This window comes from Myotis nattereri (assembly GCF_964212035.1).
Source record: "Myotis nattereri genome assembly, chromosome: 13".
NCBI lineage: Eukaryota > Metazoa > Chordata > Mammalia > Chiroptera > Vespertilionidae > Myotis > Myotis nattereri.
Window position 1 is genome coordinate 40,190,327 of NC_138088.1, and position 120,118 is coordinate 40,310,444.

Below are 120,118 nucleotides of genomic sequence, written 5' to 3' on the forward strand. Positions count from 1 at the left end.
TTCCCATTGATTTTTAGAGAGAGGGAAAGACAGAGAGGAATATTGATGTGAGAGAAACACATCGATTGGTTGCCTCCTGCAGGAGCCCCAACCGGGCTCCAGTGGAGGAGGAGCCTGCTACGGAGGGACATGCCCTCCCCAGACTCTGGTCTGCAGGCCAAGCCTCTATCTCCTGAGCAGAACCTGCTAGGGCATTAAGATCCTCTTAATCTCTGTGAGACTAAGAGATTATGTTGGAAGTATTACCATTGGTTTGATTACTTTTAAACAAAATATATGGGGTCATTGTAAAATACATTCATTATTAATTTATTTATAGTTACATGTTTTTCATTTATTTCAAACTTTATGAAACATAACTTCCTCCAAAAACCATAGAAACTTGGTTAAAAGTTACAAGACTCAAACCTACCACCTAGCGGTGAAGAAAGGAAGTTTCAATCTTTTATCTCATATTTGTGCTCTCCCCTCACCACTTAGGACAGTTTTATGTACACAGAAATTCAATACTTCATGACTTAATAGCTTGTTCATTTGGCAGTACTCTTAAGTCAGTGAAGTACTGTGGAATTCTGAGAACTGGGGAAAAAGTCATTGGTTTTAAATATTGGGGGCCAGAAAGTGCTTTTCTATTCATACATCTCAAACCACTCCAACCCAAGAGGCCCACTCTCTTCATGGACGGACGTCCCCGTTCCACAAGTTCCTGGTTCAGAGAATCAAGACCACTACCCTTGAAGAGACATAAATCAATGCACCAATGGGATCCCTGATGCCAAGTACTTAACTGATTTGTTTTACCTGCTACAATAATTAAAATGAAGTCTCCACATTTAAATTTACATATCTAAAAGCAGGAATGCGCCGTCTTTAATCTTAAACCCCGAAGGTGAGGAAGAGCCAGCATTCCAGGGTACTGGGCCTATTGTTAAAGAGGGATCTATGTTCCGTTGTTTTTCTTTTGCTTTTGTAAACCCTCCCTCCAAGCTCCCCCTCCCTCCCCAGCCCGCCCGCCTGTCTCCTTTCCCCCTTTCATTCTTCTCTCTTTTCACTTTCAGGTAACAGTCAAGTAAGTAAAGGCCAGCATTATGTTGGCACGGAATAGCTAGTGCCCTCCCCAGGATTACCGAACGATTCCAGGGTTCCACCCGAAAACCCCCTTCGAAAATACTTCTTTTCCAGTCTTTCCTGAAAGACGGAATGGAGTCCTTTCCAGCACTCTGCCATAAGTATTGTTAATTAAGCCTTCTTTTCAAACGTCATTCTCACTCTAGCACAGTGGTTCTCAACCTTCCTCATGCCGCGACCCTTTAATGCAGTTGCTCATGTGGTGGTGACCCCCAACCATAAAATTATTTTCGTTGCTACTTCATAACTGTAATGTTGCTACTGTTATGAATTGTAATGTAAATATCTGATATGCAGGATGTATGTTCATTGTTACAAATTGAACATAATTAAAGCATAGTGATTATCACAAACACAATATGTAAGTATGTATGTGTTTTCCGACGGTCTTAGGTGATCCCAAAGGGGTCGCGACCCACAGGTTGAGAACCGCTGCTCTAGGACCATGTTCTCAAACCCCCTTCCGCACAACACTGGAGGGGTTCTTAATGTGTCAACCTGAGAATTTTACCTATGATCAGTCTTGCTAGTAGAAGCCACTTGGTTTTTCTTTTAAATTTAAATTAAAACGCTTGATTTCAGTTTTTACCGGACTTACGAAGGTTGTGTAAGCCTTCCAAGGACTTAATAACATGTATCCTTTTATCTTTTAAAACTTCAGGGCTCAGTGCCTCCACGGGCATCGGGTATTTATTCTGAATTTTGCTTCTTAAACAGGCTGGTGGGAGGAGCAGTTTCGGCCGAGAAGTTCTGAGGACCAGTTACTCGAAACTTGCAACAGTTGGTGCCTGGCCACAGGCGGGCTGGACCCGGTAGATGGGACCCGTCTGAGAAACAAAAAGCCCCGGGAGGGAAGGCAGGGGCAGCGGCGGCCTGGAGGACCGGGCGGCGGCGGCGCGGGTCGGCGGGGCGAGCTCCGGCCGCAGGAAGGCGCCTCGCTCGGCGGCGGCGGCCACGGCCAAGGACCGCGGGGACCGCAGCCCGGCCGGCCGCGCGCGCCGGGCGGGCGTGCCCCCAGGTCGCCTCCCGGGCCACGCCGGGGCCACCGCGAGGTGAGACCGGCCCTGCCCCCGCGCCGCCCCCGGCGGGAGGCGCGACGCCCAGGCCGCGGGTGCGTGCGCGGCCCCGGGCGACGCGGCTGGGCGTGCGCGGGGCCGCGGCGGAGGCTGGGCCGGGCGGGCGGCAGAAGATGGCGAGGGTGTGTAGGCGGCAGCAATGCTCCGTTGAGAAGCGCGGCTTTCGGCAGGAACTGGACTCCTGGCGCCACAAGCTCCTCCACTGTGTCGGTGAGCTCCTCCTCCGGCCGCCGCCGGCCCCCGGGCCGCCCCGCCGCCGGCCGCCCCGGACGTGGGAGGGAGCCGGGGCAGGCATTGCTGCTCGGCCCGCCCGCCCTCTTTGGCTCGGGCGCCCCCCCTCCCCCACCCCCCGGAGTGCGGGCGCGCGACCTCCGGGCGGGCTCCCCGGGCTCGGGCCGCGGCGCGCGCCGGCCCCTCCCCTCGCGCACCCTCCCGGGCGGGTTCTCCGGCGGGGGAGCGCGCCGTGCTCCCCTCCTCGCGGGACCCCTGATGGTGGAGGCTCGCCCCGCCGTGCTGACACTTGGCGGGGGTCGCCGCCGCGCGTCTCGCCGAGCCCAGCGCGGAGCCGGACCGGGCCGGGGGGGTGGGGGGGGGGGACCTGCTGGGCCGCCGCGCATCTCCGTCCTCCGCTCCCGGGGGCGCCCTCCCCTCCCCGCGCCGCCCCTCCCCCACGCGCGTCAGCGGCGCGCGCCCCCGGCCCCACGTGCACGCGCGGCGGGCGGGCTGGCGGGCGCTCGGGCGTGTGCGAGGCGTGAGGTGGAGATGGGGGCGGAGGGAGCCGGAGCTGTCACAGGCCCGGGGTCCGCCTGACCGAGCCAAGTGGGGTGTCATGGCCGCGGGGGGCAGCGGCTGCATTTCCTCAGCGGGCTGCGGCGGCGGCGGCCGGGGGGTTCATCCTCGACGCTCGGGTCGGTGTGTGTGTATTTGTGTTCGGTGTGTGCACGGCGGGGAGGACGGGGGTGGGGAGGGGGGGGTGGGACCGGGTCCGACCGAGAAGACTAGTCGCTCTTGTCCCCTCCCGGGGGGGTGTGCCGGAGCCGCCGCCTCGCCGACAGCCTCGTCCCCCTCCCCCCCCCCCCCCCCCGCCTCCCGGCCCTCGGGCCGCCCGGGGTGGCATTTTCCCCGCGGGTTGGAGGGAGCGCGGTCGGGGGCGCCCCGGGAGGGGCCGGGCAGCCGAGCTGCGCCTCTCACACTCTGTGTTTTGTCTGTTTTTCTCTCCCAAGGTCCCGTTTCCCTCTGTGCGGCGGCCGGCGGGACCATAAGGGCTTAACTCATATATTTAACCCCCCTCCAAAAAGTAAGTGGCCCGTGTGGTGTCCCCGCTCCGCCCGCCGCCCCCCGCCCCGTGCATCCTCGCGTCGGGCTCTCCCGCCCCCCAGTATTGTTATTTCCCCGTCTTCGCCTCGGCGCTGCTGCCGTGGGGGGCGATGCGCTCTCGCCGTCCTCCGTCGCCCCCCACGCCCAGTCCTCGGGGAGCCCCAGCCTTCCAGCCCCCACCCCGCCCGCGGGGGGCACCCCTAGGAGCCAGGTCTTCCCCCGCAGAACCCGGGAGGTTCTGTCCGTTCGCTGGGGCCCCTCATCCCCTCCTTCCCGGCTGGGTTTCGTTGGAGGAATTATGCAAATCCTGCTTTCTGGTGTCCATTCAGCGGCAATTTCATGCGGTGAGAAGTTCTCTTTGTTGTGTGAGGGGGAGCACAGACACTGATTTAATAGACATATCTGTCGCGGGGAGGGCGAGGGGGTGTCGGAGAGGCTCAGTTTGGAAGAATTACTGCACTCGGTCCGCTCCGTGTCTTTGTGTTGGAGCTTTCTGGCTTGACAGGAGGGTATGCCCTTTACCATGTCCCACAAGGGATGGGTTCTATCACCACCGTAGATTATAAAGCAAAACTGAAACTTTAAGCAAGTCAGAAATAAGGTAACCTTTACTGAGAGGATAGAAGCCTCCCCATTCCTGCGGTGTTTCGTTATGAAAATGGATGTGAATTTCGTTAAAGATTTGGACTGTAACGTGAACGTGGTTAATATACACAGTGCTTTAAGGTGTCTGATATCGCTTTGGTTGTCCAAAGGTTAAAAGTACATTTTAAATTTTAAAAACATATGCGTGTGTAAATAACAAAGGCATGACTCAGGTTTTTGGTGTAATTTGTCTTACGGATATATTTTAAAATTTCCCTCCTGCCGATCCAAGTCCAGCTCTGCCCTCCAGGAATCAGCCTTTGGTTGATCGGTTTTCATTTACTCTGCTGTCTCTGCTTGTTTCATTCTTTCAAACCTATCATACACTTGCTAACATGTTATGTCTGCTTTAAGCACTTTTTGAATTATGTATTTGTTGTAACCATCATATAAGATAGCTTACAAAAGGCACTTAGAAGGTTTTGAGAAGCATTACATTAATGAGTTTTCTGAATTCTGAGTTAATACAAAATCCTGAAATTATTGTGAAAAAATTGTAGTTTTTGTATTTGATTCACTTTTTTTAGTGATTGGTGTTTTTTTTTTTAAGTAGGACTTTTTTGTTTTTAAAAGATTTTGAAATTGTTGACTATAATTCTAAGGATTTCGTAAGTTACTGTTACTTTACTTTAGTCAGTGGTTCTCAACCTTCCTAATGCCGTGACCCTTTAATACAGTTCCTCATGTTGTTGGTGACCCCAATTTCATTGTTACAAATTGAACATAATTAAAGCATAGTGATTAATCACAAAAACAATATGTAATTATATGTGTGTTTCCCGATGGTCTTAGGCGACCCCTGTGAAAGGGACGTTCGACCCCCAAAGGGGTCGCGACCCACAGGTTGAGAACCGCTGCTTTAGATGGTTTCAGTGAGTTGTTTATCTTAATTCTGTTTGCTTTGAATCCTAATCTTCTGCCTCAGGCCCCCTTTGTGTCAGTCTTTGCTAGTGTTAGTGATTAGTTACTGCTGCTTTACAAGGCTTTTGCCCAAGCTGGTTTTTAAAAACTTGACTAATAAATCCTTCTGTAACTATCTGAATTGATTATCAAATTTTAGATTCATTTTTTTGAAGGAGGATATTAATCTGGTGATCAGTTTTCTTAACGCATACTTTTGACTCCCAAATTTCTACTTTCGAGGTAGTAAAGTTCAGGAGATATTTAGAGTCCAGAGTGCAGAGCAGTATTTTAATCTGAATAGTAATATGTGGTTGATAGTATCCCAATTAAGATAATTTGGGCCTCATATTTTCTCTTTTATTATGCAGGGTGTGGCAAAAGTAGGTTTACAATTGTGAGTATGTAAAATGCAGAGTTTATTCTTGTACTTTTATTTATTAATTATGGTATTATTTTCTATACAAACAACTGTAAACCTACCTTTGTCCCACCCTGTATGTAATTTAAGGGGAAAGTTATAAGGAAATCATTTGTAGTGTTAACTTTCTGTATTTAAAAGGGCTGGCAATGATTCTTATGTACAGTCCAAAAGATAATTATGTATGTTGTTTGTCACTAGCAGATGTAATAATTTCTCTTCTATTTTAGTGGGGTTGGTTCTGAGCAGTTAATCTTCTATTTGATTGTGTTGACTGATTATTTTAATACTTTGGGGTCATTTGATTTCTATAGTTAAATTATAGCAGCCTTAGGATTGAAAATGAATTCTCATTTCCAAAATCTAATTCTCCCTTTTTTTTTGCGGAGGGTGTGGGGAGGTGGGCATGTCTGTATTGTGGAGGTGGAAGTGTTGGTGTCTCCATTAATTATGAGGTTTTAGTTGAATTGGAGTTAGCAGGTTTATGCAGTGATTATGATCAAGATGAATATTTGGTCACCAGGTGTTTATTGAGGCATCCTCTGGAATGAGGATAGTTAGTCAGATTCCAGGAAGATTGAGGTTCTCTAAGCTGCCTGGTGTGATGTGGCCTATTGCTTGGCTGCTCCTCATCCTTGCTGTATTCTTAAGAAGCTCTTCCCAATGTAGGAAAAAGTTGTGATTTCAACTTGGTTCTAGCTTAGCTGAAGGATAGCAAGATAAATCTCTTTGACTTACACAAAGTTATTAATTTCAGATTGGCCTAATTCCCTCAGATATGCTTGTAGCTGGAGCAATTCTAGGCAGCACCTGAATAATACTATTTTTAAAATTTTTTTTAAGTCTTTTGGATTACATAGTATGACCTGAAATTTTTTTACAGAGTGAGGATTAGGTGTTCAGTGTCTATGGGGACTTGCCATTTCTGAGTACTTGCCTAATCACTTAGTTGTTTAGTAGTGCTATTTTTAGGAAGGAAAGGCAATTAGGTAAGTACTTCAGTTAAATATTTATTAAGCATCTGCTTTGTACCAGGCACTGTGGGGAAGCAAAGATATTGGGGAAGCTGCCCCAACCTTCAGGGACCTTTTAGTCCTTAGAGAAAATATAGTGTATTCAGATACAGTACAAGGCAAAATGTGCCTTCCCATGGTGCAGGCGAGTGGTAGTGGTATTTAGAAATGAAAGAAATCTCTCAAGATGATGAAGGAAGATTTCATGGAGAATGTGGCAGATTTTTGCTTCATTTTGATGAATATGGAAAAGTATTCCCATCATGAAAGAGGAGTTGGGGGCAGCTCCTATGTTGAGTGTCTGCCCCCTCCCCCCGCCCCCCCCAGGGAGGTGACCACCTGTGGTGATGGGGGGCGGTGCCAGCCAGTGGGACAGCATCAGGCCACCAGCCAAGGCAGGTGGCTGGGCCGGGGGAGGGGGGTGAGGATGGGGTTGGGCAGCTGATTGCCCTGCCCACAGATGGCCCTGATCGCCGGCCAGGCCTAGGGACTCTACCCTATATATTGGGAACAGCCTGTTAGATTTAAAAAATAAAAACTACTCTAACTGAAAAAACAGGATGATGCAGCGATGACATGCATAGACTCTGGCTTGCACATTTTGTGGTCAGCCCTGATTCTGACACTTAGAACTGTGTGACAAAGCCAATTACTTAACTTCTCTCTGCTTCAGTTTTTCCACCCATAAGATGGGAAAAATGGCACTACTGCTTCAGAAGGATCATGTTATGTACTACTTTTTATAATCAGGGCAAAAAAATGTAGCTGTCCATACAAAAGCAAGATGCTTTTCACCTGTATGAAAAGTATGGTCGCTGGTGCATGCATCGTCCTGGATTGCGAGAGGGATGTCCAACTGCCGGTTTAGGCCCGATCCCCCCTAAGCCGGCAGTTGGATATCCTTAGCGCTGCTGCGTATATGAGCCTGGCTTCTGGCTGAGCAGCTCTCCGCCTGTGGGAGTGCACTGATCACCAGGGGGCAGCTCCTGTGTTGAGCGTCCGCCCCTTGGTGGTCAGTGCGCATCATAGTGACTAGTCGTTCTGCCTTTTGGTCGATTTGCATATTAGCCTTTTATTATATAGGACTAGAAGCCCGGGGAACAAAAATTTGTGCACTGGCGGGGCGGGGGGTAAAGGGGTAGGGGGGTGTCCCTCAGCCGGACCTGTGCCCTCTCACAGTCTGGGACCCCTTGGGAGATAACCACCTGCTGGCTTAGGCCGGCTCCCCGGGTGACAGATGGCAGGACCTCTGCCATGCTGCCCCGCCCTGCTGCCCACCGCATACGGCAGGCCCGGTGGGCGGTGGGGTGGGGCGGGGCGCGGGGTGGGCTGAATGCGATCTGCTGCGCCCTGCCCCACTGGCCACCGGGCTGTGCACATGGACTGCAGGCCCAGCCGGCCGCTGGGCTGCGCACGTGGATAGCAGGCCTGGCAGGTGGGGTGGGCAGATCACACTGTCCCGCCCTACCTGCAGTATCCAAATTAGCTGCCATCTTTGTTGGTGGTTAATTTGCATATTGCGCTGATTAGCCAATGGGAGGTATAGTGAAGGTGTGGTCAATTACCATGTTTGTCTATTTATTAGCCTTTTATTATATAGCATTATATAGGATTAGTTTCAGGTGTTCAGCATGGTGGTTAGACAAATCATATTTTACTGACTTATCCTTTCTTCTTTTTTTTTTTCTGTTCATCAGATTATTTATTCACTTGATCTTTAGATTCACTTGTTGATAGATGTGTATTTGTTGTTCATAATTTGTATCTTTACCTTTTTCTTCTTCCTCTTCTTAAAGGATACCTTTCAGCATTTCATATAATACTGGTTTGGTGGTGATGAACTCCTTTAGCTTTTCCTTATCTGTGAAGCTCTTTATCTGACCTTCAATTCTGAATGATAGCTTTGCTGGATAAAGTAATATTGGTTGTAGGTTCTTGGCATTCATCACTTTGAATATTTCTTGCCACTCCCTTCTGGCCTGCAAAGTTTCCATTGAGAAATCAGCTGACAGTCATATGGGTACTCCCTTGTAGGTAACTGACTGTCTTTCTCTTGCTGCTTTTAAGATTCTCTCTTTGTCTTTTGCTCTTGGCATTTTACTTATTTTTTTTATTTTTTATTTTTTAAAAATATATTTTATTGCTTTTTTACAGAGAGGAAGGGAGAGAGATAGAAGCATCAATGAGAAAGAAACATCGATCAGCTGCCTCCTGCACACCTCCCACTGGGGATGTGCCCGCAACCCAGGTACATGCTCTTGACCGGCATCGAACCTGGGACCCTTCAGTCCGCAGGCCAACGCTCTATCCACTGAGCCAAACTGGTTCTGGCTTGCTCTTGGCATTTTAATTATGATGTGCCTTGGTGTGGTCCTCTTTGGATTCCTTTTGTTTGGGGTTCTCTGCGCTTCCTGGACTTGTAAGTCTATTTCTTCCACCAGGTAGGGGAAGTTTTCTGTCATTTTTTCTTCAAATAGGTTTTCAATATCTTGCCCTCTCTCTTCTTCTGGCACCCCTATAATTCGGATGTTGGTACGCTTGAAGCTGTCCCAGAGGCTCCTTACACTATCTTTGTATTTTTGGATTCTTTTTTCATTTTGCTTTTCCGGTTGGGTGATTTTTGCTTCTTCATATTTCAAATCTTTGACTTGATTCTTGCGATCCTCTAGTCTGCTTTTGGAACTCTACACAATATCCTTTATTTCAGTCAGTGTATGCTTAATTTCTAGTTGGTCCTTTTTCATAACCTCGAGGGTCTCACTAGATTTCTTGAGGGTCTCACTACATTTATCGGCGGTCTCACCAGTCTTTTTGAGGGTCTTACTAAATTTATCAGCGGTTTCTAGAAAGTTCTTGAAAAACCTTAAAAGTGTGGTTTTGAACTCTATATCCAGTTGTTTGCTTTCCTCCATTTCTGTCATTTGTGACCTGTTTCTTTGTCTCCACATTTTTTATGCTTCCTTGTGTTGGTAGAGTGGCTTTGTGTCCTATGTGTCCTACAGGGCCCAGTGGCTCAGCCTCCCCAGGTATCTGAGGTAGACACTCTTGGTGCACTCCTTTGTGGGCTTTGTGCACAGTCTTGTTGTAGTTAAGCCTTGATTGTTGTAGGTATCACTGGGAGGAATTGACCCCCAGGCCAATTGGCTGTGAGAATCAGCTGTGTCTACAGTGGGAGAACTTCTGTGCTGGAGACACCCTTGCGGGGCAAGACTTGCTTCAGTGGGGCTTTGGTGCTCACTGAGTCTGCCCCCTGAGTGTGTCCCTTATGGATCTGAGGAGTTGTAATTGGATGGTTCCACTCTGACCACTGGGTACACTGGCTCTTGGATCTAAGGAGCTGCTGGGTAGCTCTGCCTGAGGCGACCCAGCAGGAGCTGCGAAGAGATCTGCAGATTCCCCTTCCTTGTTTGGGGTTTGGAGGTGCCCAAATGAGGCCCAGCTGTGAAGCAATGCAAGCTGCTGTAGGGCCTTGGGCCTTCTCTTGGAAGTTCTGGTTCTGTCTGGCCCAGCTGCCATTTGTTAGGTAATTTTCAGATTGCAAACGGCCAGGGTATTCATATGCAAAAGCCCCTGCTACAGCTTGGGTGGGGAAGGGTCTCAGGGAATCAACAGGGTCTCAGGGAGCAAGCAGCTATGGCTGCTCCTCAGCCCTGCCCTAAGGGGCCCCACGTCTCAGTGTCCCAGTAATCGCTGCAAGCACCTCTGAGAGAAAGCCACCCTCGAGTTCCGAGTTTTGCCCGCTGCCAGACAGTCCAGTTTCTCCCTGTATGAGTCTGGGTCCCCAGAGACTCACCCGGAACTGGAGTTCAGAGCAGTTGGGGGCTTGTGACTCCCTCCCGATTCAAAAAGACAGCCGCGTCCTCAGTTGCCAGCCCTTGCCGCGTGCGCCTCCGTACCTCTGCACTTCTGCACCTCCTCTGAGTCTCAGTGTGCTTTTCTCTTTCCTTCTAGTTGTAGAATTTCCACTCAGCCAGCCTTCCTGTGGTTCTGGATGATGTCCGTTTTGTCTTTTAGTTGTATTTTTGAATTTGTTTTGGGAGGCAGCAATTTCCGGTGTTTACCTATGCCGCCATCTTGGTTTTTTGAAACTACTCTCTCTTAATGTTACCAGGAAACCCCCAGGTGGGCTCCCTGACTTACCCTTTCTTTTGTTTCATCTAGTCTGTTGTTGAATCCTTCTCATATACTTTTCAATGCACTTCTTGCATTAAACGTGTAATTAAATCTTCATAATAATTGTACTAGGTGGGCATTATTTTATTTTATTGTTTTGTTAATTCTCACCTAAGGATATTATTGATGAGAGAGAGAGACATCAGTGTAAGAGAGAAACATCAATTGGTTGCCTCCCATATGTGCCCGGACTGGGAATCTAACCCACAAATATTTACTGAGCATCTAGGTATGTGCTCTGACTGGGAATCAACCCTACAATCTTTTTTCATGTACAGGATGACACTCCAACTAACTGAGCCACCCAGCTGGGGCCTAGATGGTTATTATTTTAATGTATAGATAGAAAAATAACTGTGTGGATTGATGCTACTGTCAATTTATGGTGTTCGGCCTAAACTGGAGTCTCAGCACTGGATGTTCTTTTGTGTATTCTTGCTCAGTTCCTGCAGTTTACCACAATGGCTCTCTTTTAGCCCCTGTGTACTTCTACTTCTCTCTCAGCTGATGATCTTGTCACCTACAGAACAATGGAAATTGAGGCTATTGAAAGGAAATATTTTTCCAACATTCTCCTTTTCATCTCTAGGACTACTTGGAAAACTTGAGGAAAATATTTTCCTCTAAAACATTTTTTCAAATATTGACTGTTTGAACAAAACCACTGAGATGTTTGTAAAAATTGAAAATGTGGGTCATACCCCAGTTCTGCTGAATTAGAATCTTCTTAGGTGGGGCATGGGAATCTGTATTTTAAACAGAGGTCTCAGGTGATTCTTATACACTGAAGTTTGAAAAACACTCACATATAGAACAAAGTTACTTTAATCAACATACAAGGCCCTCCAAGATATTTGAGCCCAGTTAACTTCTTCAGTCTCAGCTGTCTGTATATTCTGCCCAGTTCTCACTCTTTAATCCTTCAAGTGCTCTAACCACAAAATATAGGACACTCTTTTTTTAGTGTGCAAGCATTATACTCCTTTACCTTCTTCCCTTTGTTTCTCCAACTCTACCCCTCCTAGTTTGCAAGACGCTTGAAGTCAATGCTCATGTCACGTTTTTTTATTTTTAAGTACTTCATGTTTTTATTTTTTATTTTTAAGTACTGGCAAAGTACTGGCACACAATGGATGCTCAGTAATTATTTGTGGAAAGGTAGAAAACAGTACTTTGAAATATTACAGACTAAACAAGTGACTGAAATTAAGAGACAGTTTTCTATTTATAGTGACTCAAGTTGCTTAAGCAAAATAAAAATAAAATCAAAATTAGTGCGAGAAAGAGGGAATGTAGGCATTTTGGTCACAATTTGTGGTATCCTTAATGGTTTTAACATAGTGATTTTTTTTTTTTTAAGGGAGGTAGGTGGGGCAAGTTACCCCTTTGAGAACCACTATATTAGAGGTACTAAGAACTCATTTTCAATGCACATGAGTTCTATGGAGACACAAGTGAAACCTGACCTTTAGCAGGTAAAACATTATTTTGTCTTGTTTCACCTCAAAATGTAATCTTTTCATTCAGAATACATGCATTAATTTGAGGTTTCTGACATACCTCAAATTAAAAGCAATAGGAATGGACTAGGAATTTCCCAAGGACAAATGGGTAAAAGTTGAAGGTGGGCAGTAGGTGAAGGAAGTGTGCTTAGATTGTATGTGAGTATAAAATTTTAGTGTTCTTTTCAGAAATCCAGGGACATTTTTTGGCATACCATGTGTGTGACAAAGTTTGCTTGAAGTAGAAACAAATGAACCATGAACAATGATAGCCATATTTAAGGGCAAGATTGTTGTGAATGTTCTTGATATGGAAATTTCAGTGTGACTTTATATTCCAGACACTATATAGTGATGTTGACCTAGTACTGTCATTGCTTTAGGGATAGGGGTGATATGGCATGTAACTGAGGAAAAAAATATTTTATGAATGCTTTGTTTTTAGGTATTGGTACTTAGGTTTTTATAACTCTAAGAGTTCCTGGTATTGTTCATATTTTGCTATCAGGAGCCCACAGATTCATACTTGAACAAGCATGAATGAATTTGAAAGTTTAGATTCTAAAACCTGCCAAAACCGGTTTGGCTCAGTGGATAGAGCATCGGCCTGCGGACTGAAAGGTCCCAGGTTCGATTCCGGTCAAGGGCATGTACCTGGGTTGCGGGCCTATCCCCAGTGGGAGATGTGCAGGAGGCAGCTGATCAATGTTTCTGTCTCATCGATGTTTCTAACTTTCTATCTCTCTCCCTTCCTCTCTGTAAAAAATCAATAAAATATATTTAAAAAAAAATGTTTAAAACCTTTCATGGCAGATGCCCTGGGTGGTAAGAGAATGTATATGAATACAAACTATTTTTCTATTATAGCTTCATGTCTCTTTGCCAAGTTTGAGAAAAATAACTGGGGGAAAAAATGAGGCCCTGTTCTCAATCATATGGCACATTGCAATATTCTGCCTTTATTTATCAGGACTCATCAGAAACGCAATTCAAATTAAGTCAAAAAGATCATTTTGTAGGTTTATGAACTGGGAAGTTCACAGAGTAAAAAGCTAAAGATAGGTTCTGACATGACTATTTAGAAGTTTGACTTGTGTCATCAGGAATGTCTTCTTATCTTCACCTTTAAACATTCCTTTCATCTTTTGGTTTCCTTCTTCGGCAGATATGATGGTAAAGATGATTAGTGGCAGCTCTAGATTTATGTGATTCTTAAAATCCACATGTCTCTTTTTCTTGTAGTAGACCAGCTCAATTTGGTGTATGGAAGGACTCATTGGCCAGGCTTGGGTCTTGTGGCCTATCCCTGAACCAGTCCTCAAGGCCTGTGGAGGGTGATTCTCTGACCCAACCTGGGGTGGGAGTGGGGGGGCTACTTGGTTTTGGAGAGAGACTTTAAGGAAGGGCAGATTAATTCTTGAAAAGCAAATTGGATGCTATTACCTAAGAAAGGGAGATGGATGCTGGTTAGGCAAAATCTATAAATGTTCCATATATGAAGAAATCGACTGATTTGGATCAGGTTATGAGTTGTATTATATCCCTCCAAAAGATATGCTGAAGTCCTAACCCCAGGTATCTGTGGTAGCTTTATTTGGAAATAGGGTCTTTGCAGTTGTAATGAAGTTAAAATGAGGTCCATACTAGATATGGGGCCCTAATCCAATAACTGGTGTCCTTATAGGGAGAGGGAAATTTGAATACAGACAGGGAAGACAGCTATGTGAAGACAGAGGCAGAGATTGGAGATACACCGCCACAAGCCAAGGAATGCCAAGAATTGCTAACAATCACTAGAAGCTACAAAGAAGCAAGGAAGGATTCCTCCTTAGAGCCTTTAGAGCAGGGGTGAGGAACCTGTTTTCTGCCAAGGGCCGTTTGGATATTTATAACATCATTCGGGGACCTTACAAAATTATCAACTTAAAAATTAACCTGGCTGGGCTGGCGTGGCTCAGTGGTTGAGTGTTGACCTATGAACCAGGAGGTCACGGTTTGGATTCCTGGTTAGGACACATTCCCAGGTTGCCGGCTCAATCTCCAGTGTGGGGCATGCAGGAGGCAGCCAATCAATGATTCTCTCTCATCGTTGATGTTTCTCTCTCTCTCCCTTTCCCTTCCTCTCTGAAAAAAAAAAAACAAAACTTTTTTTAAAGTTAGCCTGCTATATTTGGTCAAACATTTAATTTACTCCAAATGCCTCGGCAGGGCCGACCAAATGATTTTGCGGGCCTTTTGTGGCCTGCGGTTGCATGTTCCCCACCCCTGCTTTAGAGGGAGCATGGCTCTGCCAGTGCCTTAATTTCTGCTTTCTAATATCCAGAACTGCGAGCAAATACATTTCTGTTGTTTTAAGCCACCTAGTTAGTGGTAATATGTTACAATAGCTCTAGGAAACTAATACAGACCATATGCAGTACATATAAAATTTATTTTTTTATTCCATTTATCTTCTTAAAATAAAATCCTGACCATAAAATTTCCCAATAAATATCTTTTGCATTTTAAATAGATTTTGTAGGGGTTTGGGATGATTTTGGAATTTATGGGTTTGGCATTTAAAAATACAGCATGGGACAAAAGTAGGTTTACAGTTGTGACTATGCGAAACACAGTTTACTCTTGCATTATTAGTTATTAAATATTGTATTATTTTTCATATGAACAACTGTAAACCTACTTTTACTCCACCCTGTATATACTATTTGGTTAAAATTTTCCCCTAGCCATAATAATTTGACATGAAATTGTATGATTGATATTTATCCCATTCTACGTTTTAGAGTTTGCAGTTATAGTTTAACTCAGTGGTTCTCAACCTTCCTAATGCCGTGACCCTTTAATACAGTTCCTCATGTTGTGGTGACCCCCAGTTTCATTGTTATAAATTGAACATAATTAAAGCATAGTGATTAATCACCAAAACAATATGTAATTATATATGTGTTTTCCCATGGTCTTAGGTGACCCCTGTGAAAGGGTCGTTCGACCCCCAAAGGGGTCGCAACCCACAGGTTGGGAACTGTTGAACTGAAGTCATGGTCCTGGATGAACAATTGAATATTATTTCTCAATGTGTTTGATTCCCAAATAGCACAGTGCCATGTGAGAATCAGTGGTAAAATAAAGTGAAACACCCAGAGTAAATATATTCCAACAGCCTGAATATAAAATAAAAATATGTCTAGGGCAATTGGTTATTAAGGTGGGAAAAATTAGTATTTTGGTGAGACTAACCAAAAATAAGAGTAGCTTGAACAGTATTTCTGGGTTCTTATTCATTTTCTACAAACTGAGTCAGTTAATATTTACAAGGTTTGGTTAAAATTTGAAAAAATATGATCTTATGAATATTCTTCTAGTTTCTAATTTTATAGGAAGTGGATATTTTCTATAGGCACTATAATTCTTACTCAGAACCTTTGTAGTAGAGGAAATTTTGTTTTTAAGAAGCTTAAGAATTTATTGGAAAATAGTTTGGGGGACCTATGCCAGCACTTTAAAATACATATACCCCCCCATTTTCACTAGAGTGAAATAGGAACAGTAAAGAAAATGTCATCTTGAATTAGTAATGATAAAAGCAATACTGTTCTCATTATAAATATTTTTATAGGAGTTCTTTTATTTTTTATTTTTAAAAAATAAAGATTATTCAGAGAGGAAGGGAGTGGGAAAGAGAGATAGAAACATCAGTGATGAGAGAGAATCATTGATTGGTTGCCTCCTGCACCCCCCACACTGGAGATCAAGCCCACAACCTGGGAATGTGGACTGACCAGGAATCGAACTGTGACCTCCTGGTTCATAGGTTGAGGTTCAACCCCTGAGCCACACCAGTCGGGTGCTAATAGTGCCTTTAAAAAAAAAAAAATTAGTAATATTTTTTCAGTTTAAAACTCAAAATTAATCTGAAAAATAAAATAAAACAAAATTATATTTAAGTATACAATGAGAAGTCTTGCTTCCACCCTTGCCCCTTCTGCTCTAGTTTTACTTTTCATCCTGTAACCACTTTTATTATGTATTCTTTCAGTGTTTCTTTATAAAAATAAAAGCAAATGTTAATATTTTTCTTACTTTTCCCTCCATTTCATACATACTAGTAGAAAATACATAGAAATAACTTTGTTCTTTACCTTGCATTTTTCACTTAATATACCTTAGCTATCTTTCCATATCAGTATATAGAGGACAGTCTCAGTTTTTCACAAGTGCATTGCATTCCATTGTGTGGATAGACTAATATATTTAGCTAGGTGGTTATTGAATATCTGAGTTGTTTTCACTTTTCACTATCACTAATTGTGTTGTCATGAATAATATTGTACATAAATTATTTTTAAAAAATATGTCTTTATTGATTTGAGAGAAAGAGATGGAAACATTGATTTATCAACATCTCTATCTGCTGCCTCCCGGACATCCCTATTAGGGATCAAGCCCACAACTCGGCCTTGTGCCCTGACTGAGAATCGAACCGGTGACCTTTTGATGTATGGGACAGTGCTCAACCAACTGAGCTGTTATACCAGCCAGGCTGAGCATGGTTTTTATTAGCATTTCCTAGGAGTGAGGTTGAGCTTCTTATTTTTAAGGCCATTTCTGTATATGATCTTGAATTGACTTCCTGCAGTGATGATTATGATACACTAGAGGCCCAGTGTATGAAATTCGTGCACGGGTAGGGTCCCTAGGCTTGGCCAGCAATCAGGGCCTTCCTTCCCTGGCTGCCTACCGCAGGCCAGGGCCTTCGTTTGTTCTGCACTGCCCCCTGGTGGTCAGCACACATCATAGCAAGCGATCAAACTCCCTGTCTCCCAATTGAACTCCCCGAGGGGACCCTTTGTATATTAGCCATATATATAGCCAGTGGTGAAAATAATGTTTTAATAGGGGAGGAAAGGCAGGATATGATTGTTATTAGAAAAAGGACTTTTGGATTCTCTTTTTCCTATTTATGAATTTTCACATATTCAGAATTTATTCGTATAGAATGGATTCTGAAAGTTCATTTGTTTTGTTACTCTTTTGGAGGCCTGCAGTGTGTGATTGATACAGTCAAGGCATCCAGGCCTTTCTACCCTCATGCCTTTTCCACCTTTTTCAAGAAAGCATAGATTGTTATGCATTCTCTTTGAACTGCTTCAAAGGATTGTAAAACATTGCTCAAATTTTGCCCAAAGGCCTGGTCTTATATTTACTAGACATTTGCTAAACTAGTCTTTAGTTAGTATAAGTTGATTTCTATAAATGTTTTTGCTTTCATTTAGCATGTTCTACAAAATGCTAGACACTTTATTTCATGATGCTGTTTTTTGTCTCCAACTTACCTGTTGTGTCTGTTCTTTTTGGCACTTTTTGTGTCAGTAAGCATTCTGTTTAGTGAAGGTTGGGAGAACTGTTTTGAGCTTTTTGGTAGTAATGTCAGTTTGTTTGCATTCTGAACTAAAACCCCTCTCCTTAAGAGGGTAGAAACTAATGACTCAGAGGACAATGCTTTATACAGCTATTAATGCCATTAAATATTGTGTTGGCAATAGTTTGTGAACATTATTGTTTAATTTCTTAAAATTTCATATTGTGGGAACTACAGGAGAAGCATATAGTAAAATACTCACCGGAGAATAAAGATAAAAGTAAGTGTGCCTAGTTGAAAGAACAACAGGCAGAATGAGGGTAGAAACTAATGACTCAGAGGAAAATGCTATATTCTGAAAGCCAGGTTGACAAGGAAGTAGATACCCAGTGACTCATAAATACAGAACCAAAATGTTCTCTGTCAAATAAAAATGGATTTTTCAAGCAAGAACAACCTCTTTGCTTTCGGGACAGTCTTTATTTGGATGGTTTGGCTGACTTGCATTTTAATTTTTTCATTGAGCCAAATGTTCTGTGAGTATTTAGGCTAGCTACCCAGCACTATGCTAGATGCAGGGATACAGTGATGTGGGTGCATAGCAGACTGTTCCTGCTTGCATGACACTTAGATTCTAATGAGAGAAATAGAGACATTAATCACATGAGGAACCTATAACTACACAATGAAATAAGAACTCTGAAAGGAGACATTGTTCTCTCTGTGTGTAATTGTGTTTGTGGTGGGAGCAGATTGGAGTAATAGAAATTCAGAAGCATTTCTAGGAGAAATTTTCATTTGAGAGGTGCAGGATAAATGAGAGTTAATCAAGGGAAGGTAGAGGAGAAGAATGGTAGGTGGAGAGGATTTTTCCAGGCAGGGTATCAGAATATGTTTTCAGAAAACAGAAGAATAAAAATTAGAGCTTCGTTTCTCTTTTAGAGCTCTGGTTTATGTAAATATTTATATTCCTTTTTCAATACTTGGTGATACTTAAACATGCTTAACTAGGCCCAGTTTAACTGTGGAATATTCTTGCACTTTTTTTTTTTTAATTAGGGAAACTGATATGTGTGAAAATTTGAGGCAAGGGGAGCGCTGAATGAGTTTATTATTAAGATGTTATGGGAAGAAAAGATAGTGTACTCAGGCACCAGATATTTCTGTAAATGAACAGCTGTGCTATCACTCCCATTGGGGAAGCATGAAGGCATTCTTTGGCAGGCCTATTTATTTATTTATTTATTTATTTATTTATTTATATTTTTATTGATTTCAGAGAGGAAGGGAGAGGGAGAGAGAAATGGAAACATCAGTGATGAGAGAAAATCATCAATGCCTCCTGCAAGCCCCCCCTGGGGTTTGAGCTTGCAACTTGGGCTTGTGCCCTGATTGGGAATCCAACTGTGACCTCCTGGTTCCTAGGTCAGCGCTCAACACTGACCCACACTAGCCAGGCTGACAGGTGCTTTTTGTTCATACCCTCTTTTCTTTCTAAATTCAAATAGGAATGTGTTTTTTTAACCACCTTTCTTGTTGTGATATAATTAAAATGTACTGTTCTTAGTTTTGACAACTGTATGCACCCCTGTGACCTCTACCCAAAACAAGATATGGAACATTTCCAGCCCCCTAGAAAGTTCATTCATGTCCTTTTCCAGCCAATTTCCCACCACCACAATAACTAATTTTATCACTATACATTAGTATTGCCTGCATCTGGATTTCATATAAAAGGAGTCATACAGTTTGTACTCTTCTGTGTCTGGTTTCTTTTGCTTAAACATAGTATTTATGTGTATTGTTACATTAATGGTTTATTCCTTTTTTAAAAAAAAATATTTTATTGATTATTTACAGAGAGAAAGGGAGAGGGATAGAGAGTTAGAAACATTGATGAGAGAGAAACATCAATTCAGCTGCCTCCTGCACACTCCCCACTGGGGATGTGCCCGTAACCAAGATATATGCCCTTGACCAGAATCGAACCCGGGACCTTTCAGTCCACAGGCCTACGCTCTATCCACTGAGCCAAACCAGTTAGGGCGGTTCATTCCTTTTTTAAGTGGATTTATTGAGATATAATTCATATAGCAAACAATTAGCCTAGGTAAAGCAAATAGTTCAGTAATTTTTACTGTATTCAGAGTTATGCCACCATTACCATTCAGATTTTAGAACATTTTTATCGCCCCAGTGGGTATCATATTCAGTTTACAGATGAGAAACCATTCCCATTAGCAGCTCCTCCTTATTCTGTTCCCTTCTCTTTCCCCACTCCAGCCATAGACAATTACTAACTTAATTTGTCTCCATAGATTTGTCTATTCTGGACATAAGTTTATTCTTTTTTTTCCCTTTTAGTAAAAGGCGAAAGATTTATGCGATCTGAAGAGAAACCAGAGTTTTTTTTCCCCTTTTAAAAATAATTTTTAAGAATTAGAAATGTCACCATTTTGCACTCACAGTTCTATGGATTATGGATCCAGGCAGATTATTATTGTAGGCTAAAATTATTAGGTGAAAGGTGACAAGTGACTTTATCATGGTGGGACTGACTTAATATCCTGAATTCACTGATCAATTTTCACATCATTAAAAGTAGACAGACATCATGCCTCTTAATTTTATGAAATAGCATTCTACCCACACAAAAAAATTTAACCCAAAACTAATCAAGAAAAGTAATAGGGCCGATAGATTATATATATAGGCTATATTGAGAGGACTTTGGCTTTTTGGTGTGAGTGTGAATAGTGGTATGGGTGTGGAATATGTTTCCAATGATCCATTTCCCCTGTAGTTTACCTAATTCTTTGAGGAAAGCTCAGCTGCACTTTAATATGTTTTCACTGTCTTTTTTTTTTCTTAGAGAGAGAGAGAGTAAAGGAGAGGGAGAGAGAGAGAAATATTGATGAGAGAGAAACATCAACATGGATCGGCTGTCACGGGAATTAAACCAGTGACCTCTTGGTGCATGGTTCCATGCTCAACCCATTGAGCCACAACAGCTGGGCTCAGCTGCACTTTATTTTTCTTTTAAATATATTTTTATTGATTTCAGAGAGGAAGGGAGAGGAGAGGGAAAGAGATAGGAACATCAGTGATGAGAGAGAATCATTGATCGGCTGCCTCCTACACGGCCACTATTGGGAATCAAGCCCACAACCCGGGCATGTGCCCTGACTGGAAATTGAACCGTGGTCTCCTGGTTCATAGGTCAATGCTGAACCACTGAGCCACGCCTGCCGGGCTCAGCTGCACTTTAGGCAGTTAAACCTTTCTTCTTTTAAAAATAAGACTTTTTTTTTCGGCACGTTAAAGTTCACTGCAAAGTTGAGGGGAAGGTGGGACTTTGGCTTTACTATGAAAAAATCAGGAGCATAATAGGCTTTTGAGCAGGAGAGTGAGGTGATGATCTGGCTTAGTTTTAACAAACTAACTGGCTGCTGTGTTGAGAATAGGCTGGGAGTAAGAGGAGCAGGGTATTAGCACAAATACCAAGTTGGAAGCTGTTGCATTAGTCCAGGTGAGAGGTGAAGGTTGCTTGAACTGGGTACTAGTAAGTAGAGGAAGGGGGAAGTGGTTTGGACTGTGACTATTTTAGATTGGTAGAAGACTGTTTAGGATTGGTAGATCCAACATAATATCCTGAGGGATTAATGTGGGGAGTTAGAGAAAGGAAATGAAAACTCTAAAGTTTTTAGTTTAAACAGCTCAAAGTACAGAGTTAGTTACCTTTACCCAAGATGGGAGAGACTGTGGGAGGAGCTGCTTTGGAGAAGATAAAGAATTCAGTTTTGATATTTTCCACATAGTAGGTACTCATTGTGACTATAGTGCTGCTGAATGTTAAGAACCAAGGATACGAGACAACTGCCCTGAGAAGAACTTTCATTGTCAGGCTCACATTGCTTATTAATTGTGTGAGTTCTCACTTCAGCTTGATGTTTCTATGTTGTTTGTATGTCCTGTTTTTCTTTCTTTTTTTAAAAAAGAAGTATTTTTATTGATTTCAGAGAGGAAGAAAGAGGGAGAGAGATAGGAACATCAGTGATGAGAGAGAATCATTGATTGGCTGCCTCCTGCAACGCCCCCTACTGGGGATTGAGCCCACAACCTTGTCATGAATTGAACATGGGACCCTTCAGCCTGCAGGTCAACGCTCTATTCACTGAGCCAAACTGGCTAAGGCTGTTTTTCCATTTAAGATATGTATATAGTACCTGCTTTATGCCAGGAACTGTTTTATCTAAGTTTTCACATACTAACTTATTTAATCCTATGAAAACCTTATAAGTATATTATTATCATGCACGTTTTACAGATTAGGCACTGAAAACTTAAGGAATTTGCCCAAGGTCACATAGCTAGTGAAGGTAGAATTAGGACTCATATCCACAAACTTTGCTTCCAAAATTTGTGTTCTAAACTGCTATGCGATGGTGCTTTCCTTTTTATTATCCCCCATTGATTTATTGTAGTCATAAATGAAGAGAGAGGATTCAAGCAAAGGTCCAGAAGCTTATTTCAAGGCATTTACACATAGAGGTTGTCTGTAGCTTTAAAAGTTATGGTTATTTTCATATTATAAAATAAAGTGAGGAAAATAAAATCATAGGTGCTAATACCAAAGCCTTAGAAATTATATTTCGAGGTGCTCTTAACTTAGGGTTTTTTGTGAGACCTTCTGGAATGTAATGGTTATCTAAGTTGGAAAATATCTATCAATACTACATCTTTATGATTCTGTTTACATGTCTGCTATGTTGCAAAAAGTATTGGTTTGGGATTTATGGACTGATGATCTTTGAGATACTCCATATATTCTATTTAATATTGCTTGAGCTGCTTGACTGTTAATGTTGAAAATCCTTAAGGAGTTGGCTGGCCTTTTTGCATTCAGGTATTGGTTTTGCTCCATTTGGCTTAAATTGTCATTGCCCCACAAGACAGGGTAGCTTTTTAATTCAGAGTCCTCTTCAATAATCTGTGACCTTTACAGCTGTCATTTTGAAATGATATATCTTGTAAAGTGTTTTAATCATTTGTTTAATTGAGGGTATAATTAGACTGTACAAGGTGACTATGATAGTGGCTGGTCTTCAAGCATTGAGAAAATATATTTTAAAGATAACTTTTTTTTAGGTTATTAATATTCTTGGTGAAGACCACCACAGTGTAGCACAACACTATTTCTACTTCTCTTTGTTGGTGTTTGTGAGTCATCAACACAATTCTTTAAAAAAGCTCACAGCTTTTTCTGTTGGAGATAGATAAGATGCAACTGTTGGTATTTGTTGTACTGAATGCAGGTGAAAATTAGTTGTCCCAAAGATCATATATAACAAATACTATTCCAGATATATAAGAGAGAAGTAAATTTATGACAAACAAGGATGCTTAATTCTCTCATGGAACCTACTTGAGAAGGGCTGGGCTCTAGTCTGTTTTTGTAAGTCCCAAGAGCTAAAAATATATATTTTTTTTGTAAAAGGTTTTTTTGTTGTTGTTGTTGTTTTTTTTTTTATTAAGGCAGGGCAAGAGGCTGTATATGGCCTGCAACACCTAAAATATTTACTGTCTGGACTTTTACAGAAAAGGTTTGTCCAACTCTCTTAAGAGGAGAATACCCAAATTTGAAACCCAGCTTCTCTTTTTTGTACCTGTTTGATTCAGTATCTGACTGTAAATGGGGCATAGTAATAGTACCTATCCCAGAATTATTGTGAAGATTACATATAATAATGTCAAATTTTACGATATAGCTTAATGAATGTTATCACAATATATTTAATATGCAAAATAAGTGATTATGGTATTTACACGTGCTGTTATGTATATGGTATGTAGCATATATCGTCTGTTCTGTTGTGATGTGAAGCAGTGTCATTTCAATTGAGAATACTAGCTAGTATTCATAGTACCATAATTTATGGACTCTTATTAGAGTGACTGAAGGTACTCTTAAAAACGGATTTGTTACCCATTAAATGTTAGCGCATTTTAGTGTTTGGTAAATCATTTCTCAAAGTAGTCTCTCTTTTTCTCTTTCTCTTTCTCTTCCTCTTTCTCTTTCTCTTTCTCTTTGAATAGCACTAATTTGATTATTTTTGTTTTGTGTACTGACGTTGTCTTCCTATAGAGTTTTCTCTTACTGAGTTTTGATGTCCTAGAGAAGCAGTTCTCAAATTTCTGGTCGTTGAGAATGCTTTGAAGAGTTACTTTATTAAAAATTCCTTTGAAAGTAACAGCCTATTACATATTATTTACTTATTTTAATTTTTCAATTAGGTTGACATTTAATATTATATTAGTTTCAGTGACATTGAAAATTATATTAGTGGTTAGACACATATAATTATGAGTGATCCCCCCAATAAATCTCATACTCACCTGGCACTGTACATAGTTATTATAATATTATTGTCTATATTCCCTATGCTATACTTTATATCTCCATGATGATTTTGTAACTGCCAATTTGTACTTCTTAATCCCTTCACCTTATTCACCTACCTCCCAACCCCACTCCCATCTGGTTATCATCAGCTTGTTCTCTAATCTATTACATTTTATTTATTTTTTATATTTTTATTGATTTTTTACAGAGAGGAAGGTAGAGGGATATAGAGTTAGAAACATCGATGAGAGAGAAACATCGATCAGCTGCCTCCTACACACCTCCTACTGGGGATGTGCCCGCAACCCAGGTACATGCCCTTGACCGAAATCGAACCTGGGACCTTTCAGTCCACAGGCCGACGCTCTATCCACTGAGCCAAACCGGTATGGCTAATCTATTATATTTTAAACAACATTTTAGTAAGAATCATTGTTTATCAAAACAAAAAATATTAAGTGAGAAAGGAACATTGTTTTTACATTTTACAAATATGCAAATATTTGTTCTAATATTTCTTTTTTTAAAATTTATTTTATTATTTTTTTTAAATATATTTTATTGATTTTTTACAGAGAGGAAGGGAGAGAGATAGAGAGTTAGAAACATCGATGAGAGAGAAACATCGATCAGCTGCCTCCTGCACATCTCCCACTGGGGATATGCCCGCAACCCAGGTACATGCCCTTGACCGGAATCGAACCTGGGACCTTTCAGTCCACAGGCCGACGCTCTATCCACTGAGCCAAACCGGTATGGCTAATCTATTATATTTTAAACAACATTTTAGTAAGAATCATTGTTTATCAAAACAAAAAATATTAAGTGAGAAAGGAACATTGTTTTTACATTTTACAAATATGCAAATATTTGTTCTAATATTTCTTTTTTTAAATTTATTTTATTATTTTTTTAAAATATATTTTATTGATTTTTTTACAGAGAGGAAGGGAGAGAGATAGTTAGAAACATCGATGAGAGAGAAACATCGATCAGCTGCCTCCTGCACATCTCCTACTGGGGATATGCCTGCAACCCAGGTACATGCCCTTGACCGGAATCGAACCTGGGACCTTTCAGTCTGCAGGCCGATGATCTATCCACTGAGCCAAACCGGTTTCGGCTGTTCTAATATTTCTTGATCTAATATGTTCCCCTTAGTGATGTTTATTTAATTTATTTATTGTTAATCCTCGCCCGAGGATATTTTTTTATTGGTTTTTAGAGGGTGTGGAAGGGCGGGGGAGAGACAGAGAGAGAGAAACATTGATGTGCTAGAGAGACATCCATTGGTTGTCTCCCTCATGCACCCTGACCAGGGTCAGGGATTGGGCCTGCAACCCAGGTACATGCCCTTGGCCAGAATCGAATTTGCTGCCCTTCAGTCGTCTATGGCCGACACTACCCGCTGAGTCAAATCAGCTACTAGGGCATCCCCTTGATTTTAAAGACTTTGTCAAATACCATTCTAGTCCTTTATCCTTACTGTTCTTGAACGACACAGAATTTCAAGGATCAATTCATTACTGTATAGCAGGGATACCATTTAGTGTACAATTCTCTTCCCAAAGATATCCAACTGTTTGGGTGTTCTTTTATCTGTAATAAACACACTTTTAGTAATTGTAGAGTCAAAAGGTTATACAATGACATTTGGTACTTACTGATTACTTTAGGCCATTATATAAAGATATTTTTTTCTTAAATGTACTCACAAATGCTTATTCACTTGAATGTACTAACATCTATTTTGTACAGCCTTAAGAGATTTTACCTGGACTTTTTATGTAGTCTTATGCCATCTGTAAATTCTCCTCTGTATCTCTTTCTGAGCACTTGTAAATAATTAGACTAAATTTTGCTGACGTATCATAGTGCTTACACTTCTCCTGTCAAAAGTACCCGTTTGTTTCCTATCTGTAGCCATATATTCTTTTCCTCAGCAAATTGAGAACCAAAGAAATGCAGCAGTATTCTGAAAATATAACTATTAATTCCAGCTCTAATAGACAGGGCAAGAAAACTGTGATAAAAATGGATTGACTTGGTCATTCCAGTTCATAATGTGGTTCATGGATTCCACTGGTGGTTCCTGAAACCCTTTCACGGATCTGTAACAGCAGAACTATTTTCATGATGATATTAAGATGTTATTTATCCTTTGCACTGTGTTGATATTTGTACTTATGTCACAAGAAAGTGGTGGCTCAAACGCTGGTGCACAAATCAAGGCAGTGGCACCAAACCACTGGAGTACTCATTATAGTCTTTCACTGCCACACACAATAAAAAATGCCATTTTTACCTAAGAATGCCCTGGAGAGGCAGTAATAAGTATTGTTTTTACTAAATCTCGACCATTTAGTACATGTCTTGTTAGTATTCTATGTGATGAAATGGAAAGTATGCATAAAGTACTCATATGATTGAGTGTGAGCTAAACTAAGTGTTTTTATATTTCATGGAATACCATTTTACTTAGAAAAAATGTTTGACCAATTATGGTTATTCAAACTTCAGTATTTGACAGACATTTTCTCAAGAACGAATGAAATGAGCCTGCCACATCAAGGGGGGGGGGGGGAATAACAGTAATTGTTACCAATGATAATATTTCAGCTTTAAAGAAAAATTAAAATATTGGAAAACATATTATCTGCCACTGTGAGCATGACAATTTCCCTTAAAAAACCTTTTGATGAGACTGGTGGTGATATTAACAAAGTGTTTTGTTTGTTTGTTTTTGGTGGGATTCACATAACTCAGTGAACTTTCCAAATGGATTATTTTGTAGCAGAAATTTTACTTCTAAATTAACATAGAAAATTGACCATTTTGTATACAGTTCTAGGATTTTATTACATGCATAAATTTGTGTTTCCAGAATAGCTCCATCACCTTCAACAACTCCCTTGTGCTTTCCTCTGTAATCATCCTTCTCCAAGCCTCTGGCAACCTCTCATCTTATCATCAGTATGGTTTTGTCTTTTTGAGAATGTATATTAATGGACTCACATAGGATGTAACCATTTGAGACTGCCTTCATTCTCTCAGCATAATGCCTTTGAGAGTCATCGAAGTTGTATCTATCAGTATTTGTTTTTTTATTTTTTATATATTTTTATTGATTTCAGAAAGGAAGGAAAGGGAGGGAGAAAGAAATAGAAACATTAATGATGAGAATCACTGATTGGCTGCCTCCTGCATAGCATAGCCCGCAACCCTGGGGGGAAGTACCTTGACCAGGAATGGAACAGTGACCTCCTGGTTCATAGGTCCACGCTCAACACTTGTTTTTTTCCTTTATAGCCATCCCAGTGAGTATGAAGAGATACCTCATGGTTAAATTCATTTTGCATTTACCTTGAGCCACACCGGCCAGGCTCAATATTTATTATTTTTTTAAAATTAAAGTAAAATTTACTGCTTTAATAATTTTACATTTGATCTTAGCCAAAAGGACAAGAAATGATATTTTAGCCATTTTAAACTGTAAATCAGTAGCTTTTAGAACATTCAAATGTTGTACAGTAATCATCATTATCCAATTTCCTGGCATTTCATTACATCAAAGAGATATCCTGTACCCATTACAGGCATACCTTGGAGATATTGCAGTTTTAGTTACTGCAGACTACAGTAATAAAGTGAAACCAAGCTGCACAAATTTTTTATTTCCCAGTGCATATAAAAGTTATAAGCTTACTCTATACTGTAGTTTATTAAGTGTCTAATAGTATTGTCTTAAAAAGCAATGCACATATCTTAATTTAAAAATACTTTATTGCTAAAAAATTATAATCATCAGCTGAGCCTGTTGGAAAAATGACATTGATAGACCTGCATAATGCAGGGCTGCAACAAACCATCAATATGTAAAAAAACAATAGCAAAATGCAGTATCTGTGAAGCACAGCAAAGCATAGTGCAATAAAGTGAGGTATGTCTCTACATAGTCACTCCTTATTTTCCCTCACCCATCCACTAATATTCTTTCTGTTTCTATGGATTTGCCTATTCTGGACATCCTATATAATAAAGAGCTAATATGCTAATTAGACCAGACGGCAGAATGACCTTCCAGAACAGCCATTTTGGGTGAGGGGGGGCAAACGAGCCAGAAGCCAGGCTCTCGGCTGGTGAGCACAGTGGAGGTGGCGGGAGCCTCTCTGCTAAGGAGCAGTGAGCCCAGCCCAGACTGCGGTGACGGTGGTGGTGGCGGGAACCTCTCCTGCCTCTGTGGTAGGCGGGCGGTAAGGAGCAAGGGGTCCTGGACTGCGAGAGGGATGTCTGTGTGCTGGCTTATGTGGACATCCCCCAAGAGAGACCCCCCTCTTCCCCCAGTGCATGAATTTCGTGCTCCAGGCCTCTAATTTCATATAAACAGTCATACAATATATGGCCGTTTGTATCTGGTTTCTTGCATTTAGCGTAGTATTTTTGAGATTCATCCATGTTGTTGTACACATCAGTATTTCATTACTGTAGTAATCAGTTCAGGCTGCCATAACAAAATGTTGGATGACTTAAACAGGTATATATTTTCTCATACTTTTGGAGGCCGCAACCCCCAGATCAAGGCTCAGCATGGTTGGTTTCTGTTGAGTACTCCTTTCCTGGCTTGTAGATGCCCACCTTCTCACTATGTCTTCCCATGGCCTTTCCTCTGTGGTTGGGCAGGGGAGCTTTTTCATTGTTCTGTAGATATTAGTGTGCAAGCCTTCTACCTCCTTGGTTAAATTTATTCTAAGTACTTTATTCTTGCTGTTATTCTAAGTGGAATTATTTCCTAATTTCAGATTGTTCATTGTTAGTGTATAGCTGATACACTATAAAAATATAACTGATTTTTGTATGTTCTTGTATCCTGCAATCTTGTTGAACTTATTTTATTAGGTTTAGTAGTTTTTTTGTCGGCTGTCTAGGACAGGGGTCCTCAAACTTTTTAAACAGGGGGCCAGTTCACTGTCCCTCAGACCGTTGGAGGGCCGGACTATAGTTTAAAAAAAAAAAACTGTGAACAAATTGCTATGCACACTGCACATATCTTATTTTGAAGTAAAAAAACAAAACGGGAACAAATACAATATTTGTATTTGCATGTGGCCTGCGGACCGTAGTTTGAGGACCCCTGGTCTAGGAGTTGTTGTTTTTTTAAATATTCACCCAAGGATATTTGGGTATGTTTTTGTTTTTTATTTTTCTTTTTTAAATTCTCGCCTGTTATTTCTTTTTCTCTTACCTAATTGCCCTGTCTAGAACTTCCAAACAATGTTGAATAGAAATGGCAAGAGTAAATATCCTTGTCTTGTTCCTCATCTTAGTAGGAAGCTTTGTGTTCTGCCATTGACTGTGTTAGTTTTTCATAGATGCTCTTTATTAAGTTGTGAAAGCTTCTTTCTGTTTCTAAATTGTTGAGTGTTTTTATCATGAAAGGGTTTTGGAATTTGTGAAATGCTTTTCTGTCAATTGAGGTAATCATGTTATTTTCCTCCCCTTCATTCTATTAACATGGTGATTAATTATTTTCAGTTGATTGATTTTGTATGTTGGACCACACTTGCATTACTGGCTTAAATCTATGGCTTATAGTCCTCTTAATATGCTGTTGAATTTGATTTGCCAGTATGTATTTTGTTGAGGATTCTTGTATCTATATTAATGAGGGATAACGGTATGTAGTTTTCTGTTCTTATGAAATCTTTGTCTTTGGTATCAGGGTAATGTACCCTCATGGAATGAGTTAAGGAAATGCATTTTCCTCTTCTACTTTTTGGAAAAGTTTGAGAAACATTGATGTTATTCTTTAAATGATTGGCCGAATTCATCAGTGAAGCCATATGGCCCTTGGCTTTTCTTTGTCAGGATTTTGTTTTCTTTTGTTTTTAATCCTCGCCTGAGGATATTTTTTTCCATTGATTTCTGGATAGAGTGAAAAGGGAGTGGGGGAGAGAGAAACATTGATGTGAGCACACAACATCAGCTGCCTCTTGCACACCACACCCCCTACTGGGGATGGATGCCCATAACCCAGGATGTATCCTGACCCAGAGAGAAAGAGAGAGAGAGACATCAATGATGAGAATCATCTATTAGCAGCCTCCTGTACGCCTTCTACTGGGGACTGAGCCTGCAACCCAGGCATGTGCCCTTGACTGGAATTGAACCTGGGATCCTTCAGTCCGCAGGCCGATGCTCTATCCACTCAGCCAAATCGGCTAGGGCTATATATTCTTTTGCAATCTGTTTTATTTCTGTAAAGTCAGTAGTGATGTCTCCACTTTGATTCTTGATTTTAGTAAGTTGAGTCTTTTTTTTGTCAATCTAGCTAATGGTTTGTCGATAGTGTTAATCTTTTAAAAGAAGTATTGGTTTTACTGAGTTTTCTTTATTTTCTACTCCCTTTAAAAAATCTTTGCCCTATTTTTATTATTTCTTTTTTTAAATTGCTTTGTATTTAGTTTCTTCTTTTTCTAGATTTTAGGGTAGATGGTTAAGTTTTTTATTTGTGATATTCTTATTTAATGAAGGTATTTACAGCTACAAATTTTCCTCTGAGCACTGCTTTTGCTTCATCCCATATGCACATTTTGGGGTTTTTGATCTCAAAATATTTTCTATTTTCATTGTGATTACTTCTTTGGCTCATTGGTTAAGAATGTGCTTTTCAATTTCCACATATTTGTGAATTTTCCAGTTTTCTTGTTAATTTGAATTTCATTATTTTTGGAGAAGATACATTGGTATGATTTTCAACTTTTTAAATTTTTTGAGACTTATTTTGTGATATAACATGTGGTCTACCCTGGATAATGTTCCATGTGTACTTGATAAGAATGTATATTCTGCACTTACTGAGTGGAGTGTTCTATGTATGTTTGTTAAGTATAATTGACTTATAGGCTTGTTTAAGTCTTTTATGTAGTTGTCTCATCCATTATTGAAAGTTGGATGTTGAAGTCTACAACTATTTTTTTAATGTCCATATATTACTCTCATTTTTATTTATCTATTTATTTATTATTTGTTTATTTTTAAATATATCTTTATTGATTTCAGAGAGGAAGGGAGAGGGAGAGAGATAGAAACATCAATGATGAGAGAGAATCATTGATTGGCTGCTTCCTGCATGCCCCCTACCGGGGATCAAGCCCACAACCCAGGCATGTGCCCTTGACTGGAATCAAACCCGGGACCCTTCAGTCCCCAGGCCGATGCTCTATCCACTGAGCCAACCAGCTAGGGCGAAGTCTACAACTATTATTGTTGAGCATTTCTTCCAGTTCTGTCATTTTTTGCTTCCCATATACTTTGGGGATTCGTAAATGTTTTAGGTGCGTATATGTTTTATTTCTTTTTTAATATTTTATTGATTTTTTTTTGCTCAGTGGATAGTGTGTCGGCCTGCAGACTGAAGGGCGTATATGTTTTTAATTGTTAAATCTTCTTAATAAATTGACTTTTTATCTTGTAATGTTCTTCTTTGTCTATTGTAACAAGTTTTATGTTAACACCTGTTTTGTCTAATATTAGTATATCCACTCAATTTCTCTTTCAGTTTCTGTTTTCATGGACTCTTTTTCTTTTCCTTCATTTTCAACCTCTTTGTGTCCTTGGATCTAAAGTGAGTCTGTTAGATATAGTTGGCTCATGTTTCTTTTTTCCATTCTCCCCATCCCTGCCTTTGAATTGAAAAGTTTAGTCCATTTAAATTTAATGTAATTATTGATAAGAAAGGATCTTTGCCATTTTGCTATTTGTTTTTTACATGTCTTACGTCAACTTTGTTCTTTAAGCCCTCCATATTGACTTTTGTGTTAAATAAATATTTTCTGGTATTTTCTTTTTATTTCTATTACTATACAATTTTTAGTTATTTTCTTAGTATTTGCCTGGGGGATATATAATTAACCTCTTAACTTTTAAGAATCTATTTCAAATTAATAACTTAGTTTCAATAGTATACAAAGTACTTTGCTCTTATATGTCTGTCCCCCTACTTTATGTTGTTGTTATCACAAATTACATCTTTATACATTATACTAGAGGCTCAGTTCATGAAATTTATGCATGAGTGCAGTCCCTAGGCCTGGCTGGCAATTGAAGTGTGAGCGTCTGGTGTGGAAGGGCCCCTGTGCGCCCCCCCTCCACCTGAGTCACGACACCTGAGTCACCATGCGGAGATGCGATGAGTGCAGCCAGACACCGCAGGCCAGAGCACAGCGTGGGCCTCTGGGCCGCCTAGCGGCGCCACATGGAAGCCAGGCTGGCAGTGCTCACTCTCCGGCCAGCCTTGCAGACCACGGGGAGCCCGAACAGTCCCTGCAGTCCCGGCGGCTGTGGCCCAGCTTACCCGGAAGAGGGCACGCGAGTGCAGGCAGGCTTCTCGTGGGCACCTGGCACCTGAGCATGGGGGCTTCCCCGGTGCGTGAGCCCTGGCGTCCTGGGGGAGGGTAGCAAGGAGAGTGCGAGTGAGCTTGGTGGACACCCCTCATTCTCACTGCACCTCCATCCCTGTCACCCACACCCCCAGGTAGCTGGTAAGAGGTCGCAGCCCCACGTCATAGTGAGCAGTTGAACTCCCAGTTGAACAACCGCCTGAGGGGACAATTTGCATATTAGGCTTTTATTATACAGGATGCCCAACATAGATTTGTAATTGTTTATGTAGTTGTCTTTCAAATTATATATTAAAAAAAGGAATTACAAACCAAAATACAAACTCCTCCTTTTTTCCTTAAACATTTTATAATATAGTGCTTCTATTATGCTTTCAGATACTATTCTAAACACTTTGCAAATATTTAATAACTAGGGGCCCGGTGCACGAAATTCGTGCACTGGGTGTGTGTGTGGGGGGGGGGGGGAGTGTCCCTCAGCCCAGCCTGCCCCCTCTCACATACTGGGAGTCCTCAGGCGTTGACCCCCATCACCCTCCAATCACAGGATCGGCCCCTTGCCCAGGCCTGACGCCTCTGACAGAGGTGTCAGGCCTGGGCAGGGGACCCTTATTTCCCCCCATCACTGGTTCTGCCCCCAGCCCAGGCCTGATGCCTCTGGCCCAGGCATCAGGCCTGGGCAGGGGACCCCCAGACCCCTCCGATTGCTGGCTCTGCCCCTTGCCCAGGCCTGATGCCTCGGCCAGAGGCGTAGACCCCCATCACCCTCTGATCATCTGATCGGCCCCTTGCCCAGGCCTGACGCCTCCGCCAGAGGTGTCAGGCTTGGACAGGGGACCACCATCTCCCCCCGATCACTGGCTCTGGCCCCCGCCCAGGCCTGAGGCCTCTGGCCCAGGAATCATGCCTGGGCAGGGGATCCCCATCTCCCTCTGATCGCTTGCTCCACCCCCCGCCCAAGCCTGACGCCTCTGACCCAGGCTTCAGGCCTGGGCAAGGGGACCATCATATCCCCCCAATCCCCGGCTCAGCCCCCCGCCCAGGCCTGATGCCTCGGCCAGAGGAGTTGACCCTCATCACCCTCCGATCACCAATCACCGGATCGGCCCCTTGACCAGGCCTGAGGCCTCCGGCAGAGGTGTCAGGCCTGGGCAGGGGACCCCCAGCTCCCCGCGGTTGCAGGCTCCGCCCCTGCCCAGGCCTAACGCCTCTGGCCTAGGCATCCGGCCCGGGCAGCGGGGACCCACAGCTGCAGCGGCCCTGCGATCGTGGGCTCCGCTTTAGGCCCAGGCAAGGGACCCCTAGCTCCCGGGACTGCCAGCTTCGACCGTGTCCAGCTCCCATCGCTGGCTCCACCCCTACTTCCTGCTATCACTGGCCAGGGCGGCAAAGGCGCCTGATTCTCCAATCATGGCTGGGGGGCAGGGCAAAGGCGGCCCTGGGGCCGCCTTTGCCCTGCCCCCCAGTTCTTAGCTACCCCCTGGGTTTCCAATCACTGTCAGTGGCAGGGGGCTTCTTCCTGCTTTCCCTTTCGCCTCCCTGCATTGTGCCTACATATGCAAATTAGCCGCCATCTTGTTGGCAGTTAACTGCCAATCTTAGTTGGCAGTTAACTGCCAATCATAGTTGGCAGTTAATTTGCATATAGCCCTGATTAGCCAATGAAAAGGGTATCGTCGTACGCCAATTACCATTTTTCTCTTTTATTAGTGTAGATTTTAAACTTTTGAGATCAAAATAATTTTATAACTGAGGAAGATGAGGCATAAAGAAGACAAATAACTTGCCCAAACCCATAGAACTATTAAAAGGCAAAGTCAGAAATTTGAACCCAAATAGTCTGGCTCCAGAATCCATGCTCTTAACCACTGGTCTCTTTACTTTGTAGAGTACTAGGGTTTCTTCTATTACATTACAACATTGAGTGTAAAATTCAGTTGGATACATAAAACATACATATTCATGTTTAAAATTCAGACAGATAAAGTGAAGGATATTGGAAGTCAGTTGAGAGGAAATATAGTAGTCAGAAGGGACTTTTGATCTGTGGCCTTGAAGACTGAGCAGGATCAAAAGTCAAGATTTGTGAGAAGGACATTTTAAGTGGAAGGAACAGGGTGAGGAGAAGAATCAAGAAAAGGAAAAGCAAGTTATAGCCAAGAAACAGAATAGTGTGAGTTGAATGTAGTTGAAGGCTATTGGGAGAGAGATTGTTGAAAAGGTTCACTTTTGGAAGGATTTAAATGCCAGACTTCATTCATAGTTTGGATTTTATTCTGCAGAGAGTAGGTAATCGTGTTTTTGAGCAGGGGAAAACTATTAAGAATTTACTTAAAAAAAAAAAGAATTTACTTTATATGTAAGTATGTATATAAATCAGAAGACTAACTCAAACTTTGGTGAAATTTAAATATTTCTAAAAAAGCTGAAGCTTATTCTAGTGGGAGCCAGATTGAAGTTTTTTGGTTTTTTTTAATATATATTATTGATTTTTTAAAAATATATATATTTTATTGATTTTTTTTTTTACAGAGAGGAAGGGAGAGGGATAGAGAGTTAAAAACATTATGAGAGAGAAACATCAATCAGCTGCCTCCTGCACACTCCCTACTGGGGATGTGCCTGCAGCCAAGGTACATGCCCTTGACCGGAATTGAACCTGGGTCCCTTTGGTCTGTAGGCTGATGATCTGTCCACTGAGCCAAACCGGTTAGGGCTGTTTTATTGATTTTTTACAGAGAAGAAGGGAGAGAGATAGAGAGTTAGAAACATCGATGAGAGAGAAACATCGATCAGCTGCCTCCTGCACACCTCCTACGGGGGATGTGCCCACAACCAAGGTACATGCCCTTGACCGGAATTGAACCTGGGACCTTTCAGTCCACAGGCTGATGCTCTATCCACTGAGCCAAACCAGTTAGGGCGTGAAGTTTGTTCTTTTGTACAGCCATATATTAAACTATGTTGGAAGCATGTTATAAAATAATGATTTTAATAATGTAAATTAGATATAGTTAAAGAAATGTGTTTATTTATATACAAAATGATGTGCTTCCTTTCAAAAGCATCTCTTGTATGAGGTTGGGGGGTATGATTTACATTTTAATTACTTACCCTCTATCTATCCTATCTAATAATAAACATGGTAATTAACCATAACTTCACTACCCTTCCCATTGGCTAATCAGCTAGGTAAGCAAATTAACTTCCCACCAAGATGGTGGCTCGCAGCCACACAGCTGAAGCGAACAGGAGGCTTGCTTGCTCCAGTGACAGAGGAAGCCAAGGTTTCCCGCCTGCCGCAGCCCAGCTCTGAGCTTCAGATGCAACAATATTGCAATTATAGAAGCTAAACAAACTCAGAAACCTGCTTTCAGCCGCCAGCGGGCTCAGAGCTTAGAGCGCCAGTGATAGCAACAGAGTTTCAATTATAGAAGCTAAACAAACCCAGATACCTGCTTTCAGCCAGCCACGGCCTCAGAGCTGGAGCCGAGCCTCAGAGCTAAAGCCGGCTCTCAGCTCCAGTGACAGCCATAGAAGGTAAATAAATCCCAGAATTTAAGAAAAAGGGAAAAAAAGGAGAGGTTGGGAGCTTCAGTCACCCGCCAGCCTGAAACCGGACCTCAGCCCCTCACCCAGACTGGCCAGGCACCCCAGTGGGGACCCCACCCTGAAGGGGGTGTGACCAGCTGCAAATAGCCATCATCCCCTCATCCAGGCTGGCCAGGCACCCAAGCGGGACCCCCACCCTGATCCGGGACACCCTTCAGGGCAAACCAGCCGGCCCCCACCCGTGCACCAGGCCTCTATCCTATATAGCAGGGGTCCTCAAACTACGGCCCGCAGGCCACATGCAAATACAAATATTGTATTTGTTCCCGTTTTGTTGTTTTACTTCAAAATAAGATATGTGCAGTGTGCATAGGAATTTGTTCATAGTTTTTTTTTAAACTATATTCTGGCCCTTCTACGGTCTGAGGGACAGTGAACTGGCCCCCTGTTTAAAAAGTTTGAGGACCCCTGCTATATAGTAAAAGGGTAATATGCAAACTGACCCTAACAGCAGAAGGACTGGGAATGACTGGTCACTATGACACACACACACCACCAGGGGGCAGACGCTCAATGCAGGAGCTGCCCTCTGGTGGTCAGGGCGCTCTCACATGGGAGGAGCTCTGCTCAGCCACAAGCCAGGCTGATGGCTGCCAGTACAGCAGTGGTGGTGGGAGCCTCTCCTGCCTCCTCAGCAGCGCTAAGGATGTCCGACTGCAGTTTAGGCCTGCTCCCTGCTGGCAAGTGGACATCCCCTGCGGGCTGCCGGGCTGCCAGAGGGATGTCTGATTGCCATCTTAGGCCCAATCCCCTGGGAGTGGGCCTAAGCCAGCAGGTGGTCATCCCCTGAGGGTCCCAGATTGCGAGAGGGCACAGGCCGGGCTGAGGGACCCCACCTCCCCCCCGAATGCACAAATTTTTGTGCACTGGGCCTCTAGTCTATATATATAAAAGCCTAATATGCAAATTGTCTCCTTAGGAGTTCGGCTGGGAGACTAGGAGTTCAATTGCTTGCTCTGACATATGCTGACCACCAGGGGACGGTGTAGAACAAAGGGAGGCCCTGGCTGGCAGCTGGAAAGCCCCGATCGGCCCTGATTGCCGGCCAGGCCTAGGAACCCTACCTGTGCACGAATTTCGCTCACCGGGCCTCTAGTATACAATAATGCAGATCAGCTAATAATTTTTGAGTGCTTACAACCAAGTTTTCTGCCAGATGCAAAATAAGACCTGGTCAATTTTCAGTCTTTTTCTTCCTAATCGGTAAACATTGCAATGCTTCAGTATTCAGTCTTCTACCCTCCTCTCCTTTTTATCAGCTTTTATTAACTGAATACGATCTCATCTAGTTGTAAGGCTTTATTTTATCTCTCTTTGATGATTTCTAGTTTTATATCACTGATCCCGGTATCTCCTTTTAACTTCAGATTCACCTATCCAATTGCCTCCTACATATATCCACGTTGATTTCTGAGATATGTCATACTTAACGTGTTCAAAACTGAAATAGATAGATCCCTGTTAAACCTTTCTCCTCCAGTCTTCTCTATCTTAGAAAGTTATATTAACATATACCCATTTCTCAGGCCAAAAGTCTAAGTATTGCTTTCAGCTCCTTTCCCTCACATTCCACATTTAGAGCATCACCAAACAAGTTGGTTTTATCTTCAAAATATATGCTATATCTAGTCACTACTCTCTACCTCCATTACTGCCACACCAGTTCAAGTTACCAGTATCTCTTGCTAAAGCTGTTATAAGTCTCCTAATAATGCTTTCCTCATAATTAGTTATCCATATATTCACCTGGAAATCTTAAATAATATAAATCTGATCATATTACCTCCACTACCACCTAAATGTAAACCCAGTGGATCTCTGTTAAATTCAAAATCCAATCTCCTCACCATGATCTTGTCTCTAGATCAATGATCTTATCTCCTACTTTTAATCTTAGTTATTTGCTCAGATCATACCAACTTTCTTACTGTTTCTCAAATATACCATACTTCACACCATGTATTGCTTTAGTGTTGTTCCCTCTACCTAGAATGTTCCTGTCCTGGATACCTACATGGTTTGCTTCCTCACTTCATTCAGTATCCAAAATGTTGCCTCCTAGAATCTTTTTTGGGCCTTAAAAATTCTCCTTACTCTGTCCCTACCCAGCAGTTCTCAGAGTTCTCAGAGTTTATCAGGGTTTGTTTGTTTATCCTCCTACTCTGCTATATTCTTCTTTGACTACTACTTCTGCTTATCCTTATCGCACATTTATCATCATCCTTATTATTTGTATCATTTCTCTCCCCTGCCATAAAGTTTACAAGATAGGGACTTTTGTCTGTGTTATTCATAGCTACATTCCTAGTGCCTGACTCATAGTAGATACAATATCTGGTCCACCAAGGAAAAGAGTCTTAGAAACAATAGAAATTCTTTTTGCTTCATTAATCTAAAAAACAAAACAAAAAGGCAAAAGAAACTTCTGGTCTCCCACATTGTATTGCATTTTTAGTGTCTTTGAGAAAATATAATAAAAGGACATCATGAATTCAGTAATGCTTTTAAAAGAAATATGTCTTTTGTTCACAGCATAATGTGTTCAGTAGAGTAGTGGTTGTATATGCAAGCACATTTTTACTTAATTTATAAACAGTGCTCATATGGATTTACTGACCTTGTAATGACTTGAGTTCCTCTAAGGAATTTTGGCCCATAGATAGTGACTCCTGGTGTAATTGACTCATTTCTAATCAACTTTAGATTTGCATTTAAATGGCTTCTTTTTAGCATAATTACTCTGATGAAGACAGTTTGATATCACTGGAAAAATGAACCAAAACTGCCCTTAGATTTCCAAAGAACTAAATTAATTTGACCTAGCTATTTACTATTTGTATGATTTTGGCTCCTTAATATCTTAGAACCTCATTTATGGAATTAGGTATGTAGATATAATTATATTAAATTATTTTGGTAATGTTCCAGCTATTCAATACATATTTCTTTTTCTCCTTAATCTATTAATGTCACTGTTATATAGGACTTCATCTTTCCTTTATTTCTGTCTTTGCTGTGGTTACAGCTTTGCGCGCTCGTGCACACACACACACACAAAAGTGTCCTGTCATCTCTGTTGATGGGCCAGCAAAGCAAGCCATTCATTATGTTCTGGTTTTAGTTCATAGATACAGGAAACTTGGTTGAGCTGGAGCAGAAAACCATCCTTTTCTACCAGATATCAATTACACTTCTGTTTTATTTCTATTTCTGTGGGTCTTCAACATGCCAGATACACAAAATGGAGTCATTGTGGAATTTCAAACCACTCAGGTAAATATAAGGATCTAGGAATTAAGAAAGTTGTGTTTTCATTCATCCAACAAACAGTATTGACTGCAGTTTAAGGAACAGGCTGATGTTAAGAAAAAGATAGACTCTATTTATTTGCTCAAAATCTAGTGGATAAAATGCCCCCCAAATTTTAGTTTATAAGCAGTGCAACTTCAGCACTGATGATGATGTTCCTAACTTTGCCTGGGGCTTGTGGGATGAGATAAAGCAGCGGTTCTCAACCTGTGGGTCGCGACCCCTTTGGCGGTCGAACGACCCTTTCACAGGGGTCGCCTAAGACCATCCTGCATATCTGATATTTACATTATGATTCATAACAGTAGCAACATGACAGTTATGAAGTAGCAACAAGAATAATTTTATGGTTGGGTCACAACATGAGGAACTGTATTTAAAGGGCCAGAAGGTTGAGAACCACTGAGATAAACGATGCCTTAGAATTAAGTAGATTGAGGCTTACAGGAGAACATTCTAGTCAGAGGACATGCTATGCTTAAAAAGCATGGAAGTATTGATATGTATGTAATGACTAGAGGCCCAGTGCATGAAATTTGTGCATGGGTAGGGTCCCTAGCGGCTGCCGGCTGGGGCCTCCCTTCGTTCTGCACTGCCACCTGGTGGTCAGCACACATCATAGCGAGTAATCAAACTCCCGGTTGGTTGAACTCCTGAGGGGACACTTTACATATTAGGCTTTTATGTATACAGAAGATTAATCAGTCTGGCCAGAGCATAGTTTATGTGACAGAAAATAGTGGTAGGGGAGACTGTAAAAGTAGTTTGGGACTAAGAGAGAACTCAGTGATCTTGCATGTCATCCAGGAATGTGAAGTTTTCAATATTGTCAGTGGAAAGCCATCAAAAGTTTTGGGAGGCAATATCCCATTACTTGGATATATTATATTTTACTTATCCTAGATTGCTTCTTAATACAAAATAATTAAAAATTTAGTTCTCTTAAATCACTCCTATACTTCATTCTTTGTTAAAGAAAAAAAGAAAAGTAAGTGAACCAAGCTATCATAACTTAGAAAAACAATAACAGGCCCACCTGGAGTGGCTCAGTGGTTGAGCATTGATCTATGAACCAGGAGGTTAGAGTTCAATTCCTGGTCAGGATACATGCCCTGGTTCCAGGCTTGATTCCCAGTAGGGGGCGTGTAGGAGGCAGCCAATCAGTGATTCTCTCTCATCATTGATGTTTATATCTCTCTCCCTCTTCCTTCCTCTTTGAAATAAATAAAAAAATATTTTTTAAAAAAGAATAACAATAAATCCAAAGAAAATAGAAAGATAATGAAACTTAGAATGAAAATTAATGAACCAGAAAACAAAGATATGATAAAGAAGATGAAAAAAACAGTCAAAAGTGGATTTTTTGGGGGAAAATAAAACCTTAGAAAACAAACCTGGCAAGATTAATCAAGATTGATTAAAAAACACACAAATAGTATTACCAAAATGAAGATTATAACTATAGGTAAAAGAGATTTAGGAAATACAGGATTTGGATAGAGGTCTGGCTTTGGATGGGTTAGTTTGGGTATCAAAAGATAAGGGATTTATAGCAGCATTATTTACAATAGCCAGAAGTGGTAGGCAACCGAAATGTCCATCCATGGATGTATGGATAAGCAAAATTTGATGCATGCATCAATGGAATATTATTCAGCCTTTAAAAAAAGGATATCCTGCCCTAGCCAGTTTGGCTCAGTGGATGGAGCATTAGCCCATAGACTGAAGGGTCCCAGGTTTGATTCCTGTCAGGGGCACATACCTCTATCCCTGGCCCTAGTTGGGGTGAGTGCAGGAGGCATCCAATCAATGTGTGTCTCTCATATCAGTGTTTGTTTCTCTCTCTCTCTCTCCCCCTCCCTTCTACTCTCTCTTAAGAATCAATGGGAAAAATATCCTCAGGCGAGGATTAACAAAAAAACAAAACAAAAAACAACAACAACAAAAAGGGAAGGGCATGCTACAGCATGGATAAACCTTGAGGACATTATGCTAAGTGAAATAAGCCAGTCACTAAATGACAATAGTGTATGATTTCTATTTAAGAGGTACTTAGAGCAGTTACATTCACAGAAATGGGAACCCTATAGTAATAGAAAAATTCTTTTTTAAAATTTTTTTTATTTTATTAAATCTTTATTCAGATTATTACATTTGTTCCTCTTTTTTCCCCCCATAGCTCCCCTCCACCCAGTTCCCACCCCACCCTCTGCCCTTACCCCCCCCCCCCACTGTCCTCATCCATAGGTGCACAATTTTTGTCCAGTCTCTTCCCGCATCTCCCACACCCCTTCCCCCCCCCCCCCAGAATAGTCAGTCCATTCCCTTTCTATGTCCCTGATTCTATTATAATCACCAGTTCATTCTGTTCATCAGATTATTTATTCACTTGATTCTTAGATTCACTTGTTGATAGATGCATATTTGTTGTTCATAATTAGTATCTTTACCTTTTTCTTCTTCTTCCTCTTCTTAAAGGATACCTTTCAGCATTTCATATAATCCTGGTTTGGTGGTGATGAACTCCTTTAGCTTTTCCTTATCTGTGAAGCTCTTTATCTGACCTTCAATTCTGAATGTTAGCTTTGCTGGATAAAGTAATCTTGATTGTAGGTTCTTGGCATTCATCACTTTGAATATTTCTTGCCACTCCCTTCTGGCCTGGAAAGTTTCCATTGAGAACTCAGCTGACAGTCGTATGGGTATTCCCTTGTAGGTAATTGAGTTTCTTTCTCTTGCTGCTTTTAAGATTCTCTCTTTGTCTTTTGCTCTTGGCATTTTAATGATGATGTGTCTTGGTGTGGTCCTCTTTGGATTCCTTTTATTTGGGGTTCTCTGTGCTTCCTGGACTTGTAAGTCTATTTCTTTCACCAGGTAGGGGAAGTTTTCTGTCATTATTTCTTCAAATAGGTTTTCAATATCTTGCTCTCTCTCATCTTCTGGCACCCCTATAATTCTGATGTTGGTACACTTGAAGCTGTCCCAGACTCTTTACACTATCTTCGTATTTTTGGATTCTTTTTTCATTTTGCTTTTCCGGTTGGGTGTTTTTTGCTTCTTCGCATTTCAAATCTTTGCCTTGATTCTTGCGCTCCTCTGGTCTGCTGTTGGGAGTCTGTATGATATTCGTTATTTCAGTTCGTATATGCTTAATTTCTAGTTGGTTCTTTATCATAATATCAAGGGTCTCATTAGATTTCTTGTAGATCTCAATAACTTTATCGGCGGCTTCTAGACAGTTCTTGAGAGACCTTAAAAGTGTGGTTCTGAACTCAATACCCTCCATTGACAGTTTTGTCCTGTTTCTTTGTCTCCGCATTTTGTTATGCTTTCTTGGTGCACCCCCTAGTGGTCTTTGTGCACAGTCTTGTTGTAGTTAAGCCTTGATTCTTGTAGTTGATACTGGGGGGATTTGACCTCCAGGCCAACTGGCTGTGAGAATCAGCTGTGTCTGCAGTGGGAAAACTTTTGTCCTCTGGGGAGGTGCTAATCTAGCCTTTGCCTGAGGCTATCTGGCAAATGGCTCTGCGCAGGGCTTGGGCGGGGCCGGTTGCACGGGATCAACAGAGTGGGTGGAGGGAGCAGTTATGGCTGCTCTCAGTCCCATCCCCAGAGGCTCTGCCTCTCAGAGTCCCAGCAACTGCTGCAAACCTCGGAGAGAAAGCTGCCCTTGCGTTCCGACCGATGCCAGACAGTCCCGCTTCTCCTGTATGAGTCTGGGTCTCTAGAGACTCGCCCAGAACTGGAGCTCAGAATCTGAGACTCCCTCCCGATTCAAAACGACAGCCGCGCCCTCAGCTAGCAGCCCGCTCCGCGCATACCTCCGCACCTTTGTATTTTCCGCACTGTGCCTCCTCTGAGTCTCGTATGCTGTTCTCTTTCTTTCTAGTTGAAGAATTTCCCCTCAGCCAGTCTTCCTGTGGTTCTGGGCGATGTCCGTTCCGTCTTTTAGTTGTATTTTTGAAGTGGTTGTTCGAGGCAGCTAACTCCGGTGTTTACCTATGCCGCCATCTTGGTTTCCTCGAAAAATTCTTTTTCATTTTGTTTTATGCGTTTATCTTTGAATTTTTCTTTGATATTCATTGCCACCTATTCTTTTTCTTTGCCTGTCTCTATAATTTCAACATATCTGAGTCACTTTTATAAACCACATATTGTTTAGCCCTATCTGACAATTTTCTCTCTCTTACTTAGTTAATTCCGTCAGTTCACATATAACATATAAATGTTCGGTATTATTCCTGAAATTTTTTTTGATTTTCCTATTTAGTATGCCTGCTTTTTGTTTAATTTTATTTTATAGTTGACCATTTTTACTGTTACATCCTCTGGTGATTTAAAAATTCTTCTACCTACCAGCTCCCCCCCCCCCCCCCCCAATTTCTTCTACTTTACCCATACATTTTAAGCAAATGCATTTTAAGCCTACATTTTCTTATCAGTAAAAAAATCTCTATATATAAAATGCTAGCCCTAACTGGTTTGGCTCAGTGGATAGAGCGTCTGCCTGCAGACTGAAAGGTCCCAGGTTTGATTCTGGTCAAGGGCATGTACCTTGGTTGTGGGCACATCCCCAGTAGGACGTGTGCAGGAGGCAGCTGGTCGATGTTTCTTTCTCATCGATGTTTCTAACTCTTTATCCCTCTCCCTTCCTCTCTAAAGAAATCAATAAAATATATATTTTTAAAAAAAGGCTAAGTGACAGACCATCCATCTGACTGACCAGCTGGCCAGCACATATGATGCGCACTGGCATTTGACATGCACTGGCAATTTAAAAGTAAACGTTGACTCGCACATGCGCAGTACATATAAATCTCTCACTGGTGCCAATTGCATGTGATGCCAGAATGTAAATGGAGTCTTTGTAATGGTACTATATTTATTATCAAAAGATTGTGACCTAACATAATCAAAGCTGAAGTATTAACAGGATCTGTGGGAGGAGAGGTTGTTCTGATTCCAAGAATTAATTTGTTCCCATCTGACACTGGCTTCCCATTTAAATTAATTCGAAGACAGTTTTCCATGATGCCAGCATTTGCGATGACTATTCGTAAATCATACGGACAAACTCTAGACAGAGTAGGAATATTCCTACCTGAACCCGTTTTCGGACATGGTCAGTTATATGTTGCTTTCTCTTGAGCTCAAAGAGTGTGTGACGTTAAAGTTGTAAATACTTTATCAAAAGGGAAATTAGTCAAGCACTCTGAAAGTGTTTTTACTCTTAATGTGGTGTACAGGGAGATATTAGAATAAGTTTAATCAATTTATCAGTCATTGTTTATATCAATGTTTTTATATCGTGTTTTGTTTTTATATCACATTTTGTTTTTATATCATGTCTGTTATGTTGTTTATTAATCAATTTATCAATCATTGTTTTTATCAATGTTTTTATATCATGTTTTTATTTTTATATCATGTTATTGTTTATTAACCAATTTATATATTATTTTCATATACATTTTACTAATTTTCTTTCATCTCTGACACTTCTTTTATAGAGAAAGGGCAAATAGCGATATTAAAATATTTTGTATTTTAATTTTATAATACTACTTTGTGCACTGGTGGGGGGCATGGCCTGTGGGGATCAGCCTACTTGGGAGTGCTGCTCATCCCTGTCAGCTGAGTGGCGCTCCCACTGTGGGAGTGCACTGACCACCAGGAAGCAGCTCCTTTGTTGAGCACCTGCCCCCTAGTGGTCAGTGTGCTTCATAGCGACTGGTCGAGCGGTTCTGATCGTTCCACCATTCGGTCACTGGGCTTTTATTATATAGGATATTATATATACTACTAGAGGCCTGCTGCACGGGTTCGTGCACTGATGGGTTCTCTTGGCCTGGCCTGCGGGGATCGGGCTGAAACCGGCTCTCTGACATCCCCCGAGAGGTCCCAGATTGCTAGAGGGCGCAGGCTAGGCTGAGGGACCCCACCGGTGCATGATCGGGGCTGGGGAGGGACCACAGGAGGGCTCCAGGGAGAGTCTGGCCCGTCTTGCCCAGTCCTGATAGGCCGGACCCCAGCAGCAAGCTAACCTACCGGTTGGAGCGTCTGCCCCCTGGTGGTCAGTGCGTGTCATAGCGACCAGGCAAATGAACGGTCAGACACTTAAGCATATTAGGCTTTTATTATATAGGATAGTTATTATATAGGATGTAATTTTTTTTTTAAAATATATTTTTTATTGATTTTTTACAGAGAGGAAGGGAGAGAGATAGAGAGTTAGAAACATCGATGAGAGAGAAACATCGATCAGCTGCCTCCTGCACATCTCCCACTGGGGATATGCCTGCAACCCAGGTACATGCCCTTGACCGGAATCGAACCTGGGACCTTTCAGTCCGCAGGCCGACGCTCTATCCACTGAGCCAAACCGGTTTCGGCAGGATGTAATTTTTTGTAGTAACATAATTACTGCACAAATTTTTCTTCTAATTAATTTCCTTTCAACGTGCATGAATCCGTGCACTGGGCCACTAGTTGATATAAAAATTTTATGAGTATTACAAATTGCTCCCTCCACAAGCACACTTGATCTTAATTTAACATATTTTACTCTACTTCACCGAAGATTTTGTTGTAATAATTTGGGATGTTATTCTTAATTTTTAAAATTATATTGTGTTTATCTATTTAAAGAATTCTTTTTATGTTAAACAGAATCCCTATATTGACACTTAACTAATACTGGTATATTGCTTGCCACTTTTTTTATATTATTGACTTCAGAGAGAGAGACATTAATGATGAGAGAGAATATTGATCGGCTGCCTCTGGCACACCCCACAATGGGGATTGAGCCTGCAGCCCGGGCATATGCCCTGATCTGGAATCGAACCACGACCTCCTGGTTCTTCATAGGTGGATGATCAACCACTGAGCCACACCAGCTGTGTGTGTGTGTGTGTGTGTGTGTGTGTGTGTGTGTAGTATTTTCTCCTTTTTTGAGGTCTTTGTTCTGAGTCATTTTTTATTTAGCTAAACTACTTTATATAACCTACCTCAGAGTGAATGGCTTACTTTCCAAATCAGAGCATATCTAGTAATGTCTTCCTTTTACCCCTGTCTATGAATAATAAATTGGCTACAAAACGTTCAGAGTTTTGTGAACATAGCTCCATTGACTTTTGGCATTTACTTTTACTGATGAAATAAGTAGCAGTCTAAGTCTCTTTCCTCTTATTTCAAATAAAATTAAGTAAAAATACCCTGTCTTTGGAGCTTAAAAATTTTTATTCTTGAAATTGAGTTATTTTACCAGGAGAGTTATATATGTATGTGTGTGCTTTCCCCCACTGGGATTCTGCCCCAGTACTTCTCAGAGCCATCAGATAATGAAGACTCAAGATACTATTTAATGTTAGGACGTTTTATTTTTTTTCCTTCTTCTCCCACCCACTTTTTAAAATTTCTTATTTATATTTATTAACTTTTCTTGTTCTGAAAACCCTATTTTACAGATATTGAATATTCTGGCCACTTCTCATCTTTTTCTCATGATTTCTGTGTCTTCAGATTCAGTATACATTATGAAGACATTTCTTAGGTTGGTTTTCTAAATCACTAATTGGTTATATATTTTCCTACTCAGTACCTCTATTTGGTTCTTTTGGCATTTTTGTTTTTCCCTTCCCTCAAACATATTTTTCACTCTCTTTTTAGAGCAGCATTTTCTTTAAAAAAAAAAAAATAATGCCATTCCTCCCTGGTCGCAGTAGAAATACTATTTATAATTTTTCTTTAAGTTCTAGTATATTTTTTCTTCACTAATTCTGTTTCAGTTTGGGCATTAATTATACTTAAATTATTGTTTCTCTTCAGTATATCTGGTCAAGTTTTTTCATCACTTCTCATGCTGTGTTATTCTGAGGGGTAATAAGTGAACCATGTCAGCAAATGGGCTCCTCAAAGTGCCTAGGCCAGGAACAGATGCTCGGAGAGAGAGGAAGAACTCTCAATGAATGTAGTTGTCCAATGGTGGGGTGGATTGCCTAAAGAAAAGAGAAGAGGAGCCTGTTTTTTTATCATTACTTATAGAAGTTCATCCACATTTCTTTAGTTGCATGACATACTGAGATAGTTGGAACATCAATGAAGAGTTGTTAATTACCTTATATTATCTTGGATAAAACAGAAAAGATTATAAAATCTGGTGCTTTTTAATTACTTTCATTTTGGGGCTCACTTGGAGTTCAGTGTGATGTCAGAAAGTAATAATACCCTTAAGTTTTAAACAAAGAACTCCAGATAATGTCAGTGCCGTCTTTGTTTGTTAGGACCCTAGAGGCCCAGTGCACAAAATTCATGGATTGGAGGGGCTCCCTCAGCCTGGCCTGCTCCTTCTCGCAGTCCAGGGGCCCTCAGGGGATGTCCAACTGCTGGCTTAGGCCCGCTTCCTGCTGCGCTCACCAGCCATGAGCCCAGCTTCTGGCTAGCAGCGCTATCCCTGTGGGAGTGCACTTACCACCAGGGGGCAGCTCCTGTGTTGAGCGCCTGCCCCCTGGTGGTCAGTGCGCATCATAGCGACCAGTCGTTCTGGTCGTTCCAAGGTAACGGTCACTTAGGCTTGTATTATATACTAGTAGATTAGTAGGTGATTGTTACTAGCAGGCACCTTTGAACTGATATTTTATAAAGTAACTAGAGGCCCGGTGCACAAAAATTTGTGCACTTGGGGGGAAAAGGGGGTCCCTCAGCCTGGCCTGTGCCCTCTCACAGTCTGGGACCCCTCGGGACATAATGCCCTGCTGGCTTAGGCCTGCTCCCAGGTGGCAGAGGGCAGGCCCACTCTCTAGGTGCAGCCCCTGGTCGGGCTCAGAGCAGGACCGATTGGGGAGTTGGGGCGCCGCCCCCTGTCATGCACAGAGCAGGTCGGATTGGGAGGTTGCGATGCCACCCTCAGTCACGCTCAGGGTAGGGCCGATTGGGGGGTTGGGGCGCCGCCACTCTCACACTCAGGGCAGGGCCGATGGGGAGGTTATGGCTCTACCCTGTCACACACAGAGCAGGGCCCGTGGGGGGGGGGGGTTGGGGCACCGCACCCTGTCACACACAGAGCCGCAGGGCGATCAGGGGGTTGGGGAGCTCCCCCGTATCAGGCACAGAGCAGGGCTGATCAGGAGGTTGGGGCGCCTTCCCCTGTCATGAACAGAGCAGGGCGGATAGGGAGGTTGTGGCCCCGCCCCCTGTCACACACAGAGCCGCAGGGCAATCAGGGGGTTTGGACGCTGCCCCCTGTCACGCTGATCCCGGTGCCGGGAGGCCTCTTGGCTCCGCTGATCCCGGTGCTGGGAGGCATATTACCCTTTTACTATATAGGATAGATACCTGGTGCATGGGTGGGGCTGGCTGGTTTGCCCTGAAGGGTGTCCTGGATCAGGGTGGGGGTCCCCACTGGGGTGCCTGGCCAGCCTGGGTGAGGGGATGATGGCTGTTTGCAGCTGGTCACACACCCTTCAGGGTGGGGGTCCCCACTGGGGTGCCTGTCCAGCCTGGGTGAGGGGATGATGACTGTTTGCAGCTGGTCACACACCCTTCAGGGTGGGGGTCCCCACTGGGGTGCCTGGCCAGCCTGGGTGAGGGGCTGAGGGCTGTTTTCACGCTGGTGGGTGACTGAAGCTCCCAACTGCTCCTTTTTTTCTTTTTCTTTTTTTTTTTATTCTGGGCCAGCTTTAGCTCTGGCTCCAGCTCTGAGGCCTCTGCTGCTGAAAGCAGGTATCTGGTTTGTTTGGGTTCTATAATCGAAACAATGTATAACTCCAGCTCTGAGATCCCGGCTCGCTGAAAGCAGGTTTCTGGGGTTTTGTTTAGCTTCTATATTTGTTACAATGTTTCAAACTGCAGGCTCAGAGGCCAGCAAGGCAGGCGGGGAACGTTGGAGTCCTCCATCACTGAAGCAAGCAAGCCTCATGTTAGTTTCAAGCTGCCTGGCTGCCAGCTGCCATCTTGGCTGGCAGTTAATTTGCATATCGCCCTGATTAGCCCGTGGGAAGGGTAGCAGTCGTATGCTAATTACCATGTTTCTCTTTTATTAGATAGGATACTCTGTTGAAAATTAAGCTCTTTTATACCAAGCATCAAGTTGTACAAGGTACCCAAGGGACCTTGATGTAAAAGTAGCTAATTTTCTGATTTGCTCCTAGGTTTTCTTCAGCACCCTTTTGTTTCTCAAATTGCTAATCTGATATTTCAGAGGAGAGGTTCCTAAGACCCAGGAGCCATTTTTTATTCAGTAATTGTTTCTTTATTTCAAAAGTACAGGGTGTATTGCTTACCTTAGTTGGCTTGTGTATATGTTCCTATCCTGTTACTTTTCATGACCTGCCTTTCCCCCTTTAGTTAGAAATGGAGAAGAGATTCTGATTTAGATCGAAGAGGAAAATATGTGATAAATTGTAATCTTCTATCTTTCCAGAGTTTTCTGATTAAACTAGAAGCTCAAAATCAGGCATATAGAGCCCTAGTATAAGAGAAACATTGTGGGAAACAGGAAGACCTTTCCATCCTTTCTGGAGCATTAAATCTCTGTGAGGAGAGGAGATACAAATGTATGAAAAATAAAACAGGGTTTAGATAGCCCTAACGGGTTTGGCTCAGTGGATAGAGGGTTGGCCTCCAGACTGAAGGGTTCCAGGTTCGATTCCGGTCAAGGGCATGTACCTTGGTTGCAGGCACATCCCCAGTAGGACGTGTGCAGGAGGCAGCTGGTCGATGTTTCTCTCTCATCGATGTTTCTAACTATATTCCTCTCCTTTCCTCTTTGTAAAAAAATCAATAAAATGTACTTAAAAAACAACAACAGGGTTTAGATAGCCTATAACAAATATTATTTTACAGAATACTTACGTAGACAGTACTTTACACATGACAGGAAACATAAGGCAACTGACATTTACTTAAAAGGAGGAAATGATATATGAATTCTGAAGATGAAAAAACTAGAAACCGAAGCTCCATGAGGGCAGGCATCATGTTTGCTCACCACTGCCTGTTCAGTGCCAGCCACTGACCCTGGTTGGAAGGCAGGCTCTTAGTTAATGTATATTGAAGAAGTGAATATGTATTTCTTAAGTAAATTGAAGAGTGCCTTGAAGAAGATAATTTATTTGGGCAGAGATGAGATACAAAGGCTTGAGAAAATATTAGGAGGTAGAAATGATAACTGACTATATTAGAACACCAACCTGACTGGAGCTGTGAGAATAAGCCAGAAGGTTCTGTGAAACTGGCTGCTTTTTAACAGTAGGTTGGGGTCAAATTATAAGTTGCTTTGATTGCTGGATTTAGGATTTTGGGATTTGTTTTTTATATAATGTACAATTTTTCTGAACAGATGGTAGCATTGTTAAAGCAGTGCTTCAGGAATGCAATCTGAAGACAGTGCAGGCTGCAGTGAGGAAGAGTCTGGAGACCAGCTTTGAGACCAGTTGTAATGTTGGATAGGAATTCTTGGATAGTGGCCATGTTCAGTAAAATTATTAATATTTCTTTATATGTAATATATTACATAAAAGTGCTTTTTAAATCCTAGTGATTGAACATAATGACATGGCTATCTTTTTCAGTATTTATCTAATTTTCCATGACATTTTGTTATTGATCTTCATGGCTTTTCTATGAGATCATGGTATAAATTTTGAATACATTTGTTCTTCCCTTATTTGCCTTTTGTTAATGTCAAGCATGGCACATGAGACAGTCCTTGTTGCTATGCAACTGCTAAATCCAATATTTAATATTAATAAAACTGAGTGGCATTAAGTTCAGTTAACAGAGGGTAGCAAAATATGGCTTTACAGGGTCAAATCAGAAATATGTATGAGGTTTAATGTATTGTTGCAGATATGAGCAAAAGAAAAGTGACTTGTTTAAGTTAGTATTTTGATCAATTACTAACTTTATGACCAGATTTTTTTATTGTTTCATTTCGGTCTTTCCCTTTCACTGCTTTTTGCTCTGTGATTTGGTTTTTATTACTGTCGTGTTACTGATGAAGTTTTTTTCTGTTTTCTTATTCTTTCAGGTTCCATTGTCCTTTGTAATTTTTAAATTTTATCTTCTAAAGCTTTGTTTTGTTTTTGTTTCCCAATATTAGTTCTTGCTGTATTTACATTTTTCCTTTTCAAGAATTTGTGCTTAGCATACACGTCTCGAATTTGTTATGATTTCTTATAAACCCAGGTGAAAGCAAATTAGATTTGCTCTTCAGAATAAGAGCCACCTGTAATATCATTTAGCTATTTGCAGTGTGTACTTGGTACTTTCAAAATACTGAAATATTTTTAAAATCAATTCCTTTGGGGGGGTAGGAGGGTTTTAGAGTTGGAGGCAGCCTGTGGGATTTTTTTTGTTGTTTTTTTTAAGGCTAGTGTTGGGAATATCTAGTTTGCAGAGATAGATTGTATCTAGCAAGTCCTTTTCATTCTCTTACCTACCACTGCCTCTTCACCCTCAAAAACCTCAGTGCAACCCTTTCTCCTCTCTAGTGTGGGGAAGAATTTAGTAGACAATGTTTTAATTGTAGCAGGCAAATAATAAACAGGCATACATACTTCCCAGTTTATTAAATGGGTAGTTTGATCTTGCTAATATTCTTGGAATAATTTTGATGGGAAAGAACTAAGGAGAATTGAAAAAACGGTTGCTCCTTAATAATAAGTGGAAAGTCTAGAACCTAAAAAATAGTGCAGAAAAATCAACTAACTACAGTGTAGATAATGCAAACTCTAGAGCAGTGGTTCTCAACCTTCTGGCCCTTTAAATACAGTTCCTCATGTTGTGACCCAACCATAAAATTATTTTCGTTGCTACTTCATAACTGTAATGTTGCTACTGTTATGAATCGTAATGTAAATATCTGATATGCAGGATGGTCTTAGGTGACCCCTGTGAAAGGGTCGTTCGATCACCAAAGGGGTCGGGACCTACAGGTTGAGAACTGCTGCTAGAGATTACTCTTTAATTACGGCTTAATGCGAAGGACAAAGATATTTCTAAAATTACAATGTTATTCTTATAGCCAGATAAAATACTGTTCCCAGGGACCATCTTATCTGACCCCTTATCTTCCAAACCTTTTATGGTAATTGAATTTGTCGTAAGGAAATGCAACATGTGTGTAAACCTCAGGTATTCCCTGGCTATAGTAATTAATTAATTTCTGAGAGAGAAAGGGAGAGACAGAGGGAGGGACAAAAGGAGGGAGGGGGGGAGAGAGAGGGAGAGAAAGAGAGAGGGAGAGAGAGAAACATCATTTGTTTACCTTCCACACGGACAGAGAGCAAGAGAGAAATGTTGTTTGTTTGCCTTCCACATGGACCCTGGACTGGGGACAGAAACAAAACCTGGGTATGTGTCCTAACCAGGAATCGAACCCACCACTGACAGACACTCCAACCGAGCCACACGAGCTAGGGCCTGGCTATCCTATGTAATAAAAGCCTAATATGCTAAGTATCTGGTCGACCGGTCAGTCGTTCAACCAATCAAAGCGTAATATGCTAATGATATGCTAAGGCCACTCAACCACTCGCTATGATGTGCACTGACCACTAGGGGACAGATGCTCCGACTGGTAGGTTAGCTTGCTGCTGGGGTCCGGCTGACTGGGACTGAGCAAGAAGGGCCGGACATGCCCACGGTCCCTCCATGGCTGGCCAACCTCCTGTGTCTCTCCCTGGCCCCAATTGTGCACCAGTAGGGTCCCAGCTTGGCCTGTGCCCTCTTGCAATCTGGGATGCAATCTGGGATCCCTCGGGGGATTTCGGAGAGCCAGTTTTGGCCTGATGCTGCAGACCAGGCCAAGGGACCCCACTGGTGCATGAATTTGTGCACCGGGCCTCTAATAGTATTTTAAATTAGTGCTTCACTCTCTTTTGAACATAGGAGTTAAATATTAAAAATTATTTATGTCACCAGGGAAATCAGTTGGTTGCCTCCTGCACACACCCAACTGGGCTGGGGATTCAACCTGCAACCTAAGTAGGTGCCCTTGACTGGGAATTGAACCCGAGACCATTTGGTGTGTGGGCCGATGCTCCAACCACGGAGTTGCACCGTTCAGGGCTCTTAGGTGATAGTAGATTGTGACAAAATACGTAGTGCCCCTAACTACTAAGAGTTCAGTAACACTTCTTATGTTTTCTTAATTATAGTAACATTTCTATGCATTTGAAAAGTAGTATGTACATTGAATACACAAGACATACTAATTTTTTTCTAAAGGTCACACTTAAAGTATACATGGATACATTTGAGCTCCCAGTAAGGCACACAACACATAATTTGGGAACCACTACTCTAATCCATTGTTTCTGTCATGTTGTATAAAGATACAGTCTGATACCCTTCCTCTTTTTCCTCCTTACTCTCTTTTTTTTAAAAAATATATTTTATTGATTTTTTACAGAGAGGAAGGGAGAGAGATAGAGAGTTAAAAACATCGATGAGAGAGAAACATCGATCAGCTGCCTCCTGCACATCTCCTACTGGGGATGTGCCCGCAACCCAGGTACATGCCCTTGACCGGAATCGAACCTGGGACCTTTCAGTTCGCAGGCCAACGCTCTATCCACTGAGCCAAACTGGTTTCGGCCCTCCTTACTCTTACAATAAGATGGCAAAGATATTTTTAAATTGCTTTGATCATGAATATTTGATTAAATAAATTAGAAACTTTTGTGTGTGTGTTTCATTTTCTACTTTATACTGGTACAAGATGATGCTAGTTTAAATATTTATGTATAGGTATATTTAATTTTTTTCCTTATTTTAAAAAATATTTTTTTTTATTGATTTCAGAGAAGAAGGGAGAGGGAGAGAGAAACATTAATGATGAGAATCATTGGTTGCTGCTTCCTGCAGGCCCCACACTGGGGATTGAACCCGCAATCCAGGCATGTGCCCTGACCAGGAATTGAACCATGACCTCTGGTTCATAGGTCCACAGTCAACCACTTAGATACTCTGGCTGGGCTCCTTTTTAAATTCTTTATTAGAGAGTGGAAGAGAGGGGAGAGAAACAGAGAAACCTCAGTGTCAGGTAGACACATCAATTGGTTGCCTCCTGCACACACCCAACTGGGCTGGGGATTCAACCTGCAACCTAAGTAGGTGCCCTTGACTGGGAATCGAACCTGAGACCATTTGGTGCGTGGGCCGATGCTCCAACCACGGAGTTGCACTGTCCAGGGCTCCCATATTTTTGTATGTATAACTAGTGGGTTCTAACCTCATAAAGGAACCAGTCAATAGTTAATTGTGGCAATGTGAAATAATCACAATGGTGTTTTTCTGTTAAAATGTTATATAGTTGCTTTTTTCTATAGTGATATATTGGTGTTCTCAGTGAGGATTTTCCTTCTTCAAAAAACTATTAGCTTGGCCCAGCCGGTGTGGCTCAGTGGTTGAGCATACCAGACCTGTGAACCAGGAGGTCACAGTTCAATTCTGTCAGGGCACATGCCTGATTGTGGGCTCAAACTCCAGTAGGGGGCTTGCAGGGGACAGCCCATCAGTGATTTCCCTCTCATCATTGATGTTTCTGTCTCTCCCTTTTCCTTCCTCTCTCTGAAATCAATAAAAGCGTATTTTTAAAAAAACTATTAGCTTGAAAATATGTTGTCTCAGTTGATTTTAGAAACATATTATTTGATTAATCCAGACTGTTGTGGAAACTTTGAAGCAGTTTGACTCTTACTGGGAAAGGCACCTTTTAAACTAGACTTTGAATGTTTATATAAATAGGTATTTGGGATTTTGGAAGATGGTACGAGAACCCATGAGTTTCCATTCCTTTATTAGTTATTTCTAGCATTGTCTGTTTTATATAGTTCTTGAGTGTGCTCTGAATTTGTATTGAATGTTAATCATTGATAAAAATGCAAAGCCTTTTTTTAAGATTTGTCGTTGACACTCTTCTCTTAGCATCTCTTCAGTAATAATCTGGGGATCCTTGAGAACTGGAGGAAAACCCTATCATTATTTCATGTGACGGATTAATATTAAATTACAATAGGGAATATTATAATAATGGATTTTTTTCCATCCTTTCAGGGTTTGAAAGTATTCTTGAAGGGCTGTTTGGACCTGCATTTTTAAAAGATCTCAGTTTATTTAAAGGTATTCACAATATTTTTTTGTTATTTAAAAGTCATCCTGGTGACATGATACCTTGGTGATTTTAGCCTCTGTCTTCTCCTTTTTATTCATAGTTTTGTTGGTTAAAGCTATATCAATGTAAGCATCTTTTTGTGTTTAGTTACTAATGCAAAGTATATGTATGAAGAAGGTATATTAACTAGTGAGCAGTTATTGTTAAGATTTTACATAAATAGGAACCTGTCTACTATTAAGTAAAGTTTTTTTGTTAAAATAATATTTTTGACATTCTCATTTGTTTCCTGAAAAATCCTCATCTGTGACTATTAATTTGTTATTCCTACTATTTTTGCAGACTGTCAACCTGAAAGCATTTCTGATTGGACTTTTGATGAAAATTGTCTATTCTGTTGCTTGAGAAGAGATAAAGTAAAGGTAACCAAGAAACTCAATGAAACTTGTCTAGTGTATTTTATGGTTTTTATTTTTTCAAAATTTGATTACTTTGGTGGAGACTTGTAGGAAAAGAAAGGTGTGAGTCTGTATCTATATATATAAAAGGCTAAGTGACCGGCCGACTGGCCAGTATATATGACACGCACTGACCACCAGGGGGCAGATGTTCAGTGCAGGAACTGCCAAGCTGCATTGACTTGGCAGCAGCGGTTCTTGGGTGACGCATCCAAGAACCAGCAAAGAGGGAGCCTTATTCCTCACAGGCCGCACAATTTCACCTTCGGCCATGGGTTATGTTGTTGCTGGGGCACTGTCACCCAGAATCTGGTTTACTGCCGAGCTGTGGTGACTGCAGATGCCCTTCGAGCTGTGGCACAGTGCTGCCCAGATGCAGCCGGTGGGGAGGGACCAAGGGAGGCTGGCTCCAGGGCGTGTCCAGCCCGTCTCACCCAGTCCCACCCCACTGGCCACCTTCTAATCAATTTCCTTTCAATGTGCATGAATCCATGCAGCAGGCCACTAGTTTATTTATAAAGGATTTGATGGTAACTCAGTTTCCAATTTAGTGTTTCTAGTCTGTTGATTAGCCTTTTGAGAAATCTATAGTCCAGCATGTGTTGCTTTTATTCATATAGTTCACTAGGCAGAATAACTAACGGGGTGTCAGTTAATTATTCTGCCTAGTTATTTATTTTAAATATGAAGTGTATGGTAATTCAAGTAATGGGAGTCATTTGGACACAAAGAATAGCAACATGGATCTGGATCAACTAGCTACTAATTTATGTAGATTTATGATAGATTGTGGTTCCTTCTTTAGTATAAGATGTTCATAATATTTGAGCACGAACACTCTTTTTATTCAACTGCAGAAATTGGCTGTACCTTTGGGTTTGTGCTTTGTTTTGTGTTAAATAAATATATAAGAATTTTGGTTTAAAAACATTTCAATTGTTGGAAAAATTTATTAGTAATGGTTTTCTGTCTTATGTTTCTTTTCATGCTACTCCTGTCCTCAGTTTTAAAGCTTTGGAAACATTTTGAATTCCTTCCTCTGCCTTGTACATGTCTAGTTTTATGTCATTGACCAGGTTATATCAGTTGTTCCCTCACCAAATTTCATCCCCTCCCCACCCCCCATTCATCATTGTACTTCAGGCTTTTAGCATTATTTCTTAACTACTGAAATAGCATGATTCATCCCTCAGTTGTCTTCAGTCTGTTAAACACTGCTACAGGCTTGACCCTCACCCCTCCATAGTGTGGGAATGTTACCCTATACTGAGTCTCCAGTGATTTTCTCTTTGTCTTCTGGGTACATTAGCCTAATACTCAGTGACTCGGTGCCCCCCACAGTTCATTTTTCTTCCTAATGCTGTCCCACTCGTGTTTTGTATATTTTTTTTTAGATAAACTGGTCTGATAATTTGTATTAAACAACATGCTTTTACTATTTGGATTACAGCATATTCTCAATATGTTATTCTCAATAGCTTGAATCCTCCTTGCTCTTACTCTTGCCTAAGCCCCTCCTTTCCTATGAATGGCAAACCTTTGCTCTTATTGCTGTTTCAACCCTTCACGCTGTTGCAGTAAATATTATCTATACCAATTATTTGTCATTTATTACTCAGTGTTATTTCGTGCATCCTTTTCTATGTTTGAATCTTGTATTCCTGACTATATTGTCCACCTCTGAAGACTGTGAGCCATATTGCATGCTTCTTTTTTTTTTTTTTTTTTAAATATATTTTATTGATTTTTTACAGAGAGGAAGGGAGAGAGAGAGTTAGAAACATCGATGAGAGAGAAACATCGATCAGCTGCCTCCTGCACATCTCCCACTGGGGATATGCCCGCAACCCAGGTACATGCCCCTGACCGGAATCGAACCTGGGACCTTTCAGTCCGCAGGCCGACGCTCTATCCACTGAGCCAAACCGGTTCCGGCTGCATGCTTCTTTTTACCCTTGCATGTCGCCTTGTACCACCACTGTTGACAAGTGCATTAAAATCTGAAAGCAGGTTTAAGAGCTGCTCACTGTCCTTTGGTGGCATGTTTTTTTCTGCTTACTACATGAAAAAGTTGTGACTACTCATGGTGGTCTGTTTTCATTGAATTAGGAAAGTGTTTTGAAATTTAGTGTGGTTTGAAAAAGAGAGACCAGAGAATTAAGCAACCGCCAATGAAGTTGAAGTTCGTCATTTTAAACTGTGTGTGTGTTTGTGTTGGTATGTTGTCACTATTTACTGAGCAAGTCATTTAATAGAAGGAGCAACTATTAGTTACCCTTTTCTTCAGGGTAGTATTGAGCCCTTCTATGTTTAGTAGTTGAGTACAGTACATTCTTGTAATGTGATTGAGTTTTCCATTGCTATATGAGGGTGAAATATTGACTGAATATTTTTAGAAGAAAATACATAAATAGCAAGGTATGGGATCATGTAGTTTTAAAACAGATGTTATTACTGTTCTACAATTTTTAGTTGGTTTTCTAATTAGAGTATTTCCAGTTGACAACACATTTAGTTCTGGGAAAGATGCTTTTTGCCCTTAGACACCTCACTACCTGTACTTGGTTTATTTTTTTTCAGAGACAGCCATAACATTTATAATGGGAAATAGGAAGAGAAAGAGCCTATCCCTAGCTGGTTTGGCTCAGTGGATAGAGCATTGGCCTGCGGACCCAAGGGTCCCGGGTTGATTCCGGTCAAGGGCATGTACCTTGGTTGCAGGCTCCTCTCCTGCCCAGGCCCTGGTCGGGGCACATGCAGGAGGCAACCAATCGATGTGCTTCTCTCACATTGATATTTCTTTCTGTCTTTCCCTCTTTCTTCTCCTTTCTCTAAAAATCAATGGGAAAATATTACCGGGTGAGAGGAGAGAGAGAGAGAGAGAGAGAGAGAGAGAGAGGAAGAAAAAGAGAGAGAGAGAGAAAGAGAGAGAGAGAGAGAGGAGAGAGAGAGGAAAATGAATTTTCAAGCACATATCTTTAGTTTTGTTAGATTTAAAGTGATTGTGCTGGAACTCTTTGCAGGCACTTGGAGCATTTCATCTGAGAAGGACTGTACTCCACTGGCTTGAGGCTTGCACTTTAAGGCTGCTTTAGGATTCCAAAAAAAGAAGGAAATATCTGGAGAGTATGGTAACAGCTAATAGGTGGCAGCAGAGCATGCTGTTGGAATCTTGTGTGAGGTTGGCATGATGAGAAAATCGAAATAATGTTTGGAAAACCTGTTAAAAATATTTGACATTTGTGAAAGAGGAGGGAACTGTGCATTTTTTTTTAGTTATTTGAATTTTTAGTAGATACTGAAGCTGTTAAAATGGATAAAAAAATATATACTAGTATTTATATTTTTTAAAAATGTAAGTGAAAAATACAAATTCACTTCTTAGGAAAATAGAACCAGGGATTCACCTAGAGATTAGTAAAACAATTGTTGGTTTGCACTTCAGGATCCTGCAACAGTTAAAAAACACAGTTGACACTTGAACCACACAGGTTTGAATTGCATGGGTCTACTTATATTTGTATTTTTTTTTTTCAGTAAATACCTGTACTGTGTGTGATCTGTGGTTGGGAGTCCACTGAGTATATGCATTGATCTACATCATTTTATATAGAGGGCTTAAGCATCTGTGCATTTTGATATTTATCACAAGAAGAGGCATCCTGAAACCAATTCCCTGCAGATACCAAGAACAACTTAAGTTTGAAGGGAGTAGAAAGTTATACATCAGCGGTTCTCAACCTGTGGGTCGTGACCCCTTTGGGTGTCAAACGACCCTTTCACAGGGGTCGCCTAAGACCATCGGAAAACACATATATAATTACATATTGTTTTTGTGATTAATCACTATGCTTTAATTATGTTCAATTTGTAACAATGAAATTGGGGGTCACCACAACATGAGGAACTGTATTAAGGGGTTGCGGCATTAGGAAGGTTGAGAACCACTTTTATACATGGATTTTTGACTCCGCCAGTGGGTCGGTGCCCCTAACCCCTGTGTTCAAAGGTCAACTGTATAATTTTTAAGGGAAAGGTAACTAACATCCTTTGAGCATCTACTATGTGCCTGTTACTTATATTTGTTCCCATTTAATTCTTAAAACAATCCTATAAAGTTGGTTAAAGTCATCCTAGTTTTATAAATAAAGAAATAAGAAGGTTAAGGGTGACTAAATTATGGGCAAAGTCAAATACCTGGGACTTGATCCATTTTTTTAGAAAACATTCATTTTGATAACAATGCTAGGAACAGGAATATGGAAAATGGAGAGCAAGAATTAAGTAGGACTTAGAATTACTCAGTTTGAAAGAGTAGTAGAATATGAGTGTAAATAGACATGAGTTTATTTCGAATAGACACTCATCTGTGTTAAGAATCTCTTAGTAAGTGAATGCCTGCCTACCTGCCTGGCTTGCTTTTTTCTTTCTTTCCTTCCTTTTCTGTTTGTTGGGCACATAGTAGGCACTCAGTAAAATATTTACTAAACTAGTGACCCAGCACGCGAAATCGTGCGAGACCCGGGACCCCGAGTCCCGCTGGCACTGCGGGACTCCCCCGAGACCTGCTGGTGCCTCCCAGCGGTGCCAGCGGGACCCAGAGTCAAGTCTTCGCCCACCTTCGTGCGCCTTGCCACGCACACAGCCTCCTGGTGACCGGTCTTTGGTCGTTACGACATTGCAACCACTGGGTTTTTATTATATAGACTAGAGGCCCAGTGCACAAAAATTTGTGCACTCGGGGGGGAGGTGGGGTCCCTCAGCCCGGCCTGTGCCCTCTTGCAGTCTGGGATCCCTCAGGGGATGACCACCTGCTGGCTTAGGCCCACTCCCAGGGGATTGGGCCTAAGATGGCAATCAGACATCCCTCTGGCAGCCCGGCAGCCCTCAGGGGATGTCCACTTGCCAGCAGGGAGCAGGCCTAAACTGCAGTCGGACATCCTTAGCACTGCTGAGGAGGCAGGAGAGTCTCCCACCACCACTGCTGTACTGGCAGCCATCAGCCTGGCTTGTGGCTGAGCAGAGCTCCTCCCATGTGAGAGCACCCTGACCACCAGAGGGCAGCTCCTGCATTGAGCGTCTGCCCCCTGGTGGTGAGTGTGTGTCATAGTGACTAGTCATTCCCAGTCCTTCTGCTGTTAGGGTCAGTTTGCATATTACCCTTTTACTATATAGGATAAAGGCCTGATGCACGGGTGGGGGGCCGGCTGGTTTGCCCTGAAGGGTGTCCCGGATCAGGGTGGGCGTCCTGCTTGGGTGCCTGGCCAGCCTGGATGAGGGGATGATGGCTGTTTGCAGCTGGTCACACCCCCTTCAGGGTGGGGGTCCCCACTGGGGCGCCTGGCCATTCTGGGTGAGGGGCTGAGGGCCGTTTTCAGGCTGGCGTGTGACTGAAGCTCCCAACCTCTCCTTTTTTTCTTTTTTCTTTTTTTCTGGGATTTATTTACCTTCTGTGGCTGTCACTGGAGCTGAGAGCCAGCTTTAGCTCTGAGGCTCGGCTCCAGCTCTGACACCTCGGCTGCTGAAAGCAGGTTTCTGGGGATTGTTTAGCTTCTATAATTGCAACATTGTTTCTTAGAGTGCAGCTCTGTTGTACTTAGAAGGTATCTTGGGGTGAGGCACTTTGAGATTTTGTAAATATCTTTTTGTCATCATACTAGTTTTTCCTCCGTCATACAGTAATTTTAGCATCCATTGATGAATCTTGCTTGACAAACTTAACTGTAGTAATGATGATTAATGATGATTTTCTATTGTTACTTCTTATGCCTCTATTAGTTGCAATTCTTCTATAAGGAAGAGCTTTCCCTTCTCCTCAATTTATGTACTTACTTGTTTACCTACCAGTATAGACTCATGGATTCTTATTTCATTCTGTGGACTATAATTCATTACAGTTATTATTTATTTTTTTAGTTGACATTATCCTAGATTTGGCTATTGAGAGCCCTTTCGGGTTGGCTCCTTATCTTTTTTGACATGTTTCTATAATTTATTTTTAGCACTTGCTTATTTTTTGGCACCAACAAATGTTCCAGGCTTATTTTTGCTTTTCCTGTCCCAAACCTGGATTTCTTCAAGGAACCCTAGTTTCTTTATTTGGAGAGTTGTATAAGAAAGCAAAGTTTGGGCACTGGGTGTATTCATTGGTACTAGAGCATCTTTGCTTCTAAGTCACCATGCTGTGTCCCCTGGACTTATTTTATAACTGAAAGTTTATACCTTAAAGATTACCCTTACCCTAACCAGTTTGGCTCAGTGGATAGAGTGTCGGTCTGTGGACTGAAGGGTCCCAGGTTCGATTCTGGTCAAGGGCATGTACCTTGGTTGTGGGCACATCCCCAGTAGGGAGTGTGCAGGAGGCAGCGATCGATGTTTCTAACTCTATCTCTCTCCCTTCCTCTCTGTAAAAAATCAATAAAATATGTTTAAAAAAGGAAAAAAAGATTACCCTCATTTATTTTGCACACCGATCATGGCAATCACCAATTCATTCTCTGCATCTGTGAGTAGGTTTGTTTGTTTTTAGATTCCACATAGGAGATCATAAGTTTTTTGTCTTTCTGTCTGACTTATTTCACTTAGCATAATGCCCTCAAGTTTCATCCATGTTGTCATAAATGGCAAGATTTTCTCTTTTTATGGTTGAATAATATTCCTGTGTTGTGTGTGTGGGTGTGTGTATAGATAGATAGAACACATTTTCCTTATCTATTCATCTATCTGTGGACACTTAGGCTGCTTTCATATTTTGGCTGTTGTAAAGAATGCTGCAGTGAACATGGCAGGGGGGTTCATATATTTTTTTGAGTTAGTGTTTTTGTTCCATTCAGTTAAATACCCAGAAGTGGAATTGCTGAATCATATGGTATTTCTATTTTTAACTTTTTGAGAAACATCCGTATTCTTTTCCATAGTTACTGCACTAATTTACCTTCTCATCAACAGTTCACAATGGTTCCCTTTTCTCCACATCCTAGCCAACACTTATCTATCTATCTATCTATCTATCTATCTATCTATCTATCTATCTATCTAAAACTCTAATATGCAAATAGACCGAACAGCAGAACAACCGGTCGCTATGACGTGCGCTGACCACCAAGGGGCGCGCGCGGAACACGGCGGGCGTTGGCAGCAGGCAGCAGAGCGTGGAACATGGCAGGCATCGGCTGCAGTGGGATGGTGGAGTAGGTGAGCAGGGGCGCCAGACCAAGATGGGATACCGGTTGCTTTCATTGGGACGAGCCTCTGGTGGTTACTGAAAATTCTTTGCTCCTGCATGCCACGGTTCCACCCGATGCTCCCACCTGCTGCCAGCGTCTGGCACCAGTCCCGATCGCTCAGTGCTGTCAGCTGTGAGCGGCAGATGCCAGTCCCGATCGCCCCTCAGGGCTTCTCCACCTCCCCCTGCTCTTGAGGGGCAATTGGGGCCGGCAGCTGCCTCTCACACCTGCTTCTATGACGGCCCTGCTCACACCCGCTGCTGGTGCCGGAGCCTCTGCTTGCACCCACTGCTGGCTTCAGCCCCACTCCCACTTGCAGCTGGCGCCAGAGCCACTGCTGGCACCATCAGCCGGTATGAGTGGTGGCTGCTGGCCCCAATCGCCCCTGAGGGCTTCTCCACTTCCCCCTACTCCTGAGGGGTAATCAGGGCAGCCGCTGCTCACACCCACTGAGAACCTGACCCCGCTCACACCCACCACTGGCATCGGCCCCAATTGCTCTGCGCTGTCAATGGGTGTGAGCAGGGCCGGTGCCGTCAGCGCATGGGAATGGAGATGACGGGAGTGGGGCTGCCGGCAGATGGGACCGGGGGCCGCAGCAGGATTGGCCGGGTGGGGGTGTGGAGGATGGGCCAAGACCCACCTCTGTACCCACTGCAACCTCACAGCCCATGGTTCTTTTCAAGGTGCATGAATTCGTGCACTGGGCCCCTAGTTGATAACCATTCTAACAGGTGTGAGCTGATATCTCATTGTGGTTTTGATTTGTATTTCTCTAATGATAAGTGATGTTGAGTACCTTTTCTTGTACCTATTGGCCATCTGTATGTCATCTTTGGAAAATTGTCTATTCAGATTGTTCTTTTTTTTTTTTTGAAGAATAGTTTATTAAGTTTGATCATTAAAATAATATATATTCTTAATAAATTCTAATTTTAAAAAAAAACACCCCAAAACAGTGGTACATCTACACAATGGAATACTATGCTGCTGTAAAAAGGAAGGAACTGCTACCATTTGCAACAGCATGGATGGACCTAGAGAGCATATGCTAAGCGAAATAAGCCAGTCAGAGAAAGATAAATATCACATTATCTCACTCATTTGTGCAATAGAATGAACAACATAAACTGATGAACAAAAACAGATCCAGAGACAGAGAAGCATTGATCAGATGGTCAAACCTCAGAGGGAAGGTAGGGGAGGGCAGGAGTAAGGGGCAGAGAACAACCAAAGGACTTATATGCATGCATATAAGCATAACCAATGAACACAGACACTAGGGGGGTGAGGGCATGAGTGGGGGGGGGGGGGCAGTGGGGGGTAAGGACACATATGTAATACCTTAATGAAAAAAAAAGTATACAGAACCTAAGGCCCCCCGATCTTCCGCCTCTGGTGTGGGAAGGCTCATCAACTAGGGAAAATGGGGCTAACAGTCCTTTCACAGAAGGACTCCTTAATGCTTTGTCTGACAATTACCACATGACGCCTTGGGACTGGCAGATTTTAGCTAAAACGACTTCAGACGCCAGTCAATGCTAGAGAGAGCAGAATATGATGAGATCTGTAAACCTAGGCTGAGACCTAGGCCGCACCTGGCTGTAAGTCCCAGGCAAATGTAAAACATCTGAAAGATCCATGAAAAGATGATTTATTAAGTCTTGTCTATGTGTTATGCACGCTTGTAAATATCATATATATGAGTGTTGATTGTTGTTTTATCTGTCTTTGTTGTTTGGTTTAATCTGTTTATTGTTAGTCTATTAAGCATGCCTCTGATTTACCTTCATAGAAAAGAAACAGTAGGTAGTCAGACAATTACTGACTTTCCCCAGAGCAAACAGAATGTGGGGGTGGGGAGAAAGAAAAAAAAATAGTTTATTAAGTGAGTCTATCATTTCTTTCTGGCTATGGGTATAGGTCTCACTTCTTTTGGTTCAAATCCAGTGTAATATTCCCCCCTGAGCCCACTGTGTTTTCTTCAAAGGGTTTTAGAGTTTTAGGTCTTTGGTCCATTTTGAGTTGATTTTTATATATGGTATAAGGTAAGGACCCAACTTCATGCTTATGCATATGGATATTCAGTTTTCTCCACATCATTTGTTAGAAAAGAATGTCTTTGCTTTTGGCACCCTTATCAAAAATCATTTGACCATTTATGCCGGGGTTTATTTCTCGGCTCTCTATTTGATTATTCTATGTGTCTGTCTTTTTGCCATAATCATATTATTTTGATTACTGTAGTTTTGTAAGTAGTTTTAAAATTAGGAAGTGTGGTATCTCCAATTTTGTTTGCATTTTCAAGATTGTTTTGGCTCTTTGGGGTTCCTTGAAATTCCATATGAATTTTAGGATGGGTTTTTTTTTAATTTCTGAAAAAAATGTCATTGGTATTTTGATAGGGGTTGCATTAAATCTGTAGATCATTTTGCGTAGTATTGACATCTTAACAAAATTAAGTCTTTGCCTGTTTATTGCTTATATTTTTTTCTTTTAAAAAATTTCAGTTCCTTATTTCTAAAGTTAAAATCAACAACTATGTATTTCACTGTTAGTAGTATGTCAAAAGTGCCAGCTACTGTGGTTGAATTATTTCAAGTGATTAAAAAGATGTTTTAGCCACAGATGCTATTTTCAAGAAATTTATAGTCCAGTGGAAGAAGTTAGAAATACATACATGTCCTATATAATAAAAGCCTAGCAACCATAACGGCAGAATGACCGCTTGACCAGTCTCTATGAGGTGCACTGACCACCTCTTGGTCCCTTTCCCCAGCCGGCAGGCTCCAATCGTCTGATGGTGAACGGGGACCTAGGTGTGGGTGGCGGGGGATGCGGGCGGCTCCAGACCGAGGCTCCCTCCCCACCGGTCGCCCCACACACAGAGGGTGACCTGGGTTGGGGCCAGCGAACGGGTGGGAATGGCCGACCTCTCGGTCCTTCCCCCCTGGCCGTCAGGCTCCAATCGCCCAATGGCGAACAGGGAACCGTGGTGGGTGGCAGCGGGCAGCGGGGCCAGCTTGCGGGTGGGAATGGCCAACCTCTTGGTCCCTCCCCCCAGCCATCAGGCTCCAATCATCCCATGGCAAAGGGGGAACCAGGGTGGGTGGCAGCAGGGGCAGGGCCACGAGTGGGTGGGATTGGCCGACCTCTTGGTCCCTCCCCTCAGGCCTTCAGGCTCTGATTGCCCAATGACAAACTGGGAACCTGGGTGGGTGGTGGGGGGGGGGGGCAGGGCCAGCTGCTGGCAGCCAGGGAAGATGGCCCTGATCACAGGCCAGGCCTAGGGACCGTACCCACGCACAAATTTCATGCACCGGGCCTCTAGTATAAATATAATAAAGGTAATAAAACCACTGCTGTCAGAGCAGTATGAAGTGCTGTAGGAGTTTCGAAAAAGGCAAGATTACCCTCAGCCAGGCTTTATAATACTGTTGCCTCAAATATGCAGTTGGATATCATTGGGCATCTATACATCGGCAGTCACTATGGAGAGCAGATAGATATTCAGGAAATCTTCTGATTGAGATTGGGTTGTGGATGAGAATTGAGATAGTACAAACTTTTAATTTCTAACCACTGGAAGAATATAAAAAACCATTGCTATTGGCTGTGGGGGTGGCTTGCATTTGTCTTTTAATATTCATAATAACTTGTACATGTATAATGGAAGAAAAGCTCTAACAGCAAATGCTGACTATAGATACTGGTGAATTAAAGATAATGGTAGTAAGAGTCACTTGACACTTACACTCTAGGCTTTATTTTCATGAACAGTAATAGCAATTAGATATACCGAGTCATTCATGGCCCCTTTGTTGTGCATTTTGAATACCATATTTAATTCTTGCTTCAACCTTTATTATTTTCTTATTCTTTAATTTGATTGTTTGCTTAACAAAATTTAAGGTAACATTGACATACAGTAAAAATTGCATTAAGTACAACTCATATTTGTTAATGTAAAAAGTAGTAATTTACATGGAGTAAGAAGGATTCCTTTTACATCACTGATCTTAAAGAGTATGAGCTTTTTAAATGGTGTAGCCATTTTTCCTAAGATTTGCTGGCATTTAAATTAAAAGGACGTCAGAGAGTGGCATTTAAATCAGTGAGTTGCATCTTGTCTGTTCTTTTTAGTTCATTGCTTAAAATGTCAGTAAGCAATGGGTAGCTGTATGCCCATGATCTACTCAGGTAGGCCTTTCTAACGGAGTTATTATAAACCCTGCATATGTGCACATGCTTTTGATTCTCAGATTTTCTATACCATAGGGTATGAATTTTTAAATACCATTTAAATTAATTCAGGCACAGAGTAGGCATGGTCTTGAATTTAGACAGGAATGGCTCTAAAATGTCACCCCTTAAGTTTTGTGTCATCCTACTGAAATCTAGACCATCTTGTCTTTCCTAAGTGAAACTTGTCATTACTACTTCCATTTCCTTTCCTGAGGTGTTAACTCTGAAAAAGAAAATAATCAACTACGTAAGTGTCCTCCCCCATTCGTTTCCTCCAAAACACCCACACTCATAAGATGACAAATATTAGAGTTACAAAAGAAAATTTTTAAAGTTTAACTGTTTATTGCCCTGAGGTCTAACTTCCATGCCAACATAATTTTGTTGCTTTATTCAATAATGTCCTTGCTATTTCAGGAACCACTAGAGCTTGATGGAAAGAATCCTATATAATAAAGAGCTAACATGCTAATGGTCATGACGCCCTCATGCCGTAACGACTGTTCAGCAGGAGACTGCGTGCGCAGCAGGGCTGCTCTGGAGATGGGGCAGAAGCAGGGAGGTGCCCGGAGGAGGCGGGACCATCCCATGGCGGAGAGGGCGGGGTGAGACCCCATAGCATCCCCCCCCACCAGTTCTTCGCCACCCACTGCTCGCACTCAGCCCCCCCACTGCCCACCTGCCAGGGGAAGGAGCGCCCTGTGTCGCCAGGAAGTGGCGCTCAAAACTCCGCAGGAGGCAGGAGGCAGGAGGCTTCCACACTCTCCTCTGGCACCATGATGGGGTGGAGCCGCCGCATTGCTCCGGAGACAGGGCTGAAGCAGGGAGGCACCTGGAGGAGGTGGGACCAGCTCAAGGCAACTCGCAGGACCTAGGGCGGGGCTTGAAGTGGTCAGAGAAGACCAGAGGAGTGGGGGGCGGGGCAGGGCGCACTTGAGCTCTGGATGGAGAGGTTAGGGTGTCAAGGCGGGGCAGCACGATTTCACACGCAGGGTCACTAGTGTAAAATAAATGCATGGGAACAATATTAATAAACAACAGAATTTTAATTGAGATTCAGTAACACCCACTTGGATAAATATAAAACAAGCAATTCTATAAAAGACAATATTTTTAAGTATGTTACTTATTCCTGAATTACTTTATAAGTATAATTCTATTTAGATTTTTTTAAAAAAATAAGAAAAAACACTGTCTTCTTTGAGGAGCTGGTGGTGGTAAGAACAGAATTTAAGTGATTTTGAGTATAATCTGAAAGAATAAAGCCAGAATGGCTGGGACATTTGAGAAAATTTAAATAACAAGTGGGTATTTGCCTTCCCAAGACTTACTATAAATATAAAGTAATTTTCACAGTATGATACTGATTATTATTTTTTTTAGTTCTTTATTAAGGAAAGAGCTTTTTAAAAAACATAATGACTATTCCCTACCCCAGAGCTACAGAATCAAAGCTCTGGGAGTATGTTCCAGGTATGTATATATAGGTGAACCAATTCCTGAATCCTGAAGGAAACAACTCATAGGAGATTTCATTTCAGATCTCCAACTTGATTGCTTTTTAGTTCTGGATAATAAAGGAAAAGAAGAACAATTGTTTTTTATTCTGTCACATCATTTTGTTATTTTTTTGCCATACCGTATGTAATGATGCCTTCTAGAATTTAGGCGTGGGGGATGGGAAATGACATTTGTTTTTCTTTAACTTCCTATTTCCTAGTGATTGTTTTAGCTTTATAGCTCTTTGTCATATGAACAGTTTTGTTCTTTTTGGTTCATTTAATTTTGGTATAGGTATGTCCAGTAAGGGAGAATGAGCTATATTGTGCATATACATCATTGCTATAACTGTTTTAAAAAATATGTTCTTACTGATTATTAGAGAGAGAAGAAGGGAGAGGGAGAGAGAGAGATAGAAACATCGATGAGAAAGAAACAGTGGTCAGCTGCCTCCTACATGATCCCTACTAGGGATTGAGCCCGAAATCCTTGGCCATGTGCCCTGACCAGGAATCAAACTGGCGACCTCTTGGTGCATGGGATGGACTCAACCAGCTGGGCTTTTGCTATAAAATTTTAACATGGGGAACAGATTCAATTGAAGAAGGTATATGACTTTGTGTTATATATTTTATCTTCGGTTATTCTGGATAGAAAACAAGCTAAACAGTCATTTGGTGAAAATTATTGTTAAACAACGTTTGAACTCTGGAAATACTTAAGAGCATATAACAAACGGAGAATCATTTATTTTTTATTTTTTTATTTTTAATTTTTAACATTTAACTGGAAGTTTATTATTAGAGCTCATGCAATTTTTAATTGCAATGCTAGTAGTTACGAACAACTTGTTATACTTTTTTTTTTTTAGGTTCTTTTTTTTTTATTAAAGTATTACAAAGGGTATTACATATGTGGAGAATCATTTATTTTTTAAAAAATCTAAATCTCAGTACGAACAACAAGAATCTGTGGCATTCAAACCATGATTCACTCCCACCCACCTCCCTTAGCTCGGCTTGAGGGAAGCTCTTCTCTAAGCAGGAGGAGCAGATTTGGGGCATTTCTCATACTTTCTAGCCTTTTGTTGCTGATGCTTTCTTCTAGGGCAGTGGTTCTCAATCTGTGGGTCGCGACCCCTTTGGGGGTCGAACGACCCTTTCACAGGGGTCGCCTAAGACCATCAGAAAACACATATATAATTACATATTGTTTTTGTGATTAATCACTATGCTTTAATTATGTTAAATTTGTAACAATGAAATTGGGGGTCACCATAGCATATGAGGAACTGTATTAAAGGGTCGCAGCATTAGGAAGGTTGAGAATTACTGTTCTAGGGATTCCTTTCAGCACTCAGTCTTTACTGAGTGAAAGTGTATTCTAGGTGCAACAGGCTGAGAACATTGTCCTGGGCCATGCCTTATTCATAAGGCAAAATTCTGGTGCCTGGAGGGACAAGTCATCCAGCACCTCCACTCATAGAGCACAGGTCTTACTCAGATAAGGGAGACACTGTGCCAGCCCCCAGTGTTTGTGCAGTGGCACAGAGGTTCTTCTGAAGGGAGAAGGAGGCCTTAAGAACAGAAGGAGGCCTTAAGAACAGAGAATTCTTAAGGGGACTAGCTCTCCCAAGGGAATTGACTTTATTTGGAATAGAGCAGGCAAAAAGATGTTGAAAATCTTTGTGGTGAACAATTAAGAGGATGCTGGTAGTTCCCCAATGCTAGAGCAACTAGTGAAATAGCAGACAAGTTAAATGTTTAAAAGAATTTTTTTAAAAAGATAGCAAAGAGCCCTCCTGGGGTTGGAGCAAGTCTCAAAGACTGGCAACACCTTACCCCTACAGAGAGGCCCCACTTTTATAGGATCAGACTGGTGCTGTGTATGCCCCAGGGTGTGGCAAAAACAATAGAACAATTAGTAGAGGCTAACAGCTGGGTGTATGGTACCACTACAGACAAATCAGCCAGAAGCTTATAAAAGGAAGACCCAAGAAAGAATCTGCCAGAATCCAACTGAAACCTCAGTCATTCCTGGTGGACAGAGAGACTGTGCATGCTCAAGACAGCATCCTCTGAGAGTGATGTCAGAGGCTACACACTGCTGGGCAAGTAGACTTCAATGAACTAGAAGTAAAAAGGGACATTTTCTAATGATAAAAGGATCAGTTTATCAGGAAGACATAATTAAATCCTCAACAACAGAGTCCTAAAATGGGTGAAACAAAATGTGACAGAATTAAAGGGGAAATAGATAATTCAACAGTAATAGTTGGACACATCAACACCCCACTTTCAGCAATAGGCAGAACATCAACAAAGATGGAAGACTTGAACAACACTATGAATCGAGACATAACATCTCTAGAGCACTTCACCCAACAAGATCAAGCCTGCTGAATAAGGCATTATTTAAAAGTTCATTTTATTTCTATAAACTAGCAGCGAACAATCTGAACATGAAATTCAGTTTACAATGGCATCAAAAAGAATAAAATACTTAGGAATAAATTTAACAACAGTGTAAGACTTACATACTTTAAATTACAAAATATTATTAAAAGAAATTGAAGATCTAAGTACAGTAAATGGGAAAATATCGCATGTTCATGAATTGGAAGACTTAATATTATGAAGATGGCATTACTCCCCAAACTGATTTGCAGAATCTGCATTCCCATCAAACTCCCCAGCGGGCCTCTTTCATATGAAATTTCAAGGGACCTGAAATAGCCAAAACAGTCTTATAAAAGAACAAATTAGGAGGACTCACACTTTGCAATTTTAAAACTTACTACAAAATGACGGTAATCAACATAGTGTGTTACTGGCATAAGGATAGATATATAGATTAATGGAATAGAATTGGATGTCCAGAAGTAAAATTATGGCCAGTGGTTTTTCACAAAGGAAGTCGGGGCCCTTCTTATACCCTATACAAAAATTTACTCAATTGATCATAGACCTAAAAGTCCTAAAACTATAAAACTTTTAGAAAAAAACATAAGAGTAAATCTACATGACCTTGGATTAGCCACTAGTTTTTCAGATACAATACCAAAAGCACAAATGTTAAAAGAGTATAATAAATTATAATTCATTAAAATTAAAAAATTTTATATTGCCAGCCGTAGCATCAGTGAAATGATAGCTCACAGATGGGAGAAAATATTGCAAGTCATATATCTGATAGTAGAGTTATATACAGAACATGTCAAGAATTCTTACAGCTCAAAAATAAAAAGGTAAATAGCCCAATTAAAAACTGGGCAAAACTTATGAATAGACATTTCTGCAAAGAAGGTATATTTGCATGGCCAATAAACACATGAAAAGATGCTCAATTACCCTAGTCCTTACAGGAATGCAAATGTAAACCATGAGCTACAACTTCTCATCTACTAGGATGGTGTAATAAAAAAAATAACAAGTGTTCATGAATATGTGGAGAAATGGAATTCCTATTATTGCTGTGGGGAATATAAAATGGAGTAGCTGCTTTGGGTAATGGTTTGGCACTTCCTCAAAATGGTAAACATAGTTAACATACAATCCAGAAATTCCACTCCTAAGTATATAAATGCAAGAGAAATAAAAATATACATCCACACAAAAACTTACACATATTAAAAGCAGCATTATTCATAGTAACCAAAAAAGTAGAAACAACCCAAATGTTCATCAACTGGTGAATGGATACAATGTGGTATATCATACAGTGGAATATTATTTAGGAATAAAAAGGAAGTAAATACTACATGCCACAACTTGGATGACCTTTAAAACATTATTCTAGAAGAAAAGTCATTTGCCCCAAAAAACCCCACAAATAGTGTATGATTTCATTTATATGAAATCTATTTAATTTTACCCTTTAAATGGATAAATAGTATAGTATGTGTATTATATCTCAATAAAACTGTTTAAAAACAACAACAAAAATAGATGTGACCATAATTGATATGTACCAGCTTAAAGTCGTGTGTATTTCAGAGGCCAGGTTGATAAAATGGTTAATTGTTTGATTCAAGAAAAAAACATTTATCACCTGCCTTACTGAATGCTCAGTTAGCTGCTCTGTGTTGATTTAGATTAGAAAGTAGCCTTCTAATCTAAATCAACACAGAATGCTATATGAAACATAGTTTAAGGATAGATATTTTATTCAAGGTCTGACTGAATTGACTGACTGTAGGGCTACGGAGTTAAGTTTAAGTCCAGTTTATGCCATTTAATGTCTGTTTTTTAAAAATCTCTAAACAATGAAATGGCATCAATAGTTGAGGATTTTGTTGGACTGTTTAATTAATACAGACATACCTTGTTGTATTGCACTTTGCTTTATTATGGTTTATGGATGGTGTGTTGTTTTACAAATTGAAGTCATGGCCCTCCACCAACAAAAAGATTACGACTTACTTTATTGTGGTGGTGTGGAATCAAACCTGAAGTATTTCCAAGGTATATATATATCTACCTGTTCCTAATACATTTTAGATGTTAAATCTATATCAAAATTAAATTAGTTGTGATTCACTTTTAAAATTCAATTTCTTAATAATTTTTTAGTCCATGAGAGAGAATGTTGGGAAGTGCAACTATAATAAAGGTTTTTGTAATGATTTATAATACTTAAAATATTTTGTTTAAAAAGTTTTAAACAATGTGGCAAACTTAGCATGTCTTTCATGGAAATGTTAAGTCACCGTTGTTTAAGTTTGAGTATGCAAGAGAGTTCTTCTTATTAAACTATCCTATATAATAAAAGCCTAATATACAAATCGGCCCAATGGTGGAACAACCGGTAGCTATGACGCGCACTGACCACGAGGGGGCAGACGCTCAATGTGGGGGGCAGTCGCTCAATGCGGGAGCCGCCCGCAGGCCCCCAGGCCAGCCAAGGCAGGTACCAGCGGGGGGCCAGTGAGCAGGTGGCACCAGGCTGGCCAAGGTGGGTGCCAGCAGGGGGCCCCCTGATCACCCCACAGTCGCCCCACAGATTGGCCCTGATCGTTGGCCAGGCCTAGGGACACTACCCGTGCATGAATTTCATGCACAGGGCCTCTAGTTTGTTTATGATTTGTAATTGATGCTAAATGTATCTTTGAAAAATACGTATTTTTATTGCACTGTTGACACAATTTGGGTGATGGGGAAATCATAGAGAGCTGGTTGCAAATATCACTAAATGTATTTAAAATCTTTGAGGAAATCATTTGTGAATTATAACATGCCTTGAGTGTCTTGTTTGACATTGTGCCAAGGTATTTCCCCATCTTCTTCTTTAGAGCACTTTAAAATTTTCCATTATATAACTAAATGCATGTGTTGATTCATTGTAGTAACTTGAAGTAAGTTACATGCACTGGTATTTTAAACACTGGTATTTAAAAACAAAATAGTTGTTTCTAAGAACACTTAAAAAATGTACTTTGCTTTTCCTTATAATCTTTTTTCTATTATCATAGTTCCCTCTTTATTTATTAGCTACAAGGGCGGAAGTGCAAAGTGTTGTTAACCAAGTTCAATACTCCTGCAGTCTGAGAGCAGGTTTTGACAGTCTGTGGGATGACATATGATACTGAAGTGTTTCCCCTTAAGATACTGAAATGTTTCCCCTTAAAGCATGAGATGCACTCTGTTTTTGAGTTATTTTTTCTAGTGCGAGTTTTGACCTGTTAATTTCACAACCCATTAAAGTTTGAAAGTTTCAGTTTGTAAAATAGTATTCTAGGCACAGAATTGTGAATTCAAATACATTCTTCTTGAGTCTTACCTCCAAACGGCCCTTTACAAATTTTTGTTTTGTGTCTGGAGAAAACAGATCTTGTACTAGGAAGGCAGATGTGATTCACAGATGAGACTTGGAGTTTTAAGATTTTTTTTTTTACTGAGTTGAGTTGAGTTGTCTGAACTATTGCTGTAGTATTACATGGCCAATACACACATGAAAAGATGCCCAAGAGCCATTATATAGAATGCTCAAAAAATTTCCCTTTAATAATTAGATTAATTAGAGTTTATTTGTAAGTTTTAAACAAAACTCATAATTAAAAAAAAAACACAAAAACTTGGATTAAAAGCTAGAGAGAGAGAGAGAGAGAGAGAGAGAGAGAGAGAGAGAGAGAGAGAGAGAAGTTTTGTTCATCCTCACCTGAGGGTATTTTTCCCATTGATTTTTAGAGAAAGTGGAAGGAAGGGAGGAAGGAAGAAAAATAGAGAGAAACATCTATGTGAGAGAGACATTGATTGGTTGTCTCCCCTACGTGCTCTGATCAGGGCTGGGGATTGAACCTGCAACCCAGGTACGTGCCCTTGAGTGGAATTCAAACCCACAGCCCTTTTGTGCACAGGATGAGGCTCCAACCACTGAGCCAGACCAGCCAGGGCCAAAGTATATTTTCATATTCACTTTGCTTTTATACTTTTGTGGAGATAAATTTTATCCTGATTTGAAGTTTTAAAATATTTTAATTGTATTAAGCTAATTTGTCTTATCTGTTGTTAATGTTCCTTTTTTTAACATCTATGCTTTTGGTATTGAATGGAGATAGATACTTGTGCAAATATGTCACCAAATTTTTTGCAGGGACACTTAGTCGGTCTGGATGAACCAGCTTCAGGAGCTGGGCGGGAAGCTCTGCTTAAACAAGAGCAAGCAAAAATCATTCGATTCGAGAAACAAGCAGAAGAGTTCCTCAATGCAGTCTTTTATAGAAAAGGTTGGTTCCAATAAAGAATGACATTTAGCATCTGCTTGTCTTGTATTAACCTTCTTAATTTCAATGTCATTTTTAAAGAGTTACTTTAAAAAGTATTTTTCTTTATTGATAATACACTTTATAATTCTCCATGTTTCTTTAGTCAAGTTAAATTTGAAATAGGGTAAGGCAACCTCACTCCCTCCTTTTACTCTGAAGTGATAGGTTTTAGTTAAATAATTCTTAAAATTATTGTGAAAGTCTGAAAGTTGCAAGATTTCAGTAGTTCTATATATTGTTAGTCAGATTTTCTTACATAAACAGTTACTGTTTTTATCACTGATAACCATAAAACTAACTGTAAATTTCTAGTAATTTCTCACTGAACTATTGTTTGCAGAGAAAAATGTAAAGTTATGTCTTAAAATTAGATTTGCAAGCAGTTTTTCTCTTTGATGTAGTCTTATTTCACTAGGTTTTTTTTAGTTACTAAAATTAGAAAAAGGAATTTATTATTATAAAATAAAACTTTCCCCCATACATTTGAGGTGGCGTTTAGTAGCTTCACCTCTTGTATTTTTCAATTTATCTTTCTCCTTGGAACTTTTGTAGGCTTGTTTTACATTTCTTCAGCCTAAAAGAATAATTGCTACCAGCCAAGACCTTTAGGAAGTTTCCATTCATGAGCCATATTAGTGAAGAGTCTTTACCTTCAAGATATTCTTTCTAAATAGCTTTTTAATCTTCAGCAGACACAATGATTCCATTTTCTTTAATATTTCTTCAGTGTTCTAGTTTACACCTGTCATTCCTCTGGAAATTTCTTTCTTCCCTTTTAAGTTTAAAAGCTGGTGTTCGCCTGTACACTGGTTAAAAGTCTGATAAGTGCTGATTCTAATGGGTTGGTTACATTTGGAGACCAGCTGGGGTTCTGCATAATGTAATTAGTATTTTCAAAAGGGTGTATGAGGTGAAGTGTAGTAGAAAATTAAGGAATGCAAAAAAAAAAAAAAAGAATTCACAAGATTATTGTTTTCAATGGCATTTAAAAAAAATTTCTTCTATCAGTTCCCTAGACAAAATTAAATCTTTTGTACATCCTCTCTTCTCTTGTAAATAATACTGTCTTGCACTTTCTGACTAAAGCTCCCAACTGAAGCTCTTGGACTCACCTGATTGTCTCAGTAAAGTACCCTGATTCCAAAATTATGTTCAAAACAGTAATATTGTTATTTCGTTTTATGAACATTTGATTGTTTTACTACAATAACGCACATTTAAAGTATAAATGACAAATAGTTCTAGTAATTCACATTTAAAGTGTAAATGACTGCCCTGACCGGTTTGGATCAGTGGATAGAGCATCGGCCTGCGGACTCAAGGGTCCCGGGTTCAATTCCGGTCAAGGGCATGTATCTTGGTTGTGGGCACATCCCCAGTGGGGAGTGTGCAGGAGGCAGCTGATTGATGTTTATCTCTCATGGATGTTTCTAGCTCTCTATCCCTCTCCTTTTCTCTCTGTAAAAAATCAACAAAATATATTTAAAAAAAAATAATATAAAATAAAGTGTAAATGACTAATAGGTCTATCAATTTATTAACTAAATAAAATATCTTGACAGCTCCTCTGCTATGTACTGAATCATGGGTCTAATGCTACAGCAAATGTCATTATCTGAAAAGAGGAACTCTACCTGATGTACATGGAGCAGCCACTTTTCATTCACTCGTAGCGTGGAGGGAGTTTGCTTACTTTTCTACTAGTCCCATTTTTTGTCATGCAGAAATAATTTACATTGAAGTTCATAAAATTTTATTTAGAAATTAAACTTTTGAGAACATAACCTTTAGGGGAGGAATTGTTACCTTGAAATCAGTCTTAGAATAAACTTCAAGAGATGAGAATTCCTTAAATTTGTATGTAAAGTTAAGTTTGTATATTTTTGTATACTGGCATATGATGCTCAGAAAAAGAACTATTGCTTTGCAATCGGAAGTTCCTTCTGCCTTGCTTTATGTATTAATATTGTTATTTTTAGATATTTTATTAATCATCTTGGAAACATCTCAAAGATGAGTATTAATAGTCTTCAAATTAATATCTAAAATGTTTATTATCCAGAGATATGACAGCCAATTTAGTCTGAAGTGAATATTTTGTTTTTAGTAACTATTTCAGATATTTGGATTTAGTCCTTTGTTTCCAACTATTGCAAATTGTATGTTATAAATAATTGAGTATGTAAAAATTATATCACTAAATAGAAACATTAATGCAATAAAAGTAGGCTTTTGTGGTACGAATTTTATAATAAATTCCAATTTAAGGACAGTATACCTTCTTCAATTGTCATGATCATATTTCTTTTCAGCGTGTTTTGTCACTTGTGTTAAGGAAATCTGATACTTGTCTAAATGTTAGATTTCCATTTTTGAAATATGCAGATTGCTCTGAGGCAGCATTTACATGTTTTTCTGTAGTTTTAATTTTGATCTGATTTGCTGTTTTTTATTTGACTCAATTGTGCATATTCCCTGAGACATGATTCAGTTTATAGATATATTTTAAGAAAGTGAAGGAATGGAAAGTGTTGAGGAAGCTTTCAAAAGACAGAAATTCAAATGCAGAGATGTCATCAATTCATAAACATGAATTGTGGTTTGTGATTGTTATTCATGCAACAAAAAGGTAAAATATGCTGCAGCCATTTAAAGATCAAAGGTAGCAATTTGTGTTATCCTAAAACCTTTGACTCCTATGAATCTTTAATTACATTTATTAATCTAGTTAAACACAGAGACATTTCATAGATTACTTCATTTTGCTTCCTGTTTGGAAACTTCTTTATGTATTACATATTCTCCAACTTTTCAGGGGGAAAATATACACTAATACATTAAAACTTGAAATTACAGTGTGTGTGTGTATTCTTGTATTTAGAGGATTGTATGCTATGTGAAAAAAATGGATCTTAAGTGGAAAGTTTAATGAATATTAATAAGAAAACCCATTCGGTAGAGAGATTTTTAAAGCAGTGTATAGCTAAAATGTTTATTAAAAACATTTAAGGAACCATTTTAAGTGATTATATTAACTTCTGAATCTTACCACCTTAGCTAGTTTGGCTCAGTGAATAGAGTGTTGGCCTGCGGACTGAAGGGTCCTGGGTTTAATTCCAGTCAAGGGCACATGCCTGGGTTGCGGGCTTGATCCCCAGTAGGGGGTGTGCAGGAGGCAGCCGGTCAAGGATTGATGTTTCAATCTCTCTCCCTCTCGCTTCCTCTCTGAAATCAATAAAAATCTTTTTAAAAAACACTTCTGAATCTCACCTAACTTGAGCATCTTTATTTCTATACTCTCTGGCATACTCAGAGTTTTTATTTATAGAGAGGAAACTTAGGGTGGAAAATACTTTTTAGTAGAGTAGAAATGTTGTTATTGGTAGAACAAAAACCTTGTTAAACTCCAGAGAATTAAATAAATATTCTGACTTTAAATCATTCTCTGGTATTGAATATTGTCCTTCAAGAAAAAGAATTCTCTGTTTTTAGGAGTCCTGTGAGGTTTTGAGTGTGTGTGTGTGTGTGTGTGTGTGTGTGTGTGTGTGTGTGTCTTGTGATAACATTAGATTTTAGTTATGAGTCACTTTTTTCTAAATTTGTAAATCAACCTAAGGTCCTTACAGCTCCTGGGTAACGTAATTTATCTTCTATAGTTAATCTTTAAAAGACCAAGGAAACTTAGGTTCTCCATCTTCTAAAACCTCGGAAGTATCGTGGAGAAGTAAAGATCATGGTTGGAACATTAAGATCAGGGGGAGAGGTTTTTTTGTGTGTCTTTTGTTTTTTGTTCTTTTTTTTTTTTGGTAAATATGTGGTGAGGCAGTGTACTGTGGTGGCCTCAGGAACCAGATTGCCCCTCTTTAAATATGTTTTTATTGATTTATTTTTTATTTTTTTAGAGAGAGGAAGGGAGAGGGGTAGAGAGATGGAAACATCAATTGGTTGCCTCCTGCACCCCTACCAAGGATCCAGCTCGCAACCTGGGCATGCGCCCCGACTAGGAATTGAACCAGTGACCTCTTGGCTCATGGGTCAATGCTCAACCACTGAGCCACACCAGCTGGGCAGGGGGAGAGGTTTAATCAAGGGTGTACCACTAACCATCTATACAGATTTGAAGAGGCCACTTGATCTTTAGAGCACATTTCCTTCATTTGTTAAAAAACACAGCAATTGAATGGTAATTGATTTGATTGATCCATTTATTACTTAACTAATATGAATGCATACTTAACAGCAGGCTATATTAGGTGCTGACCATTCAATGGTGAATAAACATAATCTCTGGCAAAGCTGAGACTCCCTGATCATGTGATCCGTATTGATACAGATGTGATAATATATGTATGCAAAACATTTTGCCTTTTGTTTTAACCCATTTGACCTTCAAGGTCTTTTTCAAGTGCTGAAAATTGAATTAATTTTTTAAAATTAATATTGATTACAAAATGATAACTTAGATGCTTCTTTTATTGCTTCCCTAGCTGTTGTGTTTAGGGGTTGGCACAGTGTATTTAAAGAACTCATAGGAAATATGAGATTTGTTATTTAAACTTCTAGCCCAGGGGTTCTAAAGTTGTGGCCCCTCCACCGGCAGTATCGAGAAGCCTGTTAGAAATGCCTTGGCCTCACCCTAGAACTGCAGAATCAGGCAGACCTGATTCTACAAGCTCTCAAAGTGATTCGGATGAATATTAAAGTGTGAGGATTATTGCCCTAGCCTATCATTGGTCTTAATATTAAGTATCTCCTTTTATAATCTTGGTACACCTTTAGTCCTTAACAGAAAGTAAACACTCATGAACTGAGTAATCCATGCTTCAGCAGTTTAGGAAGAAACTGCTGATAAGAACAGCAGATATGACCTAGAAGTAGTAAATAGGGTAGTAATTATTTTATAAAAGGAGTGTTGGGGGGATTTCTGTATCAGGTAAGTGATTCTTGCCCCCCAAATAGTTATTATCCTTTTATTTGATTCATAATCTTGGGGAGATGTTTATAACTAATTTTATGAAAATGTTATTTTTTAAAATCTGCAGCTCATAAGCTTAGAGATTAAAAATATAACTATGAGGAAATGCTATTTTAGGATACTGCATTTTAAGAAAAAATAAAATGAAATTTTATGTTTGCTTAAAAGCTGTCTTTTTTTTTTTTTTTAGTACATTGTCCCACTTTAAAAGTAAATAAATCTTTGTTTACAGACAGTCCCTGGGTCTCCGACCCCAATATTCCCCTAGTGGCCCGTGAGATCATGCAGCGAATGATCCAACAATTTGCTGCTGAATATACCTCAAAAAATAGCTCTACTCAGGACCCCAGCAAGCCCAATAGCACAAAGAACCAAAGCCTGCCGAAAGCATCTCCAGTCACCACCTCTCCCACGGCTGCAACTACTCAGAACCCTGTGCTCAGCAAACTTCTCATGGCTGACCAAGACTCACCTCTGGACCTTACTGTCAGAAAGTCTCAGTCAGAACCTAGTGAACAAGGTATGGTTTGATGTCAAGGTCTCCTCTGTCCAATCAGAATACTTTAACTTGGGGAGAAAAAAAATATTGGCAAGTAGGGCACCAGTAGCAATAATAGAATAAAAACTAATGTGATTCTTAAATTGCTAACTATGCAATGATAGAGAAGTTCAGATAAATTGGCTACCTTACCCATCAGGAGTCTATAGTCATGTTTTATGTACCATCCAGAAAAGTTAGGTAGTTACAGTTGTTACTGATCTTTAAGTTACTTGCTATTTATATAAGCATTTTATACTTTCCAAAATGTTGTCATATCCATTGTTTTAAAAAACTGAAAAATTATCTTTTCCCCTTCTCCATCAATGTTCTAGGATTAGCACCTGAGAAATAAACATGTCTTTGTTTGTTAGGTAGAAGAAGTTATATTCTGCAAATGAGATTATAAGACAAAAATGTATTATTTTCAGTTTTAAAAAAGAAATTCTTAGGGTTAGAAATAATGAGAAAACAGTAAACACACTTCAGGTTGTTAAGTGTATTCATTATTTTATTTAAAAAACACACACACATATTTCATATATGCACTATATTGTGAACTAACCCACAAGCATTTCCAGATCATTTGCTGGTGAGGATCCTAATTAAGTAGTGGGTTAAGAGGTTATCAGTTTGCTTAGCAAATAATTCTTGAGTCTTTGAAAAGTTTACTTTCTTAAATAGATTAAATATTTCTGTTGCTTTGTGATCTCATTTTACCTTATTTTCACAAAGATGAAGTGAGCATTTTCACTCTGCCATTGTTCAAACAAGTAAAAAATTTAAATTGGTAATGTCTATACTAATGAGATTTTGTCATAGAAATTTCATAAGAGTATGCAGAAAAGTTATCAGATGTGTGGATTTATTAGTGAGAAATACATGTTTATTTTACAAAGTAAATTAAGTTTAATTCTTATAAAAACCTGTTTTAAAGGACTTCTTTTGCTTATTGTAAATTATTTACGAAGGATTTGCACTTAATGGACGAAATAATTTTTCTTTGCTTTTTTCCTGTTTCTGTATAGTGAGTAGCAGTCAGAATGTCTAAGTTTTTCTAAGAGATTTCCTAGCACAAGACCTCGTAGTTGTTCTGTATTCACATTGATCAGTGTACCCTTGATTACATATTTGCAAAGTTGGTTTTTTCTGTTTTATTGAGGATTTTTTTTCTTTACCAAATTGGTAGCTTTCATTAAAATTTTATTGCTCAAAATATTGCACTAAAAGCTTCAGATTTACAATGGGAGAATGACAGCATAGAGATTGTATTTAAAGTATTAATAGTGGAGATTAACATAAAAAGATACCACTAGGTCTAACTTAACTTTGTATAGCTAGTCGTATGCTTAAAAGGTGTATTGTTTTTACAGCATGTACTTAAAAAGAAAAATTTGAACTAGGTGATAGGATTTTAGTATACAAGCTCATTGGTTCATTTTAAAATTACATTTCCTAAATGAATTTGTTGCCTATTTGATTACACAGACTTAGAGGTCTTTAAATAATACTGTCTTTGGTTGGAAATATTTTAATTAGTATATTTGCTTGTTAGATATCTAATTGGGTTAGATGTGTAATAGGATACTTGGTTTTATAAAATTACAATTATATATTTAGAAATATTAGTGACTGTGACAGGACAATACTTATTTTGTATGAGTGTGGGCTTTTTGGGTTTATAAACTCAATTGCATATTTATTTCTAAGAGCCTGAAATTGGGAGATACAGTGTCTTCAGGCACAAGTTCTAAGTGGGTTTAATATTGGGGCAGTTTTTAACATAACTAGATAGCTAAGCCTCTCTGCTGTTCAACTGAAAATCAGGGGTTCATTGAGTATTATCTTACTTGGTTAATTTTGGACAGAATGGCAACTAAAAGTTGTCCAGACGCTTGAGTTTGCTTTTCTAGACATGTCTATAAGGGGGATAAAAATCTTTGTGGGAAAAGAAAGTTGTCCGATTTTCTATTCTAGTAACATGAATTTGGGATTTGGTCTAACTTCTAAGACATTAAACCTCTAGGGTTCAGTCATTATTAAGACTATTTTTTTCTTCTTTCTTCCCTTAAACTTTGCCCATCAATTTATAATAGCTTATTAACAACAACAAAGAACAACCCTTTGCCTTTATAAATATCAGCTTGTGAATTTTGAACCTCTGCAGATATTTTTCAAAAGATTGACAAATGTAGTTTTTTACAGAGGTGTCCAAAGCATAATTACAATATATGCACATTGTATAAACAGCTAACAACTGATTCATCTTACAGAGTGTATATGTGTAATTTAACCATGTAAACTTATATTTTAAAATGACTTTTGCATTACTTATTGCTTAAACTTTTATGTACTTTTAGTGCTTTGGTAAGATTATTTAGAAAATGAAGTCTAATAGTTGTATGGCTGAACCTCAAACTGTATAAACTCCTATTTCTTATATCTCACTGTATCTTAACATCTATAGTGATAGGCTTTACCTTTTATTTTGCCCTATAATAAAATATTTTACACTTCTAGATATTAGATATAACAAGCTTTGCTAAATTTACGTTGCTTCAGGAGGAAAAATATCCTGACTCTATTAACGAATTGACTTTATAGCTCAAATATATGATTAGTGTATCTGCTAGTTGACTAAGCACACTGCTTTGTCATCTTTGGCCTGTTCAGATCACATTTGCTCCTAGTTTTTAATATCCTCAGGTGTTTCTTTGTGTCTCTACAGACGGTGTACTTGATCTATCCACTAAGAAAAGTCCATGTGCTGGCAGCACTTCCCTGAGCCATTCTCCAGGCTGTTCCAGTACTCCAGGGAACGGGTAAGAGAAAATATTTGTAGCCTTCCACAGTTTTATAGGGGACAATTTATCAAAGATTGATGCCAGTTTCTTTTGTATGTTTTAAAAATTAATTATTCAAAGTAATACTCTTCTAGGAATACCTTTAGTAAAATTACTTTGAGTATACCAAGCAAGTAAAAGCACAGTCTCTGATCTAGAATTGGCTGGTATAAATCAATTGTGCCAGTTTAGTACAAATAGTGAATAATCAGAAGCATGGCAAGAATGTCTTTGGACTTTTTGTTGTTGAGTATTTGGGAGTGTGAACCCCAACCTAAATAATTTCAGAGTTCAGATGTAAAGGCAGTACTGTATTATGTGTGCTGAAGTTGTTGAATAAAAATTGGGCTCTAGTAATTAACTTGGTATCTCTAATGTAGTGTGTGGGTGTGTGTCGGCTGTTTGTTTTGTTGATTTGAGCTGCAAGTTTAACTGTGTGGCAGTTCAGAAAATCTGATTGTATTTTTTGTTTTAAAGTAGATACAGACTGGTTGTAAATATTGACAAATAACTATTTTATGCTATCAAGACATTATTACATGCATAGTTTTGATAACTCTTTAGCAGGTTCAAGCGAATTTTCTGACCACCTAATTTTACAGTAAGATTATCTAAGTTTCCTTCTATGTGTATATATTAACCATTTAGAGAAAAATGAGGTATTAATAAAGATATATAGATGCTATATTGGGAAGAAATTTCCATAAAACTTTGTTGTGACCAAAAATCAACTTCATCTAGATACGAAAAATAACTTGAGTAAGTTAAATTAGTTAATATTTAGATTTATTTAACTTTTCGATCATCAAACATGGGGCATTGTTTAGATGGTATAGGAATAAGTAGACACTAAATGTACTAACCGTTTCAATTTATATTTAATTACCTTCAAATTGAAGGATTTTTTTACTGACTGCTAAAATGTGCCCTTTATTTTCTCTAAAATTCCATAATTTTCCTTTTTCTCTCTTCCTTTATATTCAGTCTAAAAATAACATTCATTTAATCTATTTTGCATAGTTTACTAATCTTTTCTTTTAAGCTCTTCTTTTCATGGTAGTTTATATGTACTAGGTAGATGCTATCATGGTCCCAAATCATTGGATTCCATTTATATATCAAAAAATTTGAGTTGTGTAATTCAGAACACAAGTAGAAGCCTAAGTGCGATTTGTATAAATGAATTCCTTGCTTATGATTCACTTTAAACTTGGCCATCAGGTTCATGTATTATTATATGGTTGAACTTGCTGTGTTTATCCTTGTAAATGGAAAGAGTTTTCTTTGTGGTATTGTTTTCTGGAAGACAAAAGCACTGACAGTACTGCCCATCTTTTACTTGAATATTCATTGTTATCCTTATTGTTATTTACTGATAATAGCACAGAGTCCCTGTAGACTTTTGGAGAACAAAGCTAGTTTATCATTATTTCTGCAAAGTTCCACTTTGGTGCCTGTGTAATATAATTCCCCTTGGGCATGCTTTACCAGTTGCCAGTTTTATCAATGGTAATCTTTCTCTATTGTGAAATAGAAAACCTTAAGAATTAAATTTGTGTAAGTAATTGACTTTTTAAACATTAGTCAAAAGCTGTTTACTTAAAATTTCAAAATTGATGTTTGGTATTTTAAGAAGAGAGGTTTTTTTATAAAGAAGACTACAAAATTGCTTATATACCTGTGAAAATTATTTGACTAGAACTTAAGGAACAAAGTTTTGGGGGAAATAAAGTATAGTTTCCTTAAAGCTTGGGTTATTTCAAATGGAGAATCAGTGGTACTCATGTATCTGCAACTAATAGTGTTTTAAAATGAAGAAGTGTGGTAAGTTATAATGCGATGGGTATTTTGGTTTGGGGTACTTTTCCTTCTTGGGGCTGGTAGCCATATTTTTCCCCCCCAAACAAATAAGAAATGTCATTTGGAGTTGTTTGATTTTTATAGTGAACATCAACTTGTTTGTGGGATAAATGAACAGTTATCTATGGGTTCCACCAATGTAAATGGTTCCAGTTTTATGACTGGTTGTTATGAATGTTGGAAATGTTACATTAAAATAAATAATTTGGCTTACTCTTTTATTACTGTACTTGTTTAGTGGTAACGTCACATTGATAACACAATTCTGTGTAGATCTATGGAGACTTGATGATTACTTTGTAATTAATAATTAAGGTGCTATTTTCAGACAGTTGCGCGAAACTTTTTCTCCGAAAATTTGTGAACCCAACCAGAGACCAGCTGACAGGTTTAATTTTTCTTTGCCCAAAAAGCTCCTGTTTTTTTTTCCTTTTTTCCTTTTTCTTTTTTTGTGAACACGTTTTAAAACTAACTGCTGAGACCATTTTTTTTTTAATTTTAGAGAAAAATAAATAAATAACACAAAGTGATGTTACCCAAGCAAGGCCTTCTAATAAAGGAGTGGTCCCCTCACCCATCCCTCCCTACCTGTGCAAGTCCTGCTCACATCAGTTTCCTTCCATCCAATTAGGCGACCTGGGAGACCCAGCCAGTACCGCCCAGACGGACTTCGGAGTGGTGATGGGGTACCTCCAAGAAGCTTACAGGATGGAACCAGGGAAGGTTTTGGACACTCCACATCACTCAAAGTTCCATTGGCTCGATCCCTGCAGATTAGTGAAGAACTACTGAGCAGAAACCAATTGTCCACAGCTGCCAGCCTTGGGCCATCTGGATTACAGAATCATGGACAGCACTTAATATTATCCAGGGAAGCCTCTTGGGCAAAACCACATTATGAGTTCAACCTCAGCCGTATGAAGTTCAGGGGAAATGGTGCACTCAGCAACATCAGTGACCTTCCTTTTCTTGCAGAAAACTCTGCCTTTCCAAAAATGGCACTTCAAGCAAAACAAGATGGAAAAAAGGATGTGAGCCATTCATCTCCTGTAGATTTAAAGATACCACAAGTTCGAGGAATGGATCTTTCTTGGGAATCTCGCACTGGTGATCAGTACAGCTATAGCTCTTTGGTAATGGGTTCACAAACGGAGAGCGCGCTTAGTAAAAAATTGAGGGCTATTCTTCCAAAACAAAATAGAAAAAGCATGTTAGATGCTGGACCCGATTCTTGGGGCTCAGATGCTGAGCAGTCTACCTCTGGACAGCCATATCCCACATCGGATCAAGAAGGAGACCCTGGCTCCAAGCAGCCTCGGAAGAAAAGAGGGCGTTACAGACAGTACAACAGTGAGATACTGGAGGAAGCAATCTCAGTGGTTATGAGTGGAAAAATGAGTGTTTCCAAAGCTCAGAGTATTTATGGGATTCCCCACAGTACACTGGAGTACAAAGTAAAGGAGAGGCTGGGCACTTTGAAAAACCCTCCAAAGAAAAAGATGAAATTAATGAGGTCGGAGGGGCCAGATGTTTCCGTAAAGATTGAATTAGATCCCCAGGGAGAGGCAGCACAAAGTGCAAATGAATCAAAAAATGAGTAGGAATACTGTAGAGTGCCAATTACTGTACAAACTGGGTGAGCACTACTGCTGTCATTGCTTGCACCTAACTTCATTTACTGTGACGCTTGTTTCTCTGCAGATTTTGCATTAACTTGTGTGTACAGAGGTGAAAGGTGCTTTCTGAATGTTGCATATTTAAAATTTTTCATGTGCGGTATGGCTCGGGATATTGTTTGGCCTTTTGCATGTTTCTCTACAAGAGAATTGAGTTACCTCACAGAGAACAGATACATGGAAGCGGACTCCTTGCCTGTAGAGCCTGCATGCTTTTTATTCTTTCTTTTAAGTTATATTTGCCTTTATTTAAAAACGATAAAAAGCCCCCCTTTTAGAAACCACCTCTGTATACGGGGAGCTTTATCACTGAAAATTGGAAGCCATCTTATAAAATTATTCACATTTTTTCTTCTACGATTCAACTAATTGAAGGATCAAACTAAAGAAAAATCTCTTAAGAACATGAACGTTTGAATTTAAGAAATTTGTTTATTCCATGATAAATAATTATTTGGGTCAATTTTACATGTTATGATTTTATTCTCACTGTTAAATTTACATAACAAATTAGCAGTCTGTTTAGTGCTCACCCAGATGGGAAGAAGGTGGAAAAGGTGCACACACTACCTTCAGAAATGCTTCGGTTAATTACTTTGTAACACTACCTTTGCTGTGATTTCATTTGGGATTTTCTAAGGGTAGAATTTGGTCTCACCAACAAGTGAGGATATAGCCTTATCTCATGGAGGACGAGCTCCGTTCTTACTCAGGAGCAGTCAGGGTACATTACATAACAATAGAGGATGCCTCATTTTAGCAAACTCAGTTTCTTTGTATTCTTAATTCCTTTTATAAATTTGATCACATGCTAACAAAAGACTGAATGTCCTTGCAGCAACTAGTTTAAAATAATCAAGATCTGTTTATTGGGGAATGGGAGAAATAGGAAAGAAATGTGTATAAGTAATTATAATATTGTAAAATGGTATCTAGATTTTACAGCCTCAGTAGTCCGCCCAAATATCCACATGAATGAAGGATCCATATTTGTGGTGAGAGAAAAAACACAGCCCCAAGGCAACCTATTATGATTTAGGTTGCATCTCAATTCTAATAATAATTCAATCAGAAATCAAGCTCATTAAGAGTTTCTTTTTTATCCAATGCAAATACTAGTAGGGGGGAGGGTGTTTTTAGTTAATTCATTGCTTTAAATCTTTCTTTATTTGGCATCCATAATATCCCCTTTTTAACTTTTTCTGGTATTTGCTTATTTTTATGGTTGTTTAGCACACAGTTCAGGACCTTTCAGATTATGTTTGAACAAGCACTCCCTGAAGAACATCTGAGCTTTTTGCTTTTTTTAAGATGGACTTTTACAAAATAATTTATCTTTATTATTGAAAGTGTTACAGGTCCTTTTTTTTCTGAGATGGGCGTTTTAAATTACACTAATTAAGTTGGGGACGTTTATTTTCCACATTTTTTTTTTCAAGAATACCTGATAATGCCCATGAAATTTAATTTTGCATCATGACCAAATTGAAATTACTGTTTGTGCAAAACAAAATCATACCACATTCACCCGTTATTCTAATCTGCTGAGAAAGGTGGTCCGGCTCTTCTAAACGCTTAACCAAAAATTTAAAAAGTCATTGAAGTTTTTGTATAAAATGAAATCAAACTTAGAGCATTAAAATTGAGGCTGATGATTTCAGGTGGATACTAACAGTTTGAGGAGAAGTAGGTCCAGATATTCCCAAGGCATAAATTCTTGCCTAGAAACATCAGAGCAGTTTATTAAGTTAAGGATAGTTTTCCCTCAGCAACCTATGTGTTCAAAGGTTAGGCACACCATTGCTGTTTTTAACATACATGCACTGCTCATACTACATAGCCTGGGCTTGGGTTCCTCTTTCGGTTTGGTTATTTATTCGGTGGATGACTAAGCCTGTTTCCTCTTAGCTTTCTAGTCTTCTCAACAGAAAGAGCAGTGTATATGACTGCAGTATTTTCTAGCCTAGCTGGAAGTTGCAATAAAAATACTCTGAAACATGGTTTTCATCTGCAGTTGAAGGAAGCAAAGGGCTAAGCTTATGAAGGAAAGCCTCCTTTGTTCCACACTCAGTAATTTGTTGCACACAATTAATTATAGCCGTGGTACCTTTTTGCATGATGTTTGGGGTATTCAGTAGCCCATGATTGCTGCAAAAAGGTACTTTGAGCAATTAATTTGTGCTTGCTTTTATCCTCTCTCAGAAAGTGGCCCATTTAAAAATTTGGCCGTAAAAGTTCAACTTCTGTAGAGTTTTACTGTTCAGAGAGGTTTTATCCTATGTGGTAGTCTATAAAGTGGTGTATGAGTTGAGTTATGTAAAATTTGTCACAGTAGTGTACATGGAGTGATCATTTTACTAACATAAATATTTTCTATGTGTGTTTCAGTGGATGACAATCGAGCAGCAGAAGAATGGTGTGCCTACCCTTTAATGCTGCAGTTTAAATAAGAGAACTTGTATTATGTCATTTCAGATTGTAGGCTGAGAGTTGTAAATAGTGAAAATTTGAGTTTTTCTATTATTTGTTTTGGTTAGAAAGTGAATTTTAAAAACAAACCAAACTCTAAACTTTCTCAGATTAAAAGTCCTGAGACCTGAAGATTGTAATATTCATGTCTGTGAAGCTTTTAAACATTACACTTGAGATCAGTCATGACTTGATATTCAGGTAAATTTTCTTTTCCAAGAAGCTTTTGAATAAGTATATTTCCTCCAAAGGTCGGTCGGTCTCTCTTTCTTTTTCGTAGATTATTTTAAAGCACTAATTGCATTACATTGGTAACTGCAATATAAAATAGCCATTATTGTTTTGTGAAGCATGGTTGAAATTAGATAGTGGTCCCTTTTAAATTTCATGAGCCTCTCAAAAAAAAAAAAAACTTAAAAAAATACAGAAAGCTGCTGAATATTTCAAAAAATATATATTTTACCTTATTGTAGGTTTTGTAAAGTTAGTTTGTAATATTCAGGTGCACTTTTAATGTTAACTTTTGTGTTCAGAGTTCCATTATACCATGTATTTCTTGAAGGTGGCTCATCACATGATGGCTGGCTGTCAGTCTTGGTGCCGCAGTGATCCCTTAATATTTGATTTCTCTCTTGATTTGGCACTTTCAGTGTAGATATTCTAGTTTGGGGACGTCCTCATAAAGGTGTAAAAGAAATTGGTCTATTCGCATGCTTAATTTCTGCTCATCAGAGTTTTGCATGGTTCAAACAACAGTCGACCATTTTTATGGTATGGGAAAGTATAGTTCACAACTATCTGTGTCACAAAAGCCTTTTCTCCTTGCATTTTCCAGTAGCAGATGATGACATTACTATATGATAGTATTCAGACTAATGTTAGGAGATAATGTATTTAAGATCAGTTCTTGCATTTTTTATGGGAGAGCATTCACATAGAGTAGATAAGCTATCATGCTATAAATAAAAAACACTAATTCTGTGGAAGGATATCTAGTTGGTATTTTTATCATTAGTTTCCTTATTTCTGAGACAGTCATCAGACTTGCCAGTAAAGTAGTGTAATACTTTGTTCAGTAGCTTATAAGTGACTCTGAACTGTTTGTGATGAGCTATACATTTATTTCTGTCCCCCAAGAACCATGAAGGACAAGGTCTCTTTCAGGAAGAATAATTTATATTTGTGTATAATACTTTTTAATATTAAGTTTGTTGTTATTCTGAAGTTTAGATGTTGCTTGATAAACCTTTACTACAGCAGATCATGAATATGAGTAAGGCTTTGTGTAATAATAGGGGTCCTTATGTGAAGTTAATTACTGTTCAGTTCTGGTGAGCAAGCTTAACAAGTGTGAAGTGTGTGTTAGCTTTATTTGGTACACTTTTACTTTACAATATTGAAGTGCTTTTAAAACTCTGGTTATCTTATATAAACCATTACCTCAACCAATTGGCATTTCCATTCTTCAACATTTTACCTGAGCTATAAGATGAGCTATATGGGATCAGATAGTAAAACAAATAAGGCACAATGAGAAATTTAGTTCCCAGTTTTCTGGAGAGAACTCTAAATTAGATAAAAAATGACTGCCTGCAAAGGCCCGTATCATACATAACTACCTTCTCTCATCAGGCAGTACATAGCAACCCTGGAGCTGCTGGTGAGCTGTGTTCTCCCCCTATCCCAAGTAAGCACATGGTGCAAGGCCTGGTTCTAAGACTTTGTGATTCTCTTACATTTCATTGACTCGTAATAGTGAAGGTTGGAGTCAGTTATTTTTATAAAACAAATTAATGAGTCACCCAGTGTCAGAACCTGAAATTATTTTTCATTATAGTAGATATATGACAGTTCAATATCATTTTCTTTAACAGGTATTATCCCCGGAGATTTAAATTTGAAACCACATATTTTTGCTTTTGTAATTATTATTTTTTTAAACTCCAGAGATGGTTTTCATATGAACCACCCTTTTCTATATATTCAGGTTGCTGTCATTGGTAATAGAATATGGCAATAGACTGAATTGTTCCGCTTAATCTTTTATAGGAGACATTGAAAGTTATAGGTTAAATTTTGACCTTCATGAAGCTATCAAAGATAATTTTCCTTGTTACTGTTCCATTATAATTAGGTCTTCATTAATACTACAGTCAGGCCAGTGTTATTAAAAACTTAATGGCTTCAGCCAAATAGCCCATTTAGGAGACTATTAAGCTGTATAAGGATTTTTATTTTTTAATGTAATTGCTTTGAAACTCTACTGAAATGGAAAAATTTATAATTGTGGTACAAGGAATGCAGACCTCCAAAGTTATCTTAGATTTTTTGTTTGTTTGTTTGTTTGTTGTTTGGATTATTCTGCCCCTGAGACTTGAGTAGGATTTGTTAATGTGGTGACTGAAGAGAAAATAGGAAATTCTTTGCATATCCTCTGTCTCTTACTCCCAGATAAAGTCTCAGTTGCCTTTTAAATAGCAGATATCAGCCCTGTAGCTGTGTGCCCTCAGTGTTATGAAGGAGATTGGGGGAAAGATAAAAAAGAAAGTAGGATGGGAAAGTATGTAGACTTGAGAAAAGGCTAAAGATTCTGTCCTACAATACTAAAAATGAGTCACAGGATAGATAATGTGGTGAAGTTGGGCCATCTTCATTTGATAGTCAGAAAAATCTTTTAGATAGTTTGAAAATGAGAATCAAGGCTAATGTTGATTTGACAAACAAACCATAACGTTAATTCTGCAACTGTTGGGGGAGGGGTATAATTTTAAAGTTTTCAGTTCATTTAGATCTGTATCAAAAGCCGTAAAGCAAGCACTTTTAGTTAATCATAGATTTATTGGATAAAGAAAATATTATAATTATAATATTTAACCTTTATTGTTTGAATATGGAAATGAACTCTTTATCCTATCTTGAACTGTCATTGAACAGGCCAAGATGATCTTTTTAACACTGGAAATGACCCTACACACATACCAAAAAAATCTAAAGCAGTTAAGACATATTTGAAGATCCATACCTCTTAGACTTTAGACTTGTCTTGGGAAAGAATTTATGAACTTATAACCAGTATTAGTACAGTCTTGGGTTCCTTGTTCTGCATAATTGCACCCTTTCTCAGGTATGTCCTGAAAACATAAATTTTAAAATAATCTCTTTAGAGATTAACTTCTCAGTGGATAGTGTGTAAGGGGACTTGGGGAGGGGGGCAGGGATAGGGGTTGGACACAGGACACTGACTCAGTAGAGCAGGGATTTTTAACATTCAATAGCCAAATAGAATTTCAATCTAGAATATTTTTACCCCCTCAGAATGAGTGAAACATCATCTATTACTCAGTAAATAACCGGTGCTACACTCCTAAAAATACTTTCTTTCATCCAGGTGACATTTTTTTTCTACTTGGTGGAAGCGTATATAGTAAACTTTACTGTCACTAGGAAAGCACTTGTTTGAAATATTTAAAATACTAGAAAAGGGATAATTTAGCACTTTTTCAGTTACAACACTAAAGTCTTAATTTATCTTCAGTCTTAGGTACTGTAAGTTTTAGAGTGATTACTTAAAAATGTAAAACATACTACATAATATGGGGTCAAATCACATTTCTATATATCTTGTCTTATTAAAAAAAGACAATAACATTTTGTACCTGTCAAGTAATTCAAGTGATTGCCTCATTTTCCCCATTTTATTAAGCATTTCAGGCTTAAGAATTTGGAATTTGAGAGGAGGTGAGGGGAAAATTCCCCAATATGAAAAATTGTGTCAGACCATTTTAGAAAAATAAATCACTAGGAAAATGGGTAGGGATTCTCTCTCCCTTTAAGTCTTCAGGGAATGAGCAGTATTTAGAATCTTTGGCTGAAATTCAAGCCTTTTTACTGTGTAAATTTTTAATATTAATTCACTGACATGCTTTTTACATCAGAGGACTGAAAATGGATCTTAATGTTTTTAAGTTGTGGAAGGGTATATTTCTAAAATGGGGGGTGGGTGATTAACTAGGTTAGTATACCAGCATTAGTACGTTTAAGGAATTTTAGTATGTAATAGCAAAGTGTTTGATTAAAAGTCTAATCCTATCTTGCTAGTCGAAATTAGTTACATTCTGATCTAGGAAAGATATAGTCATTGGGTATTGATATGCTGTGCTGTCAGAAAACCAGACTGAGGTAGAAACCTTTATCTGACGCCCACATGTTGCTTGTTCTGATGGGATGTATACGGACAGCAGCTTACTGCTGCTTCGGGAAGAAATGTATAAACTATACATTTGGAGTATTTGCATATAATTCTTTATAACCTCCACTTTAAACTGTCAGACATTGGTATTTTATCAGTCCACACTGTTGATTAAAACTAATGTTCTTAGGAATCCAACTTGTACACACTGTTTAAAAACCCTCAGGGACAGTTTACACACTATTCTCACTCAATTCAGGTACTTTGATGCTATTCTTAAACCTAACAGTGACTTGTATTTTTCTGTTTTACTTTTATTTCGACGTGCTGGTAGCACATCCTTGATGAATGTCAACTTAAAAACTCAGTTCAGGTATCCAGGTATAACTCAGCCAAACATTTTAAAGCTGCATATAACTCCAGCACACGGTGCCTCACACTCTTATAGTGGCATTCTATATATTCAGTTATTACTACTGAGCAGATAATATGGGGGTTCCTGTTAACAGTGTATTTAAAAAACAAAACAAAATGTGCAAAAATCTATAGCCAGCACATGGAACATACACATAGTTAAACTATATATTTTTAAATGCCACTAAATAACCAGCACAATTAAACAACATTCCTTGCTGCTTCTGAAACTATAACAGATGCAGTTCCTTCTTGATGTGGCTCTTCGTTCTTCACCATACTACTACTAAATTCAAGCGCTGGTCCTTGGGTGTCTGACCTCTACATTCTAGTTTATGCAATGTCTTTAGAGAATTCTGTGCACTGGCCACTGTGATGGAACCATTGGGCCAGGAGTGCTTTGAGTTTATTAGTAGTGATTCTGCCAAAGTTGGTGTTGTAACATGAGTATGTAAATGTCAAAAAATTAGCAGAGGTCTGGGTCTGCCTATCGGCAGACGATTTTGTCAATATATTTTGCAGCCTTGAAGTCCTCAGTGACAAGTTTCTTCTGATGTGAAGTTCTAATTCCAGTGTTTTAGCCCTTTGCATCTTTAATGTTAAGACTTGTCTACTAGAGGTCTTTATTCATTAATATTCCTTTTGTTTTCTGCAGCACTATCTGTGGTTAACAAAATAGATTATTCCTCTGCTTTAATATTTGATATTTTACATCTGAAAGGAATTCTCCACATACAAAACCCACAGTCTTGAAGATAAGGAAAATGGCATCTTTTAAATTTCTAGAAGTTCCAAGTGTCACTCAACCAAACAGGAACCCCCTTTACTCTTATGGACCTCATTTCAATATACTGTTTACAGTTTGACGGAATTGTATAATTTAATATTTCTCTTGTACTGTAGTTTATATTTATTTACAGATTTTTTTGTACTGTGTGATTTGAACTTTTTGTTCCTTGCTATGATCAATGTTTATGTAGTAGAGCACTTATGATCACAAATTAAGTTTTTTGGTTTGATTGCACTACATTAAATTTTTTTAATGCAGTTCTGATTTTTGACTGGACTAAAATAAGCTGTGTCTTAATGTATGTGATGAGTACTTAAAACTTTAATCCATGTGACCCCCTTTTTTTTGCATTGTATGTCAAAAGCGCTAGTTCTTTCGTGCATGTGTAAGATTTAATGGTTCCATTGTATTATTTGACCATGACATTTTGGAGAAACATTCCCAGCTGTAATGTTGTGTATGGTAGTTCTCACTGGATGCTAGACTTTTCAAAACCACTATTCTTCTAATAAATTTGTTGTGAAAAACTTTTAAAAGCTTGGTATCTGCTTCTTAAGATTTTAATGCTGTTTGTTTAAAAATCCACAAAGGGGGTGAAATTTTGAAATGTACTATAAATGCACATGGTAATCAATGTCAGTAATTTTCTCTGATAAATTCTTTCGAAATGAAATCTCTTAGATATAGAAGTTGCAGCTTCAAAATCTTGCTTCCGTATTTGTATTCAGTACTGCCTTGGAACTTTTAACCTTTATTAATTGGATACTTCCCTGCCTCAGTTTTCTTCATTGAATTATTAACTTAAAAATATTTTCAGCTTAACAAGACCTGTTTGCTATGCTTAGTTTTTCATAATTTTTTTTAGCGTAAAACTTTATGTTGAGATTGCTTGTTAAAAGGAATAATGGTTTGCTAATTGTTTGTTCTTTTCTTGAGACATAAGTATGAAAATAACTATCAGTTAATGAAAGCTATCATAGCAGTTCTGATTCTTGGGAAGGTGCTAGTACAGTATTTCCTGTTACCAGGACAAAGAACAGCATATATAGGGTGGGACAAAAGTAGGTGTACAGTTGTGAGTACGGGAAACAGTTTATTTTTGTATTATTTATTTGTAGTATTTTCCATTCAGACCACTAAACCTACTTTTGCCCCACCCTGTATCTTGCTCAATATTTATGTTGTGGTTTTTAGAAACTAGGTGTGTAAAGAAGTTTCATATTATATATATAAATTGACTAGAGGCCCGGTGCACGAAATTCATGCATGGGGGGAGGGGCGTCTCTCAGCCCAACCTGTACCCTCTCCAATCTGAGAGCCCTCTCGCAATCTGGGACCTCTGGCTCCTAACTGCTCACTTGCCTGCCTGACCTAACCACTCTGCCTGCCTGTCTGCCTGATCCCCCTAACTACCCTCCCCTGCTGGCCTGATCCCCCTAACTGCCTTCCCCTGCCGGCCTGGTTGACCCTATTAACTTTTTTTAAATATCTTAACCCCTTCACACACAATTGTATTTGACTTCCTTATTGGCTTCTCCCTCTCACACAATTTTGCGCTCTCCTTTATGTGACACTTTTTCCTACTGAATCATCATTTATAAACTTTTCTTTCCTCCTTATTTCCTACTTCTGTTCCATCATCTTTCTTCCCATCTTTCTCCTACCCTCCCTCCCTCCCCACATTCCTTCTTTCCTTTATCTTTACCCCTGCCCTCCTTCCCCTTTTCCTTCCTTCCCACCTTAATTTTTTCTTTCACTTCCTCCCTCGGACCTGCTTTGCTCCCTCCCCCATTTCTTCCTTCTTCCTATTCTCTTTTTAAGCTCTACCAGCTCCCCTTTAAAACTTTTCTTCCCTCCCTCTTTCTCTCTCATCCTACCTTTGCCATACACTCTTCTCTACTTACTTCCACTGTTTTAATATCTATCTACCTGCCTAATTATTCACTATCGTTCATCTTTTTTCTTTTCTGACTCCTACTTTTAAAATCTGTGTCCAGTACACAACTATACTTGATTTTCATTATAGCTCCTACAGTTCACTCATACATCCTCTTTCCTTCTGTAACTCTGCTCTACAGACTCCTTTATAAAGTTCTTCCCTCCCTCCTTCCCTTCTTAAAGCTTCTGTGAGGGGGCGGGGTTCAGCCCGGGGTTCAGCCCCGGCCAACTGTTTACCACCCCCCTTCCCTGGCCTCCCCACCGCCGTCCTGCTCCCATTCCCTGCCCAGGACGCCCAGCCCAGCAAGGGTGGCAGAGGCCCAGGCAGCTTGGGCACTGCTGCTGCCACGAAGCAGGAGCGTCTCTGCCCAGAAGGCCTCAGACCGCTCATTACTCTGTCCCGGACCTGTGGGCACCTACCCACCACACCGGAGGCCACGGCCCTCCTCCCATGTCTGGGCAGTGCTCCTGCCCCACCCCTCACCGGGCACACCTACTACTGCTGCGGTCACCACCCCTTCCTGCGTGCAGCCCCGCGTTTCTTTCCCTTTTTCATTCCTGTATCTTTTTCTTGTTCCCTTTCTGTATTTCTGTTTCTCCTCTTGGCCTGTCTACATGTAGGCCTGCCTTCCTCTCCCTCTCCTTTCTTATCCCCTCCTATCGTATCCTATCCTACCCCGGGCCTTGCAGCTGCCTAAGCAGAGGGCAGGGACTCAGCCTGCTGATCTGCTCATGACGCGACGCTGTAACAGATAATTTGCATAGTTCTCTATTAGTAGAGAATAGATTCCTGTCGTGAAGTGCATAGGGGAAGAACAGCTGGATTGTAATAATAAAAAGTAGAAATGATATCAATATATTTTAGAAAACTTTTGTCAAGCTCATAATATACATGTAATTAAAAGCGATTTCTGATCATTTCTAATGATATTTTATATTTAAAAAATAATGCTATTGTTGGTAATTGGCCTAGACCAGGGGTGGGCAAACTTTTTGACTCGAGGGCCACAATGGGTTCTTAAACTGGACCGGAGGGCCGTAACAAAAGCATGGATGGAGTGTTTGTGTGAACTAATATAAATTCAAAGTAAACATGATTACATAAAAGGGTACGGTCTTTTTTTTTTTTTTTTAGTTTTATTCATTTCAAATGGGCGGGATCCAGCCCGCTGGCCGTAGTTTGCCCACGGCTGGCCTAGACTATCTTTTAGTTGATTTTTTTCTTCTTCTTTGACTCTCTAGCTACTTCTGCCTTTTGGTCTGGTATTTATAAAATTGGAAAATAATGCCACATCTTTATAGAACATTTTTCTGGAAAACTAATTATTATTCCTTACTAAATTTCAAAGCTATAACTACTTATTTCTCCTTTTTTGTTTGTAATGTTTTCATTGATTTTGTAGCGAGAGGGAGAGAGAGAGAGAGAAACATCGATGAGAGAGAGTCCTCGATTGGCTGCCTCCTGCCTTCCTTGTCCCAGGGATCGGGCCTCCAACCCGGGCATGTGCCCTGACTGGGAATCGAACCAGCAACCTCTTGGATGACATTCAGCCAACTGAGCCGTATCTTGTCATTATCTATTCTAAACTGGTGGCTTGATCGGTGTAATAGGTTTATAATCTAGCATCTCACGAATGAATTTTAGTTCGCTTTTCTTCAAATTGATACTTATCTCTTCAGTTGTTACGACCTTATTTTTAAAAAAGGAGTTACTTCTGCTCTGGCTAGGTGGCTTAGTTGGTTGGAGCCGCCTCCTGTGCACCAAAAGGTTGTGAGTTCAATTGCTGATCAGGGTACATACCTAAATTGTGGGTTCGATCCCTGGTTGGGCACATAAGGCAACCAATGGATGTTTCTCTCACATCAATGTTTCTCTCTTCCTCTCTCTCTCAAAAAAATCAATAAAACATACCCTCCAGTGAGGATTTTAAAAAAAAAAAAAAAGGAGTTATTTCTTTTAATCCAGAATTTTCTTCTCTGATTCTCCTGATATTCGAATTATTTCAGGCACCCTTCGTCTTAAAGTACAGGAATTGGGGAAGTTGCATCAGGGAAATGGAGTAGAAAAATTGGAAAACGGTATTGCTTTCTGCCATTTTCTGAGTTGTGGAATTATTTTTTCCCCAAGGATTGAATTTTTCTCACCAGATATTTGCATTCAAATGTAAAAACATATACCCAAGTCAAGTAATGTTAGATTTTGTAGCTAAAAGAAGTGAAAAAATCCTTTCTTTAATAGAAAATATTCATTAAGTAACATAGTAGATAACCTTTCTTGTATTTTGTGTCCACTTTATCATTATGATAAAATGCTTACCATTTTCCAAATGGTAAGCATTTTAACCCAGAATTTTATCAGATTCAATTTATAAGTTGTTGACTTTTTGTTGTTTTGGGGAGAAGTGGTAGTGAGTATCAGACTGCATTTACAGCTGAAATAGGCTTGTTTTCAGAAGTTTGGAAAAGTTCTCAAAACAAGACCTTTTTAGAAGGTTGATCACTATATAATTAATAGTTTAAGCCATGATTTAGTTAGAGTATCTTGGAAAGTAAGCAAAAATAAATCAGAATTTCCAAGTATTAAATCTTGAGTCTGGAGCTTTTTATAGGCATGTAAGAATGCTATGGTTTGTTGACTAGTAGTTTTAGAATGTTAATTGCACTCTTTAGCTTTATTTGATCAGCAATATGAAATGATAAGGGATTATTTGGTACTTGGAATTTCTTTCAACTTGGTATATACTAGAAAGATCACTTAGCTAAGTGTAGAAGTATGGGGATTTGTGCATGCACAGTGTTTAATCATCAAAAGTTTAGCTTTCCATGAAATAATTTGGGGGATCTTCTGCCTATTTAATGTGGTTTTAGTTGCACTCTTATCTAATGGGAGCTCTGCACATTTCAAACAGATATTTCGGATCCTAGCTAGCACAGTTCAAGGAGTTCATTCTAGTGTCTACTAAATTGACTTGAGACAGTTTGTCAGGAAAACCTGGCACTGTAACTTTAGCTAGACAGAGATGGATTAAGAAAGTAACCAGAATAGCCATAACCAGTTTGGCTCATTGGATAGAGCATTGGCCTGCGGACTGAAGGGTCCCAGGTTCGATTCCGGTCAAGGGCATGTACCTTGGTTGCGGGCACATCCCCAGTGGGGGGTGTACAGGAGGCAGCTGATCGATGTTTCTCTCTCATTGATGTTTCTGACTATCCCTTTCCCTTCCTCTCTGTAAAAAATCAATAAAATATATATTTTTTTAAAAAAAAGAAAGTAACCAGAATAGCAAATTCTTATGAGGTGCTAGGAATTGCTGAGTTTGTGTAGACCAGATTTTCAAAATGGATCAACCAGTTGCAACCTATTGGTTGTAAGATCAATTCTGTGGGTCCTAACCAACATTTTAAAAAGAGAAAAGATCAAAGTACATAAGGATAAATATTATTTCATTAAAAGTTGTGTGTTATACACATACAAAATTGGGATATACATACTGGGTCACTTTATAAAAGGTATTTATTGTTCTGGGTTGCAGTCAAAATCAAATTGCTGTTGAAAGCCATTATGTAAATCATACCTTTCATCCCCGTTTTTCTGATACCTTGGAGAATATCCTAGCACACCTCCTGTGTGCTTAAAGTAGGACTGTTGGACCTTTAAGATTCCCTCTTCTTTCCCTGCCTCATTGATTTGAATTCATTTTCATTGAAAGTTTCTTCTTTTCCCTTATGATTATGTGTCAAAATATTTCCTCTCCCCTTTTCAATTCCTTTGAAAAGTGTCTTAGGAAAATTATTTTCACTCCATAGTAATTTATTCGGTTAACTTATTCATTAGTTACTTACGCCTGAGCTGAGCTAAGCCCGAAGTTTTAGGCAGCGACGCTCCCTCGTCCTGGACCTAGAGATGGTTCACTATCCAGAGGAGGAGACAGCCAAGTCAACCGTTCCATTCAGCATAAGTGCTATTGAATAAAAGGTGGAAATAAAGCATGAGAGCAGAGAAGTATCTAACAGCCCCGGGGAAGAGGTGCTAAGGAGGATAGAGTGAGAGCAGTAGGAAGCTGATTTTAATCTTTGAGAAGATGGCTGTTCTGGATAATATGAAGCAAAGTCTAGAATGAGGGAAGACTAGTGGCAGGGAGCTTAGAATATAGTATTCTCCGAGGGAAGTTGAATCAGTGTAATTGAACTGGGAGCAAGAGAGGTCATGGAACTAGGGATAAGATTGAGGTATAATAAATACCTAAGTTGAGTATGTATATACCAGTGTGTGTGTGTGTGTGTGTGTGTGTGTGTGTGTGTACATTTAGTTACATTTTGTTTTCCAATATTCCTGAGTAAAGACTTGAATATTCAGATGATTCTGCTTGGTTCACTCTACTTTAGTACATCTCCAACAGTAGTCTTGAGTGTTTCCAAAGAGAGGTGCATGGGATGGTTATAAAGGACTGTTAATTCTGAGAGCACCCCAGAGAGAATGGTAGATATAAAAGTACTTTGCTTATCCCTATACTTTAAATATATATATATATTTAAATATATATATAATATATTATATATATTTATATTTATATTTAATATATAAAATAATATTTAATAATAATAATTTATATATTATATATAAATCTGTATACACACACACACACACACATACATACACACACACACACTAGAGGCCCAGTGCACAAAAATTTGTGCACTGGGGGGGTGGGGTCCCTCAGCCCAGCCTATGCCCTCTTGCAGTCTGGGACCCCGCAGAGGATGTCCACCTGCTGGCTTAGGCCCGCTCCCTGGGGGATCGGGCCCAAACTGGCAGTCAGACATCCCTCTGGCAGCCCAGCAGCCCTCGGAGGATGTCCACTTGCCAGTGGGGAGCAGGGCTAAGCTGCAGTCGGACATCCTTAGCGCTGCTGAGGAGGCGGGAGAGGTTCCCAACACCACCGCTGTGCTGGCAGCCCATCAACCTGGCTTGTGGCTGAGCAGAGCACCCCCTGTGGGAGCGCACTGATCACTAGGGGGCAGCTCCTATATTAAGCGTCTGCCCCCTGGTGGTGAGTGTGTGTCATAGTGACCAGTCATTCCCAGTCTTTCTGCTGTTAGGGTCAGTTTGCATATCACCCTTTTATTATATAGGATAGAGGCCTGGTGCACAGGTGGGGGCTGGCTGGTTTGCCCTGAAGGGTGTCCCGGATCAGGGTGGGGGTCCCACTGGGGTGCCTGGCCAGCCTTGGTGAGGGGCTGATGGCTGTTTGCAGTTGGTCACACCCCCTTCAAGGTGGGGGTCCCCACTGGGGTGCCTGGCCAGCCTGGGTGAGGGGCTGATAGCTGTTTGCAGGCTGATCAAGCCCCCCACAGTGGGGACCCTCACTCCATGGAGGTTTGGCCAGTCTGGGTGAGGTGCTGAGGGCCGTTTTCAGGCTGGCCAACCTCCCCCTCCCACCCCCCACCCCCCAGGGACAGAAGCTCCCAGCCTCTCCTTTTTTTCTTTTTATTCTGGGATTTATTTACCTTCTACAATTGAAACTTTGTAGCCTTGAGAGGAGCTCAGAGCCGGCCAGTGCGGGCGGGCAGGAAGCCTCCTGCTCACTCCAGCTCTGTGGCCATGGCTGGCTGACAACAGGTATCTGGGGTTTATTTACCTTCTATAATTGAAACTTTGTTGCTTTGAGTGGAGCTCAGAGCCAGCCGTGGCAGGCGGGAAGTTGGCTTCCTCCATCATTGGGGCAACCAAGCCTTCTGCTTGCTCCAGCTCTGTGGCTGCCGGCCGCCATCCTGGTTGGGTTAATTTGCATATAGTCACTCTGATTGGCTGGTGGGCATGGCTTAAGGCATAGTGAAGGTACGGTCAATTTGCATGTTTGTCTTTTGTGTGTGTGTGTGTGTGTGTGTGTGTGTGTGTATGTGTATCCTCTAACATAAATGAGGTGAATAAATGGGAAATAATATTAAATCTTGAGAAGGTATCCTAGGAATCCTTTTAATGTTTTATGTTTTATAAAGTGGTTCTGGGTCCTTTAATTATAGTTATTTCTTAAAAGTGCCATCATTGTATCAGTTTTAAGTGATTTTACTATATGACAACATGGGTAGAACTTGCCACTTTTAAGGATCATGCCACAGATTAGTATGGTTTCAAGAATGGAGATGAAGAACCTCAAAAAGATCCCATAAAATCATGAAAAATTCAGGATGCTATCAAATATCTGCATATTTAGATATATAATCTGCTAGCTGCCCTAAGAGAAACTAGGAATATTTGACTGTTAAATGTCTTTTTGTTGGTTTATGTTCCCCATGCCTCCTTTAGGTCCCCCTCACCCCCCCCTGCATACACACTGCCCTGCAAGGTGGTGGTGTGGGTTTTTGTTTGAGTTTATTTTTATTGTCATCATCATTATTATTTCAAAAGAAGTGCATTCCCGTTGCAATGGGAATCTTGCCTGGACTCTGACTTCTCTCAGTCCCACTCCAGGGAAATTGTGCAGTCCTTGGCCTCTATTAGACCTTGGCAAATGTTTCTTTCCCTCCACCATATTTAAAAGAGCATGTGATATGGTGTCTTTTCTCTCACTTAGAGAGTGAGCACCTCTATATTCTGCTTAAGCAGTGGTATTATTTTAGTCTATCATGGTCCTTGTCATTTAAATTGGGAATTAAGGGAAATTTCCCCCAAAGAACAACATAGATTTTTAATCCCCTACCTGGCGCGTGCACACACACACACGCCAGTCTTACTAGCTTGCCATGAGCTCCCATGTAAGTCTGACCTTATGCCAGTTATGCCTTTAACATCCAGATCTCTCTTTAATCTGTTAGGTTCCACTAACTTAGGCAGGCTAGTAATAGATACTCTTTTTCTGTTCAATTCAGCCCTGGGCAGAGGTCTGTCCCCTTTGTCTGGAATCATTATCTTATTTCTTAAAGAATATTTCAGTGTATTCAAAGAATTCTTATAATACTCATTAGATTAATAATTTAGGTACTTAAATTATTACTTAGTTTATATCACTTAGTACTTAGTTATATCACTTAGGGATATCCCACCCCTCCCCTCCTCACTTCCAACAACTATAATTTTTTAAATGTATGCCATCTGGTTCAAAATTCCATGTCTTTCACAGCCTCTGGACCCTCCCCCCAAGGGTAGATGCATTTCCCAGTGTAGGGCAAAGACTTGTCAGCAGACTTATTCAGGCCCTTGAATACATTTAACATTTTTGGTGCTTATTTAAAAGAATCAGAAGTAAGGAATTAGAGAACATAATTTCAGATTACTGTTTGGCAAAAAAAACAAAACACTAAATAACATTTATTGCCTTGAAGAGGGGCTGATGACGCATTTTTATGTTTATGTTTTCTTATATTTAAAGAGAAGACTTAAGCCAAATTTACAGCTCTTGACTTTTGGGTCTACTCTGTCTAATGTATTCTCTAGCTTTCTCTCCCCTTCTCGTTTATTGCAACTACCTTTTCCTGGTACTAAGACTAGCTCCCATCCAAATATCCTTCACTGTCCCTAATGATATTTTTTAGTCAAGAAGAATATACTTTGGTTATTAATGATGTTAATCTTGCCATCAAGCAGTTTTATTGGTAAAGAACATATATTGACTACCTGAATCTACCAGACCCAAATTCGACTCTTAAAATTGTCGTTTCAGCTCTCTGCCACATCTCTATTTGATCTGTGTTTTACCCTAAATAACATAAGTGTTGATGATCCACCATTTATATTAACCACAGGAATGCTTTCCTCGGGGTAATTTAAGTATTGCATTATTGACAAAGTAGGTGAGTTCTTCTGTGTCTAACCTCTGATCTAGAAAAACATCGCTGAGTAAATCATTAAAGATAGGATTGTGAAATAACATCATTCTTAAACTATGCCTTTCAAAGTTTTTATGAATATTATCTTATCCTTTTACCACACCCTTAAGAATTTGACATGTAAGGTCATGAAGGCCATTACTCACCATAAGAAACTCAAAACTAGTCCAGGTAGTCAGAAATCAAGTTCCCCTCTTCCCACAGCCCTTTCTCCCATTTACCAGACCCTAGAATCTTACTGCTCTTCAGTAGTGGTGGTAAAGTAATTTCTGATTCATAAATAACTCACTTAACTCTTACAGAGAGTCCTGTTGTTGAGCGGAAAAAACATGAACTCAAACAAATGATTTCAAAATCTGTGATGAATTATTCTTTTTTTTTTAATTGAATAAGTTTGGTTTATTGCTTGTTTCAGGGAAATTATTCTTATAAAGATCTGATATAGTCAGATGTGAGGGACATGCTGTGGTGTTGACTATAACACTGAACTAAAACATAGGGCTTCCCCTTTGGCTGATTGAGTGAATGGTCTGCGGGACAGAAACTCACCCTCTCTACTTTCCCTGCTTACTGCCTCTACATCAGGGTAAATGATACCTTTTGGCTCTACTAAAGGCCCAAGGCTATTGGAAAAATTAAATAACTAGAAGCAAAGGTAAAGACTAACTGTTTAAAACTAGGGCACAACCGGCTAGCACCCATTGTTTAAACATGAAAAAAATTGTGATAGAATTAAACTTCAGGAATTGAGGTTAATTTTTAAAATTAATATTCAGAGATGAAATTAAAATTCACCTAAAACTATGGAGAATATTTCTAGAGAAATATCAAGGTAGGAATCTGGATAATGCAGAGGCACAGTCAAAAGTGATTTTATTACTATAGTTATAAAGTTAGCTATTATGGCAGGGCCATTGAATAACATGGTTAGTATTAACGTCAAGGTTTTCAGGCCCAGTTGAAGCTACTAGTGGGCTCTGCCTGTGTGTCCAGTTGCCAACCAGGCATCTCAGATTCAGAATCTTAGAAACACTTTCACTCAGTGTGTACAGAACAGAACCCATCAGACACAACGCACCCCACCAATCACCAGCCGCCAGCTCCATTGCCTTTATTCCTATCTCACTAAATGGTGCTGCCCAGGAAGAAACCCCAGAGGCATCCTTGATGCTCCCCTCTCCCCTCCCTTCTTTCTTGCTAAGAGAAAACCAGAAATGTGGTCCCTATGTACACACATATAGCTTACATCTGCTTGGAAAGCTAAGACAAAGAGACAAATGAGTCAGTAAAAGATACAAATTACAGAATAAGTATACAAGACCCCTCATAATTGCCAATGAATTTTATGAAACCACTATGGCATAGGATTTCAGGAACACGTGCAGTCACTCCAGGTGGGATCGCTTCGTGGTAGCCAAGGGTGTAACTGGTAAGGAGCATCCTATGGCTTGCTCTGATGACCTGTGGTTCACTAGTACATCAGCCCCGATCCTTTCTACCAAGAAAACACACATGCAAATAACCCTTTGTTGAAGTCTCTTTCTCTCTAGCCAGGTTGCCATTTGCAACTTTAATATTTTTATCTCCTGAGCTTCCCTAAACCATTGCTGTAAATGCCTCTTAAGGCTTGTGTTGCCTGTGTCCGCCTCTCTGGTGCTGTGTTTCAGCATCCAAGTGCTGCCCTGCAGTGTTCCAGGTTAGACAGAGCTCAGTGGGTACTAATGCCTTGGTTGTGAAGACACCACCTCCCCTTACTATGACCCTGCAGTTTAGTTCATACCTACCTGTGGTCTGAGCCACATTGCCACAGCCATTGCTTCAGGGTTGGTTGCAAGGCTCTTTGGAATAACTAAATATTGAAGCACTATTAAATTATTGAAATATGCAACAGCAGCAGATCCATGTCTTACAACCTTAAAGGAAGTTAGATCACTTGAGGCTTATTCAGTTTTTTATTTTATGTGAGCATCACTTTAGAAGAAAATACTTCCTCAGTTTTCTTCAGAGCACTCTGTCCTCTTACTGAGCACATGCCTTGATTTAATTAATCTCAGGCGTATTGTTCTGTTCATCCCAAGTGCTACAGCCTGCTTCCAGAGCAATCTCAGGCATAAGTCAGTGTCCCAAAGATTTTCACAAACTTGGTGATGACTATGCTTCTTGAGTTGGGGACAACCATTTCTCTTCAGTTTTTACTACAATAAGATTCCAGGATATTTCTTTATCTATCTCATACACTGTTACCAACCTTTTTGCCTTCTTTGTGTATTGCTAAAATGCATTTAGAGTACCTTTGATGCATTGAAAAGGTAGAAAATCCCACTTATGTGTAGTCATGTATTCAGAAACATCAGAAACACATCCAAGAACCAAAAACTGAGGGATAAAGGCCTCTGAGCAGTTGAAGTTGTTGTTAGAAAATCCACATACTTTACATATAAAACTATTCCTCAAACCTTTATTTGGAGCCTATTTATTTTTGCTTACAGTGAGCAGAGGTATTCTACAAAAGGTGTGAGTAGGGCTCCTACACGCAGCTTCTATTTGGAACCCGAAAAATTTTCATAAAATACAGACTGCCACTGTGGCTTTTCTGTATTTCGGCAGACAAACTCACTCAATTGAGTAGCCCCCAAAACTACCAATGTAGTTCATTTTAGAATAATAAAAAGCATGACTAACTTTAATAATAGTGTACATGGTAATGACCCTGAGTCATTAAGATGGACTAAATTGTGTTCAGAGGAGGATATACTTTTTAAGACTTCCATCAAAAAGATTTAAAATTTTTAAAATATTTGATACTTGAAGGGAAAACAGAAAATTCATTTAAATTGGGAATGAACTTGTAAGGAAATGTTAATGGGCATTCCTGATCTCTAAGTTATTTTTACTGAAGCATATTTAATGTGATTGTCTGACAGTGATGATAACTGATATTGGTATAAACTTTGCAGGCTTTTCTTTGTAGAAATTCTATGTGGTAGATGGGGCAGGTTAACCAAAATGGTAAAGTGTTTTGACCAAGATCACACAACCAGAAGTGATGCCTACTCTCCACTATCTCACAGTGCTATACCCTGTAACAAATACAGGCATACTTGGTTTTATTGCGCCTCACAAATATTGTGCTTTTTTGTTTTTACCAACTGAAGGCAAGACCCTCCACCAACAAAATGATTAGGACTTGCTATATTGTGACACTTGCTTTATTGCGTTATTTTTATATAAATATAAAAATATATTTATATGCTTGTATTACTAGTATACTGTTGGTACCCAAAGTACCTTCTGGGTGGGGTCCTTCGGCAGGGGCCCTCTGACTGTTCCTCCAGCTGCAAAGTCTGCAGCTGCATGAGGAGTTAAGCTCCTGTGTGCATCTCGTTGAGTCCTAGAGTTGGCATGACTTAATAGTCCCCCACCTGAGGGTGTCATTGGTGTCTCCCCTGTTCTGAGGGAAGGAGGTTATTGCCATTCTTACACAGCAGGAGGAAACTCTTCCTGTTGCCCTTCTAGCTGTTGCCTTTTAAAAACTTTCTCCTGAAGGACAATATATAGAAAGGAAAATACACGTATCATAGGAATACTGCCCAATGAGTTTTTGTAGTTGCTTTTCTTCTTTTTGTTAGAATGTTGCCCCATTGCCACCGTGTACTTTAAAGTTTACATTCCCCTACACCTGTGATAATATTTCTGTAATAATATTTTTTTGTGGTTTACTCACAATTCCATGATCAGTTTCAAATTTGAGGTAGGCATTTTCCAAGACATGCCCATCTAACCCGGAGCCTAACGTAGACCCATTCAGATATCCATGGAACTGCTGAAGAAAAGTGCTCTCTTGCTAGTTGTGAACATAAAACACAGGCTAACCTTTTTGCTTGTAAAAGTTTTAACAACAGATTTCACCAATAGTTTCTTGATTTCATTTCGTTTGGTATTTAGACATGTGTCAGCAACTTTTCACCACTTGGTCCTAAAATCTCCCTGAGTCAGGAACAGAGAAACTAAAATGGAGACCTGCTTTTGGTGCTTTGTGCTTTATGTTCATTATCTAATATCTCACAACAATCCTTTGAAATACTGATATTCAGGTGCAATTTACCGACGAAGAAACCAAGTTCAGAAAGGTAAATTTGCCCCAGATTCTGTAAATAGTAAATGTCAGAGTGAGAAGTAGAATGTAAGTTTTTCAGATTCCACAATCTGTGCTCTTTTCAATAAAACCCTACTGCTTCAGAGGCCAGAGGAGGATGGGGAAGTAGGAGGCTGGCGTAGGTTGGCTAGGGTAAGCCTTCCTATAAGGCACCTCATGGCTGGGAGATAATGTCACAGATTGAAGAAAAGAAGAGTTACCTTGGAGATGTTATCAAACAACATCTGTTCAGCACATTTATTAAGCTGCCCTCAGTGCTCTGCCATGTTACATAAAGAGTCAGATAATAGGCTCCTGAAGAAATGTAATCTAGAGAGAGAGCGATTGAGAGATTGTATAAAACTCCAGAGCATTGGAGCACTCCAGCTGCATGGGCTTAGTAAGACCCAGACATCCAGAAACACTGAGCCGCTCTTGCAAACTCTTGGCTGTCTAGCCAGGAATTGCCTTTAGCCTGTTTCGAACCTTGTATGGTCCTTTCCTGCTGCCCACACTGTCCAGGTTAAACTCTAAGAATTGTCCCGGATGACTTATAAAGTGTGAAAGGGGTTCTTTAATGTAAAATGACTTCCCTGTGGATTATTATAAATGGTTATTGAAGGTCTAAGACAGGGGTGGGCAAACTTTTTGACTCGAGGGCCACAATGGGTTCTTAAACTGGACTGGAGGGCCGGAACAAAAGCATGGATGGAGTGTTTGAACTAATATAAATTCAAAGTAAACATCATTACATAAAAGGGTACGGTCTTTTTTTTTAGTTTTATTCATTTCAAACGGGCTGGGCCGTAGTTTGCCCACTGCTGGTCTAAGACAATGCCACAGTTGGGGTTTGACTAAAGACATAATACTGTCTTGCACTGACAAAGCCCTACAGCTTACAATGTCATTTCACATCTGTTTTCTCACTTAGAGGCCAGGAATCAGGAATGGCTTGTCATTCCATTTTTCAATGTGTATGAAATGTGAAATTACTGATCTCAGTTCATCCATGCCCCAGGAAAGGGGTAGAGGGTTCCTGCATTATTATTTGCAGAATTAGAAAGTCTAGCCAATTGGTCATGCTGAGAAACCATATTAAAACTATAATTTCTCAAAGTATTTCTACACCAAGATTTGTAATGTAATGTACCTGAATTTTTGTCAGTTTTGTGGACTTATAAAGCAATAATTACTTAACAGTAGTACCCAGATCTAAAACAAAAGTATATATTGACTAATGAGTTAATAATGTGACCAAAATTTAATTTTTTGAAAAAAGATTTATTTTCAATATTTCTTCTTTAGAAGATAAAAATTATTTGTGAATGATCACTTAAAAAAGTATGAAGGATGTTGTCACTAAAAATTGAGAGTAGAACAGCCTTATACTTAATTAGTTAAAGATTGATTTATTGAAGCAAAAGTATATAGGCATTTAGAAGGAGTTTTGGCTACAATGTTCACTCTCTTTACAACATGAGTAACATCTGGTGAATTTCAAAATGTAAAAATGGTTCTTTGGAGAATGACCATTCTAATTCCTTCTTTCTCTTTGTCTATCTAGTGAGAACGCAACAGAGGCAATAGCAGTAGATTCTAACAATCAGTCGAAGTCCCCTCTGGAGAAGTTTATGGTCAAATTGTGCACTCATCATCAGAAGCAGTTCATTCGTGTTCTGAACGATCTGTACACCGAATCTCAGCCAGACACCGAGGACCTACAACATTCTGATTCTGGAACAATGGATGCATCCACTTGCAATGCTGGCTGTGCCCAGCTAGGCACCAGACATAAGGAAAATGATGCTCTGTGTCTCGATATGAAGTCTCCTCATTCTGTAGATTTGATAGACTCATCAGGCTCTCACAGTCCTCTACCCTTGGCAGAAAAGGCCCTGAAGGAGCCTCCTTCTGAGACGAACTCTGTAGATGGAAGAGAGAATGCCTTGACTAATGTACAGAAAGATCTCTCTGAACTTCCAACCACTAAACCTAATTCTGGGAGTTCAATGGATAGTTCCACTCTGGGATACCTTAGTACATCTAATTCTTTCCCGTTCAACCTCCATCACACCTCTGAGAGCGTGGAGGGGCAAACCACTGGACAGGAGCAAGACACAAATGTGAAAGTATGTGAGGATGGTAAAGACCATATGCAGAGTTCAGCTTTAGTAGAAAGTCTGGTTGCAGGAAAATCGGCAACTGAGACTAGTGAGGAGAACAGCACCTGTATTGTTTCTCAAAGACATTCATTCAGAGCTTTATCAGAAGAGGCTTGGGACTCGGGGTTTACAGGGAATTCATCTAGAACTGCCGACAAAGAGAATACTTTACAATGTAGCTCCAGAATGCCTTTGCGCCAGGATTTAGAGGCAAGTGAACAAGATTCAAGGCCAAAGCAAGAGAACCATCTTCACTCACTAGGAAGAAATAAGGTGGGTTACCATTTGCATCCCAGCGATAAGGGCCAGTATGATCATTCCAAAGATGGTTGGTTAGCCCCCAGCCCCATGCCAGCTGTGCACAAAGCATCCAATGGACACTCTCGAACCAAGATGTTATCAGCCTCCATCAAGACAGCTCGGAAGAGTAAAAGGGCATCAGGGCTGAGGATAAATGATTATGATAACCAATGTGATGTCGTTTATATCAGTCAGCCAATAACAGAATGCCACTTTGAGAATCAGAGATCGATGTTGTCTTCTCGGAAAACAGCTAGAAAAAGTACTCGAGGATACTTTTTCAATGGTGATTGTTGCGAGCTGCCGACTGTTCGCACACTGGCCAGAAACTTACACTCCCAAGAAAAACCAAGCTGCTCGACACTGGCATCAGAGGCAGTGGTCACTCCCAAACAGACCCTCATCATTTCAGCCCCGAGACCTACGGTGGATGTGCAGCTTCCCAGAGAGGACAACGCTGAAGAGCCTAGTGAAGAAATAACCTCCCCTAAGGAAGGAGACAGCGATGTTTCATCTGAGAAGAAATCTCAAGAGCCTGAGGTTTGCCCCACAGTGAACCAACCCAATCCAACCAGCTCCCCAAGGTCAGAGGAAGCAACAGCCTCCAGCCTGGCATGGCCTCTCCCAGCTCACCTTCCGGAAGAGGCCATCCCCGAAGGCAGCTCCATGGTTGCAGCTCCCACAGCAGGTGGGATAGCTTCCCCTGAACGAGACCAATGCCCAGCTGAACTGCCTGATGCAAAGGGGACAAGTGAACCTGAAGACTGTCCCCTGGTTCCCTCTACTGAGATCTTTTCTGAGGGAGACAGAGCAGATGTTGTGTCTAGGCCTAGTTCTTCTCCTAAAACAGTCAGAAGGGCAGAAAGTCCTCTGTGCTCAGAAAATCAAAGTGCCCCCGTGAGCTTGGAGCCTCCTGCGAGCCTGGGAAAGGCTGAGGATGAACAAAGCATCAGTACTGAGACCGAGACTGAAGATGCCCAGGAGCTGGATTCTGACCCACTCTCGAAGGAAAGCAGCACTTTGACTAAGAAAAACCCCAGTGACATTGAGGAAAGTAAGGCAGCAAGTAGTACAGGAAAATTAGAGGAAGAAGGTGATGATAGAAAACATCCTTCAGAAAAAGATATGTGTGAACAAACCATTGACTCACCTGAAGAGAACTCGGACAAGAAGAAAAAGGGTAAAAAATGTCCTGAGGCCTCAGATAGGTGCCTAAGAAGTCAACTTTCAGATTCGTCCTCTGCCGATAAGGACCTAAGAAATGAAAGCTCAGATTCTTCCTCTGCTTGCCCTGAGGTCAAGGTTTCTAAAAATCCTGGTGCAGAATGTTCTGAAAAAGAAGAGTACCCTGGTGGAGCAACACCGGAGGACTTTCTGACCGAGGGTCTCCACCCAAAAGCTATGGATGACACCGAAAACCCATATGTCAATGAAAATCCCTCTGAGAAGGATGCTGAGCAGGAGGACGAAGAAGGTGGGATCATCACTAGACAGACTTTTAAAAACATGCTGGCAAAAGAGGCCAAAAAAGACGAAGGAGGTATTTTCCCCAACAGTGATCCTATTACCACAGTTGGCCAGCCCCTGCCTGGAGAGAGACTGGAAATCTATGTCCAGTCTAAGTTAGGTGAGAAAAATGCCTGTGACCTCTTAGAAAGTGTTCCATGTCCTTTCCCAGAGCAGTCAGAAGAGAAGCCAGGACCTGTTCCTGCACAAGACGTGGAGGAGGTTGTAAGTGAGATGGACAGTGCGAACGCCCTGCATAAAGGTGATGATCATGATGAGCCATCCATCGTGCTCGCGTTGTCAAGCAGTGGAAGTGATGATGATGCTGGGCCCTCAAAATGGGTACCAAGGCTCACGAGACAGACGTCTTCGAACTACAACCTAAGACATGCTCATTCTCTGGACTCCTTGGATACCACAAAAATGACTTCAGAAAAGGAAGCAGCACAAGAAAACCCAGTACCCAAGGACGATGAAGCTTCAGAGAGTGGAGATCCCATAGATGAGGATGATGGGGAAGCAGTGGTCGACGACCAGCCCAAGTTTATGGAATGGTGTGCCGAGGAGGAAAACCAAGAGCTCATTGCCAACTTCAATGCCCAATACATGAAAGTTCAGAAAGGCTGGATCCAGCTGGAGAAAGAAGGCCAGCCAGCACCCAGAGCAAGGAACAGATCGGATAAGCTAAAGGAGATTTGGAAAAGCAAGAAAAGGTCACGGAAATGTAAGGGTCCACTGGAAGCTCAAAAATTTTCTCCTGTTCAGATGCTGTTTATGACAAACTTCAAATTATCTAATGTTTGTAAATGGTTCTTAGAGACAACTGAAACCCGGTCTCTGGTCATCGTGAAGAAGCTCAACACTCGTCTTCCGGGAGACACACCTCCTGTCAAGCATCCTCTTCAGAAGTACTCACCTTCCAGCCTGTACCCCAGCTCACTGCAGGCCGAACGCTTGAAAAAACACTTGAAGAAATTTCCCGGAGCTACTCCTGCAAAGAACAACTGGAAAATGCAGAAGCTCTGGGCCAAATTTCGTGAGAATCCTGACCAAGTGGAGCCAGAGAATAGCAGTGACGTCAACCGTGGCCCCAGTTCTGAAGACAGAAAAGAGGAAGTCAAGGAAGGTAGAAATAGCCATCCTTCTACGAGCTCACCTACTCCAGCCAGTACCCGGATCCTTAGAAAGTATTCCAATATTCGAGGAAAGCTCAGAGCTCAGCAGCGCTTGATCAAGAACGAGAAAAAGGAAAGCCCTTTTGGTCTGGCTGTGGAAGGTAAACAGAGTTGTAAAAGTGTGTGCATCCACCCTCTGATGTCCCCCAGGCATGCCCTGCAGGTGGATGCCTACGGGTTTCCCATTAAACCCAAGCGTGCTGATGGAACAAAGGGAAGGAAAGGGAAGCAGATGTCTGAAATCTTGCCGAAAGCAGAAGTTCAGAATAAACGCAGGAGGACCGAAGGTGGCAGCACTCAGGACAGAAGGGACAAGGGACCGGTGATGAAAGCCAGCACAGAAAAACGCATCGATGGAGCCACCAAAACCCCTGCCGCCAGGAAGCCAGCTGCAAGGGAGAGAGTCAGCCACCTGCCCAAAAAGACATCTTTGAAAGAAAATAAAGTGAAGATCCCTAAAAAGTCCTCTGGGAAGAGCTGCCCTCCCTTCAGGAAAGAAAAAGAGAACACAAACAAAAGACCTACCCAGTCCCCCGCCTCAGAGACAGTGACTAAACCTGCAAAGCAAAAAGGTGCAAATGAATCCTCTTCAAGGCCACAGAAAGCCGCCAACAGAAAGCAGAACAGTGGAAAGGCTGGGGCCAGACCCTTGATGAAAACCCCGGAGAACAGTGCAGCCCAGAGAAAGCGAAAGCTGAAGGCAAAGCTGGACTCTTCCCACAACAAACGGCAGCGGCTGGACGCAAAGTGATCCGAGGGGTGGCAGCCAAGAGTCAAACTGTTCTATAGAAGGAACCCTTTATTTTGCATTAACTAAATCCGCTTTTATAAGCTTATCAAGCCTTTCAAACCTGCAGTTAATGGAGAACACCACAATTTAAGATGCCAGAAAATGCATCTCAGTGGAGAAGGAAGCTTGCAGTCTTTCTCCGAGGCTGAGTAAGGGAAGTTATATACTATATTCTGGTTGTTCCTTGGGTTTTAAACTTGGAACCAAGCAGTTGTAGTTTTTAAAAGTACAGTGCCTTATTTATCCCTTTTGTGTTTAAAATTTACAAAAGCTAAAAAGCTGATCTATGTGATAAAGGCTTGTATTTTATACTTGATGCACAAGCACTTGTACTGTAGCCGAGAAGACCACCGTCATGCACATAAAGTAGCTTTCCAGCAGCTCCCTGCAGTCTGTACGTGAGCAGATGCTCCTCTCTACAACCCCAGCAGTGAACTTCCCTCTCTGTCTGGTTTGTCTGTTTAAATGATATTTGAAAGCTAAACCAAATCATTTTTATGGTATGTGGAGAATGCAGAGAGCATTTATAATTGTTGTAAAAGATTAGTATTTCTGTTACCCCTTTTTTAAAAATCATATTCATTGTAGGTCACTCCTACCTTTGCTCTTTTGTCATTTGAAAAAAAAATGGGTTCTAAATTATGTGCCCATGAGACAAAAGGTATGTTACCAGGTATTGATTTTGGTTTATGACCTCTAAAAATTATTTGCAATACTTGTCCTTACCATCATTTTCATTTTGGGCCTTGAGCTTGCTAGCACTCTAACAAAGTTCCCCCACCCCCGCTTATAGCTGTAATTTGCCAATTAGGAGGAAAGTGACTATGCTAATTTTCTTTTTTACCCTGAGTACTTCCATATTCAAAAAGAGCCAAAATGTTATTTCCAGTAGTAGAAAAGTTTAAGAGTGTGTGTGCATGTGCATTTGGGTACATTTGCCTCTGGCTATTGGCCACAAATGTCTCCTAACCCCAGTTCCACAGTAAATTCTTTCTTCCCCATGCTCTGTGCTAGGGGATTCGTGAACTGGGTGCCAAGGCTTTCTGTGAACATCCTGCAAACCATTCTGGCACTGGGCTCAGAAAGGTCAAAAGAGCACAGAGTTATGTAAAGGCCACAGCAGACTTGCAGTTGGAGGAAGCAGCTCCAGTATCTTATAGTGGCCCCACATGGCCTGCACCCGAGCTAATGTTATGTGGAAGTACAAGTTTAGAATGGGGTCCATTCTGATTGGTTAGCACCGTACTCATAGTTCATGCTTGTAGTATCACTCCTGCCTTGGCCATGTCAGGCTCAAAAGTGAGAGCTGCAGTATTTGTAATTGATCATGTTTGCCTTTCCCGGGTGAAGCCTCAAATGGGTGCATTGGCTTTACCTTGGTGCCTATGACATTGCTCCATTATAACACCGTGTGTACTCAACATTTCCATTGGGCCATTCTGTAAAAAGGCTTAGTTGTTAAAGCCTCAACCAGTTTCTCAAACATGCTCTGTCACCAACACAGGCTTAAAAGGACAGCTGCTGCTCTGTCCTTTCTATTAAAAATTGTTCCTTTTAGATTGTTTCAGACCAGTTTAGATAAACCCAGATGGACTTTTTTTATGCTTTAGTTTGTTTAGATTATGATAAAACAGGCCTTCTATCCAATCTGTAAAAGGCTTGCTGTATATGTACAATGAAAACTTCTGATGATTGGATAGGCCTGGAAAAAAGCATTTGATTCATGGGAAATGGAGAGTTGTATTGAATTTCATAGATAGTGAAGCCTATCTTCAGTGAAGCCGTGATTTTTTTTCCTAATGTCTCCTCTATCCCATAAGTCTCAATTTTTTTTATATATATATCTTTGACTATGGCCAATGAAGAGCTACCTATGTTAATGAAACTGCTGAGTGTGTATGTTGGCAACCCTTTCTCAGCATTAAGTTGCACAAAAGCATTAATATGTTTTGAGTAAGTTCGTTTAATCTTTAAAAAGTGGTTTTAAAGTTTAAAAAAATCTTTATGTAGAGTCGTCACTGGATATTGTTTTTGTGGTGACTTATAGCTGAGGTTTGCCGATGTCAGGTGTGCGGATTCCTGTACATGCGTTCAAGATGCCCCCTTGGCTGCACATAGACGACCTTGGAAGGGTGCTTGCATTATGTTAGAGAGAGGTGTGAGGCAGTAGGTGGGTGGAACTATTCCAGTTCCAGATTTATAATTCATTCCATTACTTTTCTACATTCTTTTTCTTTTGTAAAAGTTCACTTCAAGATAATAGCCTTCTCTCCCATTCTAAAAAGCATTTGAGAAAAGTTATCAATGTGTGTGTATGTATTTATTTATACACTTAATGCAGTGGATCATCTTTAAAATCAACTTACACTATAGTAGTGACTACACTTAAATAGACTGGGATTCTGCATAATTATGAGATTAAAAGTTTAGAATTATTTTTGTATTTGTTGAATCTTGTTTTTGCTGATTCAGTTAATTTTGCTAAGAAAGAAAGAAAGAAAGAAAGAAAGAAAGAAAGAAAGAAAGAAAGGAAGGAAGAAAGAAAGAAAGAGAATTAATTAATTTGAGGGCTGTCTCCAGAAGGCCTTTTTACACTTAAAACCGATGCTGTCCCCAGATACCTCCAAGCCCAGGCTTTGATATTGTCTCAAGTCTCCCCTTGTCCCCCCTCTCTTGCAAAGACCTCCTTCTCATAGCCATCGCCACAGTATGGCTTGCCACCAGATGGCTTGTCCCACATTCTAGATTCCAGATCAGAAGGAAATTCTGCTTCTGGGCCTGAGCTCCGTGAAGTGATTGTCCTAATGGAGCCCAAGTGGATGCCCAGAGACCACTGATAGTATCTCTTAGCTTTTGGGGAAGCTGGGAGATGCCGGGAAGCACCACTGAAGCTCCCCCCAGAGCTGGGTCCTCGTCTGCAGACACATCTTCCGTCCTGGGAGGCTCCCTGGGCCTGGGAGGACGCCCTGGCCTCACCCCCGCACGTCCTCAGGCATTAGGGCAGCAGGAAGGCCGTGCTCCTTGGTTTCCTAGATAGGACTGTTATTAGCATCTGTTCATCTGCAGTTGCTGGCCCCTTCGATCCCTTAGGTAGCCAGTTCTGTTGTGTCTGTATTTCATTAAAGACTTCTACATGGGCCTTACCTGAAAGAAATAATCGTGAGCTGTGGCTTCCATGCCTCATTGCTGCTGAGGTGATGTAGATAGAGAGGTGCAGTTAGTCATCCCTTCACATATGCGGTACTTTTCATGAATTCTCTACACATCACACACTCGGGGCAGTGAATCTCTCCCTGTTCAGACAGGTCATCAAAAAAACACTTCCAGACAGTTACTTTGAATTGAATTTGGGTCTCTGTCCTGCCTTGTGATGGATTCTGTGGTGAGGGCGGGAGTTGTCACTCATGAGGGGCAGCGTTCCTGTTGATGAGTGGAGCTAAGAGCCTGGTAGGAAAGGACTGCTATGTGATGCAGGCTGGTGAGGCTCTGGTGTCACCATCAACAGGCTGGTGTTGTCATCGTCCCTGGGACTGGGCTGGCATTTCCCAAGATGCTGGCCCAGGAGCCACACCCAATCCTTTCGGTTTTAAGGCTCTCTGTTGGCTTAGAAACAATTTATCAAGTCTGCAGAACGTGGGCTGGTTCCTCTTTTGTAAATAAAAGTTTATTGGAACAAAGCTACGCCCATTTGTGTCTGGGTTGTCTGAGCTGCATTCCAGCAGTTGAGGAGCTGCAACAGAGACCATGTGGCCTACACAGCCTGAAATACTTACTGTCTGGACCTTTAAGAAAAAGTGTGCCAGCCTTGCTTGAGAAAATAATCCTTTTTCAGGAACAACCTTCCCTGATGTATCTTCTCCTTTCTTCTGCCTCTTTCCCTCTGTCCACTTCTTTCCTGCTCCTCCTTATCTTACCTCAACTTTATTCTTCCTTTACATTTTTAAATTTCTTCTTGCAACAGAAGAGACAGGTTACATCATTGCTTTAGCACATTGAATACCATCTCCTGAAACTTGAGCTACCTTAGCCTCATATCTTCCTTCTTAGAATCACCCATCACAGTAACCAAAACGAGACGGCCTATAGAGTCAGCCTGTGAGCAAATAGGAATTCTAAAATTATGAGGCCTGGGCCTCTCATTTCACTTTTTTTTCCCAGTCCTCATCCCAGGATATCCTTTCCGATGATCCTTAGAGAGAAAGTCAGGGAGGAGGTGGTCAGATAGAGAAACATCGATCTCACATCAACTGATTGCCTCCCACACACACAACCTGGGCCAGGGATCAAACCTGCAATCTAGGTATGGGCCCTTGACCAGGAATCGAACCTGCAACCCTTGGGTCTTGTGGGCTGATGCTCTAACCACTGAGATAAACCGGCCAGGGCTCATTTCACTATCATAGACCTGACACCAGCCTCACTTCTTATTTATTTTTAAAGTAAGTCAAGATTTTATTTCTTTCCAAATTCGTTGAGACTGCATAAGTTGATGTTCAGTTTTCTGAACCTCACATTCATATGGAAAAAGTCTTCACAGAGGGGAAACAAAGTCCAATCACAAACCCAAAGCATTGTTGATTATGTAATATTTTGGGCCAGCTTCTAGGAAAATAAAACTATTGGCACTGATTTTTCCCCCCAATCCCATACTCTTCTTTCAAATTAATTTTATTAAAGACAAGCCAACAAATGAAAAATGTGAGTAAGAAATCATGTTTATTATGTACATCATATCGTGGTTAGTATTCCCTGTGCATGTCGTCAGGGGGGAAAAATAAAAAGATATTTGTATTTAAAACAGCAGAATTGGGAAGCCTTTGAGACAGCTATTAATATAATTCATCCCTTGAGCCTGGCTAGGCTCAGTGGTTGAGCATCAACTATGAACCAGGAAGTCATGGTTAGATTCCTGATCCGGGCACATGCCCAGGTTGTGGGCTCAGTCCCCAGTGCAGGGCGTGT

At 40.3% G+C, this 120,118-nt stretch overlaps 1 protein-coding gene across 2 annotated transcripts; it reads left to right on the plus strand.

Moving 5' to 3' along the window:
• The first annotated feature begins 2,275 nt into the window (after positions 1-2,275).
• Positions 2,276-117,707, plus strand: LCOR (ligand dependent nuclear receptor corepressor). 2 transcript variants are annotated; one of them, XM_081105262.1, is made up of 8 exons: positions 2,939-3,116; positions 3,428-3,501; positions 55,320-55,385; positions 55,720-55,799; positions 75,398-75,530; positions 80,777-81,064; positions 83,811-83,904; positions 110,788-117,707. In XM_081105262.1, the coding sequence occupies exons 1-8, from the start codon at positions 3,034-3,036 to the stop codon at positions 115,115-115,117; spliced, it is 5,148 nt and encodes a 1,715-aa protein (XP_080961388.1). In that variant the 5' UTR covers positions 2,939-3,033; the 3' UTR covers positions 115,118-117,707. The 2 variants fall into 2 exon arrangements, with proteins under 2 accessions (XP_080961389.1, XP_080961388.1); XM_081105263.1 differs by lacking the exons at positions 2,939-3,116; positions 3,428-3,501 and adding an exon at positions 2,276-2,414.
• Positions 117,708-120,118: the final 2,411 nt, after the last annotated feature.

What these genes read in the sequence shown, in the direction of transcription:
- LCOR (XM_081105262.1), top strand. Translation starts at nt 3,034, where the DNA reads ATGGCCGCGGGGGGCAGCGGCTGCATTTCCTCAGCGGGCTGCGGCGGC. An exon ending in TGAGAAGAGATAAAGTAAAG is followed by an intron (nt 55,800 to 75,397) that starts GTAACCAAGAAA and finishes AATTTTTTGCAG; the next exon opens with GGACACTTAGTCGGTCTGGA. An exon ending in TGCAGTCTTTTATAGAAAAG is followed by an intron (nt 75,531 to 80,776) that starts GTTGGTTCCAAT and finishes CTTTGTTTACAG; the next exon opens with ACAGTCCCTGGGTCTCCGAC.